Source organism: Malania oleifera, chromosome 2, assembly GCF_029873635.1.
Source record: "Malania oleifera isolate guangnan ecotype guangnan chromosome 2, ASM2987363v1, whole genome shotgun sequence".
NCBI classification, from domain to species: domain Eukaryota; kingdom Viridiplantae; phylum Streptophyta; class Magnoliopsida; order Santalales; family Ximeniaceae; genus Malania; species Malania oleifera.
In genome coordinates this window covers 150,226,638-150,351,324 of record NC_080418.1, presented here as the reverse complement: position 1 = coordinate 150,351,324, position 124,687 = coordinate 150,226,638, and the positions used below count along the sequence as shown (strand labels likewise).

Here is a 124,687-nt window from a genome sequence, read left to right as displayed (position 1 = left end):
TTTAATACAAGATTCAAATGCTTACGTAAGCTAAACTTCATCTAATTTAATACAAGATTCAAATGCTTACGTAAGCTAAACCAAAAATAATCTCCCCATTCCCTTCAACTACTAGGATCGACGTACTGATGGACCTGAAAACAAAGGTTGTATAATGGGGTGAGACACCTCTCAGTAAGGAAGAAAATGCTACAACAGTGTGTGACTACATATATGCATATTCTCCTAAAAACTCATAGATTTGAAGCATTTGTTTATAATACTGTAACATATAACATTTATCTGCACATTTAGTATTTAAATCATGCATATGATTATTGGAACACCTCCAGCTTGATATGACAATTTGCCTGTTTACCCCGTGGCACGGGTTGTGCACTGATTGCCTCTGACAGTGTCCTGTTCGTGCAGACAAAGCCAAGCATTTTTATAGTCAGACCGCCCCCTGGTTTATTTTTACCAGCAGCTTACTAACTCCTCGCAGGTCGACCATCTAACGTACCCATACTGATTTCCCATGTATGGTTGCACTGTACTTCCAGCATCGCTTGTGACAACCCGAATAAAAATGGAATTTGAATAATTAAGAGGGAGAGAAATAGAAACAGAAGGAGGCCGTAGACTTCGTCGATGACATTGCACTTTGGAAGAAATCATCGAAGGGAGATCACAGGGCTTCCTCGATGAATCCCCTATATTCGTTAACGAGGGCTTTAGAAAATTCGTCAACGAAGATTGAATTTCGTCGACGAAAAATTACCGAGAGGGGTTGTGAGCCGACTAAATTTCATTGACAAGGACTGAATTTCGTCGAAGAAATTAATGAAGAATTCATCGACGAATGACATGGCTCATCGACGAATTCCCCTGCTCTATAAATATTGAAATCTGGATTTTGACTTCCTAAAGAAGCTAATACTCTCCTCTCTCTCCCCCCTTCGGCCCTCTCTCTCTCTCTCTCTCATCATTTTTGGGCCAAATATATGTCAGATCGACAATCCGAAGTCACCACGACACTCCTGGCGAAGTTCTCTACGAGTTTGCCGAAGCGGATCGTTGGGAATACGAAGTTGGAAATCATCCCCGAGTTGAGGTAAGGCTTTTTAAGCCATATTTGGTCTTGTGATAGTTATAGGAAATGATGTACGTATGAAAATACGGAAGTTTAATATTGGGAATTTTCAGTTTCAAGGTATTGATCAGGAAATCCTACGGGGGGTTAGGCTAGGATAATTTAGGGGCTTTCTCAATAGTCAGGTAAGGGAATAAACTAAAGCAGTTATTTTCCATACAAAATATTACTGATTATGAGTAAATTTATTTTCTGAAAAACATATGTTATATTTTTTTATTACGAATGGAATGTATGATTGGGAAAAAACTACTATGATGTTAAGATATATATATATATATATATATATATATATATATATATATATATATATATATATGTAGGTATGAGATGTTAGAAAATCACGTTTTTAGAATATAAAGTAGGACTTTAAACAGCTCATGTGTGGCATGAATATTATTTTACGTGAAATGTATTATGATATGGAAGGTTTTACGAACAAAGTATGGTTTCAGGTATTTTGAAAAGATGAGTTATGTTGGGATGATTTTGACGAATATATGATAAACGATTTATTTTCAGAATATATATATACCTAAAACGATTTTGGCGCGAGGCCATGTATTTATGTTATCAGCACGAGGCCGTATTTATGATTTTGGCATGAAGCCGTATTTATGCTATTGGCACGAGGTCGTATTTATGTTATCGGCGCAAGGCCGTATTTATGATTTTGGCACGAGGCCGTATTTATACTATCAGCACGAGGCCGTATTTATATTTTCGACATGAGGCCGTACCTATGAAATTACGAAAGATGTTATATTACCAAGTACTATATGTTATCAGAACCCGGATGCAAGTTTAGTTCAGTTTCAGGAGCTCGGTACCACGGCTATATTGTAGATCAGATATCTACGTCAGATTAGTGCCAACCATCCCACGAGGGGATAGGAGATGGATAGTCGATGTGGCTTTCAGTAGAGTGTGGACGTCCACCTGGTAGTCCGGACCAGGGTGTGGCAGGCTTATCGTACTTACAGACATATTTGACTCGGTAGTGGTCAGCCAGCCATTATCGGATCCCGCCTTCGGGCTGCACAACCCATCATGGGGTGTAATACATGACACCAGCAAGCTATTCATCCTGGGTACATATTATCTATATAACAAATGTTTTATGTATGATATAACTTACTAGAAAATACGAAAGCATGTGATTTTTCAGTATGATATGATGAACGTTTATGAAATATGAAATGTACTGTTTTCGTATAATTGCATTAAATATTCATGTTGCCACACAATTGTATTTAGTTTATTTTCCCTTACTGAGAAGTGTCTCACTCCCAACATTAATTAATTTTTCAAGAGACCCTGAGTGATCGGCGGGTCGTGACCGCCGTTGAGTAGGGATATTACCCCATTAGGAGGGTAAGATTTTGTACTAGGGTCAGAATTATTTTGTGTCTCATTCTAGAGTTAATTTGATATTTTGGAAGAATGTAAATGAATACAGTATTTTGGAAAGGTAGATAACTCTGGTATTATCTTTTATGATTGGATGTTTGAGATTTTATGTTTATTGCTGCTAGGTTTTCCGATGTGAATGACAGGTGTCCCCGCTACCCACGGGTTCAGGTTGACCATTTTATCTATTATGTGACATTTTATATTAAGTTAATTAGGGTCACTACATTGCTACCTAGCTCTAGGAGTTTATTTCAACCCCCAAACTGGAGTATCTTTCAACCCCTTTTACTGAAGTTTCTTTCAACTTCTTTTGGTCACAAGCTGTGGTTCTAGTATCATATATACAATTTATAGAAAAATATAGTAACCTGTGCAATTCCAATATTTTCACAATTTCAGATAATCACATTGGGTTCAAACCGGTACCTTTTCACTCAATTTACCCCTTTTTGTTTACTAATTCAGCTCGGTGTATCGTCAGCCTCCGTTTTCCACATTCTCAGTATAACAAATTGGAACTTCGTTCCCGTATCTATATCAATAGTATAGAAAATTCATACATTTCCATTTCAACATACTCAGTATAACAAATTGGAACTCCATTCCCATGATCTATATCAATAGTATAGAAAATTCATACATTTCCATTTCAACATATATCACACAAGTTTAATCCAAAAATCCGCTAAATGATATAAATCCAGTAAACATCATTGAAAAGGAAAAGTAAAGGATTCAAGCATCTCCTATTATAATATAAATGCAAATAAGTGATTTTCGTAAGAATTGGAGATCATACGCCAAAATCCTCATTTTTACCAAAAATCGTAAAATCATAAAATCGGCATTTCTACTTGGTAGAATTTAACAAATAAGTAGTTAAATCATACATATAAGTATAAACTAGCTTTTTAGCGGTTTAGTTTTCTAAAAATGTTGTTGTAATCAAATTCCCCTTACCTTAAACCCAAACGAAATCACGTACAAAACGGTCCAAACCGACAACCCGAGATCCTCGAAACCTAAAAACCACAGAACAAAACTTCTCTAAAATATAGATTACCACACAACTGCCTAATTAAAAATGGAATCAGATCCTTACCTTGATTTTTGGGAAAACCCAAAAATCTTCGAAACGACGATCTGATCCGTTAAAATTGTAGAGTTTCCTCTTTTGATCCACGCAATACCCTCCGTTTTTGGAACAAACGACGAACGGTGAAGAATCTTAGAGAGAGAGAGAGAGAAAATCGTAGGTTAGAGAGAGAGAGAGAGAGCTTTTGGGAGAGAAACTTAGCTTATAAGCAACTAAAATGGATATTTATAGGGCCTTTGACCAAGTCCAACTCGTCGATGAGGCAGCGTCTTCGTCGACGAATCCGCTACACAGCTCGTCAACAAAGCCATCCCTTCGTCGCCAAGCCCAAATTCCGGATATTTCTCTCACCCGCTCGGTATTTGCTCGTCGACGAGGCTTTGAATTTCGTCGACGAGGCTCTAAAGGACTTCGTTGATGAACGTGACTCCTTCGTCAACGAACCCAGCTTATTATGGTTTGGGTCTCTACATCATAACCCCTTTCATCGGTGCCACCTTCAGGAATACGTGATCTCCTGCGTCAAACTCCAATTCTCGCCGGCAAGTATTTGCATAACTCTTCTGCCGACTCTGTGCTGTTTTGATCCTGTCTCTAATGAGTCTGACTTTATCCTGAGTTTGCTGTATCAGCTCTGACTCCAAAATCTTTCTTTCCCCAATCTCATCCCAGTACAATGAAGATCAGCACCTCCTGCCATATAATACCTCATACGGTGTCATTCCAATGCTGGCCTAGTAGCTGTTGTTATACGCAATTTCGACCAGTGGCAAATATTGTATCCAACGACCTCCAAAGTCCAGCACACATGCTCGCAACATATCCTCCAGAATCCGTATTATCCTCTCTGTCTGCCCTTTTGTTTGAGGATGAAAAGTTGTGCTGAACAATAACTGAGTACCCATGGCCCCTTGCAGACTCTTCCAAAAAGGAGATGTGAACCATAGGTCTCTATCTGAAACTATGGACACTGGGATGCCATGTAGCCTAACTATCTCCTAGATATAACTCAGCCAATCTGTCCATGGAGTAGTTAACTCTGATCGGCAAAAAGTGGACAATCTTTGTCAGTCGATACACCACCACCCAAATAGCGTCTTGTCCACGCAACGCCGATGGTAATACTGTGACAAAATCCATCGCTATATGCTCCCACTTCCACTCAGGAATGTGAAGTGGCTGCAATGATCCCGCCGGTCTCTGATGCTCAACTTTCACTTGCTGGCACGTCAAACACTGATCCACATACTGAGCTATCTCCCTCTTCATGTTGCTCCACCAGAAGGACTCTTGCAGATCCCTGTACATTTTAGTGCTACTTAGATGTACAGTATACAAAGACCGATGTGCTTCCTTCAGAATAACCTTTTTGATCTCAAGGTCGGCAGGAACGCATAACCTGGTACGAAACCTGAAGGCTCCATCATCTAAGATGCTGAACTCTGTTTCCTGACCGTCTTGTACCTTCCCCATAAGCTCTACTAGTTCTGCATCATTCCTATGAGCTACTTTAATTCTCTACTGTAGAGTTGGCTGCAAAACTAGGTTAACAATAAATGTTTGGTGATTGCCTTCTACCAACTCCACACCGAGCCTCTCCAAATCCATCTGGATCAGATGCTGAATCTCCACTGTAGACACAGATGAATCCACTAATTTCTGACTCAAAGCATCAGCAACCACATTAGCTTTTCCCGGGTGGTAGCTGATAGTGTAGTTGTAATCCTTTATTAGCTCTAGTCATCTTCTCTACCTCATATTTAATTCCTTTTGCGTGAAGAAATACTTTAAGCTCTTATGGTCAGTAAATATCTCATATATACCTCCATATAGACAGTGCCTCCAAATTTTCAGCACGTAAACAACCGCTGCCAATTATAGATCATAAGTAGGGTAGTTCTTCTCATATTCTTTCAACTATCGTAAGGCATAGGCTATCACTCTCCCTCGCTGCATCAACACGCATCCAAGCCCTTTATGGTTACAAATCCCTCTTCTCCTCAAGGAATCATCAACATAGGCGCAGTGATGAGTCGCTACTTCAATTCCTGGAAGCTCTGTTCATATTCATCAAACCACTCAAACTTCACTCCCTTCCTGGTCAATCTGGTCAATGTGCCTGATAGTTTAGAGAAGCCCTCAACAAACCTGCAGTAATACCCAGCCAATCCTAGGAAACTCCTAATCTTGCGCACATTCTTTGGTCGTACCTAGTCTATTACCGCCTCAATCTTACTCGGATCAACAAAAATACCACCCTTGGATATAATGTGTCCAAGAAAGGTAACCTGTTCTAGCCAAAACTCACATTTCTTAAGTTTCGCATATAGTTTCTTCGCTCACAACACCTGAAACACTATATTCAGATGCTCCTTATACTCCTTTAGGCTCTTTGAATACACCAGTATATCATCAATAAATACCACCACAAACTGATCCAAATACTGGTGAAAGACCCTGTTCATCAAATCCATAAACACTGCAGGAGCATTCGTCAACCCAAACTGCATAACTAGAAATTCATAGTGTCCATACCATGTTCTAAATGTCATTTTCGAAACATCTTCCGCCCTGACTTTCACCTAATGGTGCCTAGAGCGTAAGTCTATCTTCGAAAAGATCTGCATCCCCTGTAACTGGTAAAACAAATCATCGATACGCGGGAGCGGGTATTTATTCTTGATAGTTACTTTATTTATTTCCTTATAGTCAATGCACAACCTTATTGACCCATCCTTCTTCCTATCAAACAAAACTGGCGCTCCCCACAGCGACACACTGGGCCGAATAAATCCTTTATCTAATAGTTCCTGCAACTATTCTTTTAATTCTTTCAGCTCTGCTGGTGCCATTTTATACAGCGCCTTTAAAATCGGCGCTGTCCCCAAAACCAGATCAATAACAAACTCTACCTCACGATCAAAAGGTAGTTCCGAAAAATCCTTGGGGAATACATCAGGAAAATCCCTCACCATTGGGATATCCTCCACCCTCAGCTCCCCTTCTAATACTGCCTTCACATAGGCTAAATATCCCTGATAGTCTTCTAATAGCAATCTACGTGCTTGAATAGCAGATAGTAACTGAGGTGGGGTGCGCACACATGATCCTACAAATTTGCACTCATGTTCCTCTAGAGGTCTAAATACTACCTCTCTCTGATGGCAGTCAATACTGGCATAGTGAGCCACAAGTTAGTCCATCCCTAAGATTACCTCAAACCCATACATATCTAAAACCACCAAATTAGCTGACAAAGACCTCCCCTGAATACCCACTAGACAGTCTTTGAGTACCTTTCTACATATCCCTATAGCCTCAGTCGGCATAACAATAGACAAACTAATATCTAACTGCTAAAGTTCAAACCCACACAACTTAACATATTCACGAGCGATAAAAGAATGAGTCGCCCCTGAATCAAACAAGACAGTAGCTTTAAATGACAATATTGAAACAGTACCTGTTACCACATCTCCCGCAGCCTCAACATCTCCCGGCGTCAGTGTATAAACTTGGGCCAGAGCAGTATTCCTCTGCTGTCCACCTCGAGGTGCTTGATAGCCTCCTTTATATGGTCAAGGAGTAGCCGCTACCACTGGCGATGCCTGACAGTTTTTCGCGATATGTCTAGGCTGGTGGCACTGATAACAAATAAACTCCCTCCCTCGGTACTCTCCTGGGTGCCTCCTAAAACATTTGGGACAAAGAGAGGGCATTTGTATGCCATGTACTGCTTGATCTCTTCCTCCTTGTCGTCGTCCCCCTCTTCTACCATATCTCCTCCACAGCCCTCAACTGGACCCTGCCTAATAATTAGAAGGCACAGGCCCCTTCCTTTGGCTCTGTGCTGCTGCACCTCTCTGTAGGCCGCTCTCAATCACTGCAGCCTTGTCTACTATCATTGAGAAGGTCTAAAATCGGAAACCTACCACCTCCTTATACAAGTTCTTCCTTAGGCCCTCCTCAAACTTCCTCAGCTTCCTCTCCTTATTTGGCACCAGATACGAGGCGAATCGGGACAGCTCAATGAATCTCACTACATACTGTTGCACCATCAAAGGCTTCGGTGTCAGATACAGAAACTCTGATGCCTTTGCACTCCTAACCGTAGCGGGAAAGTATCACTCGAATAAAATTTCCCTGAAGTGACTCCACGTCATCGCTATAGGGTCAGGCCTCTGCTCCTCCAATAATCTCACTGACCTCCACCAACTATTTGCTTCCCCAGTCAATTTAAATGGGGCAAATAACACCCTCTACTCATCTGTACATGAGAGAACTACCAGTATGTCCTTTATGTCCTAAACCCAATTCTCTGCTACTAGTGGGTCAGCTCCTCCAATAAAATACAGGGGTCGCATACGCGTGAACTGCTCGATCGTGCAACTCCGCTCCCCCGAGCTCCTGGCCATCTCAGCCATCACCTGCTAGGTGACGCTACGCAATATTGCGTCATGGTCTCAACCACCCATACTGGAAGGTCCTACTCCATCACCTCCGCACTCGTGTTATTGTTCCCCTAATCCATCCTACAAAGAGAGCAACTAATCTCAGCATACAATTACTATCACACAACCAATACACTGCTATAATTCATAAATTATTATTCTACGACCATTTATCTCCACATCCTTAATTCCCATTTAAGATTCAGTCCTATCACTCAAAAACAAGACCCAGCGATAGTATCCATGGTTTTCCTGAAATCATCACCCGAGGAAAAACACGGAAACAACCCCGGTACTCCTGTCTCTAGGCCGCAAGATAGAATCCTAAATTCTCACCTCATCCTCTAACAATCACTAATTCACATTCCAATATACCCATCCCCTATTTTCCTTAAAATCTATTCCTATACTCGGGTATTGTATTCCGCTGTCTACTAAAGTCTATAGAACCTAACAACCTAGGCTCTGATACCAAACTGTGACGCCCCAATTTTCGTACAATTTTTTTTAATAAACAATAATAAATATACACTCATCATCAATAATATTCACAAATTAGCCACGTCAACAACCCTATTACAACTCATATGACCCGACCCGCATTAGGTACCAGGTAAATAGCCATTTCATTTATACAACCTAACAGCAGAAGATAGTATATACTCAACAACCAGAGTACAATACCCAGAGTATCAACACACATATATGTACATTACCATCACATACCTAAAAACTACACAACCCTAGGGGAATTACACCCCCCTAGTCCAAGGACTCACCCTGTGTGTCAGGGTCTCAGCTCCCTATGGTCTCGGAGCTCTATCACCTGACCTATCTCTGTTCCCTAAAAAATTGAGATAATTTGGGTGAAACATATCTCAGTAAGAAGGAATAAATTATTTACAGTGTATGGCAATATGAGTTTAGTTATAACACACTTTACTTTTTAAATCATCATTTCATCTAAGAAAATACATTGATATACACATTCTCATAATCATATAGATATACAACACAAGCTTTTATAAGTTTTAAAACCATATCTCGAATTCATTCATTTCCAACACATATTTACCCGCGAAGTTCCTGAGAATAGTGAAGATTACCCGCCCATACAAGTAGCTTCCCTCTGCCCTAACACAATATGTAGCTAGGTAAGGCCACATTTGATACCTATCAGAGCACTCACCTTACTCAGTAAGCCTTCAGATGAAGAGTTTCACTTCGCCTCAATTATTTATATTATTAACTCACATGGATCCATTTCTCAATTTTATCATTCTCCATTTCTCATTTTCCATTATTTCTTTCATTTCTCATTTAGCCCATTTCTATCATTCTTTCATTTTCCATTTCCATTTCACTATCTAGCTCATGAGTATCCTTGGTACCTAGTACCAACATCGTGTCTAAAACTCATGGCTACCATGAGGATCTTTCTTTCCACGTCATGCCTCCCCCTATGGTCAAGGTTGTACGGGCTGGATCTAACCGCGGTTGGCCGACCCAGTTAGATCAAAATATCATATCACATATTTCACGTTTGTAATATGACTAGCTGGCCTATAGCTTTAATCTGAACTCAGGGGGCACAACAACTTTACTAAATAGCTCAGTCGACTGTCATGCCACATGCTCTAAGAGTTCGTATGGTTGCACTACACCACTAGCAATGGTATCGTGCTCAATATCACAACTCATCATTAGGGTTTCCATAACCATCAATCAGGGTAATCATTACCACATACTCGCAATCATTAGGCGATATTGGCATTTCATCACTCACGTTTCAATTTCCATATTACAGTATTCACATTGTAATATTCTCGTTTTCTCATTTTCAACTCAATGTTCACAATGCCATATTTACATTTCAGTATACTCATTTCAATATTCATGTTTCAACTATTCATATTGCAGCATTTACATTACAATATTCATATTTCCCATTTTCACATTTCAGTATTTACCTTGCAAAATTCTTAATACAATTTTCACATTTCCAATATTCATAATTTCATAATTCCCCATCTCAATATACACATTTCATTCTCATAATAATATATATAACCCATTTCGCGCGAATTTCCACACTTTTCAATAATACAAATCATATTCTCATATTTCCCCATTTATTATAGACAATATTTTTATAATCATATTTCATATTCCAAAATATGACAATTTAATATTACTCAAATGCCGCACAATTTATCTAATATTTATATCATAATAAATTTCAAACAAAATACCATATGCTCATTTTCACATATCAATTCAGACAGTAGCTTTAAAAACACTGCTATAATTTATTCCCCTTACTTGACTTACTAAGAGTCTCGTTAAAACCCAAATCCTAAGCCCTTGACACCTGAAAGTCAAATTCTGTAATTCACGTTTTTTCGATATTAATTAACTCATTTTCTAAAATAATACCCATATAACCTTCCCTAGGCTCCATATACCCAAAATTAACATTTAAACTAATATTTAACACCCTCACTTGGTTTTCTGAACTATGCATGTGAGGTCCTGAAATTACACCCGCGGCGCTCACCCAGGCCGTAAATTCCAAAAACCCCACTTCAACCTCAAAATGCACAATATTCTAGCATTTCTAAATCAACACTAATTAAATAGAAATTAGCCCCTTAATAACCCCCTTATCCCAAATTTGGGGTTATGCCTACGACGATCCCACGAGAAATCCGTTCCGCTAGACTTGTAGAGAATTATCCCTATATTCTCGTGTTGGTGTCCGATAGTTAATTGAGCATAAAATTCACAATAAATTGAGGTAAAAGTAGAAATTTAGCTTACCCCAGGAGATACGCCTACGTCGCTCCAATCCATTTCGGCAGAAATGACGACAGCGGAAAATGGAGTCTAACGATATTTCCTAATTTCCGATCAGGCGAGTATCCGTTGAGAAAAATGAGGAGAGAGGGAGATAGAACAAGGAGAGAGACGAGAGACTGGGGAAGGGGGGCTCTCTGCGCAGCTTTCAAGCCTTCTTAAAAGATTCAGATCCTTCAGGAAGGTATATATAATAATAATAATAATAATAATAATAATAATAATAATAATAATAATAATAATAATAATAATAATAATATATTTTATTCATAAAAATAAAAATAAATTTTAATTATTATTTTTTTTTATAAATTTAATTAATTAATTAATTAATTATTATTTTGGAATCACCCTACTAATCTTTTATAACCATTTTTTGGGTTATTACATTAAGTCTAGCTTTCGGGCTGCATAACCCGTCATGGGGGGGGGGGGAAGCATGACAATGTGTTATCCATCTGGAAGTGAGTTCTAAATGCATAATTGTTTAATTTAACCAGTGAATAATATGAGAACAGAATATGTGAATGCAGACGTGAATACAGAGTAGCATGAAATCAGAGTAATGTAAAATGTGAATGTGAAATGTGGATGATGTGAAATGTGGAAGTGAGATTCATGTGATGTGAAATGTGAAATGTGAAAGTGAATTATGTAATGTGAAATACTGAGAACATGAAAAGATGAGTAATACAGAGATAACATATACAGAGTAAAGCAAATATGTATTATATATTGTAGTATTATATTTATTTGGGGCGAAGTATACTCTCTACCCGAGGGCTTGCTGAGAAATGCGAGTGCTTTGATTAGTATCTCATATAGTCATACTAGGTTGCATAACGTATTAGGGCATGGGAAAACTACTTATATGGTCGAGTAATCTTTCTTATTCTCTTCCAGTAAACATTTGTTTGAATTTGTGTGTGAGTACGAGATAAACTATCCACCTAAGGGCTTACAGAGTAAAATAAGTGTCATGATATGCTTCAGTTGTAGTCATGGGTTGCATAAGTATCAGAGTAAAGGGGTGCTACTTGTTTGGGCGGGTAATCACCCTAATCCTTGGGAACTCTCGTTAGTAAAATATTCTGCATGTATGTTAGTAAGGATAGAGAATGGTTTCATAATTGTGATAATTTTAGAAATAGTGATTATATTTTTGTACACAAACCTCATGATAGCCACACACTGATGTTAATATATTCCGACTTACTAAGATGTGTCTTACTCGATATGAAATTTTATGTTTTTCAGGAGGACCACGTGGTCAAGCTTAGTGAGCTTAGGGCTTGGCGTAGCATTCTTGAGAGAGAGAGAGAGAGAGGGTATAAACTTTGGTTACATTCTTTAGTTGTATATTTTGGGATTGTATTATATTTAAGTTTTCTGAGATGTATATATATGTTTGTGAATACTGGATGTTGGAGAATACCTTTTGAGATTATATATATGTAAAAATTCTGGTATATTATTGGGGAGTTGTTATTATTTCTGCTGTGTAATTGATGTGAGAATATCAAATACAGGTAATGGAACACGTGGCACCTAGGCCCCACTTGATGGGTTCGGAGCGTCACAAGGTGGTATCAGAGATATATTTTAAATAACACTCTGAACCCTAGTTTCCTGTTTGGGGCGTTACAGTATATATATTTTATGCAATTAAAACAACATCATAAAATTTGTATATATATATATATATATATATATATATATATATATTTATGCAATAAAATGAACAACCTCATAAAAATTTTACCATATCTTAGTTGTTTTGTAAAACACACAACGTAATTTAACAAGCTCATGCCACACAATTTTCGTGCTAAAAATATATATATATATATATATATATATATTTTAATGGAAAATAATAATGCTACAAATTACCTAATGGGATTAGAACATTTCTTAACCTAAAAATAAATGTAAGTATAATAAAAATAAAATTAATATAATTAAATATACGTAAAAATAAACTCGGATAAAATTTAATAAAAGTCTAACATAATCAAATTTACTTACTTTGATTAAACCCTGAGAAACCTTTATAACAAACTTTTAATTCAAAAACTAATATTAGAAAGAGTGGAGGAGTGAAAATTTAAAGTGTAAAAATTCTTTTTGTACCACTAATTCTTTCACTCACTTTTCCTTCTCTTTCTCTAGAAATATTTTTCACGTATATAGAAGTGGTGAAATTTCAGTAGAGAGAACTTCTCTATTTATAGGCAGTGGGGAGAGACCAATTTTAAAATTAGATTTTCTAGTGAGGGAGTAGCTACAAAAGTACCAGGGGCTGCAAGAATTAAGTGGGAGAAAACAAAACAATTAATGGGGATGGGGAAGTTGATTAGAGGGGAGTGGGAGAGACATCTTGCAGGAAAGTCACGTGAAACCAAAGAAAAGGTGATAAGAAGGGATTTTGTCTCATTCCTTACGTTATTATTATTTTATTTTTTATTTTTATTATTTATTTAAAGAAAAAGGTTGAAAATACATAGAGGAAGGAAAATTTCAGAAGGATCAAACAGGGTTCGTCGACGAATGCCCTGGTTTCGTCGATGAACTCCCTGTAGGTTTCATGGATGAGTTCAGTATTTCATCGACGAAGAGATACCGAGAGGGGTGATTTCAAGGCCCGAAGCTCGTCGATGAAAGATATGAATTCATCGATGAACTCCTTTTTTGGCCTCGTCGACAAGGTGACGTGACTCGTTGACGAAGCCACGTGTCAAATCACCTATAAATACGTAGAAATCGAGATTCAGCATGAAAAATCTTCCTCTCTCTTAATTTCTCTCTCTACCCTTGATTTTATCTAACTTCTCTCTACAAATCCGGCCCCGTTTTTCTCCGATTCGACGATCAGAAGCTACCACAATGATCCTGAGGAGATTCTCTACAACTTAGCCGGAGCAGAATTTCGATTTGAGAAGTTTGGAAACCAACCCAAAATCAAGGTATGTAGGTCATTTAAGGTTTATTTGATTAGTAGGCTTTTCTGAACCCAAATTGTGTATTAGATGTTGTTATATTGGTGTTTGGGATGATTTATGTGGGTGTTGTGAATTCAGGATTTTGGAGCTTTTACGGCAAGCAACCTGGGGAACCAAGAGGGTGATCCCAAGAACCTAAGTAAGATGATGAATAGTTCATAATTTAGTTAATATGAGTGTGCAAATTATTTTGGGAATTCAGTTGATTGACAGGGAAATATATATATGTAATTTCAAGAATATGGATGTGGGCGTGAGTTAGAATCAGTAGACAAGTTCAGTTAGCCAAGGTAAGGGAAATATGCTATGCTAGGAATTTTAGAATGTTTATCAGTAAATTATATGTTTTCCAGATTATTATCCAGTATTCAAATTATTTGTATATTAGATTATATAGTTTTTAGAATATGGAATATTAATTTAATTAATTGTGTGGCATGAGACATTATTAGATTAGTACAGAAATCCTACAGTTTTCAGATTATTATGATTTACAGAATTTATCTAGAAATATGTTTTTTCAGATATTTTACAGACAGATATTATATAGCATTCACGGATTACCATGATTTCCAAAATGTTAAAGCCATAACACTATGATATACAATTTATACAATTCAGATATTATAGATTAGTTGTTACAACTATTATAGTTCAGTTATTACAGTATTTTCAGAACAGTTTTAGGTGTTATAGTTATTTTGGAATCATGATGAAACCAATAAGATATATATATAGATTGTAACGACCTCAAAATTCATACCATTTTATATATATACATCTGTGAATTCACATCCATCCCTAAGCAGCGGAAACAGATATCATACAACCATTCACATGTTTACTATACAATACTAGAATCCAGGATATACAGACTATAGTCATACAAAAATGCCTTTCTATCATCATCTACAAAAAAGTATACATAATTCTATCAAAAACTCACCCTAAACCAGGGCGACCAAACACTCTCTCTATCCGCGAGCCTGATCTGCTCGCCTATCTGGCTCACCTGAAAAATGTTAGACTAATGGGATGAGTCGATGCTCAGTAAGTGGAAATATGCTATTACTAGTATGTGGCAACTAAGTTAAAGTGCAACAATCTGCAAAACATATCTTTCATGCATATCTATCTTTCTCAATTTAACATATACTCATCATATACTGTAATACTATATACATATACATATCTGTGCTTATTCCTTAGGACTCTGTACGTCATGATTTGACTCCTCATGACAGGGTTGTGTGGCCCGTAGGCGGGACTCTATCTGGTCGACCCTCTAAATAAGTCAATATACTCTACACTACCTCAGCCCGACCAAACTGCATCCTCTCTTAGACGCGGGACTAGCTGCTACCTCGTCTAACCGACCCCCTCTACCCAGCGTACTGGGGAGTTGCATCCTCTCCGAGCATGGTTAGACGGTACCCACACACTATCTGAGATGTGTGGTTGCACTCTATCTGAATATAGCAACGGTACCGTGCTCTGTAAACTGTATCTATCTGCAATCTTTCCACAGGGATCTGATACTATATACATATATACATATAACTATTTTCGCTATGTTTCCAAAATTACCATAATGCTATCTTTATGTACTGTAATTACTGTAAACTCTGTGTACTGTATCTGTAGCATCGTGATGCTACCTCTATATATACATATCTGTCTATACCACTGTCTATGTTCTCTGTCTATATACTCTGTAAGTTATGGTAATAGGAACATGGCATACTATAACTCTGTGTATACTGCTCTACAATAAGCTGTAATATAAATACTGATCTAAGTAACACTGTATACATGTATATGTATATATATATATATATATATATATATATATGTCTGTTTCATGAAACTACTCATATAAAACTGTGTATGAATCTCTGTGAATATATATATCTCTATCTCTATATTCAGTATAGTATTATACTTTATAAAACTATACAAGTTTCTCTGTCACATGAAAATCTACTCAGGCCACACAAATATTTAAACTCATATACTGCAAATACTGTGTAATAAACTAGTATAAAAATGTGTCTATGAAATCTCTGATAGTATTATGAAAATTCCTAGCATAGCATATTTCTCTTACCTTAATTTTGAAAAGCGCTTATAAAATCATGACTCTATACCCGCGGGGTTCCTAGCCCAACATCCTAAAAACACAATCCCCCAGAACAAAACATCAGTATTTTTTAGTTTACATCATTTCCTATAACTGTCAGGAAGTCAAAAACTGAATAAAAGATCTTACTCTGAATTTTGGATGAAATTCAATTTCTTTTTCCTGAAGATCCGCTCTAGAAGACTTGTAGAAAATTCTACCAGGAGCGTCGTGGTAGCTTCGGATCATCAATTCGGTGACTGGTGGGGCCGGAATCGAAGAGAGAAGGGAGAGGATTTGTAGAGAGAGAGAGGAGAGAGAGAGGGGCGCCGGTAAATGGATAAAAATCCCGGTTTTCAAATATTTATACTACCAGATTCATCGACGAGACACGTCATCTCGTTGACGATTCTTTCATTAAATTCGTAGATGAGTCCCTATATTCGTCGATAAAATTCAGGCTGCTCCATACCCCCTCTTGGTATTTTCTCGTTGACGAGGCCCTGTATTCGTCAACGAATTTTCTTATGTGCTCATCGATGAAGCCCTGTATTCATCGACGAAAATCCTTATGTACTCGTCGACAAAGCTCTGGAAATTCCTTGAAATTTATTATTATTATCCCCAAAATGCGATGTCATTGACGAACGCGAAGTCTACTGCCTCTTTCTGTTCCTGTTTCCATTTTCCTCTTTCTTCAATATTTAAATATCAGTATTTTCCGAGTCGTTACATAGATAATAGTATTATACATTATCAGACCTTAGTAAATTAGTTCAGATATCAACAGAGCACGATACTGTTGCTGTTATAGAACAGAGTGCAACCACACAACTCAGATAATGTGTGGAGGATTCTGTCAACCGTGCTTAGAGAGATTGTAGGCTCCCCAGAGATTGGGTTGAGGTGGCCGGTTTGACGAGGTAGATACCAGTACCGTGCCCCAGAATGATTGCAGATGGTCGGATTGAGGATTGGTAGAGTTACAGTTGACTTATCTTGGTAGGCCAACCAGAGTTAAGTCTCGCCTATGGGCCGCACAACCCTTTCATGAGGGGTTAAATCATGACGTACAATTTTTCAAGATAAATATCACAGTTATGTGTATATATACAGATTTATAGATTATCAGCAGATATATTATGATACTAGAAGTATGAAAAGTAAAGAACACAAATATTACAGCTATACTTTAAACTATGATAGATGCAAGTTATACTGTATATTGTTTTACCAGCTTTTACAGTTTCAGATATTATCAGTATAGTATTTATGAAACTCAGCCACCACACACTAGTAATAACATATTTCTTCTTACTGAGCGTTATCTCATCCCAGTTAATTAACATTTTTCAGGTGATCCAGCTAGACGAGCAGATCAGGCTCGCCGATAGAGAGGTTGTCCACACTACTTTGTCTATAGGATAAGTGTTATCAAGGGATGGTATCTTTAAGTAGTATGCAGGAGTTTTTAGGGTAAAAGATATAGGAATGGTGTGTAATTATGTTTGTATATTTTGGAAAGTATTGGATTTGGGTATTATAAATTTGGATGTATGACTTTATGTTTTTCGTTGCATAGGAATGTTATTCTGTGAACAGGGAATTCCTCAGTGCCCACCTGAGGCCTGAGATGTTATAGCAGACATTATCAAAGAATCTTATTTCTTAGTATGTTTAATGAAAAAAAATGGTATAGATTTTTGGGTCGTTACAGTTTGGTATTAGAGCCTAGGTTGCTAAGTTTTGTAGACTTTAGAGTGTAGTGGAAAACAATACTAGAATATATGAATTAAATTTTAGAGAATAATATAACAGAATATCAGTGAGTTAAGGTTGGGGAAATATGATTAGGACTTAGGGTTCTGTTATGCAATTTGGGAGTAGGAACTTTAGGGTGGCTTCTATGTTTTTCCTAGGGTGACGATTTCAGGAAAACTATAGTAAACTATCGTCGGTTTCTTTTTCCATATGGTAGGACTAGACCTTAAATTAGTGATAGAAGGTATGAGGTATTACGGTTAGAATAGTGTTACAAGGTACAGATTCTTAGAATAAATTGGTGTTATTACAGGATGGACCCTAGAGGAAGTAGCACACATGCTAGTGGTGATGATGGAGCAGGACCTTCTGAGTAGGAGGCAAGGATTCGGAAGAGGTATTACGTAGTGTAGCTCATAAGGTCATGGCTGAGATTGCACGGAGCTCCAGGTAACAAGGAGGTCCATTTACTATGATGGGGTGCATGATAGAAAAATTCACGAAGATGAACCCTCTAGCATTTTCAAGAACAGTTGATCTTGCAATTGCAGAGAAATGGATGCAGAAGATAGAAAAGATACTGACGGTGCTCAACTGCACTGAAGAGCAGAGGGTTCTTTATGCCACGTATAAGTTAGTAGGAGAGATCGAGAGATGGTGGACGATCACAAAATTGTTAGAGAAGCAGAGATCCATCCCAGTGTCGAAGACTTGGGCCCAATTCAGAGACATATTCTTCGACAGATACTTTCTTGCCACATTCAAAGAGGTTAAAGTATAGGAATTTCTGAGTTTGACCCAGGGACCATTGACAATTCAGCAGTATGCGGCGAAATTTATCGAGCTGTCATGATTCGCTCCATATATAGTGCTAGATGAAGCTAAGAAAGCCAAGATGTTTGAGAGGGGATTGAGATGAGATATATACAAGCAGGTGGCAGTATTGAAGATGCATGATTTCTATGAACTGGTTGATAGAGCTACAGTAGTAGAGGAGAGTAAGCCAGATAGAGGTAGGAGTACCGAGCCAGAGGAAGAGGCCCACGCCATCAGGTTTCCTGGTAGGTCCTAATCGGAGCCCATGGAGAGGATATTGATATGGAGGAGGCCAGAAATAGATGATGGAGCACATCAGTGTTTAGGGTGGGCAGATTATTCCTATCTATCCTAGATATGGCCGGAGGCACCCAGGTGAATGTCGGTTGGGAGAGATTGTATGCTATCGGTGCGGGAGATTTGGCCATATGGCACGATCATGTTGGGGACCACCGATCTACTCACCAGCTCATAAACCACTTTGGGGTGGTTATCAGGCGTCTTGTGGGGGCCAGTAGGGGAATATAGCACCGGCAAGGGTTTATGCCTTGACATTGAGGGATGCTGAGGCTGCTGGAGACGTCGTGACAGGTATAATAACTGCTTTACCATATAAAGGTATTGTTTTATTTGACACAGGTGCCACCCATTCTTTTGTATCAGTGGGGTATGCTAAAGTAACTGGGATAGAGGCACAGTTGTTAGATGTTAAGTTGTCTATAGCCACGCCGACGGGATCTATTGTGAGGTGTAGGAAGGTACTTAGGAACTTTCCAGTGGGCATTCAGGGGAAAGTGCTACCAGTTGATCTGTTAATATTAGATATGTAGGGGTTTGATGTAATATTAGGTATGGATTGGCTTGTAGCCAATTACACCAGTATAGATTGCCACCAGAGAGAAGTGATTTTCATATCCCTAGGTGAGCAAGAATACAAATTTGTGGGTTCACGGGTGCATGCCTCGCCACAGTTAGTGTCAACTATTCAGGCAAGGAGACTGCTTTAAGGTGGTTGCCAGGGGTATATTGCTTATATAAAGGAGCTGCCGAAGGAAGAATTAAAACAGGCTGATATTCTAGGAGTTAGAGAATTTTTAGAAGAATTACCTGGCTTACCACTAGATCGAGAGATTGAGTTTACTGTGGATCTAGGAGTTAGAGAATTTCTAGAAGAATTACCTGGCTTACCACTAGATCGAGAGATTGAGTTTACTGTGGATCTGTTACCAGGGTCGGCACCAATATCAAAAGCACCCTACAGAATGGCTCCAGTCAAATTTAAAGAATTAAAAGGTCAGTTGCAGGAGTTGCTGAATAAAGGGTTTATCAGGCCTAGTGTATCGCCTAGTGGTGCACCGGTTCTGTTCGTGAAAAAGAAATATGGGACTATGAGGATGTGTATAAATTATAGGGAAATAAATAAACTAACAGTCAAAAATAAATATCCTCTTCCCTTAATTGATGATTTATTTGACCAACTCCAGGGGACCTAAGTCTATTCCAAAATTGACCTACGGTTAGGCTATCACCAGGTGAAAGTCAAGATAGAGGACGTATCAAAGACAGCATTCCGAACCAGGTACGGGCACTATGAGTTCCTGGTAATGTCGTTCGGATTGAAAAACGCACCAACGGTATTCATGGATTTAATGAATCAGGTGTTCCATCAGTACTTAGACTAGTTTATTGTAGTGTTTAGTGATGATATACTGGTATACTCGAAGAGTCATGAGGAGCACGAGGGTCATTTGAGACTGGTTTTGCAGATGCTGAAGGAAAAGAAATTGTATGCTAAATTCAAGAAATGTGAATTTTGGTTGAGGTAGGTTACCTTCCTCAGGCATGTAATCTTTGAACACGGCATATCATTTGATTCAAGTAAAATAGAGGCAGTAGTGAGTTGGGTGAGACCAGTGAATGTTAAGGAGGTCAAACGCTTCCTAGGTCTGGCAGGGTACTACTGGCGTTTCGTGGATGGCTTCTTCAGATTATCGGGTCTACTGACACGACTCACAAGAAAGAACATGAAATTTGATTGGACCAATGAACGTGAGCAAAACTTTCCAGGAGTTGAATCGACAACTGGTCACTACACTGGTATTGTCTATCCCATCAAGGGAAGATGGTTTTATGATATATAGTGACGCATCCCAAAAGGGACTCGGGTGCGTGTTGATTGAGCATGGGAGAGTCATCGCCTATGCATCTAGGCAGCTTAAATAGTATGAAAAGATTTACCTTGTGCACGATTTAGAGTTAGCTGTAGTGGTGTATGTTCTGAAAATATGGAGGCATTATCTTTATGGTGGGAAATGCGAGATCTTCATCGATCATAAAAGCATAAAGTATTTCTTCACCCAGAAAGATTTGAATATACGGCAGAGAAGATGGTTGGAGCTCATCAAGTATTATGATTGTACTATCAGCTACCATGCAAGGAAAGTAAACATGGTGGCTGATGCACTGAGTAGGAAAACAACAAGAGCAGCGATGTCAACAATGGAGATTTAGCGCCCTATCCAGATGGATTTGGAAAGGTTAGGTATGGAGCTCATATAGGGTGATCACCAGGCATTTATTGCTAACTTGGTGGTACAACCTACCTTGTAGGAGAAAATTAAAGTTGCACAGAAGAATGACGCAGAGTTGGCAGAGTTGATAGAGTTGATAGAGAAAGTGCAAGATGGACAAGAAGAGGAGTTCAATATTTTAGAGGATGGAGCCCTGAGGTTCCATGCCAAATTTTGTGTTATTGTAGATGTTGAGATTAGGAGGACTATATTAGAGGAGGCTCACAGATCCCTGTACACAGTTCATTCTAATAGCACTAAAATGTATCGGAATCTTTAAGAGACTTTTTGGTGGAGCGGAATGAAGAAGGAGATAGCTGAATTCGTGCAACAGTGTTTGACGTGCTAGTAGATAAAGGCTAAGCACCAAAGGCCGGCAGGACAGTTGTAGCCACTCCGCATCCTTGAGTGGAAGTGGGATCACATATCCATGGATTTCGTCACTAGGTTACTGCAGACACTACATGGTCTGAATGCTATTTGGGTGATTGTTGAACGATTGACAAAAATAGCCCACTTTTTACCTATTAAAGTTAGCTACCCTATGTACAGACTGGCAGAGATCTACATTCAGGAGATAGTTCAACCCCATGGAGTGTTAGTATCCATCATTTCAGGTTGTGACCCACGTTTTACATCACAATTTTGGGGAAGCTTACAGGAGGCTTTGGGGTCTCAGTTATCATTCAACATGGCATGTCATCGTCAGACTGATGGGCATACAGAGAGAACGATCTAGATACTTGAGGATATGTTGCGAGCATGTGTGTTGGATTTTGGGGGTAGTTGGACATAGTATATACTGCTGGTTGAGTTTACCTATAATAGCAACTATCAGGCCAGCATCAGCGTGGCACCTTACGAGGTGTTGTATGGTAGGAGGTGTTGTTCACCTTTGTACTGGAATGAAATGGGTGAGAAGCGAGTTTGGGACCAGAGTTGGTGCAGCAAGCGTATGATAAAGTTTGACTAATTAAAGATAAAATTAGTGCAGCTTAGAGTCAGCAGAAAAGTTACGCTGATACACGTTGCTGGGAATTGGAGTTTGATGTGGAAGATCAGATATTTTTGAAAGTAGCACCATTGAAGGGAGTTGTGAGTTTTGGGAGGAAAGGTAAGCTGAGCCCTAGGTTCATTGGCCCATTCGAGATATTAGAGAGAGTGGGTCGAGTAGCCTACAGGCTAGCTTTACCACAAGCATTGTCTAGAATACATGACGTATTTCATGTTTCCATACTGAGGAAATATGTCTCATATCCTTCCCATGTGATCAATTATGCAGAGATAGAGCTCAGAGATTCACTGATATATGAAAAGATGCCAGTGCAGATCCTAGATAATAAAGAACAGGTATTGTGCACTAAGGTAATTCCATTAGTAAAAGTTTGATGGAGAAATCACGCAATAGAGCAGGCTTAGTGGGAGCTAGAGAAGGAAATACGACAGAGATATCCACACCTGTTTAGTGGGATACAATAATAGTTAATATTGTTCAGATAATGACAATTTTATTCTATAAGGAAGAGAGAATGTAAAGACCTGAAAAATAATAATAGTTAAATAAAAGAGAGGAAGGGAAATTTCAAAAGGATCAAACAGGGTTCGTCGACAAATGCCCTGGTTTCGTCGACGAACTCCCTGTAGGTTTCGTGGATGAGTTTAGTATTTCATCAACGAAGAGATACCGAGAGGGATGGTTTCAGGCCCTGAAGCTCATCGATTAAAGATATGAATTCGTCGATGAACTTCCTTCTTGGCCTCGTCGACGAGGTTGAAACCTAAGGTGTAGTCCCAAGAGGGGGGGGTGAATTGGGTCTTTTAAAAATTCCTTAGATCATTTTTGTTCCTTTTTACAATCTTTTAAGGCTTTCTTGTATTCTTGTTAACTGGGTAATCGACAAAAACTCCTATTTCCTATAATTAATCCACAATCACAACAACCACAATCAATCAATTAACTATTCAAGCAAAACAACCATACACCAAGAAATCAATTTGGAATATTTAGCGACCCTGTATATGAATGTGAAGTTCCTGTAGTTGGCTTTTGAATTTGAATATTAAAATGACATCCAAGAACCTTTTTAATATCAGAATTTAAATAAATCTTCAGCTAATAGGTTTTGGGATGTTAACCAATCAACGTACTTCCTTTCGATTTTCACAAAAGATCAATTAACCAACGTACTCCCTTTCTGTAATGATCTGCTTAATTTCCATATTATTTTTTTTCCTTTTAAATAATAAAATACATTATCAACATATCAAATCTAGTAGGTCATAATCAACGTGAACCCGTGGGTACCAGGGATATAACAGACACACAAAACGGAAGCCTACGCAGCAGGAAACATAAAATCATGATATCATAAACACAAAATCATCCATCTCAACACCAGAGTTACTACATCCATTGTATTTAGGTATATACATCCCAAAAAGAAAGTCCTAGGGACAATTCCCACAAAATCTATCTGTCCCCACCAAAACTTACCCTTCAATAAGGGTAGTTCAACAGTACTATCTCAGCGGAGCTTTATCCGCTCTCCTATCAAGGGCTCCTGAAATGTTCATATAATTCAGGGTGAGACACCTCTCAGTAAGGAAAAATAAACTAATACTAGTGTGTGGCAACATGAGTATTTATGTGTTATACATATAATTATATACATAAACATATCAAATAAAATTGTATGTATCATATCTGGGAAAAACATGTATACTCATTTCAAAGCAGAACATAATGGATTTCTACAAGCATAATTTATCTTGTTTCATAACAATAATACGAAAACAACCCTGGTAGGTTAGCTGGCTGTTGTCATGTATTACCCCCACATGACTGGGTTGTGTGGTATGAAGGCGGGACCTGACAATGGTTGGCCGACCACTGCCAAGTCGAAAGTACAGTCTGTAAGTTCAATGGGTCTGCCAGACCTGGCCCGTACACTAGGGGCACTCACACTTCTTAAAACCACATCGACTATCTGTCCTCACCCTACTCCGTATAGCAGCGTTAACACAATATCGTGATGATCACGAACACATAGCAGCGGTACCGTGCAAGTGCTAGCCTAAACCAAGCCAACCAGGTTCTGATAACATATAGCATATAATGAAACTGTGATACATGGATATTTCATACTATTAATTGTCAAATCAATATCATCACATCATTTTGCATATTTACGTATATCATGAAAATCATCGGCCCGTATGCCGGTATTTCACATTTTACCATAGCTCAGCCATACGTTGGCAAAACATATTCATAGCTCGGCCTGTACGCCGACAAATCATACACATAGCTTGGCCCATACGCCGGAAAAACAGATCCATAACACGGCCTATACGTCGACAAAACATATCCATAGCTCGGCCCGTACGCCGGCAAAACATATATAAAATTCTCGGTTCATTATAAAAATCCATATCTTTATCATATTCCCATAAAATAATATTTCATTATAAATTCAACTCATGCCACATGAAATAGGTTTCATACATATTTAAACATATCATCTTTTACAACAGCATTTCCCAAACATAAAGCATATATAAATATATTTATTTTCCTGAAATTAGATGTTGTAATAATATACATACATTTTCATAAAATAACTAGCTTAATTTATCCCCTTACCTGAGTCCTGAAAAGCCCTTAAAATAAGCAATCTCGCACCCGCAAGGTTCCCCGTTCAACACCCTGAAGACAACATTTCCTAAAACTAAACTTCAGTATTTCTACGCTTACTACACTTTCTACAACTGTCAAGAAGTCAAATATTGAGTAGAAAGTCTTACACTAAATTTGGGATGGATTTCAAACTAGCCCCACCAACGATCTACTCCGAAAAATATGCAGAGAACTTCTCTAGGAGTGTCGTGGTGGCTTTGGATCATCGAACCAGCGAGAATCTGGCCTGATATCTTAAAGAAAAGGAAGGAGGGATGAAAATCTAGAGAGAGAAGGAGTTTCACGCATAATTTCTACTGCAAAATCTGGTTTTAGCATACTTATACACTAGTCTTCGTTGACGAGCCACATCACCTCGTCGACGAGGTTAAGAAGACAGTTCATCGACGAACTCTCACCTCATCGACGAAATTCAGAATCACCCAAATCCTCTCTTGGTATTTCTCGTCGATGAACGACACCTTCATCGACCAACCCAATATGCCACGTCATTGACGAACACGAAGCATTTGTCGACAAAGACCTGCTTGCCCCCTTTTAATTTCTTTTTCTCCCTTCCTTTTATTATTTAAATATTATAAATTCTCTAGGTCACTACACTTTTGGTTTCCGCAAGCCCAAAAACAAATTAGACTTTGGGTTTACTTAACTTCCAATATGCGTTACTTTATGATTAAAAATATTAAAACATCCACTTAGGTTATATCGTTGCTGAAATGTAAAATAGAGTAAGGGAAAAAGAGTGACAACACCACTTTTACGAGGTTCGACTTACCCCAGTCTATGTCCTCGCCTTAGGTCAACCACCTAAGGAATTCACTATACCTTGTTCATTCTGGGTGAACAAAAACCTTAAAACAATTACCCTCTTTTTTAGGAAAAGAAATCTCTCAAAGCAACAACTTGTGTTGGGTCCAACGATCCAACAAACCTTTAAACCATTAAAGATCAAGTTGAAGGAAATAGATTTGTATACAAAAACACTCTCACAATTTAGAGCAGGTTGTACAAATTTAATTCTAAATCGTACTTCAAAAACCAAAGCTAAATAGAAAATGTGAAACTTTAAAGGTTTAGAAGTCACCAATGGTTCTTAAAAAAAATTTGAATGCAATTTAGAACCAATCTCTTATTTGTTAATCCACCAATATTGTATAGTTTTTCTCTAGCAAAATGATGTGAGCACACAAAAACTTTTATGAGAATTTCAGTGCAGGGATCGTATATAACTTCGACGTACTGCTCGTTTGATCTTTTTGCTACTTTTGCTTGTGTATTTTTTCATTACTCAAAGGAGGTATTTATAGACTTTTTCAAATAAAAGTTTCCTTATTTAACATGAAGCATTTAGGTAACTTTTCAAAAAATATTAAATTATAGAATTAATTTTAAAATCTTTCCATTTAGGTAAATTTTTTTAAAAATATTAAATTAGAGAATTAATTTTGAAAATCTTCCATTTAGGTAACTTTTCAAAACAAATAAATAAATTATAAAATAAATTTTAAAAATTTTCCCACAAGTTTGAAATTCAAAGATTTTTAATTTTGATAATCTTCCCGCAAGTCAAAAATTCTCAATTTTGACAATTTCCCCTCAAGTTTGAAATTCAAAGATTCTTAATTTTGACAATCTTTTCGTAAGTCAAAAATTCTCAATTTTGACAATCTTCCCGCAAGTTTGAAATTCAAACATTCTTAATTTTGACAATCTTCCCGCAGGTTTGAAATTCAAAGATTCTTAATTTTGACAATCTTCCCACAAGTCAAAAATTCTCAATTTTGACAATTTTTAAAACTCTAGTTTACTTGAAAAACTTAATTGGAACATTTTAAAAACATTTTAAAGAGTTTTTCAAATAATCATCTCTGGGTCTTTGATTCTTAAGGAGCTTCACATATCTAAATAGCATTGACTTTGAAGTACTTACAACAATCCTTTTAATCATGGTCTCCTTAATCATTAAGTCCTTCAGCCCCTCGAAGTTCACTTTTGACTTTAAGATTTGCTTGGCCTTTAACCTGTTCATTTGTCGTTCATTACTTCAATATTCTGAGGAGCTTCCACTAAATTGACATTGATTTTCGGCTTATCAATCGTGAGTGTTCTTTTACCTAGATCTGAAATCAAATCACTCAACACCACATGTTAAAGCATCTTTCATTTTGTTATCATCAAAACAAGATTGAAAAGCTCAGTTAGGCCAACAATCTCCTCATTTTTTATGATGACAAATGAGGAGCAAAAAATATGAATAAGCGTTAAAAAAAATCTCCCCCTTACAACTAACATTATTCTACTCCCCTTTACAATAAGCATTATTTTAACAATTTGTAGATTCAAGACTAATCATGCTCATTACTCAATTTTTCATTCTTATCGTGCTCAACATGCTCAAAATTCAATATCATGCTCTCAATCATGCCAAAATTTTTGCTCAAATACTACTTCTTCTTTCGACATCAATCAAAAAGGGTAAAATTCAAATGAACATATGATCACACACTTCTCAATCATGCCAAAATTTAATATCATATTTCATATTGGGCATTCTTATTTCATATGTGTTGTGACATCTTTGAATTTTCAATCATGCATATGGTGCCCAACATTCATATTTGTGAAAAAAATACTTAAAAATAATTACATTTGTCATGCATAATGCATCATTCAAATACCAAGATCATGACAATATTACCAGTGCTCATAATTATGTTGTATTGCTAAAAAAATCAAGTGATATATTCATAGATACCAATATACATCTTAGATACTCATGTTGAAGTTTTATCATGCACTTATCATAGATGCCAATTTTTCATTTATTCATGTGATCATAAGCATACATGGTCAAGATATTTCAAAAATCATGTTTCATACTTAATAATTTTATGCTCATATTTTCAAAATACCAATTTCAAGATACCAATTTTTCAAACATCCACATGTAGCATGCTGCATATCACATATTTTTCATGAGCCTAACTTTCAAGCAACAAGGAAAGCAATCCAAGTTAAGTGTTGTATTATACAACACATCAAAGTACACGCCAAAACAAACTTAAATCACACAAAGAGACAAACCCTAGGTCAGTTAATTGACACTTTTAAGTTTCACAAACAAGTATAGGGTTGCTCTATCAGTCAGTAGGCTGACCTCAGTGTCAGTTGGCTGACTGCTCTAGGGTTCAAGGCAATTTACCTCAGTTAGTTGGCTGACCTCAGGGTCAGTTGGCTGACTGGCTTGTGTTCCAAAAGAAAAACACTTTAGTTAGTCGGCTGATCTTAGAGTCAATTGGCTGACTATAAATTTTTCTTTAAGCCTTGTCCTTTTAGTTTGTTTATCTACTATCCAGTAGACCAAACTCTCTTCTAATGGTTATAAATCTATCTTCTGAGAGTGGTTTAGTAAAGATATCAGCCCATTGATCATTTGTATTGATGAATTCTAGAATAATGTCTTCTTTTTTAACATGATCTCTTAGGAAGTGGTGTCTTATGTCAATGTGCTTTGTTCTTAAGTGTGAAATAGGATTTTTAGATATGTTAATCACACTCGTATTATCACACTTAATTGATACAGTTGTGTATTTCAAATTGACATATCTTAATTGTTGTTTCATGTAAAGAGTTTGTGCACAACAACTACTAGTTGCTACATATTCGGCCTCAACAGTTGACAAAGCCACGAAATTTTGTTTCTTAGAAAACCAAGAAACTAAAGATCTTCCTAAGAAGTGGCATGTGCCACTTGTGCTTTTTATATCTATCTTACAATCGACATAGTCTGCATTTGAATAACTAATCATTTCAAAACTGATGTCTTTAAGGTACCATAGTCCTAAATCCATAATGCCTATTGAGTATCTTAGGATTCTTTTAACAGCTATTTGGTGTGATTCCGTAGGTGCTGATTGAAAACGTGCGCACATACACACACTAAACATTATATCGGGTCTACTGGTTTTTAAATATAATAGACTTCCAATCATACCTCTATAGTGTTTTGTGTCTACGGATTTTCCCTTTTCATCTTTGTCTAGGCTGATGGTGGTACTCATAGGTGTGCCTATGGGTTTACTATTTTCCATACCAAATTTTTGTATCATTTCTTTTATGTATTTAGATTGACTTATAAAAGTCTCATTCTTTGCTTGTTTAATTTGCAGTCCAAGAAAATAGTTTAATTCTCCCATCATGCTCATTTCAAATTCTTCTTGCATACATTTTGCAAATTCTTTACATAGATGTTCATTTGTAGCACCAAATATTATATCATCTACATAGATTTGAACTAAAAGTATTTCATCTTCCTTATTTTTAATGAACAAGGTACTATCAATTTTTCCTCTTGAAAATCCCTTCTCGATTAGAAATCCACTAAGTCTTTCATACCAAGCCCTAGGGGCCTGTTTTAGTCCATACAAAACCTTGGTTAGTCTAAATACATGGTTAGAATTTTCAATATCCTCAAAACCAAGGGGTTGTTCAACATATACCTCTTCATTAATATACCCATTCAAGAATGCACTTTTGACATCCATTTGGTATAACTTAAATTCTTTGTAGGAAGCATAGGCTAACAACATTCTAATAGCTTCCATTCTAGCTACGGGTGCAAAGGTTTCATCATAGTTCCTTCTTCTTGATTATACCCCTTTGCTACAAGTCTAGCTTTGTTTCTAATGACTATACCATTTTCATCCTTTTTATTTCTAAATACCCATATAGTTCCTATGATTGAATGATTTTCCGGTTTGGGTACTAATTTCCATACTTGGCTTCTTTCAAATTGGTTTATTTCTTCTTGCATTGCAACTATTCAAGATTCATCCTTAAGGGCTTCTTCAACATCTTTAGGTTCATTTTGGGATAGGAATGTGCAAAGGTTCTTTAGTGAAGATCTAGTAGTCACACTCTAGATGGTTCACTTATAATTTGTTCTTGAGGGTGATCTTTCTTATACTTCCATTCTCTTGGTAATTTCATATTTTCTATGAGTTCATCTTTTGACTTTTCTTCATTTATTTCCTTTTCTTCCTTGATTTTTATCTCATCCTCCTTTTTGAACATATCATTTTATTTTCTTCATTTTTGACTTCTCTTGAAAAAGGGTTAGGTTCATCAAAGTCTACGTGAATTGATTCAACTATGGTGAGTGTTCTTTTGTTCTAGACTCTATAGGCTTTACTATTTGTGGAGTATCTTAGGAAAATGCCTTCATCCGATTTAGCATCAAATTTTCCTAAGTTGTCTTTCTTATTTAGGACAAAACACTTACATCCAAAGACATGAAAGTAATTTATGTTAGGCATTTTTCCTTTCCACAATTCATAGGGTGTCTTGTTTAGGTTTGATCTAATGGAAACCCTATTAATTATATAGCTAGCTATATTTACAACTTCGGCCCAAAAATATTTGGGTAGGCCATTTTCATTAAGCATAATCCTTGCCATTTCTTGGAGGGTTCTATTTTTCCTTTCCACGGCTCCATTTTGTTATGAGGTTCTAGGTGCTGAAAAGTTGTGATATACGCCATGTTCATTACAAATTTTTTCAACATCTTGATTCTTAAATTCTTTTCCTTGGTCACTTCTAATATTTGAGACATTATACCCTTTCTCATTTTGAAGCTTCTTACATAAAGTGATTAATGAGTTGCAAGCTTCTTCTTTGTTAGTTAGGAACAACACTCATGTGTATCTTGAGTAATCATCAACGATTACGAAGGCGTATTGTTTTCCTCCTAAACTTTGGGTTCTAGTAGGACCAAACAAGTCTAAGTGTATGAGGTCTAGGGGTCTACTAGTTGATATATGTTTCTTCTTTTTGAAGCTTTTCTTGATTTGTTTTCCTAATTGACAAGCATCACACACTTTATCTTTGACAAATTTGGTATTAGGAAAGCCTTTAACTAAATTCTTTTTAGAGAGCTTGGATGTAAGATCCATGCTTGCATGTCCTAACCTCCTATGCCAAAGCCAACTATTCTCACTCATGGTTGCTAAGCAAGTTATGTCTTGAGAGATCAAGCTATCAAGGTTTATACATTGTTCATTCTAAGTGCAGTGAATAATGTCTTTTGATCCTTAGAATCTTGAATTATGCATTTGTCTCTCTTAAACATTATTTCAAATCCTTTGTCGCTAAGTTGACTAATGCTTAGTAAATTATACTTTAGACCATCTACTAACAAGACATCATCTATAGTAAGTGAAGAGTCTTTACCTATTTTACCAATTCCGATGATCTTGCCTTTTGCATTGTCACCAAAGGTTACAAATCCTCCATCCTTTTGAGTGAGAGAGGTGAACTTAGATTTATCTCCCGTCATATGCCTTAAACATCCACTATCCAAGTACCATTTATCCTTAGACAGAGTGGTCCTAAAGCAAACCTCTTCATTATGCGCCATGAAGCACATGTTAGCTACTTCTTGATCACTTGACTCACTTTCCAATTCACTCGAAATAGTGTCATCCCAAGTTGCCTTCATTGCAGGCTTCTTTTTCTTCTTTTCCTTCTTAAGTTGTGGGCATTCCGGTTTGATGTGCCCAAGCTTTTTACAATGATAGCAAGTGGGAGGATCATTTTTGTTTTTGTATTCTTTTTTATTACTTTCTCCTTTTTCAGCTTTTGATCCAATAAATTTTCTAGCGAATTTTTTGTTTCTTCTTAAGAATTTTCCAAGTCTTTTAGTTAAGGGAGTTAAGTCCTCATCTTCTAATTCACTAGATTCATTATCTTCCTCACTTGAATATTCTTTCAAAACTTTTAGAGCTATAGACTTGTTATTTTTGTTTTCAGTGCTTCTTTCTTTCAACATCATTTTTATAGGTTAGAAGAGATCTTATAAGTTCATCTAAGGAAGTTGTTTTAAGATTTCTCCCTTCCGCAATGGCTGTGGCTTTTGGTTCCCAAATAGGTGGAAGTGCTCTTAGAATTTTTCGGATCATCTCATGGGTAGAATAATTTTTTCCTAAGACACTTAGTGAGTTTATGATATGTGTGAACCTAGTGTACATGCTTGTTATATTTTCATCGGAGTTCATCTTAAAAGCTTTATATTCATTGGTTAACATATCGATTCTACTTTCCCTAACATCTACCGTGTGACGACCCGAATAATAAAAATGGCATTTAAAAATAATAAAGAGGAAGGGAAATGGAAATGGTAACAGAAGGAGACAGTCAACAAGCGTTCGTCGACGACATTGTACTTTGGAAGGAATAACTGAGGAAATTACCAGGGCCTCATCAACAAACACAGGGGATTCATCGACGAGGGTATAAGAGGACCTCGTCGACAAAGGCAAGAATCGTCGACGAGGAAATACCGAGGGAGGTTTTGAACAGTATGAATTTCATCTACGAGGAGTGGGTTTCATCGACGAAATTATTAAAGAACTCATCGACGAGATGACGTGGTTCATCGATGAATCCAGTCCTATAAATATCAAGAACCCAAATTTAAATTTCAAAATTTACAAAAAAACTCACTCTCTCTCTCTCTCTCTCCCTACGGTTTCTCTCTCTTCTCTCTTCGATTTCAGCTTTGTCGCTCGCCGGATCGACGATCTGAAGCCACCACAACGCTCCTAGAGAAGTTCTCTACATATCTATCGGAGCGGATCATTGGTGGAACTCCGTTGAAATTCATCCCTGAGTTGAGGTAAGGTTTTTTAAGCCAAATTTGGTCTTACGGTAGTTATAGGAAATGATATACACGTGAAAATACTGAAATTTAGTATTGAGAGTTTTCATTTTCAGGGTATTGGTCAGGAAATCCTACGGGTGTTAGACTATGATATTTTGGGGGGTTTCTCAGTAGTTGGGTAAGGGAATAAACTAAAGCAGTTATTTTCACACAAATTATTATTATGTATGAGTAAATTATTTTTAGAAAAACATGTATTATATACTAATATTATGGAATAAATGTATATTTGGTAAAATACTGCTGTATACAAGAATTACGATTTTAGATGGAACGTATGATTTAATTCAGCATTGTGTGGCATGAGTACTATTTTTCATGAAATGTATTACGTTACGGCAATTTTACGAATAAGCATGTTTTTAGGAATTATGTAATAATGCAGTATATGATGATTTTGAAATACATGATAATTGATTTTTCTTCAGAATGTTATGAAATGCTCGGCACGAGGCCGTATTTATTAAATGTTCGGTACGAGGTCGTATTTATGAAATGCTCGGCATGAGGCCATATTTATTAAATGTTCGGCATAAGGCCGTATTTATGAAATGCTCCGCACGAGGCTGTATTTATGAAATGTTCGGCGCGAGGCCGTATTTATGAAATTATGAAAGATGCTATATTATCATGTATTATACATTATCAGAACCCGAATGTTAGTTTAGTTCAGTTCAGGAGCACGGTACCGTAGCTATATAGATCAGATATCTATGTTCAGACTTGTGCTAACCACCCAACGAGGGGGTGGGAGATAGATAGTCGATGTGGCTTTCGATGTAGAGTTGTAGACGTCCACTTGGCAGTCCGGACCAGGGTGTGGCGGGCCCATCATACTTACAAACATTTTTGACTTGGTAGTGGTCGGCCAACCATTGTTGGGTCCCGCCTTCGGGCTGCACAACCTATTATGGGGGGTAATACATGACATCAGCTAGCTATTCATCCTGGGTATGTTTCAGTATTATCATATATAATAGACAATTTATAAATGATATGAGTTCCTAGAAAAATATGAAAGTATATGATGATTCATTATATTATGACGAATGTTTAAAGATATGTGAAATGTATTGTATATGTATAACTGCATTATATACTCATGTTGTCACACAACTGCATTTAGTTTATTTTCCCTTACTGAGATGTGTCTCACCCCCGAACTTAATTAATTTTTTAGGAGACCCTGAGAGATCGACGGGTCGTGGCCGCCGTTGAGCTTATTAAGTTACCCCACTAGGAGGGTAAGATTTTGTACTGGGATCAGGATTATTTTTGTTGTATGATCCTAGGGTTATTTTGATGTTTTGGAGGTTGTATATAAATACGGTATTTTGATGATGTAGTAAACTCTGGTATTATGTTTTATGGTTGGATGATTGAGATTTTATACTTACTGTTGCTTAGGTTTCTGCTGTTTACATCAGGCTATTCCCGCTACCCACAGGTTTGGGTTGACTTTTCTATTTATTATATTTCATTTTATATTAAGATTTTGAGGTCGTTACATACTGTGCCTTCATAGGTTACTTCCAATTTATCCTAAATCTCTTTGGTTGTTTTACACGTCATTACTCTATTGAATTCATTTACATCAAGTGCACAGTATAAGGCGTTCATTGCACTTGAGTTAATTTGCAACATTTTGTAATCTGAGTCGTTTAGTTCTTTATCTTCTTTAGATACTTCTTTTCCATTAACTGGTTTAGTAAGGATTGAATTTCCATTTGTGAGAACATTCCATGCCTTCCAGTCCATTGTTTGAAGGTAGATTCTCATTCGTTGTTTCCAAAAAGTGTAATTTAATCCACAAAAAATGGGTGGCCTAGTTGAGGATTGACCCTCACCAAAGGGAGCTACTCCTATTTGTGCCATTTTGATCTTTATATAGTTACTTGTTAGGTTTTGCTATAATCGGGCTCTGATACCAATTGAAACCTAAGGTGTAGTCCCAAGAGGTGGGGGTGAATTGGGTCTTTTAAAAATTTCTTAGATCGTTTTTGTTCCTTTTTACAATCTTTTAAGGTTTTCTTGTATTCTTGTTAATTGGGCAATCCACACAAACTCATATTTCCTCTAATTAATCCACAATTACAACAACCACAATCAATCAATCAATTATTCAAGCAAAACAACCATACACTAAGAAATCAATTTGGAATATTTAGTGACCCTGTATATGAATGTGAAGTTTCTGTAGTTAGATTTGAATTTGAATATTAAAATGACATCCAAGCACCTTTTTAATATCAGAATTTAAATAAACCTTCAGCTAATAGGTTTCGGGATGTTAACCAATCAACGTATTTTCTTTCGGTTTTTGCAAAAGATCAATTAACCAACGTACTCCTTTTTGGTTTCCGCAAGCCCAAAAACAAATTAGACTTTGGGTTTACTTAATTTCCAATATGCGTTACTTTATGATTAAAAATATTAAAACATCCACGCAGGTTATATCGTTGCTGAAATGTAAAAGAGAGTAAGGGAAAGAGAGTGACACCACCACTTTTACGAGGTTCGTCTTACCCAACCTACGTTCTCGCTTTAGGTCAACCACCTAGGAATTTACTATACCTTATTCCTTCCGAGTGGAACAAAAACCATACAAAAATTACCCTTTTTTTTAGGAAAAGAAACCTCTCCAAGCAACAACTTGAGCTTGGTCCAACGATCCAACAAACCTTTGAACCGTCAAAGATCAAGATGAAAGAAATAGATCTACTTACAAAAACACTCTCACAATTCAAAGCAGGTTGTACAAATTTAATTCTAAATCGTACTTCAAAAATCAAAGATAAATAGAAAATGTGAAACTTTAAAGGTTTAGCAGTCATCAATGGTTCTTAAAAAAAATTTCAATGCAACTCAGAACCAATCTCTTGTTTGTCAATCCACCAATATCGTATAGTTTTTCTCCAGCAAAATGATGTGAGCACACAAAAACTTTTATGAGAATTTCAGTACAGGGATCGTATATAACTTCAGCGTATTGTTCGTTTGATCTTTTTGCTACTTTTGCTTGTGTATTTTTTCATTGCTCAAAGGAGGTATTTATAGATTTTTTCAAATAAAAGTTTCCTCATTTAACATGAAGCATTTAGGTTACTTTTCAAAAAATATTAAATTACAGAATTAATTTTAAAAATCTTCCTTTTAGGTAATTTTTTAAAAAATATTAAATTATAGAATTAATTTTGAAAATCTTCCATTTAGGTAACTTTTTAAAAAAATATTAAATTATAAAATTAATTTTGAAAATTTTCCCACAAATTTGAAATTCAAAGATTTTTAATTTTGACAATCTTCTCGCAAGTCAAAAATTCTCAATTTTGTCAATCTCCCCGCAAGTTTGAAATTCAAAGATTTTTAATTTTGACAATCTTCCCACAAGTCAAAAATTCTCAGTTTTGACAATTTTCCTGCAAGTTTGAAATTCAAACATTCTTAATTTTGACAATCTTCTCGCAGGTTTGAAATTCAAAGATTCTTAATTTTGATAATCTTCCCACAAGTCAAAAATTTTCAATTTTGACAATCTTTAAAACTCTAGTTTACTTGAAAAACTTAATTGGAACATTTTAAAAACATTTTTAAGAGTTTTTCAAATAATGATCTCTAGGTCTTTGATTCTTAAGGAGCTTCACATATCTAAATAGCATTGACTTTGAAATACTTACAACAGTCCTTCTAATCATGGTTTCCTTAATTACTAAGTCCTTCAGCCTCTTGAAGTTCACTTTTGACTTTAAAATTTACTTGGCCTTTAACCTCTTCATTTGTCGTTCATTGTTTCAATATTCTGAGGAACTTCCACTAGATTGACATTGATCTTCAGCTTATTAATAGTGAGTGTTCTTTTACCTAGATCTGAAATCAAATCACTTAACACCACATGTTAAAACATCCTTCATTTTGTTATCATCAAAACAAGATTGAAAAGCCCAGTTAGGCGAACAGAGGTGACGTGGCTCATCGACGAAGCCACGTGTCAGATCACCTATAAATACGTAGAAATTGGGATTCAACGAGAAAAATCTTCCTCTCTCTTAATTTCTCTCTCTACCCTCGGTTTTCTTTGACTTCTCTCTACACATCCAGCCCCGTTTCTCTCCGGTTCGACAATCAGAAGCTACCACGATGATCCTGGGGAGATTCTCTACAACTTAGTCAGAGCAGAATTTCGATTTGAGAAGTTTGGGAACCAACCCAAAATCAGGGTATGTAGGTTATTTAAGGTTTATTTGATTAGTAGGCTTTTTTGAACCCAGATTGTGTATTAGATGTTGTTATACTAGTGTTTGGGATGATTTATGCGGGTGTTGTGAATTTAGGGTTTTGGGGCTTTTACGGCAGGCAAGTTAGGAAACCTAGAGGGTGTTCCTAGGAACCCAGGTAATATTATGAATAGTTTATAATTTAGGGAATATGAGTGAAATTTTTTTTGGGAATTCAATTGATTGACAAATATATATATATATATATATATATATATATATGTAATTTTAGGAATATGGAATTATGAACGTCGTGGGTTTGAGTTAGAATTAGTTGACAAGTTCAGTTAGCTACGGTAAGGGAAATATGTTAAGCTAGGAATTTTAGAATATTTATCAATAAATTATATGTTTTCCATATTATTATCGAGTATGCAAATTATTTGTATATTAGAAGATATAGTTTTCAGAATATGGAATATTAATTTAATTAATTGTGTGACATGAAACATTATTAGATCAGTCCAGAAATCCTACAATTTTTAGATTATTATGATTTACAGAATTTATCCAGAAATATGTTTTATCAGATATTTTACAGATAGATATTATACAGATAGATATTTTACAGACAAATATTATATAGCATTCACAGATTACCATGATTTCCAAAATGTTAAAGCCATAACACTATGATATACAGTTTATACAGTTCAGATAATACAGATCAGTTATTACAACTATTACAGTTTAGTTATTACAATATTTTCATAATAGTCCATTCAAATCTCACATTTTTTCTCGTGAGTCGTGTCAGTGGACCCGATAATCTGGAAAATTCATCCACAAAACGTCTGTAGTATCCTGCCAGACTTAGAAAACTTTTGACCTCCTAAACGTTCCCCGGTCTCACCCAACTCACCACTGCTTCTATCTTGCTCAGGTTTATTGATATGTCGTCCCCTGAAATTACATGCCCAAGAAAAGTAACCTGCCTCAACCAGAATTCACATTTCTTAAATTTAGCGAACAATTTATTTTCACTCAATACCTAAAAAACCAACCTCATATGATTCTCGTGTTCCTCAAAACTCTTCGAGTAAACCAATATATCATCAATAAATACCACAACAAATTGGTCTAAGTACTGATAGAACACTCGATTCATTAAGTCCATAAACACTGCCGATGCATTGGTCAATCCGAATGGCATTACCAAGAACTCGTAGTGCCCATATCTGGTTTAGAAGGCTATCTTGGAGACGTCCTCCGCTTTAACTTTCACCTAGTGATATCCCAACCAAAGGTCAATCTTGGTGTAGACCTGAGTCCCCTGGAGCTGATCAAATAAATCATTAATTTTGAGAAGAGGATATTTATTCTTAACTGTTACTTTATTTATTTCTCTATAATCAATGCACATTCTCATAGTCTCATCTTTCTTCTTTACAAATAGGACTGATGCTTCCTAAGGTGACACGCTAGGTCTAATAAACCTTTTATCCAATAACTCCCACAACTGGTCTTTCAATTCTTTTAGTTCAGTTGGAGTCATTCTATAGGGTGCTTTAGATATTGGTGCCAACCTTGGTAGTAAATCCACAACAAATTCAATCTCCTGGTCTGGTGGTAAACCAGGTAACTCCTCTAGAAAAACATCTAGAAATTCCCTAACTATTGGAATATCAGTATGTTTCAATTCTTCTTTTGGCATCTCCTTTATATACACCACATGCCCCTGACAACCACCCTGAAGCAGCCTCCTAGCCTGAATAGCCGATACTAATTGTGGTGAGGCATGCACACGTGATCCCACGAATCTAAATTCTTGCTTACCTGGAGGTCTGAAGATCACTTCTTTTTTATGGCAGTCAATGGTAGCATAATTAGCTACCAGCCAGTCCATACCCAATATCACATCAAACTCCTGCATGTCTAACACCACGAGATCGGCTGGTAACACTTTTTCCTGAATACCTATTGGATAGTTTTTAAGTACTCTCCTACACTTCACTTTTGATCTAGTCGGTGTGACTACTGACAATTCAACATCTAACAACTGCGCCTCTACCCCATATATTTTAACATATCCCAATGATACTAAGGAATGGGTGCACCTAAGTCAAACAAAACAACAAATTTATATGGTAAAGCAGTAAGTGTACATGTAACAACATCTCCGGCAACCTCGGCATATCCCGGCGTCAGTGCATAAACCCTCGTCGGAGCTGCATTCCTCTATTGGCCTCTATGGGGCGCTTGATAACCACCCCAAAACGGTCTATGAGCTAGTGCGTGGATCGGAAGTCCCCAACATGATCGTGTCATATGACCGAATCTTCCACACCAATAGCAGACATTCTCTCCCACTCTACATTCTCTAGAATGCCTCCGGCCACATCTATGGTAGATAAGATAAGTCTGCCCACCCTAAGAACCACTATGTCCCATCATCTGCCTCTGGCCTCCTCTGTACTGATCTCCTCTCCATGAGCCTCAACTAGAACTCGCCTGAAAACCTGGAGACGTGGGCCTCTTCCTTTGGCTTGGTACTCCCACATCTTTCTGTTTGCTCTCCTCTACTACCGTGGCTCTACCAACTAGCTCATAGAAATCCTGCATCTTCAGGACTGCCACTTGTTTATATATTTCTTGCCTCAAGCCCCTCTCTAACATCCTTGCCTTCTTAATTTCATCTAGAACGACATAGGGGGCGAAACGTGACAACTCAATGAACTTCGCTACATACTGTTGAATTATAAGGTTTCCCTAGGACAAATTCAGAAACTCCACTGCCTTAGCCTCTCTGACAGTGGTAAGAAAATATCTGTCAAAGAATACCTCCCTGAACTGGCTCCAAGTCATAGCCACTGGTATGGGCCTCTACTCCTCCAATATTCTTGTAGTCGTCCACCATCTCTCGGCTTCGCCTGTCAACTTGTACGTAGCATAGAGGACCCTTTGCTCATCGGTGTAGTGGAGTACTATCAATATTTTCTTAATCTCTTGCATGCAGTTCTCTGTAACTGCGAGGTTAGCTCCTCCTCAAAATGCTGGAGGATTCACCTTCACAAACTTTTCTATTGTACACCCTTGAACTACAGATGGGCCTCCCTGCTCCCTGGAGTTTTATGCAATCTCAGTCATAACTTGCTAAGCTACGCTACGCAAAACAGCATTTGAATCCCCGCTGCCCATGCTAGAAAGCCCTACACCATCATCGCCGTTTGCGTGAGCACTACTACCTCTAGGATCCATCCTGCAATATTATCAAATTATTTTGAGAATCCTGAACCTCACAATGCTATTCTTACATTAATCTAACTAAGATACCCTCATACCTCGTATAACTAATTTAAGGTCTGGTCCTACCATATGGAAATAGAAACTGACGATAGTTTATCATGGTTTTTTTGAAATTGTCACCCTAGGAAAATCACAAAAACCACCCAGAAGTTCTTACTTCTAGACTGCAAAACAAAACCCTAAATTCTCATCCTAACTCCCAACATTATCTCACTTAAATTCTATTCTGTCCAAATTTCTATCTTTCTCCAAAATCCATTCCTATATTCTGGTATTGTTTTCCGCCATATTTAGAGTCTACAGAACTTAAAAACCTAAGCTCTGATACCAAATTGTAAAGACCAAAAAATTCATACCATTTTTTTTTATAAATAATTAAAATTACTCTGATACCCCTGTATTATCTAATATAACATCTTAGGCCCCATGTGGGCACTGAGGAAACTCCTATTCACAAGATAGCATTCCTATGCAGCGGAAAACATAAAATTATACACCCACATTTACAATACCAGAATTCAGTAATTTCTCAAACATTAATACATACATATCTACCCAAAAATCCTCCATCAGATCCCCTATAAACTACTAATAAATACATCTCTCAAAAATCACTTACCCTTCTAACAAGGCAGTATAATTATCTCCTCTACCTCCGAGCCTGATATGCTTGTCTAATTGGATCACCTGAAATATGTTAAATTATTGGGATGAGACAACTCTCAGTAAGACGGATTATGCTATTATTAGTGTGTGGCAACTGAATTTACATGAATAATATACTGATAAATAACTGAAACTGAGATAACATGTAAAATAATATACTGTATAATTCACACCTATATGACTTAAAATACAACAGTAAATCTGAGCTTTCTATTTATTCACACTTCTAGTATTATAATATAACTGTTGTTATTCTGTAAATCTGTATACATATAAATAACTGTGAAAGCTTCCTTGAAAAACTATATGTCATGATTTACCCCATATGACTGGTTGTGCGGTCCGTAGGCGGGACTAAACATTAGTTGGCCTACCAGTGGTAGTCTAACTATATGCATAAACATGTATGCAGCACGAAAGGCCCGCTCCACCTAGTCTAAACGCCAGAGAGCACTCTACACTACTTATGGCACAATCAACTATTCCATACTCTATCTGAGACATATGGTTGCACTCTGATATGAAATAGCTACAGTACCGTGCTCTAATACTGATATAATTTATCAGGGTCTGATACTGTATAATACTAATCTCTCTCTCTATATATATATATATATCTTACCGTTTCATCATGATTCTGTATAACCATAACATTGTAAAACTGATTTAAATAAACTATATTATCTGAGCTAAAATATCTATAATTTATGATCTGTAATATCTGAGTGTTATAATTTTGTAATTCTAGGAATCATGATAATCTGTGATTACTGTAAAATATTTGTCTGTGTATATACTGTAAATCATAATTCTATAAATCTGGTAAAACATATTTCTACACATAAATACTGTAGATTAGAATATTCTGAAAATTGTATAAATACTATATTGAACAAATACTGACTAAAGCCATACAATTAAATATAACTCATATACTGAAATTTGTATAATTGTATAATTTATACTCTGTATCTCATAATCAAATACTATAATTTATTGATAAAATTTATGAATTTACTAGTATAGCATAATTTCCTTACCTGACTTTCTGAGAACTGTTTATTATTTCCCTGTTTCACGTTTGTAGCATTTGTAATTTCAACGCCCTGAAATTACACACACACACACACACACATATACATACACACACACACACACACACACATATATATATATATATATATATATATATATATATCCCCCTGTCAAACAACTGAATATCCAGAATAATTATCATACTCACATTTTTAAACTATAAACTATTTATTATTTTACCTGGGTTCTTGAGACAACACCCGCTGGGATCCTTAACCCATGCCTGCGGTGTTTGGAAATCAAAACTCTGAAATCACAACACCCTAGTTTAATCATCCCAAACACCAGTATATCAACACCTAATACAAAACATGGGTTTAGAAAGATCTGATAACTATGAAAATCCTAAAATACCTACTTACCTTGATTTTGGGATGGTGTCCAAATTCCTCAAACCAAAATTCTGCTCTAACTAAGTTGTAAAGAATCTCCCCAGGATCATCGTGGTAGCTTCTAATTGTCGAACCGGGGAGAAATGGGGTTGGAATCTTAAAAAGAAGTCAAAGAATCCATTTATAGAGAGAGAAAATGAGAGAGATATTGAATCCTTCGCTGAAAACCCGATTTCCACGTATTTATAGGTGGCTTGACATGTGGCTTCGTCAACGAGCCACGTGTACTTATCGATGAGCCAAAGAAGAGAGTTCGTCGACGAAGGTAAAGAACTTGTCGATGAACCAATGGGTCTAAATCACCCCCTCTTGGTATATCTTCATCGACAAAACACTAAACTTTGTCTATGAATCCCGCCAAAAGTTCGTCGACGAAACCAAGGCATTCGTCGACGAACCTTGCTTTGTCCTTTCTTAAAATTTTTCCCTTTTCTCTATTATTTAATAATTATAATTTTCCGGTCTCTACAGGTTGTGTTGCTTATGCTTATGTTAAAACTGACAAGCTTGAACCTAGAGCTATTAAATGTATCTTTGTGGGTTACCCTAGAGGAGTCAAAGGCTACAAATTGTGGGTAGAAGCTCCTGGTAAACAAAAGTGTATTATAAGCAGGGATGTGGTCTTCAATGAGGGTGAAATGGCTAGACAAAAGTTCATGGACGCTATTGAACAAGATAGCTCAAATAGTGATGCATCTCAGTTTGAGGTGGAGCTTGAAGCTGGACAACATGAAGTCCAAAGGCACATCATTGGTTAGCAAGAAGAACTGGAGACAGAAGCAGTTTCAAATCACTTACAGGAGGCTCCGAGTACAGAAACTTAGCTGCAACAAGAAGAAGGAACTGATTCATACAAGCTAGCAAGAGACATACAAAGAAGGACTTTGAAAGCTCCCCAGAGATATGGATACACAGACTTGGTTGCCTCTGCTTTCACAGTTGTTGAAAAAATTATAGATGCTGACCCCAAGACTTACTAAGAAGGAATTAAAAGCAAAGATGCAGAGAAGTGGATCCTTGCCATGAGAAAATAGATGGAGTTTTTGTATCACCGTTTTAAAAGTTGCTTTTGCAAGTGTAATTAGATGAATTAAGTTACTTTACTATTTCCCACGTAAACCTTGTGTTTGAAATAGTGTTTGACCTATGACACTAAAATTTTGAGACATTTTCCAATCTAAATAATTTCACCTGCAGTTCATGAAATGCCGGTATTATTTTCTAAAATAAAAAATATAAACCATATGTAATTTAATAAATTAAATACTCAGTAAAAGATTATACCTAAATTTAAAGAAAAAACTTGAAGAAGAAACAAGTATCACTTATGACTCTTATTTTTTTGCATAAATTTATTTCCATTTTTAAATTATTTTGTCTAAACATAGTGCCGTGGGAACTCGAGAGTGCCCAGAAATGACCTTGGGCATGCGAGAAAATTCAAAGTTGAAATTGACCTATGAAGGCGGGAAGAGCGAAGATGGGGAATTGGAAAATTGAAAAGTTTTCTTTGTCACGGAGGTGGGAAGATCGAAGATTGAATATTGTGTCAAAATGCATGGTGATGATGGTACAGCGTGTAGGGGCCGGCCTCTGCCTCTCAGGGAAACTACGGCGGGGACCCCCGACGCTCAAGCGCCGAAGCTCCATCTTCTCTCGTCTCCTTGAACGCATTCTAAACCACGACACTGATTTTTATTTTTGCCGGTGGTGCTGCAGCAGCTGAGAATGGCAATCTCCGTGAATCCGAGACGTCTCTACATACATTCCACGCACGGACTTGCTTTGCAGCAAAACCAGAAACCCAAATTTTTTCTCTTCGAGGAATTGGTGATAAAAATCAAAACAACTCAGATCCACTGAAAGCGAAGCTGGTTCAATACTTTCAAAAGGAAATTTCTGAAGTGGGTGTGTTGGAAACTGAGATTGGAGAAATGGGTCTGGTTTATGTTACCGGGAAATTGCTTCCGCTGAACTAATTCGGGGCGACAGAAATCTGAAATAGCAGAGAAAGACTCCGAGACCCAAAAATGATGCAGAATCTAGAAGCCAATAGCTCCGCCATTGATGAGCACATGAATAGGAGGTACGTTTCCCTTTAATAATTTTGTCGAATTCGGTGCTTCTATGAATAGCATGGAGATTTTTATATTGCAAAGGCATTAGTTCCTTGAAAAAATAAAACAAAATGAAGTGTAAAAGGGGCTGCGGATAGAAGTTAAAAGGAATACGGAGATAAAAGCATCACGCGCTTTATTGCACTAGGTTTCGGCGTGAGATAGAGGCTGACGAGGTGTTTGTCGAAATGCTGCCATGACTAATGGAGGCTTTCTCGCCCATGTTAAAAGCTTGACCATGTATTAAATGCATTACAGCCTGTTCACATGCTTGCCTAAAATATCTTATTAAACAAAGGGCCAGTTCGGTATTGCTGTTGCGTGCTAGAGATTGTATTGGTAGTTGCTGTAGTGGTTGAAGGAAGTTGCAATTTGGTGCTTTTTCCAATAGCTGATTTTTGGGATTTTATTAACTTTTCTGCCACAGTTAAACCATTACCAAACACAAAAAAAAACATTTTAGTGCCTGCTAACTGCTAAGGATTACAAAACGCTTAAACAGTGATAATACTAACTGCAACCTCCAAAAACTTTAATAACCGCTTAGCCAAACATCCATGAAGAATTTAAAAATCTGTTCCTAAATGCTTAATTCCTCGAATGTTAATATGATATGCAGACCCACCTAGCATTGTGACTCAAACCAAGTGGAGATTTAGGATATTAAAGCACACCTGTGCAAACAATTCATCTCATAGAAATAGTAATAAGGATAGGTAGAACTAAATCAATATGCAGTAAACGCTGCCATCTTTTTGTCATAGTGGTGCATTTACACTTATGACTTGTACGCCTCATATGCGTGCTTCCTTGTAATTGCACACTAGTGCTTTGCTGATCCTAGCGGATGGGAGCCTTCTTTAGTGCTTTGAAGCATATTTCTATAGTTCTATCCTTGCATGTTTATGCTTGATTAGCATCGTGGATAAACCATGAGCGCAATATAAAATTGAAATATGTTAGTATTGCTTGATTAAATATGTCGTGACTTGCGAGGTGGAAATGGGAATGATGCTTAAGCAGCCTAAGAAAAGGCTAATTGGTTAGGACTCCCCTTAACAAACCTTGATTTGAGCCAACAAAGCCAAGACTCTTTAGAACATTCCTGGGACCGGGATTGGTAGAGAGCCCTACCACGTGCCTCTACAACCAACCCTTGATGTACAAAATTGCCATTTTGACTTTTTGCAATGGTGCAAAGATAAGATAGTTAACAATTAATCCATAATTTTGTATGGGTAAGTTATGATTGGTTTGTTAAATTAGGACACCTAGCAAGCTAGAGGCGATATGAGAGGCGAAGTGAGAGAAATGAACAAGAAAACATCATTGATTTTGGCAATCACTATTTTTTATTAATCTGGTTAATTGAAACGTTGTGGATTTGGTTTTGGTAGTTTTCTTCAAGAGAAAGTAAGATGCAAGAGGCTAGAGCACTTGGATGGGAATTCCAGTGTTTCTCAAGATAAATCAAATATATTTAGGAATGTTCTGGGTTGTGGTGCCAAGGTTGGGAATGTTTCAAGAGTTTCTTTGATTTTAGGATAAACCTTTGCATTTAACAACTTCATTTTTCCAAGAACAACTTGCATTTTATTTTAATTTTTTGTGCACAAGTAATAGCATGCACAACTTAGGTAAAAATCATAATCTCATCTTCACTAATTTTGTTTAAACAATTTGCATCATTCAGTTAACCTTTTTTAGTAATAAAAAATGGTAGGCACTTGCACTCCGTTTGTGTAGTACATTTTGTCCTAAATCTTTTTACACATAGTTGGTCCTTAGCTCGGATAAAGGAGTAGGGTTACATTATGTAGTTGGCAGCCAGTGTAAATCTTGTCAAATCTTTATAACATGAATCTTTACCAAATATTCACTAGGGTATACCCTCCAAGTGATGCGTTGCACTTATTCTGCATGGATGCGGTGAAAAATAGACAAGAGTGGAATGGATTAGGTCCTTCTAGATAGGAGAGGGCTAAGAAGTTAGCACAGGAAACTAAAATCACCTGGAAATGAGATAGTGCCGAAGGACTTAATAGCTTTGAATCTAGCGGAGGAGACTGCCCTCAGTCAAGTGAATTGCCGAAAAAGGATAAGATTCTTGTAGCATACCCCACCTAGTGGGACTTAAGGCTTGTTGTTAATTAAGTTAATATGGGTCTTCACAATTGTTTTAAAGCTAAAAGAAATTTTTTTAATTTGAATTTGTTGAAATATGGGTTTGTTCACACACTTCTTACCTATTTTAAAGGAGTTTTGATGGTTACTATACATAATGGATAATTTCTAGTTTGGACATTGTCAATTAGACAAGGGTTTAAGGGTAAATTGTTAAGGTGAAAGAGGATTTTTTCAGTGTGAAATTTCTATTCTCCAATAGGGATTGTTTATTGTGTGTGGGAATAGTGAAGGAAAGAGGAATGGATTTTTCTGTTAGAATACTAGGAGGAAGAGAAGCCAAAGGATGGTGGAATTTTTAGGAAGTTCTGAGAGATGTATTGATTGGTAGGGGAGAGGAGGTGAAGAGCAATCATGGGTTGGGTTTCTTCTGGTGAGTGTGAGATTATGGCTTGAGAAATATTGGAAACTTTGAGAAGTCAGGGACAGTCTTTTAGCATCTATCTTATGTTGACATTCATTGTCAACCTTCGGCGAAGGAGGGTTTCAAGCAAGGGCACTATGCCTACCAAATTGGCTGTTGCAATGGAGTGGTGAGATTGTAGAGGAGAAATCAAGGAATTAATTTGGATTTGAAGGGAAGGATTAGGGGTGTATTCAAGTCAATTCGAGTCGAGTTGACATAGTAAGATACTTGAACTCAACTTAAAAATGTTAAACTTGAAACTCTACTTGAACTCGATAGATCACAAAATTTTGAACTTGAGCTTGACTCCACTGTAAGTTCTTAAAATTGAGCTCAACTTGATCAAGATTGATTAGATTATAAACTAATATTAAAATAATATAATATATAATATCAAATATATGTATAAACTACAAGGTATATATTATATGACTTATGTAGTTATGTGATATAAAAATAATGAAATTACAAAATACAAAACTTGAGGAAAATTCCCAATTGCTGGCCGCTAGTAGTCTAGGCTGTGTCTCACCTAATGTGGCTAATCATCCTCTTGGACCAACTATCGATCATTGCTTTGGTAAGAACTGCTTCATTGACCAGCTAATTAGATGTAAGTTCCTCCTTTCACTCCTTAGCCTACACGGGGTATTAGCAGCTGTTTCTAGTTGTTGTTCCCTTCCCAAGGGTCGGTTCTTATGTGTTACTCACTCATCTGCCATTGGAAACACCACATTTCGTTTGACTTGCATGTGTTAAGCATGTTGCCAGAACTTGATTGGTTAAGCTACTTGAGTAACTCGAGCTCGAGTTGAGTTACATTACGAGTTGAGCCTGAGAAGCTCGTAGGTAGGCTTGAATCACACCCCTAGGAAGGATTTTTGCAAGAGAGGATACAAGTGAATCTCAATTAGAGGAGATTTGATCCCTTTTATTCTTGGTCCAATTAGGATGGCTACAAGTCTGGGCTGCACAAAAAATAAGTTGAGGGAGTTGAGTGAGCCCAACATGAATGGTCATAATAACTAGGCTAAGAAGGGCGGGAGATGGGCCTACAAAAATGAAAAGCATATATATATATATATATATATTCAACAAGAAATTTCATTAATGAGAAGAAATAATTATTATGGAAGGAGGGTAAGAAATCTTCCAAAAAAGAAGGCTAAAAAGCAAACAAAATTACATTAGAGTTGCCTTCTAATCCATTTGGATATTGGACAGCTGAAAACGCCCCCAAACACCAAAAGAATGTGCCCAAAAAAAGCTGCATAAAAGGTAAATTTCTCCCAAAGCAAGTTTGGAGAAGTTTGGTGATCTTTGAAAATGCTAGCATTCCTTTCAAGAAGAAGCAACCACAGAATGGTATAGGCATATTTCTAGAAGATCATGAATAGTTTTGGGAGCCATTCGACCCTCGCTAAAACACGAAACAAATTATTCCACATATCCCTTGCTACTTGGCAATAAAGGAAAACATGGTTAGTGGTCTCATTTGCCTTGTGACTTAGCATGCAAACATTTGGACTTAGGGCTTTATAAGGCCTCCAAATTTGTAATGCATCTTTCATATTGATCTTGATTCTTGAGAGTTAGAGTTGAAGTGAAAACTTGGATTTTAAATGGAACTTTTGCTTTCCTTGCAAATTTGTTTAATCAGAAGGGGCTAGGATTTGTGGTTTTGTTAAGGTTAGAAAAGAAAGATTTTGAAGAGAAAGACCCAAAGCTTCCCAATCCAAAATCTTGTAACCCTCCCTTGAATTTGGAAAAAAATGAATTCAACACACCCAATAAACAAGTTACTCATCAACTTCTTCATTCAGGCTTCTAAAAAAAGAGAATCCCTAGAAAAGGAGGCCCCTAAACTATAGGAAGCTAAAATCGGTGCATTAAGAGCAGAAGGAAGTCTAGATGAGCGTGGCATCAATGGTCCCAACAAAGTTTTGCCAACCCAAATATCCCCCAGGACCAAATTTTATCCCTATTTCCACTTTGAAATGTCTAAGAGGAAAGAAAAGGCAAGCTACGTGGTAACAAACTTTCGTGGGTTCACTTGTGTACCATTGCCCCTTCTTTTGAACTCCCACTCATTACTATGCATTCCAAATTTACTCTTAATTGTCTGATCCCATAAGGAATTAAATTCTAATGGGAAACCATTTTCCAATTAAGGATATGTCCTTAAAAACCACATTTCGAAGCCCTAGACGCCCCTCAGATTTAGGCCTCTAAACAATTTCCCCACTAACTAGGTGATCTATTTGTTATCATCCTCAAAACTTGACCACAAGAAAACTCTCATAATCTTCTTCAATTTCCTAGCGACCCTAGAAGGTATATTGCAAAGGGAAAATGGGAATTTTAACAATGGAAGCACTAATAAGAGTTTGCTGAAGAATCGACATTGAGTTTCAATTTGAAAATACTTTCTTTATTTTCAAAACAAGGAAGAATTGTTTTAGAAGGTTGATTTTTTTTTTTTTAAAATTTCTATTTGATGCAATTCTGTTGATCCCAATAACCAAAAAACAATTAAAAAAATATATCGGAGTAAAAAAATCAATTAAAATGTCCTTCGATGGTTATACTACTTAATCGACAAGTTGGAACAAGAGGGGGAAAATGAAGAAAACATGGCCGTGGAGGATCATGAGATCCACTCAAGAAAAGGCAAACGTGTAGTGATTTTTATTGATAACTAGCTAAATACCTATACTTTTACCAAAGATACTAATGATCTTGATCAAATGGACAAAGTGTCTTTGATATGTTACTCGCAACAATCGAATTTTCGTTGGGACATAATCAAGGGTTCCATGCGTGCTCAAAGGCATAAAATAGTCATTTGGGAACTATTTCGAGCAAACGTATTCCCCACTTTTTGGACAAAAACAAAATAGGTAACTTTTTTTTTCTTTTGAAATCTCCAGACTAATGAAACTAATTTTTAGAAATTGGATGTGGAAAGATGTAAAATTCAAAATTCTTGATTATATGGAAGAAGAGACAAAAGAAAGGGGAAAAAAAAATGACAAAAGAGAAGAGAAAGCACAAATAGAAATAGTAGAAGCTTGGGATACCATTCTATTTGCTCAAGTAATAACAGGTTTCATGTTAGTACTCCAATTAGTTCTTAGAAAATATGTTCTATTACCTTCATTGATAATAGCTAAAATATTGGTTGTATGCTATTATTTCAATTTCTTGAATAATTCGAGGATTTAAAAAAATGGAATAGAGAGATACATGCTGAATGTACCTAGAGTGGTGTTCAATTATTTAAAATAGAATTTATGAAAAATTGGTTAAAAGATGGTATTCAAATAAAGATCTTATTTCCTTTTTGTTTGAAACCTTGGTATATTCGGACAAACTGGCTATATACTTATTATAGACTTACATACATATTTTATACTATATAAGTTTAATTATTTTAATACTAATATTATTATAATTTAATATGTTTATTTATTTCTATACATATATATTATATGAATTCAATAAGAATCAATAAGAAAAGTCTATGTTCATATAGTAATAATAATTAAAAAAAAAAAGTAGAATTCTTGCTAAAACTTCTTTGACGAAAAAAATATCTACCTATTTGTATAAAATCTGTATAGAAGAAAAAAATATAGATTACTATGTATTGGGTATTGGTTGAATCACCATATCCCCAAAAACATCCCACAAAGGATTATGTCACGCCCCGAACTCGTAGATGGGTCCCAGGTGTGAATTTAGTAACCTAACCTGTCTCTGTATCAATTTAAACATACATGATACAATACAATAAGAGGGTCCGACCTCCTGGGGTACACGGATGCCCTATACACATACACATATACATCCATATTCATCTGTTACGCAACGGAAAATACTTCATCTCTCTATATAACATACCATACCAGAGTCTGTACAAAGTTAGGACACACAAACCCATACAATATTAAGGTATACAATCCCATAAATACCGTACATACTTCGGGTGTCTACAAAAACCATCACGACAACTCGGTTACAAAATCTCATACCTAGTCAGGTACTAACAGCAGCTAATGACACCCCCGCCTTTGATTGCTAGGATGCTAAACACGGCTACCTGATGGACCTGAAAACATTGTACGTACATTCGAGGTGAGACACCTCTCAGTAAGGAAGAAAACATGTTATATCAGTGTGTGGCATACCAGTGTTATTTTACGCAAAACATAACACTATACAATAAGATACAGTTCGAAACATTTCCATACAGTTCCAGTATTTTCACAAATTCATTCCAGTACATATGATACCCAAAACATACGGTCTGTGTCGTCACACTAATACGCAACTACGCTATGAAATCCGAAGCTTCACAGTGATTACATTGCCAATACGATATAGGTTGCACTAGAACGTAACTACTCCATGAATTTGAAGTTTCACAGCGATTACATTGCCAACACGCAACTACTCCATGAAACCCGAAACTTCACAGTGATTACATTGCCAATACAGTGTAGCTTACACCCCTCGGTGACCAATCGGGATACGTAGTGATATTTCACACCCTTGGATATAGAGCCGAACACTCTCGCCCACGGTTTTCACACCGGTGCATGGCGCAGTGTACGGTAATTAGCCGCCACATAGCTGTTTCGGCGTACGGTAATTAGCCGCCACTAGCCAATTTCACAAAACCTGGAATCATTTTGGAACTCACACTCCTATACATATTAGCGTACAATAATTAGCCGCCACATAGCTGTTTTACAAAAACCTGGAACAATTACATACAACCATACATACCACACTTATTTGGTTTACGGCAAATCATATCGTTTTCTAATTCAGGTATACAATTTATACAAATATGGATAGAAGTCATCTCAATAATAAAGTTTAAATAAAACAAACAGTTTTCCAAACAAAGTAGAGATGATACTCGAAATCCCCAAATTTTCTCGAAAATTGTAACTTGAAAATTCTGTATTATACTCGATAGATTTTCCCAAATAAGTTACCAAAACATACATACGATCATAGCCTATAAGCTTACCGATCCCGATTTCGAAAATAAACTGATATAAACTGAATTCCCTTATCTCAACCCAAATTCCAATTACAAACTCTATGGTCCCCAAAACTACGAACTGAGACCCCAAAACCTACAAACCACAGTACAATACATGCTTACAATTCGTACTACTACACATATTCTGAATCAGAAACGAAAACTGAGTCTTACCTCGATTTTAGCCTGAAACTTGAAATCGCTCGAAACGAAATTTCGATTGGCTAGAAACGTAGAGAATCCTTCCCTGATCCTCGCAGTAACGTCCAATTTACGAATCAGGTGACGAACGGCGAAAAAATTAATAGAGAGAGAGAGAGCTTCAAGTTCTAGAGAGAGAAAATCAAGCTAACTTAGCTTGGAAGCAACCCTTTTGGATATTTATAGCCCTTTGACTCGGGTGAATTCATCGACAAATTGGCGTCCTCGTCAACGAGTCCGCCATTACCTTTGTCGATGAGATGGTGGCCTCGTCGACGAGTCGAGGTTCTAGATTTTTTCCAAAATCTCTTGGGATCTCCTCGTTGACGAGATACTGAATTTCGTCGCCGAGAACAGAAGGGACTTCGTTGACGAACTCTGGCTTCGTCGACGAAGCTTGCCCAAATTACCACTTTACCATTCTTTCAAATATTAAATCCACATACCACGGTTCGGGTTCTTACAACCTCCCCTCACAAAAATTTCGTCCTTGAAATTTGCAATCTCTTATTATGAACACATTCATACTACTACATACATACACTCTCTGAGGTGAACCTCAGAGAACCGGCGGCCACTTATACGCAGCCCCGTTACGATACATACATACTCTAAAGAAAAGGGCGGCCATTTATGCACAGCCCCGTCATGATACATACATACATACTCTAAAGAAAACGGCAGCCATTTATACGCAGTCCTGTTACAATACATACATACATTCCCTCATTTATGGCAGAGGAATACCGTGGTTGCATACATACGTGGCCTCAGGAGCTTCAATACAACAGGACTCTCCCAGAGACTAACCACCCAATACTAATACGATAACAGAGTAATACATACATACATACATACTCATACCACCCTGCTATCCAACTACTACTCAGAACAACTGCAGATACTTTCGGCGTATTTCCGTTCCAGTTCCCAAAGCTTCCTCAACCTCGTGCTTTCGCCACAATACCTTCACTAACGGTATATCTTTGGTACGAAGCTTCTGAACTTTACGGTTTAGAACCTGAACAGGTATTTCCTCATACTCTAAAGTATCCTCAATTTCCAACTCATCATAACTAATAACATGTGATGGATCCAATACGTACCTTCTCAACATGGATACGTGAAGCACATCGTGGACCCTCGAGAGTGCTGGGGGTAGTGCAACTCTGTAGGCTATCAGATCCACTCGCTTAATAACCTTGAATGGTCCGATGTACCTCGGGCTCAACTTGCCCTTCCTCTTGAATCTCATCACTCCCTTTATCGGAGTGATTCTAAGGAATACCTTACCTCCTACCTCGAACTCCAACTTATGGCAGCAAACATCCGCGTAACTCTTCTGCCTACTCTGAGCCGATCTAATCCTTTCCCGGATCAAACCTACCTTCTCAGACGCCTGCTGCATGAGTTCAGGTCCTAAAACCTGACGTTCACCGACCTCATCCCAATACAAAGGAGATCGACACCTCCTACCATACAAAGCCTCGAATAGTGCCATCCCCATACTAGCCTGGAAGCTATTGTTATAGGCAAACTCCACTAATGGCAGAAACTGGATCCAACTACCACCGAAGTCTAATACATAAGCCCGTAACATATCCTCCAAGATCGTATCGTCCTCTCCAATTGTCCATCAGTCTGGGGGTGGAACGCTGTACTGAAAGTAAGCTTCGTCCCCAATGCTTCCTGCAAGCTCTTCCAGAATCGAGAAGTAAACCTTGATTCCTAATCTGAAACAATGGACACTGGTACTCCGTGCATTCTCACTATCTCATGCATATACAGGTCCGCTAGCCTACTCAAAGGGTAGCTAACCTTCGTCGGTACAAAGTGAGCAGATTTCGTAAATCTGTCCACGATTACCCAAATAGCATTCTGCCCGTGAAGCGCTAGCGGTAATCCGGTAACAAAGTCCATGGAAATGTGCTCCCATTTCCACACCCAAATAGGCAAAGGCTGTAACGGCCCTGTTGGCCTCTGATGTTCAGTTTTCACCTGCTGACACGTCAGACACTGCTCCATGAACCGGGCAATATCCCTCTTCATACCACTCCACCAGAAGGACTCGCGCAAATCCTAATATATCTTTGTACTACCCGGATGTATCGTATACAAAGGATGATGCGCTTCCTCCAGAATCGTCATTTTGATCTCATCGTCTTTTGGAACACACAGCCTGGTCCCAAACCTTAACACATCTCTGTCAGAGATGTTAAAATTCACAGCCAAACCTTGCTGCATGTTCTCCAATATCTCAGCTAACTCTGCATCATTAGCCTGCGCGGCTTTAATATGCTCAAATAAGATCGGTTGGATCACCAAGCTAGCAATGAAAGCCTGATGATCACTAGACACCAACTCCACGCCAAGGCTTTCTAGATCAAGTCTGACATGATGTTGAGCTACAACTGCAGATACTGCTGCATGTTCTGACTCGACTCAACGATTCCGCTACCACATTAGCCTTCCCCGAGTGATAACTGATTGTGCAATCGTAGTCCTTGATCAACTCTAGCCACCGCTTCTGTCACATATTTAGCTCCTTCTGCATGAAAAAGTACCTGAGGCTTTTGTAGTCAGTGAAAATCTCACACTAAACACCGTACAAGTAGTGTCGCCAGATCTTTAGGACATAAACTACAGCAGCCAATTCTAGATCATGCGTAGGGTAATACTTCTCATACTCCTTAAGTTGCCGAGAAGCATAAGCTACCACCTTACCCTGTTGCAAAAGCGCACATCTCAAACCCTTCAGGGACGCGTCGCTATAGATCACAAAACCCCCATCCCCCGAAGGAATGGTCAATACTGGAGCAGTAACCAGCTGGTGCTTCAACTCGAGAAAGCACTGCTCGCAATCACCAGTCCAGTCAAATTTCACCCCCTTTTTAGTCAATCGTGTTAGAGGTCCAGACAATTTAGAGAAACCCTCTACTAACCGATGAGAGTAACTCGCCAGTCCCAGAAAACTCCGAACCTCCTGCACACTCCTTGGTCTCGCCCAGTCGAGTACAGCTTCAACCTTGTTAGGATCAACTGAGATACCACCCTTAGACACCACATGGCCTAAGAACGCGACCTGATTCAACCAGAACTCACACTTCTTTAGCTTAGCATACAACTTCCTCTCTCGCAGAATCTGTAGCACCAACCTCAGATGATTCTCATGCTCTTCCGAACTCCTTGAGTATACCAGAATGTCATCGATGAACACCACTACGAACTGATCCATGTACTCATGAAACACCCTGTTCATTAGATTCATGAACACTGCCGGCGCATTGGTCAACCCAAACGGCATAACCAAGAACTCATAGTGGCCGTATCTGGTTTGAAAAGCAGTCTTCGCTACATCCTCACATCTAACCCTCACCTGATGATACCTTGACCGTAGGTCGATCTTCGAAAAGACCTGCGTTCCCTGCAATTGGTCAAAGAGATTATCTATACGAGGCAAAGGATAGCGATTCTTTACAGTCACTTTGTTGATCTCACGGTAATCAATGCACATGCGCATCGACTCGTCCTTCTTCTTTACAAACAAAACTGGAGCTCCCTAGGGTGAAACACTCGGTTGAATAAAACCCTGGTCCAGTAATTCCTGCAACTGCTTCTTCAACTCTTGAAGTTCTGTTGGAGCCATCCGGTACGGAGCTTGAGAGATCGGTGCCTTACCAGGCAGCAATTCTATCGCAAACTCCACCTCACGATGCGGAGGTAAACCGGGTAAGTCATCAGGAAATACATTCGAAAACTCGTTGACTACCCGAATATCCTCGAGTGTCAACTCATCCCGTGGAGGTTCCTTCACACAAGCTAGGTACCCCTGGCACCCGTCCAAGAGCAGCCTCCTTACCTGTAACGCTGATAGAACTTGTGGCGTCGAACGCACATACGATCCTACGAACTCGTACTCCTGCTCCCCAGGAGGTCTGAACACTACTACCCTCCTACGACAATCAATCACCGCAAAACTGGAAAATAGCCAATCCATCCCTAGTATGACATCAAAACCATACATATCGTATACTACAAGGTTCATTGGTAGCAGTCTCCCCTGGATTTCCACTAGGCAGTTCCCTAACATCTTACTACAGATCGTTACACTCCCAGTCGGTGTAGTCACAGACAACATCTCATTCATCACACATGTTTCAACCCCACATAACTTCACAAAACTAGCAGATATGAACGAATGAGTTGCCCTCGAATCAAATAAAATAATAGCTCTATTCGAAAGCAATAACATGGTACCTGTCACCACGTTCCCAGCGTGTTCTGCATCTGCTGGAGTCAGTGAATATACCCTCGCCGGAGCCGTGGTTGCCTGGTAGTTCCCCTGAGACATCTGATTACTCCCACGGTTCTGGCTCTGTGCAGGCGTATCTCTCCTCGGTTCCTGACAGCTCTGTGACATGTGGCCCGGCTTGCTACAGTTGTAGCAGCTTCCCTAGAACGGCTGACATTCGCCATTGTGCCTTTTACGACACTTGGCGCATGGTGTGGGGGATAGATCTCCATGATAACTCTACCGCTCGGTGTTCTGCCGATAATCGGAATTGTAGCTTTTCTTCTTCTTCCACTGTCCCTGTCAAGGACCACTTTGAGGACCAGAAGATACCGGCCTTTTCCCCTGATTCTGCACTACCTCATCTCCCCGAAGGTCGGTCTCAACTATGGTGGCTTTATCCACCAAGACAGAGAACTCACGGATCTACAGCATCCCCACAAGACGACGAATGTCTTTCCTCAGACCCCTCTCAAACCTCCGAGCCTTCTCGTACTCATTCGGAACCAAGTACAGTGCAAACTGAGATAACTCGATAAATCTGGCGGCATACTTCTGCACCGTCAGAGTCTCCTGCGTCAGGCCCGAGAACTCATCGACCTTTGCATCCCGAGTAGATACCGGAAAGTACCTCTCGAAAAATACCTCTTTAAAGTAGCCCCACGTCATACCAGATGGACCAGCTCTCTGTCTCTCTAGAAGACTCACCGCCGTCCACCAATGCCCTGCCTCCCCAGTTAGCTGGAAGGTAGCGTACAAGACCTTCTGCTTCTCAGTGCAGTGGAGGACTTCCAAAATCCTCTTGGTCTTCTCGACCCAGTCCTCCGCCATTATCGGATCAGGTCCTTCCGTAAATGTCGGAGGGTGCATGCGTGTGAACCTCTCGATGGTACACCCCGCATCAGTAGGAGAGCTCTCGCGTCTCCTAACACTCCACCTAATCTCTTGGATTACCTGTCTCGCCAAATCACGAGACACAGAAGGAGACTCATCGCTTGCCGTCTCTTCGAAGCCACTCTCCAAGTTATTATCCTTGGGCTCCATTCTGAAAATAGAATAGGTATCAGTTAGAATTCTTATATCGTACACAGTTAACACAATCATAGACCTAATCATGTCGAATATTACTCTCACAGGTCTAAGCCTGCCCTGCCACATCGACATGAATCCATCAATGGTTTGCCCTGTCTTTACTGGAATCGTCATCCCAGGAAAAACACGGAATACTGCCGACAAATCCCGGTCTAGCAACAGAACAACCCTCGACCAACACTACCCATTTCCTACATCCTATACTCTGGTATGTACACATCAATACTCCTAATCAAGTCTACAAGACCTAGTAACCTGGTTAGCTCTGATACCAAGCTGTCACGTCCCGAACCCGTAGATGGGTCCCAGGTGAATATAGTAACCTAGCCTGTCTCTGTATCAATTTAAACATACATGATACAATACAATAAGAGGGTCCGACCTCGTGGGGTACACGGATGCCCTATACACATACACATATACATCCATACTCATTTGTTACGTAGCGGAAAATGCTTCATCTATCTATATAACATACCATACCAGAGTTTGTACAAAGTTAGGACACACAAACCCATACAATAGTAAGGTATACAATCCCATAAATACTGTACATACTTTGGGTGTCTACAAAAACCATCACGAGTCCTCCATTACCTTCGTCGACGAGACGGTGGCCTCGTCGACGAGCCAAGGTTCCAGATTTTTTCCAAAATCCCTCGGGATCTCCTCGTCGACTATACACTGAATTTCGTCGCTGAGAACAGAAGGGACTTCGTCGACGAACTCTGACTTCGTCGACGAAGCTTGCTCAAATGACCACTTTACTCTTCTTCCAAATATTAAATCCATATACCACGGTTCAGGTTCTTACAGATTACCTCCTAAGGGAAGGTTAAGGTACGACAAAGGCTCACAACCTACTAATGATCTAAAAGCCTTTACTCCCAACTGCACAAATATTCCGCTAAAGTGCTCTTGGACATATTAATCTTCAACCTCAAAATTTTCACATAGGTTGAGAATGCGAAAAACTCGCCTTCTAACATGTTCTTCAACTAGACTAGTTCAGAGGTAGTGTAAGCCATAACTCTATATTCTAATTCAGCACTTGACCTTGCCACCAAAGTTTGTTTCTTACTTTTCAAAGAAACCAATTACCACCTCCAAGATATAGTACTCGGTGGTGGATCTCCGATCGGAAGGCAATCTAGCTCAGTCTACATCTATATATCCATGGATATAAGTGTGACATTGATCATGATATAAAATATCTCTCCCAGGTGCACCTTTGAGATATCTCAAGATGCGAATTATTGCGTCCCAATGACTTATCCTTGGAGAATCTAGAAATTGACTCACAACACTTGTTGCAAAAGATATATTTGACTGAGTAACTTTGAGATAATTCAGCTTTCCAACAAGTCTCGGGTATTGTTTAGGATTAGGTAGCAAATCACCCATAACTGACATTAACTTGCTGTTAGGATCCATGGGTGTATCAATCGATTTAGATCCCAACAAGCCAATTTCATCAAATAGATCAAGAACATACTTCCTTTGTAACACAATAGTTTTGACATGAGATCTTGATAATTCTGTACCCAAGAAATATTTCAACGGTCCCAAATCTTTGGTTTGAAACTTAGTTTGTAGAAAAAGTTTGAATCTAAGTATCTTTATCATTACTACTTGTAATAACAATATCATCCACATAAACAACAAGAAGGATCATACTCGATGAAGCATGACGATAAAACACGGAATGATCCACAACACTCCATCGAAGACCAAACTCAAGTACTACAACACTAAAATGACCAAACTGCTTTGCAAGACTGTTTTAAATCATATAAAGCCTTCTTGAGCCGACACACTAAGCCTGACTTCCCCCTGAGCAACAAACCCAGGTGGTTGCTCCATATAAACCTCCTCCTCTGTTAAGCTGAAATGGAAACGAAAAATTAAATGGCCTTGAAAAGTATGAGTTGTAGATGAAAATGAGCCGCGGAGGAGCCAACTTTCATGTGCTAGAATGATAATGCCCGCGTGCTAAAATAACCCATTAAATACCCTAGTTACTTTGTTCCTTTCCTATCCATTCAATATAGCTATATAATGAAGCAATTGTACGAGAATGTGAATATAGTGAAGTTAGTGAGCGAGGAGTGTGAGAGTGCTGAAGGTGAGAGAGAGAAAAGTGTGAGAAGAGTTGAGTTGAGTGTGTGTCTCCTCCTCTTGTTTTTCTTCCAGGTTATAGTATATTCGGTGTGCTCTGTGGACGTAGGTCAGATTAAACCGAACCATGTAAATCTTGTGTTCTTATTTTGTGTGCTTATTTTGCTTGTTTGTGTGATTATTGTTTTCTGATCCCTGACATCCTTAACGTCACTATGCAAGAAGGCATTTTTTACATCTAATTGATCCAAAGGCTAGTGACAAGTAGTAGCCAAGGAGATGAACAGACGTACTGATGTAAGTTTGGCAACTGGAGAAAAAGTATCAGAATAATCCAAACCATACTCTAGAGCGTATCCCTTAGCAACAACATGTGCCTTTAGACGAGCCACGAAACCATTAGGGTTGACTGTCACAATGTAAACCTAACGACAACCAACCATAGGCTTGTTAGGAGGAAGAGGTACTAAGTCCCAAGTACCATTGTCATGTAAAGCATTCATCTTGTCGACCATGGCATCCCTCCATTCTAAATGGGCTAAGGCTTCCGAAACAAATTTAGGAAGGATAATAGATGATAGAGCAGTAACAAAACAATAATAAGAAGGTGATAAGGAGTCATAAGAAACATTGTTGGAAATGGGGTGTTGAGTACATGTGTGTTTATCTTTCCGAACAGCAATAGGAGGATCAACATAATGAGAAATATGATCATCAGACAAGGAAACCAAAGGCGTGGTAGTAGAAGCTAGAGGGGTCTCTCTTCCTTGGAGCCGCTATCGTGAATACACTTGCAAATTAGGATGATCAAGGCAATGAGAAGGACTTGAACTTCATGGAGACTCAGATGGTTGGTTGGACAAGGACAACAATGTAGAATTTAGAAGATTAGGCAAAGGAAGAGACTCATTGAGCTCTGAAGCACTCAGTGATTAGGTGTAGTAAGGTGTAGACTCAAAGCAAGTAACATCGGCATGAATAAAGAAGAGATGCAACACAAGACTATAACAACGATATCCATTTTGAGTATACGAGTAGCTCAGAAAGACACATTTTATAGCACGAGGATCCAACTTATCCACCCTAGGAATTAGTTGATGAACAAAGGACACACACCCAAATATATGAGGAGGAAGAGAAAATAAGGTGAATTAAGAAAGAAAATAGAGTGGGGAATTTTACCACTAAGAACAGAGGATGGCATTTTGTTGATTAGATAACAAGCAGTAAGTGCAACATCACTCCAAAACACTTTAGGTACATGCATTTGATAAAGTAAAGTGCGAGTGATTTCAAGATGTCTCACAAGATGATTGATGACCAATACCAAACTGAGTCATATAAGTAGTGAATTATGCACTAAAAAACTCTTTAGCATTATCACTTCGAAGCATGCGAACTGGCAAACCAAATTGAGTATTTATTTCAAAACAAAAGGCACAGAATACATAAAATAACTCAAAACGATCTTTTATTAAATATAACCAAGTCATTCTTGAATAATCATCCACAAAGGTTACAAAGTACCGGAGACCTAACTTGGACACAACCCTACTAGGACCCCATACACCTGAATGAACTAACATAAAAGGGTTTGCAGTCCGTTTATTGACTCGGGAAGCGAAAGAAACACAATGGTGCTTGAGCAATTGACAAGACTCACAATCAAGATTCGACACTAGGAACAAGACATTTTAACTTTTCCAATGAAGGACGACCCAAGCGACAATGAATTGAGAAAGGTGTGGCAGCAGTAGTGCAGGCGGTAGAAGGAGATAACGACTCAAAGTGATAGAGTCCACCAACTTCACGCCCTCCGCCAATTGTTTTCCTCATCTTCAAATCTTGAATAACCACAAAATCAAGGAAGAATGTCACTGAACAATTTCATGGATTTAGTAATTTTGCTAACGGACATAAGATTGAAAGGAAATTTGGGAATGTATAAAACCGAAGGAAGAGAAATTGAAGAAGTGAAATTTACAGTCCCAATTCCCTTGACTACAATAGTGGATCCATCAGCAAGAGTAACACAGGATGAGTTTGCAGGATATTGAAGGGTGGAGAAAAAGCTAGGCATACCTGTGATATGATCAGTGGCAGCGGAGTCTATAATTTAAGGACTAGGATGAGGAGTACTGAATGACAGGCATATTGTGTGCTTACCTAATTGGGTAAAAGAGGCAATGGAAAGAGAAGCTTGTTGTGACTCTTGATACTTTTGGAACTTAGAATACTCTTCCTTTGACATAGAGACAGTACGTTGCCCCCCACTTGACCCCAAAGGTGAGGCTTTGGTGGTGGCTGCATTGGCTGCCCCCAAAGGTGTGAAGTCGGTGGTGGTTGCATTGACAATACATGAAAATCTGCTGTGAAGATCCCAACACTGCTCAATACCATGATTATTCTATACACAATGAGGAGTATCTCTGCCTTGTTTGTCTCTACCTCTATGACTACTTGAACCACCGCAATAACTTTTGCGATTGTTTGGTAGAGAACTAGAATCACTCTGTGTAGCAAGGGCTGTCCTCTTAGAGCTAGATGCAAGAACAGGAGAATGTGTGCTAAAGGAAGGAAGCACAAAGGACATGAGAATAAACATCAACAAGTGATGGCAGCTCAGTGCTTTTGAGTATCTAGGACCGAACTGCCTCAAATTCAGGTCTCAAGCCTGTTAGAGCACGAAGAACTGTCATCTGCTCCCTCTGCTTCTACATCTCACGAACGCTGGTAGTTATAGGTTGCACGATGTTAAGCTCCCCATGAAAACGCTTCATCTCACCAAAATAATCTGTAATGCTCCTATCTCCTTGCTGTAACTAAAAGTACTTCTGGGATAAATTATACATACATGTAATGTTATTAGAGTAAAGAAATTTGACATAATCCCAAATCTCCTTGCACGAATCTAGATGCATACACATCCGTGCAATCCGTGGCTGCATCGAATTCCATAAAAGGGAAACAGTCAAAGCATCTTTCTGAACCCACACATCTCTTCTCATTAGAAGATTCAGATTGTTGTAAGTGGTCAGATTTCCCTAATCCTACTAGATAAATCTGAACAAATTTTGATCATTGAACATTGTTATTTCCATCCAACTTTTGGGTCGTTATTTGTGGCGGCAATTGGGATACAAATTTTTGGGATTCATAGATTCCATCCCAAGACTTGCAAATCAGCAATCACACCAAAAATAAGAACAATCAAAACTAATTGGGACAATTACAAACTATGTGAAGCACCAACAAAATGACGGACGAGGTGAACAACTCACCGATGGATATAGTGCTGCTCCAGCACGACAGGTATAGCACTGCCACAGCCTCACAATTGGACATGCGAATGCTGTCACGACTCCAAAAAACTCACAAGGAAGCCTTCACAAACCCTGAACATAAAGTAATAGAATACCACGAGTGCATGGTCGGAAAAAGGTTAAAGTTTTGAGCAAAAAACTGGCCTAACAGCTTGATAATATAGTCTAAAGAAGGAATTGGAGCATGGCAGAGGGAAAAAAGAAAAAAGAAAAAAGTGGCCAAAATTGCTCTCACGCACCAGCGCGTGGGGTTGGCCCTGTCAGCATTTGGCCGGCACGTGGGGGGCCTTCCGGCGATGGGGTTTGTGGGGTGGGCTGTCGGGGGGGGGGGGGGAGGGGCTGATTATGGGTATATGTTGGTTTTATGATTTAGTGTGGGATGGAAGTGGATTAGGGAAAAACAACTGCGGGAATAGTGTTTTCCAGCGACGGCTAAGGGTAATAGGGTTTATATAGGATCATGCTTTGACACCATGTTAAGATTTGATTAAAAATGAATGACCTAACTTGAAGATAGGTCTCTCCCTCTATTTATAATACAAATTTAAATACATTCTAAGGACAATAATACCCTTACTAACTCTTACTAGTTAACATACTAACACACTCAATAATAATAATGCTAAAAGACATATTGTTAAAATCCCAATCCCAAGTATCATTGTAAATAATATACAAATTAGGAAAGTGGGTAAATATGGGGGATTTGATATTATTCAGTAAGGGAATTGTTTCCTTGTTTAGAATAGGTAATCGTATTATATATTGGGATGTACATATGAACAAAGTAATGTATTCAATAGCTTCTGCTTTCATGGTATCAGAGCTGGGGTTTCTCAACCTTAGCTAAACGATGGCCAATAGCACCGTCAACAGCAAAGGCTTTACCTCTTCTGCAAATATCAACGGTGACTCAGAGGCCACATCTGTTGGGGGTTCGAATGGGCTGGATAACACAGCCTTTCCACTCTCATTGGAAAAATTAAACGGAAAAAATTTCCGTGAGTGGGCTCAATCCATGAAATTGGTGATTGAGGGAAAAGGGAAGCTAGGTTATCTTATCGGTGAGCGGAGGAAACCAGACCCTACCGACGTTGTAGCCTTGCAAAGATGGAGGTCTGAAAACTCCATGGTCACAGCTTGGCTCGTCAACTCGATGCAGCCATCAATTGGAAAAGTCTACTTGTTCTTGCCAACGGCGAAGGAAGTCTGGGAAGCCGTACGTGAGACATACTCCGACGTCGAAAGCTACTCGCAAATATTCGAAATCAAGACCCGATTGTGGCAGATGAGGCAAGGTGAGAGAGGCGTTATCGAGTATTTCATGGAGATGACTCATCTCTAGCAGGAGCTCGATCTGAGCATCAACGAGGAGTGGGAGTACTCTGGCGACAGCACACAATACCGAAGGAGGCTTGAAAACAAGAGGGTCTTCGAGTTCCTTGCTAGCCTGAACCGAGAGCTCGATGACGTGAGGGGACGGATCCTTGGCCGGCGACCTCTTCCTTCAACCCGAGAGGTCTTCGTAGAGGTTAGGAGGGAGGAGAACAGGAGGCGTGTGATGCTGAGGCCTCAAAATGAACCTGCTAGGCTGGACCTCCCCGTACCCGTATCCGCCCAAAAATTAGATGGGCACGCTGGACACGCTGGGCCGGATGTTTCGGCTCTTGTATCAAAAGGCCCAGGGGGACCTAGTCAACGACCACAAAAAGGTAAATTATGGTGCGAACATTGCCGAAAACAGGTCATTTAAAAAATACCTGCTGGAAGATTCATGGAAAATTGGCAGATTGGAAGCCAAGACAATACCAAAAAAATCATGAGTACCAGGCCAGCACTGACGGATCAACTGAAAGATTACAAGGAGAAACACCAATACCTCTCCTAGTAGTGCATTCAGTCCTAAACAGTTGGATCAACTATATAAGATGATTTCGTCAATTCAAACATCGAGTCAGTCTTCCTCTGGTTCCCTGGCTCACCGAGGTAATTATCTGTCAGCTTTAAATACTACATCCTGTTACAAATCTCCATGGATAATTGATTCGGGTGCATCCGATCATATGATCGGGTCTTATCAATGTTTTTCATCCTACTCACCATATGCCGGGAATTTGAGGGTAAAAATTGCAGATGGCTCTCTCTCACCAGTTGCTGGAAAAGGAACTATTCGCATAACTGATTCTTTAACTTTACAATCTGTCCTACATGTCCCCAAGTTATCTTGCAACCTGTTATCCATCAGTCAGTTAACAAAAGACTCAAATTGTTCTGCTAAATTTGTTTCCTCTCATTGTGTTTTTCAGGACCTATCATCGGGGAAGACGATTGGCACTGTGAAAGCGTGTGAGGGACTCTACTACTTTGAGGAGGCAAGTTTGAGTGAACTATGTAATACTGCAATTTGTGATTTTGCATCTACTTCTAGAAATAGTGAACTTTTGTTATGGCATTCAAGGATGGGTCATGCCAATTTTCAATATTTAAAACGATTGTTTCCTTCTATTTGTTCAAATAAAATGGCTTCTGAGTTTCAATGTGAAGTGTGTGAGCTTGCCAAACATCGTCGTACTTCTTTTCCATCATCCATATACAAACCATCTCGCCCATTTACTATGTTTCACAGTGATGTAAGGGGTCCCTCACGTTCCCTTAATCACATCAATACAAAATGGTTTGTTACCTTTATTGATGACCATACTCGTCTTTGTTGGGTCTACTTACTGAAAGACAAAACTGAAGTCCGCTCCATTTTCATCAGTTTCCATTCCATGATTCATACACAGTTCCAGACTCATATTCGGATTTTACGTACGGATAATGGTACGAAATATTTTAATACTATCCTGGGAACTTATCTTCAAGATAATAGGACTGTTCATCAAAGTTCTTGTGTGGATACGCCTCAACAAAATGGGGTTGCTAAACGAAAAAATAGACATATTCTTGAAGTAGCCCGGGCATTAATGTTTACTACCAACATGAAATATTATTTTTGGGGCGATGCCATCTTAACAGCCACACATCTCATTAATCGAATGCCGAGTCGAGCACTTTCATTTGTCACCCCTCTTAGAAATTCCAAGAACACTTTCCTACCTCTCGACTCCCCTCCAGTCTCCCGCTGAAAATTTATGGTTGTACTACTTTTGTTCATGTTCATGCACACTATCGCGATAAATTGGATCCTCGTGCCATTAAATGTGTCTTCCTTGGTTATTCGCCTACCCAGAAAGGCTACAAATGCTATGATCCGGTCTCAAAACGACTGTTTGTTAGTCTTGATGTCACTTTCTTTGAAACCACTCCTTATTTCCCAAAGCCCTCTCTTCAGGGGGAGAAATGGAGTGAAGATCGGTTCTTTGACCTCTTTACTGCTGAACACTTACCCATCTATCGAGCCTTCCATTGCATTACTTCCTGACTTGCCAAACACAACAGAACACTTACCCTCAGGGGGAGATACAGGAGAGCAAAACAATGCAGACATACTCGTTTACTCAAGAAAGCCGAAAACAAAGGATAGGGAGAATCTCATACCTGAAGCACCAAGAGCGTTGGAACCGGTGATGGCTCCGAATAACCATGAGCCCATGCCCAATCCCGATCTGGTAATTGAGTCTTCCTCTGATAATCCTGCACCTGATGATATCAATTTACCTATTGCAATCAGAAAACAAACCAGGTCATGTACTCAATATCCTTGGTCTAAATACATGTCTTATAAAAGTTTGTCTACAGGATATCGTACGTTTGTCTCTAACCTTGACAGGATGAAAATGCCAAAGAACATTAAGGAAGCTCTAGAAATACCAAAATGGAGAGAGGCAGTCATGGAAGAAATGCGAGCCCTAGAAAAAAATGGAACTTGGAAGTTGACAAATCTACCGAAAGGGAAGAAGCCAGTGGGTTGTAAATGGGTCTTCACAGTGAAATATAAATCTGATGGAACAGTTGAAAGATATAAAGCTAGACTTGTTGCAAAAGGTTTTACACAGACTTACGACATTGACTATACTGAAACATTTGCACTAGTGGCAAACTTAAATACAGTTCAGGTTCTCTTGTCCTTGGTAGCCAATTTAGATTGGCCACTACAATAACTTGATATTAAAAATGCTTTCTTAAATGGAGAATTAGAAGAAGAAGTATACATGACTTTACCACCAAGATTCAGTGAAATAGGTGAAGAAAACAGAGTATGTAAACTCAAGAAATCCTTATATGGCCTAAAACAATTTCCTAGAGCGTGGTTTGACAGATTCGCAAAAGTACTAAAGAATTAAGGTTATCGACAAGGGCAATTAGACCATACACTGTTCTTCCAACAATCTGAAGGATGTAAGAGAACAATTCCAATAGTGTATGTTGATGATATAATCTTTACTGGTGATGATACTATAGAAATGGAGAGATTGAAGAAGGTTCTGGCTGCTGAATTTGAAGTTAAAGACTTGGAACAGATGCGGTATTTTTTGGGCATGGAAGTGGCGAGAACAAAAAAGGGAATTAGTGTTTCATAGCGAAAGTATGTTACTGACCTCCTAGTTGAAATTGGAATGCTGGGATGCAAACCCAGCGAAACCTCGATGGAGACAGTAAAGAGGGTTGAAGATTGTCGAAAATTTGTAGAAAAGGAGAGGTATCAGAGATTGGTTGGCAAGCTAATCTACCTATCACATACTAGACCAAATATTGCATTTGCAGTTAGTGTAGTAAGTCAACACATGCATTCACCAAAAGAAGTTCACTTAGATGCTGTATACAAGATCCTTAGATATCTCAAGGGATCCCTGGGAAGAAGACTCTTCTTTAAGAAATGTGAAAGTAAGGAAGTAGAGATCTTTACAGATGCAGATTGGGCAGCATCAGTGGAAGATAGAAGGTCCACCATAGGTTATTGTACATTCGTCTGAGGAAACCTAGTAACTTGGAGAAGCAAAAAACAGAATATGGTGGCTCGTAGTAGTGCTGAAGCTGAATTCAGGGCAGTCGCTCAAGGGATATGTGAAGGATTGTGGTTACGAAAACTCTTGGAGGAATTACAGGTCCCGGTGAACTTTCCTATCGAACTCTACAGTGACAATAAGGCAGCTATCAGCTTCTCTCTCAATCCAGTTCAACTCGACAGGACTAAACATGTGGAAGTAGATAGACACTTCATCAAAGAGAAAATTGAAGAAGGAATTATATGTATGACTTGTGTACCAACCAAGGAACAAATTGCAAATATTCTCACTAAAGGGTTGGGACGATAGAGCTTTGATGATCTTATTAGTAAGTTGGAGATGATTAATATTTATGATCCAACTTGAGAGGGAGTGTTAAAATCCCAATCCCAAGTATCATTGTAAATAATATACAAATTAGGAAAGTGGGTAAATATGGGGGATTTGATATTATTCAATAAGAGAATTGTTTCCTTGTTTAGAATAGGTAATCGTATTATATATTGAGATGTACATATGAACAAAGTAATCTAGAAAATATTCAATAGCTTCTGCTTTCACATATATAACCTCTAACAGTTATTATCCTTAGAAGATCAATGTGCATGACATGAACTTCCCAAGCAACAAAAATATACAGCTGTGAAAACCCACCTATAGAACAATATGCAGCTATGAGAAGCCAACTACAACTGAATTTGCAGCTATGAAAACCAGGAGAACATATGTGCTGCCATATCTATTAAATTAATGGTTTTTACTAACGGCTGCCACCGTTATGTAACAGTTTTTTGGATCTCTAATACCGTTGCATACTGCTAAATCAGTGGGAACTCATGATAATGGGTGTAGTGGGAAGCGGGACTAGTTGTTGCTGCATAACGGGTAGCAGGTGTAATGGTTGTGAATTTTTTTCAAGCACACACAATATCATGTTTATTGGTATATTTGCATGTTTTAAACTCTTCACTCATATTAAAAAGAGTTTTTGTGTATTTTGGATCTTTAGTTCAACTTAATTGTTTTACAAGAGTAACACAGTTTACATTTGTTTTAAATCATTTATTGACTGAAAAATAATATATAATACTTTTTCCCTTCATTAATTATATGCTTGATAGGTTAATAAAAAAAATTTGTTATACACTAGTATCTATTAGGCACATATCTAAGACATTCAAATTATACAATAAATTAAATGAGTTTTATTTTTTATTTGTTAAAATATAAAAATTCATATCAATTTAGAGCAAGTTATATATAACTATAACCTACGCATTGAAATTATAATGTGTACTCATAAAATTTATCATTAAAACTATAATATGTACTCACAAAATTTATTATTTAATAAATAAAGTACTAACAACTTGAACAAGAAAAAAACTAGAAAAAAAAAAAGTCAAAGTTGAAAAATATAGAACAGAAAATCAAATTATTAATATTATCAAAATAAATAATTTTTTTAGCAAAATAACTTTCATATCAAATTATTAATTAAAGCATTTCTTTTGAACATTTAAAGAAAATAACTTTTGTATCATTAATTCATTATCATCCTCATTATAGTCTCTCTCTCTCTCTTCATAGATTACTAAACATAATTTATGAAAGGGAAGAAAAAATTAAAAAGTAAATATACGTTTTTTTTTTTTCTTGTAAAAATATACTTTTTTTTTTTTTTTTTCTTGTAACAGTCCAGTAGTGGTTACCTAACGACCATAGTTGCTGTTATGTAACAGTACTGGTCCATAATGGCACCTACAGTTGTGATTTTCCTTACCACTGATTTAACGGTGTGTAATGATATCGAAAACCCAAAAAGTTGTTTTGCAATGGCATTGCGTAATTGTCGCGGCTGGTATTCAAAAGCATAGTGGGAAGGAAAATTATAGTTGTAGCAGCTGTTACGGACTGCTACCATTATGTAAGTCACAAGAAAAAAAAAAGTTTATTTTTTAAACTTTTTCTTCTCATTTTTATTTTTTCTTTTCCCTTTCATAAATTATTCTTAGTAATCTATGAAAGTTGGGGGAGATTACGACGATGATGATAATGAATTAATGATACAAAAATTATTTTCTTTTAATGTTCAAAAGAGATGCATTAATTAACAACTTGATATGAACACTGTTTTGGTAAAAAGATTATTTTATTTTGATAATATTAGTAATTTGATTTTTATATTTTTCAACTTCAACCTTCTAGTTTTTACTTGTTTAAGTTGTTAGTACTTTATTTATTTAATGATATATCCTAAGAGTTGGCGTAAATGCTGAAGTTCAGTATAAGTAATTCCACGCAGGACTGAGAAGCCCCACCAATTCTTTCTAGATTAAAGTTGACCCATTAATCATAAGTCAAAGCCCAATATGAATCTTGTTTAAATCTATTTTTTAAAATTGAGAAGGTAAGAAATCCATAGGTAGAAATGGTTTCTTTATAAGTTGATGGTGTCTAAGCTCCCCATAGAAATTGAGAAATGGTGCTGGCAACAGACAATTTTAGCATCTCTACTCAAGTTGGCCAAGGAGGGTATGGAAAGGTCTACAAAGGTTTCTTGCTGATGGAATGGTCATTGCCATAAAACGTGCACAAAATTACAGGGTGAAAAGGAATTCTTCACAGAAATAGGATTACTGTCTCGGTTGCATCATCGCATCTAGTGTCTTTGATTGGATATTGTGATGAAGATGGTGAACAGACTATCTCTCTCTCTGCCTCTCTATGTTAATGTGTGTATGATATCTATTCATTTATCTACCCTTGTATGAATACTAGAATTCACCTAATTTTCGTTTTAGGAGGTTTTATGAGATCATCAGTACCATCTGTGGCATGGGTAAATACTCAATTGGCACATTTAAATTTTTGAGAAATGGTTTGACAACAAAGAAACTGGTGCAACAAATCTTGAAGGGCTTGGAGAAGTATTTATGGCTCAGATGAATATGTGTGTGTGTTTGTGTTTGTGTGTGTGTTGCCACTTATACATGAAAAACAAAAATAAGGAATATGAATCCAATAGATACCAGACATTGGAGTTGCTTCAAAGTTTCTATCTTGATGGTGTCGAACCACTCGCAAACTAGTTATTAAGTAAAGAGGAACTGCTTAATTTAGGATAACAGCAATTCTTTATTCATGTTTCTTTCCTCTCAAGGTGAATTTCAGTGAATAATTACCCGTGTTAAAAATATAGTTTCTCTTTTCCTCTTTATGATCAATACTTTGCTTCAAGAGGGGCAAATTTACAACTCCATTTCTCTATTTTTTTTATTAGGGATTGACATTATGAACTGGGAAAGTTAATCTCATCATGTACATTGTTGTTGTGTATGCAGATGTTAATCAATGAGTCCATGTCAAATGGCACTTTGAGGGATAACTCTTTCTGGTTCTCAGATTCGCCCTTTGAGTTTATTTATTAATCGATTAATTTATTTTGTTTGTATTAGCTTTCTTTTGTATACCATTCTGCGGTGACTTTGACAGTTTGCCATTGCAGCTTAAATTCTTAATGCAAGTCTAGAGAGCCTCTTAAGTTTTGCAATGAGATTGAGAACTGCACTGGCTTCTGCCAAGGGTATCCTCTACCTGCATTCTGAAGATGACCCTCCGTATCTCAGAGATATAAGGCCAGCAACATATTCTTGGATTCAAAAACTCTTGTAAAATATCAAAGATGGAAATTTATTTTTTCTTTGTTAATTTTGGCAAGGGAAAATCAAATGTTTGTCAAAGTGATTTGAGAATGTTTCAAAATTTCAAGACGGTAATCTTTGGGCTTGTGTTAGAAGTCTGGAGGGTCTGAGTTAGCAATCTAGTCATTTTGGTAACTAAGTCCCATCATTCTAATTCATATGTTACTACTCAAATGGGGTTTAATCAAGATTTCTCTCTTCTTAAGCAAATTTTCATTGTTATAAGATCATGTGGCATAGCGAAGTCTGAGACTATATTACCTCTGTATCTCTATATTTATGCCTTCCATGTATCATAACATAAACAATATGAAACTTTTTGAGTTCTCGGAACAAGGAATATATAAGGAATAACTACTCTCAAATTTCATCATTGGAATGTCTACTCTTTTCTTGTTATGTGTTTAATGAAATAATAAGGAATAACTATTGCTTGCATTTTCAAAATGTTCACTATATTCTATCTTATTTGAAAGAAGAGTAATTTCATGAATTAAATGAGTTAATGTTTTGATGAAACATTCAAATCCACTCCTATAAATTCTTTTGTCGTTCCTTAATTTTTATTATATAATGTTATTTATATTTTTTCAAAATTATTTTTTAAGGTTGTTGTTAATTAGTTATTTTGATCATTTAGCATTATTAGTATGCATTAACGCAATGTAAGTGTTTCTTTAGAGACACTAACTTGGTTGCTATTCAAAAAAAAATTTAACCAATATTTGAAATTATCATAATTAACCTTAAAATGACAATTTAAGATGAGGAGTGATCTTATATTTTTCAAACCAAATATCATCAATAAATCTTCTCAAAGTGGGTTCACCAAACATGACTCATTGTCTTAATTAAAGTGTTTGATTTTTGGAAATATATAGCTTTGCAAGTAGGATAGTCAAGAGTGAACAAATGGTTGATCAATCAAGGAGTAAAAAATAGAAAGGAGAATGTAGCTCGATCAACCAGCGCAAAATCATAAAGACCAATCAATTAATTGAAGAGCATAAATGAATTTTTTCGCAGAGAGGGAAAGACAGATGAATGCTAATGTGAAACAGGTGACTCATGACCCGCTTGTTTAATCAAGTTTGGATTGAGTATCAATGGGTTATCCTTGTAACGAATGGATGTTGTGTTTTTCAAAAAAAATTTAACTATATTTTTTTGAAGTATGAAATAAAAAATGATCAAAATAAGTGTTGTTTTTAAAAATTTTAATTCGTGTTGAAATTTAAAGAGAAAAATGATAAAAATATACTTTAAAAAAATTTAAATATAAATATTGATATTTATTAATGGGTACTTATTTATAAATCGGGTACATTTTAGGGGTATGTTTTACACACCCATTTACAAGTAGGTTAATCCAAACATAAACTGTTTAAATCCCGCTCGTTAACGTCCAACGTAAATCCAAATTTCTTAACAACAAAGTTGATAATTAGAATGTTAAATAAAATTTTTATATGCTCAACAGAAGGGATATTACAATAATTAAAATTTAAAAAATATATTTTTAAAGATAATTTCATTATTATAGAATTTGTTACCGTCATAATCAATATTTTCATTTTAGGAGTAATTTAAGTTAAAAAGTGTCCTCAACTGTCATTCTAATATATGGGTATGGGCAAAATAGGAAATGGAAATAGAATTCCCTTACCTGTTCTTAGTTCTTACATGTATATATATAGACATACGCCTCTAGGGTTTTCTGTTCCTAAATCTGCTGCAACTTGAGACGAGGCGACGACCGGCGGCCATGGGGAGGAGTAAGCTCCATCGCTTCTTTGATTTTGACACTTGATTCTATTTTGATGCAATAATTTTCATGTGCTACTCTCATGCAATAATCTGTGATTTTCATTTGCTATTTTGATGCAATAATCTGTGTAATTTTCATTTGCTAGTTTGATGCAATGATCTGTATGATTTTCATTTGCTATTTTGGTGCAATAATCTGAGTAATTTTATTTGCTATTTTGATGCGATAATCTGTGTACTTTTCGATGATATCAAACGATTTATGCTTCTTCGTCGAGCCCTAGCTGACTCGCGCCCCCGTAGAGCATCTCCCCCAGCATCCCACTGCTTCCGGCTTTTTTCGCCTTGTAGTTTCTTAATAATTTTTTGCTTTCTGTTCATTCCTTGAGTTCGCCAAATAAGGAGTATGATGGTTGTATTACTTCCATGAGTGCTATCGCTGCTCTAAATGAATTCTTTAATTACTCTATTTCTATTAGTTAGAACAGACTCCCAGAGTGCTACGGCTACTGTAAAACAGGTGTATAGTCTTATCATTATACTATCCCAGCAGTGTAAGTACAAAATTAAAGCAACATGGATATGGTGATATTTTGTTCCAGGAGATCCGCCTGGTACTTTCAGTATGTGAAAAAAAAAACCCATGGAGTGCTTCTTGTTCATGGTCGTTAAACATGATTTTTAAAACATTTGCAGGACCCGCAAGGTGTTATCGTCAGATAAAGAACAAACCTTACCCAAAATCTAGGTATTGCCGTGGTGTTCCTGATCCAAAAATCAGGATTTATGATGTTGGGATGAAGAAGAAAGGTGTGGATGAGTTTCCCTATTGTGTTCATTTGGTTAGCTGGGAAAAAGAAAATGTCTCAAGTGAGGCATTGGAAGCATCACGGATTGCATGTAACAAATACATGACCAAGTCTGCTGGGAAAGATGCCTTCCACCTGAGGGTGAGGGTCCACCCTTTCCATGTATTGCGCATCAACAAGATGCTTTCTTGTGCTGGAGCTGATAGGCTTCAAACTGGCATGAGGGGTGCTTTTGGTAAACCACAGGGAACTTGTGCAAGAGTGAGCATCGGTCAGGTCCTTTTGTCTGTCCGCTGCAAGGATGCTAATGGGCCTCATGCACAGGAGGCTCTTCGCCGTGCAAAATTCAAGTTTCCAGGTCGACAAAAGATCATTGTTAGCAGGAAATGGTATGTAAACTTTTTTGTATTGGAAAACTATGTATTTCTGTTTAGCAATTCATCATGTTATCCAATGTTTCCTATTGAAAATTGATACAGAGGATGTTGTAAAGAACATGTAGATAAAAAATGTTTCCATTTTCTGAAACTGAACCAACTGAAACTATCTCTAGGTGATATATAGCTTTAACATCCTTGTGTATTGGATTTGCTAGCCTTCTGTACTTGGACTTGCAACCACTTTGTGAAGCTAGTTTACTAATCACCTTCACTAATTGCTGCCATTATTAAACTTTGACTTCATGTCTACATTTTTTGAAACCAAACCAACCAAACTATTTGCAAGAGTTAGTTCACCTTTCATTACCACAAATTGTTCATTCACTACTCTACGTAGTATACATATTCATCGTCACAAATTGCTTTATTATTCACCCTCCCATTGTACCTTCAAAAAATTATAACCTCACTGTTGTCGATAGGTGGTGCAATTTGTGTATGTATTTGGTTTTTAGTGATAAAAATATTGCTTCTTTTATTATGCGTCTGGCAGCTTATCAGATAGCTGTTGTGATATGGTGTCATTTACGATCATTTACTTTGTAACCTGTTATATTATATGAATGAATTTTAATGAGTTTTCTTATGTGACAAATTTCCACATTTCCACTTGCGATTCTGGTGAATTGAAATCACTGTATTGTTACACTGACTTTATCAGGGGCTTTACCAAGTTCAGTCGTACTGATTATGTCAAATGGAAGAGCGAGAACCGTATCCTTCCTGATGGTGTAAATGCGAAGGTTCGTCTTGCCAACTTTAGTCTCATGAGCTTTTTAACTGCCCCTCCCAGAGGGTAGTTGCATTTCTTTTACCTTCTTTCATCCCCATTTATTTTTTGTTCTCTCTCTTTTGTTTCTTTTCATTTGTCTTTTTGACACAAGAAAGTTTCTAACCTGCCACTCCGCTCTTGTAGCTTCTTGGGTGCCATGGACCATTGGCTAATCGTCAACCTGGGCGTGCATTTTTACATGCAACTGTTTAGGACGAATGGCTACGGGAAACAGTGTATGAAAGACATCTGGTGAACATTTGATTGTGTTTTTTTATTCTGTGAGTAACAGTATTCATACTTCATACTCACTTGTGGTTTTGAAGAACTAGTTTAGATTAATAGTGATTTCCAGTCTTGGGTGGATTCATGGTCGTCTCCAAGTACATTATGCATGTTGATCTATCAGATGGATGTTTCCCTAAATTTTGATGTTTATGCTTTTTTGTTTAATTTTTTGGTTTTCGGCTGTCTTTTAATTCTTTTTTGGCTATCATACTGGGCCAGCTCCTACTTGGGCAGATGTTCATTCCTCAAATATATTGGACCCATAGCAGCTTTGAATTCTTGCCTTGCCTGTGTTTAGGACCATAGATTTAAATTCAGTTTGGAAAATTCAGAATAATTTTGGATTATATCTTATGCACGTTTACATTGCTCCATCCAAGGCAGGAATTTCAGGCCCCTTCTTTTATTAATTTTAAATAATTTAGCCGTTGAAATTTGTTATTTAAAATTTTTAGGCCTTGTGTGTATGTGCTGGTGTTTGACGATTTGGCTGCTTAGAAAATATGACAGATTTTTAATGTTTTTATTGTGTTGAAAATTCTTACTTAGTGCTTGGGAGAATGGATTTGAGGCAATGGATTTAGATTTATGTGCATTTATGCCAAACCATGCTTCTAAATGCAGAGTTATGGATTGTTGGGTCCTTGGGATTTAGATTTGGAGGTCCCATTGTTCATCATTGAAGCCACAAAATGAGTTTGAATTTAAGCCTACCCCATATTTAGAGAACTTTTGGATTTGTATTAGATTTGAATAAAATTTAATACAAAATTGCATTGAAATTTGTCTAAATTTATTTAAATATAAATTCAAGGTCTAAAATTTATATTCTTAAAAAAGCACATTAATATGGTTCCAAATTCATGGAAGTAATATTAAAGTTCAGAATTTGGTTTTACAAATCTGAATCCGTATGGTTTTGATTCTAATCTTTGCCTATGATTATGATGAATTTGAGATACTCCTAGTGAACTTTTTTTTGGTTGTGGTAACCAATTAAAGATATCACCTTTTTTCTGAACTCAAAAAACTGAATGTCTCTTGCCCCCTCTGAGCTATCAATGAAATTGTCAGGCTTAAGCTTGCTAGTATCTGAAGCTCCACCAATATGAAGCTTTGTCATGTCCTCGAGTGGGTTATTACTTTAGTTCTATGCGTTCTATCAGTTGAAGAAGAATATGGATTCTCAGATACGAGAGTGGGGGGGTGGGCTGCATATGAGCAAGTGCTCTATTTAATAATAACTCATTTAAATTCATTCTGATGAATAAAATTGTGTCAATATTTACTTTGGTAAACTAGCGAGTTTGCTCATTTAATATGAACTTAGATCTTTTTAAAAAATATAAATAATATAATTGTTTAATGGACTATTTTTTAAAAATAGACTTAAAAAGAGTCAACTAATAAAGTAAGCTCATTAAGTTTTTAGTGTGTAGAATCAAAAAAAAGTTGTCTATTTACTTAATAGGAGGTTCATTGATTTGTATATTTAATTTAGAGTTTATTTTAAATTGATATTAGTTTACACATATATTGAGAAGTATTTTTTGTTAATCATTATTAGTAACATTGTCTTTGTCATGAAAAGAGTATGGGATTGCACAGCGGAATATATAATGAAGAATCAAAATATAATTCATACGTGTAGTATATCTGAAACCAATAAGAATCAATATAAAAATTTTATGTGGTTCGATAAAGCTTACATTCACAGGAGCAATCGGTAAAGGTTTTCCTATGAAAAACAAAGTTCACAATACAATGGTTTATAATGATCTTTTTATATCACAATATGCTCAAAATGATATATTTAATAACCTCATGAAGGCTTTCTTCCAAATACTCAACCGTCCTAATATTCGCATTCAAAATTTGGAATCATCCTTGTAGGCGCGAGAGCAAACGTTGACGAAAATGGTCAATTCGTCAACGATTATTGGTTCATTCGTCGACGAATGAGGCCTATTCATTGACAACTTTTGAATGTCTGAATTTTATCTGCTTTTGGTATCTCCATTCATCATGAATGAAGCCTATTCATCGATGACTACCTGCTGCATAGCACCAATGACTTCACACATATTTTTCTTCCTTTGTTTATGAACTCCGCCAAGTATAAGTCACAAAAACACAATAGTTTTTAATCTTTTAAAAATTTTTAATGATATAAAATAATAAAATACAAATTTAAACATTAATTTATATTTTAATTTTAGATCTAATTTTAAAGTTTGTTAATATATAATAATAATTTTAACAAGATTAATCTTAGCTTGTTTAGTTTGGTTTTAAGTTCGATTAATAAATGATTCGCACATGAACAAGGTTGAGTTTCGCTCGATTGGTTAACGAGATTAACTCAAACTCAATTTTTAAAGGTTCATTTATTAATGAGTCAAGCTTGAATATGCAAAAGTTTAGCTCAACTCACAAAGTGTTAATGATGTATGCATCCCTGTTGTGTGTGTGTGCGTGCGCGCGTGTGTAAATTAACATTTTTCATGTTGATTTAGCTATATATATATATATATATATATATATATATATATATATGTATTTGTTGGGTTGGTCTTGCCCATGCTGTAGGACTTATACAAATAATAAAATATAAATCAATTAAAGTAAAAATGAAAGGGAGAAGGATGTTTCCAAGTTGATTTACATTAGGCATAAATGCTTGGTTGTCATGCAGTGGCAGATCCAAGGGAGGGGTTGATTATTGATATACATTAGTTATAACATTGTCAATCATGATATTTATTAGTAACAAGTGTTTTAAAAAGTACTAGTTATTTTCATTATGTATAAAGTTGGTAAAACTAGGAAATTAGTAATCTTTGATTCAACTTATGTTTAGTCTCATTCATTGTAAAATTATAATCAAGCATGCCTTTTTTAGGTATAAATATTGTTAAACTATGCTTGCAATAAGATATAAAATGGCTATTTTGTGAATTTACTTAATTATATACATTGAGATAAAGATTATTCAAGGGTTTGAACTAATTTGATAATTGATGATTTTTATGGTATAAAGAAGTGGCGAACATAATTATGGGATAGAAATGAAGGTCTCAGAAAATCAATTTGGTTTTATTTCTGGGAGATCTACCACAGAAGTTATATATCTTTTAAGAAGATTAATGAAAAAGTTAGAAAAGAAAAGGGACGACTGAGAGAAAACATATGATAGGGTGCTTAGGAAAGTTCTATGATGGGTTTTAGAAAAAAAGGTTTATGTAGTAGGTATATTGATATCATTAAGGATATGTACGATGGAGTTATGACTAGTGCAAGAAGTATAGATGGAGAAATTAGAAAATTTTCAATTACCATAGGTATACATCAAGAATCTAGTTTGAGCCTTTATCTTAGTGATGAACAAACTAACTAAGAGCATTCACAATGAGGTTCCATGATATATGTTGTTTGCATATGATATTATTTTAATTGATAAAACTAGGAGCGGAGTGAAGACTAAGTTAGAATTATGGAGAGAAGTTTTGGAATCTAGAGGCTTTAAGATAAGTAGAAATAAGACAGAATATATGAAACGTAATTTCAGTAATGGTAAGAAGAATGTTAGATACAAAGTTAAATTTGATGATGAAAAAATAAATAATACTTGTAAATTTCGATACCTTGAGTCTATTATGCAAGCTATTGAAGATGATGTAAACATAGAGCTAAAGCAGGTTAGGTAAATGGAGAAGTACTTCAAGCATGTTTTATGATCTTAGAATACTGTAAAATTAAAAAGAAAGTTTTATAGAGAGGCTATAAGACGAGTTATACAATATGGATCGTGGATCAAAATGTTGGGCGACGAAGAAATGGTCAATGATCACATAAATTAGCAAAAAAATGATTTATATAGTCGATCCCACCTGGTGAAATTCAAGGCTTTGATTTTGTTGTTGTATACTTCCCCCCCTCCCCCCCAACCTAATTATGATTTTTGAATTGTCACAGCTATCATGCCAAGCTTGTTGCCTTGCTTCAAGGCTAATTAATTATTAACCTTGTACGGTGTAAATATATTTTGCAAGGTATGCATAGTTCATGGTGATTTTTCTTTAAGAACTCCTTAACTTTCAAAGCTTGCAAGAATATCTTTTTCAAAATTATGTCTTGTAATTCTGTTCTCTCTCTGTCAATTCGTTGTGAGCTGTTCTTCTGACCCAATAGTACTTTTTTGGAATTCAACATTGAATTCTTATTTGGCACTTCATGTTTAGATTTCAAGAAATTACTATGAATTATGACTAATTGAGCTAACTTTTTGCTTTCCACTTGTTTGTGAGACAATGACTATTCATTGGTGGACCTTTTTCCATCATGTAAAAAAGCTAAAGTGTTTCTGAGACCGTTGTGGCAGCAGTTTTGAAAGTTTTGAAACCTATGAATATAAATAAGCCATTCAAAATTTTGAAATTGTCAAGTGAGTTGGACAAAGAAAGCAAATGGCACCATTTGCGGAGTGAAATATATTTGGAGCTTCCATCTCAAGATTTGAAGGTGACAAAAAGGAAATTTGTGGCCCTCACGACATGGCGCGGTGGAAAGGCTTTATCCTAATCAGGGGATCCAAAGGACTCGTTGGTGGCTGGAGTTCCCATGTAATAAAAAAAAAAAAGATGGTGGGGGGGGGGGGGGAATTTGTGGTAATCTTTGAGGTAATAATTTAGTAAGCTCGAGTGAAATCTCACAATAAACTCCGGTATCTGGAATTGTGTTTTTTGAGGTTAAATACTTTGTTGGATTAAAATTATGAACTAGTCATTTAGATCAAAAAATTTATGAAAATTATAAAATGGGTTGGGAATTATAAATGTCCACGCCGAGTCTTTTTGAGAATTATGGATTGTAGTTTGAATCTTAGGTGTACAAAAAAATATGGGAATGTGTAAGCTTATTATTTCTTTGACAATTTTGAATTCTTAGAAATGTTTATTATAATTTTAGGAATTATATTCTTAAGGACTTGGTTTTCTAAAGAAAATGCTAGTAAGACTGTAGAATATATTGGGGGTGTAGTGACTTTGGAAAAAATTAAAATGTAACATTTTTTTTCCCAATTAGTAGCTTGGTGTATTATCCTAGTAATGATTATAAGTGATTACGAAGAGATGCAAAGATAAATGAGGGAAATAAGATTTGTTTCGATGTATTTATTTTGTGAGATGAGGTCAAAAAATGTTAATTTCAAATGAGGATTTGTAATACAAATCTTCCTTTTAAACGTTAATTTACATTCTAAAGTCCTTAATTTTACACTTCTTGGAAGACCATAAAAGTTTTCAATATCTTGAATTTTTAGAAGTAAAACTTTAAAATTAATTCCCATTCCGTAATTTCAAATAAGGATATGTAATGCAATTTTATTTTAAATATGAAGAGATCATTTTTTTTTTTTCAAACGATAGTGCTCGAAACCCTTTGAAAACTCGACAAATCCAATGAAATAATGAGTATATCCCTCTACCCTTCTCTACTTGAACACTAAGGTATTATCTCAAATGAAAAGTCGTAACCTATAAAACTCAAACTCCTCTGATCATTTGACTAGCAAAGCCTTGAATGAAATATATATATATATTTGTTCGGTTTTGTAACGTGCCAAACACTTGATTTTTGAATTCCATAGGAAAGTACGTAGTTAAAATATCCCTTTCACTAGAATTCCAATTTCCAAGCTAAGCTTTGGAGGTGAGAATCCTTTTTGAAGTTTGATGATTGAGTTTGCTTGAAAGACTCCGCAATTGAAGGGCACAAATGAATCACTTTCAATTCGTAGACTAAGGTGGACAACATCACACTTGGGTGCATGTGGATGAAAAGCACATCCCCTTAAATCTTACTTTCATATTATTATTTTTTTCCTTTTCATTTCCAAACACTTTTTTCTAGAAAGATAAGATCGAGACGGCTTCAAAAATAATAACAATGAAAGATGGTAAACGAGATGCATTTGTGATGATGGTATCTAGTTTTGATCGTAGACGTAATAGAAAAGAGAGTAGATTGATTATTGATTACTCCCTTTTGTGTAATCGAGCAATGATTTTTAATTTTGGTTCAAAAAGGTTTTTTTTAATAAAATAATTTAGGACGAGTTTGACCCTTTTTTGTCTCAATTTTTTCTTTTAAAAGTAAAAGTATTTGGTAAATAGTTTTTTTAGCTTTTAAAAGCTAAAAACTAGTTTTTCCACTAACAAATTAAGACTAGTTTTCTTCTTAACGGCTTTTTTTCACCAGGGACCAAACATTTTACTTTACGTATAATTGTAACACTAGTGGTTAGCTAACCACATATGAAAAAAAAAAAAAAAAAAAAAAAACCAAATAATCAAATCTTGGCACGTGCAGCTCTTCATTAAAGCCACTGAGGTGCTTGCGGGTCCCAAAAATTTTAGGGCCCCCGATTTTTTTTTTTAATATAATAATGTTAACATTATTTTTGAAATTCACGTGTTTTGTGGGTAGAATGCACATGCATGCAACTAAAATTATTTGATGTATTTTGAAAAATTAATTTTAAATAAAAACAAAAAGTAAACAAAATATTAAGGGCTCCTAATTAAATCATTCGCCTAAGGTCCCATATTGTGAAGAGCTGCACCTAGGCACATGTATTAACTGCTTCTTTATTAACGAGTTTTTGGCTCCCGAACATTCAACTAATCAATTAGTTCTTTACAACGTATTCTTTATTTTGACAAATAAACTATCAGTCATTGATATTTTTTCAGAATTTTCAGTAGATCTATCAACATGATCCTTCCATTAGATTTTCATCCAGTGAAAACACTTAATACGGTGAGTTCCATCAGATTATATTGAGACCTTATTGTATTAAATATATGATTTAAAATATTTTCATTTGATGAAAAAGCTTGTTCAGACCACATGCTAATTCTTAGGAGGATCTAAATTTTTTTTGTTGGGGTTGTACATTGACATGTGTGAAGATGCCTAGCAGCTTTTTGTAAGCTGAGTCAAAGATTGTGCGCACAGCACATATACCTCCAATTGGACCAATTCCCCTCTTGAGCTTTGAACGCTTTTACCAATCTGCCTAAAGAAAAGAGTGACATAGGAGAAAAGAACTACTAATGACAATGTCAGTTTAAGGAGAAAGCAAGCATGAGCTAGAATGGGACAATGGCTGAACTCAACCATTGCGTTTCTCTTTTACTTGTAAATATATATATATATTATTATAAAAACATGTACATTTATGTAAATGATTATCTAGATAATAGGTTATAACTTTTGGTATACCCACATAATAATTCATTATGCGGTTAACTTTTGGTATGTCAATATATTTGCCTATATAAAGACATGTTTTACAATAAAATATAAATAATAAGATGATTAACAACATTTAATTCCTGAAGAACTAGACTGTTAAATTTATATAACTCAAATTTTTTCTTCTTCTATTTACAACACAGTATCAGCACGATTCTGTGTTAGTTTTATAACTGAGAGAACCAATTTTTTTCAAAAATTGAAGAAGTTGGACATTATGACTTTGAGCTAGTTTCAAATTAAGTATCAGGGAGTTTGCGACAGGTCTGAAAAAATTATTTCGTGAGTTAAATCTCCAGCAGGGTGGATAAAACTTAATTGTAATGGGAGCTGTAAGGACAATTCGGATACTTCAGGAGGTGGAGGAATTATTCGGGATTGTCATGGCATGATAAAAGCCGTTTTTTTTCAAGATATTTTGGCAATGGTACGAATAATAGTGCGGAATTTAAAGCTATCAGGGAGGGAATTTGTTTGTTCAAATGATTGCATTATTTTAATGTGATTATTGAAAGTGACTCGCGAATTGTAGTTGATTGGTCTCAGAAAGGTAGATGTATTTTGTGATATCTTTGAGATTTTTGAGAGGAGCTCGTGATGGACTTAAAAGAAGTGAACGTCATGGTGACACATCAATATAGGGAAGGCAATAGTGCAGCTGATTTTCTTGGTAAAGAATGAAAAATGAGAAAAAATATAATTTACGAAAAACAATAGCCTCTACCACGTTATCTGAAAGGTATTATTTTGATTGATAGATGGGATCTCACATCCGTTTGTCGTTAGTTCAATCCTTGAGTTTTGTTTAGTGAATTTTGATTTGTTTACGATTGTTTTTGTGTCTCTATCTTCTTTGCTAGTTTTGTTTATTTTTTTTGTCCTTATTTGGTTGGTTGCTTGTATTGTTTCTGGGAAGGCTTTATTTTATTTTTCTATAATTTCCCTTTTGCTTATCTTGTAACCATAGTATTCCTCTGCTAAAAGTGAAAGTTTATTAATAAATAAATAGAGGTGTTGCCCTCTTTTAACTGAAAAAAAATGATATAATAAGTTTCATTGATATTATTATAAGATAAAAATATTGTTTCCTTTAACATTTGTTATCTAATATAACTTTAATTTTTCGTCAAACTATATTTAAGGAGAAAGCAAGCATGAGCTAAAAAAAAAGAGTTAGGAGTGTAGAATAAGTTATTTGGTTTATTTGAAAAGAGTTAGGTTAGTCTACAGAGAGTGGAGGACTTTTTGACGATTTTAATTAGGTTGGAGTGCTTTTCAAATAAGAAGTTAAATTTTGTGCTCAAGATTTGCTTGTATCGGCGTAACAAAATTAGACTTACAGGGTACAATTTTTTATTTTTATAATCCTAACTAGTGCTCTAAACTTATTGGGGTTTGTTTGGATTAAGAATTTTATTTAGAAAAAGAAAATAAAAGAAAAATAAGGAAAAAACTCATTTTCCATTATATTTTTATTTTATATGAAATATTATTAAAAATGAAAGTTTATTTAATACAACTAAAAATTAGAAAAATTGAAACATTTATGGATTTGATTTATTTTTTATTTTATTTCTCATTTTCCTTAATAACTAAATATGAAAATGTAAATTTTTTAATATTTTTTTTCTTTTCTTAATATTTTTTGAGTTCCAAACTAGGTTTTAAGACATGAGAATTACATGTTCGGTATGAAGTTAGGGAAAAGTTCGTATGAAAATTGGACTACAAGTGGCTTGGGGCTACTGGGCTCTCGAGAAACCACACCTCCCTGCCCCCAACTCCCAAATAAAAAAAATTAAAATTAAATATTGGAGATTGGTGCTTTGATTTTTTTTCTCCTTTAAATTAAAGAAAATTAATTGGTAAAGTTGAAAAAAAAAATAAAACAATTCTCAAGTTAGTTTAACCATTTTAAACAAATTATAGAAGTACTTTTTGAGGGTACATAATTTTGATATGAAAGTGTTTTTATTATAGAGTCCGCCGTAAGGATTGAGTATATGGCTTCCTTGTGTTCTTCACTCTTCCTCAAGCTTTTTAAGGGCTTAAAATTTTTTTCAAGTATTTTATCATAGAAGAGCTTTATATGTAGAAGTGTTTATATAAATTCCTTATGAAGAAGTGAGTATCTATTAAGTTAAGTTCCATTTGGAACTTGGAAAAATATGAGAGAAACGAAAAGAAAGGATAAGGAAATCTAATTTCTCATGTTTTGTTACGAAGAAAAGTAAAAAGGAAAATAAAATATATATCGAATTAATGAACAAAAATGTACTATTTTTTTAATTTTTAATCCTATTAGAACAAACTTTTATTTTTAATAGTATTTAATATAGAAAAAAAATACAATGAAAAATGAGTTTTCTTCTTATTTTCTTTTCCTTTTTCCGTCAAAATCCTTGATCCAAACATACCCTTAATGTTACCAAAAGCAATCTTAAGCTATTGGTTTAGAGATATCTTTAAGATTCAAAGATCAAACTTTGAGAAGCGAAATTTAGGAACAAATCACGAACAAGCATGAACATTCAAACACAAGATACACTTCCGTTTTGAAAAATCAACACGACTTAAAATTTTATCATATATTTTATACAACGTATTTTTGTTATTAAAAAAAATTAAAACATAATCATATTATAATTATAATTTCAGTCATTGCTAATCTAATTGACAACAAAAGAAAAAGGAAAAGAAAAAAAAAAGAGAATTCACTTTCACATGAAGAGAATGGAAGAGTGATGGAGTCCACACAGAGCATCCATGGCTAAGGTGAAAAGACTACACATTCATAGGTCTCACCTAAAACAACCCTTTTCTCATTTTGAACTAAAACAGCAAACCAAGTAAACCCCACACCCACAAAATATCTTTGGTCAAATAAATTAAATTAAATTAAAAAAAAAAATGTAGATATAAGAATAACAATATTATTTTGTTTTTTTAAAAAAAAAAAAGTGGTCTGTGGTGGGGCCCACACACAGCTTTCACATTTGTGACAGCTGTGTGGCAACCAACGGCAGACACCCTGTCCCATACCCAACAAACCCACGGGCAGCCCCCCCTCTTCTTTGAGCCATTACTCAAAAGCAGAGTAAAGCAGAGCATCTCTGCCTTCCCTTTCTTTCCACTGCATACTTTTTTTTTTATAGTTATTTCAATGGAAACTCATATTTTGAAAAAAAAAAAAAGTAAAATTTATTTAAAAAACAAAAAAACCTCAAGATTGTTTATGAAAAAAATTTAATGAAGGTTTAAAAAATTTTAGAAACTTTCTCTAAAATTTTAAAAATCTCCCCTAAGATTTTAAGAATTCCAAAAACTTCTCCAGAGTTTTATTAATAAAACACAAACTTTTCTTTTTATTTTGTAAAAGATAAATCTTTTGAAGGAAAATGTGTGTCTTTTTACTAAATCACGGGAAAAGTCAATGATATTTTTGAAACCTTAAGGAAAGGGTAATAGGAATTTTGAAATCTCATGAGAGGTACTTGTTTTTTTTACCAAACTTCAAGGGAGGCCAATGTTTTTCAACCCAACAAAAATAAAAGACAAAGAAAAGAGTAAAAGCTTGTTGATACCGGAAAAGGGGGGGCAAGAAACAATCATTTATGAGATTTGATGAGAAGATGCAAGATGAGGAAAATGTTTTTTGTCATCTTAAAAAACATTAAGGGTTCATTTGGATGAAAGATTTTATTTTTTAAATATTTATTATTTGTAAAATTAAAATTTTGTTCATGATATATTTTTTATTTTTATTTTCAATATTCTTGATAATCAAACATGAAAATATGAATTTGGTGATAATTTTCTTTTTTTCTAATATTTTTTATATTAGGCCTAAGTACCTTATAATAAATTTATGAATACTTAAATTAATAAATTTAGAAAGTAATTAATCTTATGAACAAATTAAATAACAAATAGCCCTTATGTGTATGATGACTAACAAAAAAAAAAAATTTAATTTGTCAAAATTATCAATTGGAGCTTGACTTGAATTCTTGAGAATTGAATTGAGTCGAGTTTCTTATTATAGAGAACTTATTTCGATGCCATAATTGAATTAAGAACTCATAAAAGATATTTTAATAAATAAGGCAAATACTTTAGACCAAGTAATATGATAAAAATTCACTCAAAATAAAAAAAAAATGATTTATTGTCTAAAATAAGATGTGTTTAAATAGTTTAACTTAATAATTTCATAAACAGTAAGATACATTTATCCTACACTTGGAAGCATAACATTCAGATCTCCAATTTGAATATAAGTGAATTTGGATAAAAGTAATATTAAATTATATTAATTTTTTACTAAATTTATATTACTTTGATTTAAACTTTAAAATTTATGTTTCCAAATGCTAACTAGTTTATTCTATCATGTATTTATACAATACGAACTTATAATATTAATCTTCTTTGAAATTTGACTAAAAAATATTGGTCTTTCTAAAAATTTAAAAATTTTAAAATCTCTATCGAGATTTCAAGAATTTTACAAACCTTTTCTGAGGTTTGTCAGAATATATAAATAAAAAAATTGAAGTGTATGTGTCTTGGAAGTCAAATGTCAAAGAAAATTTATGAGACTATTAGAATTTTTTTTAAAACAATTTTGTATGATTTTTAAATTTTTAAAAAAAGTTAATATCTTTTAATCAGATTTAAGAAGAGATTAATGCTTTTTATTTTTTTATTTATTTGATGCACAAAACGAAACCGCCACAAATTTCGAGCTGTTACACCCTCACTTCCAACATTAGCGTCGGGCAGCTGCCCGTCAAAAACCCTACGCTCTCTCTCTGTCTCTCTCTCTCTCTTCCTCTGGGCTTACTATATAAACCCCACCACCCACTAGCCATTGCCATACGCACTCTGCTTTGGCTCTCCTGCAAATTCCTCTTCGGAAAATCTCAAACTTTTCCCAGAGGAATTAGTTGCAGGCTTCAATTCTCTCTTTCCTTCTTAATTCCTTTCTGCCAAATTAATCGGTTGCCGCCATCGTCAATGGAGGCTTTGAAGATGATGAAGCTGTTCGTGGCCGTGGCCGTGGCCGTCGTCCTGGCGGCACTCTCGAACGCCGCCGCCGCCGCCGCCGGAGCCGAAACTCCGACTCCCGGCCCTACCTCCGACGCCGCGGCCTTCGTCCCTGTCGCCTTCGCCTCTCTCATTGCCCTCGCCTTTGGCCTCTCATCTCTTCTGAACTGATGGACTTTTTCCATCTACCTGGCTTCTGGGATTTTGAGATTTTCTCTCTCTTCAATTCCTGGTGTTCATAAATTCATATACAGTTCAGAGAATGGCTTGAGAAATTTCTTTATTTTTTAAAACTATTAGACCTTAATTTATGCTTTATATGATGTGATTTTCTGTGATTCGTAGGATCTGTTTGGGAGTGTGATTCATGTGTTTGCTCTTTGTATGATATATATAATTTTAACCCTCTCTCTCTCTTTTTAGGGTAATAAAAAAATATCAGAGGGGATTTGTCTTCATCTTCTTCTTCTTTCGTTTTCTTCATGATCATTTTCTGTCATCTGTTGTATCAATGAGATTTATTTGTACTAATAAATTTTACATTTGTTTATTATTTATTCTGCAACTATTATAGTGATGAATGATGATCAAAGTGTCTAATAATTATATTACAATATTGGGTGATTGGATTTCTCTATGAGCTGGTTCGAATTGTATAGATTTTGATAAGTAAAATATAAAATTGTATTGAAATTTATGTTCTTAAATAATTTTCGTCTTGGTAGAAAATTTGAATTCATACAATTATTCAACTTGTGTATTTAATTTATAGCCATAAAATGATTAACAAAATTTGAGAGCTTAATTTGTTTAGAATGATGATTGAACTTTGTGCCCAAATGAAGGGACTTAAAATCATGGAAATTTGTTAAAAATTAATTAAATTCACAAGAACGAAAAAATGGAAGATCTTTAATTATTTATGTCAATTTTAATGGTAATAATTTGATTCATGTCTTATGAATCATTTGATTTGAAACCTTTTAACGTCTTTGGACCATGAGATGATTGAGATATATGTTATGTCCTTTTTAGGATGAACATATTTTTTTTTTATATGATTTAAGACTTGAATTTCAAGTTATCGAAATATTTTGATGTTGGAGGGTATACTTTATTTTATTTTTTTCAAATATTTTTGAAGTATGTCAAACTATTTCTCCCGAGTTTCGGTACAAAACTTAGGAAGGAAATTATTAGACCAAAATAAAATAACAAATTCTTTGTGCAATAAGAGCACTCCTTTTTTTAGCTAAATTACATTTTGAGAGAAATTGTTCTATTAATGTTTTACACAATTACCAATAGAAACTCATAAAAGCTAAATTATTAAAACAATTTTGGGTAATTTTGTTCTTATTATTCTTTGCATCATTAACTATAGAAACTAATCAAATGGAACAAATGAGTAATATAAAGTTACATTATTAACTACAATAAAATTTTTATTTCAAATGTCTAAGTTATATTTTTATAAATATCAAAACTGTGAAGTATATGAAGAATACTTTCGATAAATTAAATTTCAATTTAAAAAAATTTAGGATAAAAGATATTGATCTCTTCTGAAATTTGATAAAAAGATACAAATCTCTCTTTAAAAGACTTCTCTTTTTATAAAATACAAAAAAAGACTTGTGTCTTTTTGATAAACTCAGGAAGGTTCCTAAAATTTTTAAAATATGAGAAAAGATCTCTTAAGTTTTAAAAAACTTAAGAAAAATCAGTTTTTTTACTAAATATGGAGGGAGATTTCTGGGTTTTGCCCAAAACCTTAAAACGACAAAAGTAAACCATCCCATGCCCTATACAACAATAAGAATTAGATTCCCTTTTAGTCTTCCACCTGCTGGCCTTCTACTTAAATCATTTTTAAAACTTAGGTAATTAATTAATTAACATTTTTTTTTGGGGGGGTTCAAAATTAATCAACAAATTTTATATATGAATAATTTAATAAAGGGATCATCAATATTGATCATGTGCTGTGCACATGTGGCGGGATGTGAAAGGCCACAGGTGGGATATATAATAATTGTAGTAGGGATAATCATAATCCATTATATGGAAGAGAGAGTGGGGTGGGTGGCAGAGGCTTGGCCAGGGCAAGCTTAGCTAAGCTAAAGCTAGCTTTGTCTGTAAGCAAGAGGAAAGAGGATGAGGATTTTAATGGTCCCAGCAAGTCATGCTTGCATGTTACTCGGTCTGCTCTCCCATTGTTTTTTTTTTTTATCATGATCCTTCCTTAGAAGCACTGAGTCCCATAATTGTGTCAACTGAATTCATTTTTACAATAATTTCAGCTGCTAAACTTCTTTTGGTAAAGATGAATCTGCAGGGTAAAGCAAAAGCATTTACACCGAAAAAAGAATTTACAAATCTTTCTGAATTTTTTTTATGATTCGGATTTTTTTTATGACCCGAAAAGCCTTTCAAATCCACCTAAGTTGCATCAAAATGGGGAATAAAAACGTTGTTACCCGCCCATCAACGTTTCATTTGTAATTCACTAGATAAACTATAAATGAGAAATCAAACCTAAAACCTTAAATCGCCAAAGCCTAATTACACTCTTACCACTTGACCACTTGGGCAAACCTTTGTAAAAATTTAAGGGCTCCTTTAGATCCGGACCTTCTTCAAAATATATATAAATTAAGAAAATTTTATTTTATATTTATTTTCTTCCTATATCAAATACTATCTAAAATAAAATTTTACTATAATATGATTAAAATTCCTAGTTAGAGTAATCTACAAAATGTCCCTTTTGTTGTCTTGCACATGGTTGGATGACCTAGGCTTGCAGTTTGACCATGACAGTTTGTTTTGTGGCGCCCATTTTTTGTCACCAAATGAAGCTTTATAGAATCTAGCTACGCGAGAATTCGAAGAAGGCTAAGCCCTATGCTTTGGCAGAAACAAAATATTTATTCCTAACTCTATTTCTTTCATATTTCAATAACCAAACATCATCATCACATTACACGCAGCTACATACAAGCCACCAAAGGAAAGCAAGTTTTTTTTTTTTTTTGCAAATTATTTTTTAAAAATTATTTCTAATAAAGACTGAATAAAAGTTTCAACAATAAGCAAATTTTTAGATTCTTAAGATTGGTTTAGACAATTATTTTGTCCATTTTAGAGAGAGAGAGACTTAAAAAGAGTAAGATGATAGTCTATGGATGAGGATCGTCAATGGAACTATGTCTGATGCAATAAACACACAAGCTTGATCATTAGACAATAGCCTCACATCATAAACCATGTAAAAATAAAAGGACTGTTAATTCTACAAAACCCTAATTTTTGTTCAGAAGTATGCTAAGTAATATACAGAAGAGATTAAAATGTATTCAATTTACACAGCAGATTAGCTCTCTTGCTCCACTTCCAACCTCCCCAAAGGACACCAGCACCAGTTCTTAGGCTACCTTAAATGAAAAAGAAAAAAGAAAGAAAAAAGGAAAAAGACAGAAGAAAAAGAGGAGCAGGAGGAAGAACTGATCCATTTCGTGAAAAATTAAAGCTAAAAGTAGAAAAGAGGTGGAGCAAAGACTTCCCAAGCATCACAGGATCCTGTTCCATGCCAAAAACATCCATCTAGTTCGAATCTTATGAAATCCCCAGGGGAGATGCTCTTGTCTTGCCCAATGAGACCGAGGCCAGGGATGAAGCCCAAACCCGGGCACTTCTAGCTCGGTCATGGAAATTCCTCGTTTTACATAGCTTCAGCTTGCTCAACACCCTCTTCACATCAATCAGGTGGAGAATGCGCCCCACAAACTGACTTGCTTCTCCGAAAATTCCCAAGTTTGGATGAGGAAGATATGAGACCCATAAGGCTGTGAGACGAGACAATATCCCCGGGATGAAATGTAGGATTGCCCTTAAAACAAGGAACAGGAGTGAGAATACTATGTAGGGTTCCTTGATGGCAAACTCCTTCATTGATGACATGTTCATTGGCCACACAACTTCCTTTCGAGAATCATAGAGATTAGGTATACCTTCAGCCCAATATCCCACCGGCCCAAGTCCTAAAACAAGAACCACCATGAATTCAGAGTTCCCATGGATGCACCAATAATTAAGAAATATCAATATGACAAAAATACCTCTTATAACTTGAAAACAAAGTGCAAAAACAATGACTGATAAAGAAGAAAAAAACAAAAAAAGGAATTGTAAAAAATAATGAATAATAAAAATAAAAGGAACAGGGCACCATTGAAACAAGTGACCTAGCTGCTCTGGCACAGCAATAGAAAAGACCACACAGAAAGACAGAAGAAACTTTTGGGCACGCCAGCAGCATTAGTGTCATTCTAATACATAAGATCCATGGATGAGAGTGGTCCAAGACACCAATCATGCTGCTGAATTTGTGATGCTCCAGGACCATCCAAGATTTTCTCCCCCACCCTCCCTCTTCCTCTCTCTCTCACACACACTGAATTTTTGTTTCTGGAGTGGTCATTTATTTTTCCTAATCTACCCTTGTCCTAGCTATTCAAGGAAACTATATTTTACTTCCTAGTTTGTCCAGTACAAATCTGATTTTTTCCTTATATTGTTACCATATAATTTCTTGCATGTCAACTTTAAACAATTTGATTACTTATATTAGTTTAAAAGGTGAAATGTACTTTTGTCTCTTACTATTTTAATATTATATTACATTATATAATATTGTTTCTTTTAAAAACACATTTTTTACTAAGGAAAGAAAAAGAATTCATTAAGATGAGAACATACAAACCAACAAAAGAAAAGGAACAGTCACAATAATGACAATATCAAAGCTTACCAATCCCAATCCTCCTGGAAATCCAAAAAACACGTTCCTCTAAAACAAGCTAACAGGGGACTCTTTAAGCAAGACAATGTCAGCATTTTTGATGATTTTTTTTCCAGAACGGCCAGATTTGTTAACAGAGCATTAATTCCATCATTGTTATCCTAGTCCCCAAAAAACTGGGGCTTGCATCAGGACTTCCACCCTATCAGTTTGGCTGATCGTAATATCCATAAGATCTGTATCCAAAGTCCTTGCTGCAATGCTGATTGCTGAAGAACACAATCGGGGGTTATTGGACAGCAGCAATGCATGTATTTGTACCAGGCAGGCAGATCACGGTGCAGACCCTAGGAAAGTGAGGAGAGCGGTCTGTAAGCTCAATACGGATAAGATTTGAAAGGAAGCCAGCCAGATGGAAGACAAATTATTTTTGTAAAGGTGAGGAACTTACCCTTATTAAGAGCATCTTAACAAATCTCCCAATTTATTATGTGTTTCCCTATACCTTGTTTAGTTGCTAGAAGGTTAGAGCAAATTCAAAAGAATTCCTTTGGGGCAGTTTGGGGGTGGAATTCAAATATCATCTAGTCAACTGTGTGGCTGTCAAACAACCTATAGGATATAGAGGCTTAGGAATCAAATCTCTCTCTACAGTCAACAAAGTCCTCCTTGGGAAATGGCTTTGGAGATTCACGACAAGAAGGATCAGCTTTGGAGGGGAATCTTCGCTTCAAACTATGGTTGTTCAGCATAATGGTTGGATCACCAAAGCTGGGATAGGAGCACATGATGTCGGAGTTTAGAAATCCATCACGAAAGGGTCAGCAGACTTCATCTCCCTCATCGGCTTTTCAAATAGGGAATGGAGCCAATGACCTTTTTCCACATAATATTTGGTGCAGCCATTCTCCCCCTAGCACTAAATTCCTTCCATTTTCAGCTTTGGCCTATAACAAGGATGACCTTAACAATAGTCATCTTCAAATTTCTCATAAAGGAATCTTCTGAAATGTTCCCTTGACTAGAAAAGCTTTCAATAGGGATGTCAGCCATCTTTCTGATTTTTCTCCCCTTGGATTTAAATTTCCTTCCATTTTCAGTTTAGCCTATAACAAGGATGCCCTTATCAGTGATTGTCTTCAAATTTCTGCCCAAGGGATTTTCTAGGAAGTTCCATTGATTAGAAATGCTTTCAAATGAAAATTGGCCATCTTACTGATTTTTATGGTCGTCCATACAAAATTCAAGTGCGGAACTTTTACTAAAATTGATCCTAGACAAGAATGGAACACTTACAGTCAGATCTTACTATAGGAAACTCACTCCACAGGCAGAAATTTGCAGCAACTTTCCATGGAAGCCCATTTCAAAAACTGCAGACCCCACAAAAGTTGCTTTCTTTGCATGGGAAGTAACTCGTGGAAAATTCTTTCCATGGATAACCTGCAAAAAAGGGGACTGCCTCTTGTTAATGGGTGCTTTCTGTGTTTGGAAAGTGCTGAATTTATTGATCACATCCTGTTACACTGCTCCCGGACCAGAATCCTTTGGGACTTGGCTATTTCTCAAGACCGATCAGCAGTGTTACTGCCAAAATAGTAAAAAAAGAGCTGTGAGCCAGGAAAGGTATTCGATCCAGCAAGGCCAGGAAGAAAGCTTTGTCATCATTCCCATTGACATCTTTTGGTTTGTTTGAAAGGAAAGAAATCAGAGAGCTTTCGAAGGATCGGTCATGCCCATGTATATTACTAAAGACCTCTGGACAGCTTGTAATTCTTGAATTTTTTTAAAACCAGCAATGCGGGTAATTTCCTTCGTTTGTTTGTACTTTAGTGGCATCCCCTCATGCCCTATAATGAATTTTTATTTGCCAATAAATAAAAATAACTAAGCAAATAACCAGTTTCATAAGCTCACCATAATCTCATCCTATCCAATGACAAAAACAGCTTCTTTCCAGTGAATATAACATGGATCTTTCTATTCAATACCGCCATAAAACAGGTAAAATTGCACATCTCTGCCATCTACTCACATCTTTATCCATTCCAAAGCCTCCAAAGGAAATAGACAAGAAGTCTTCCACCAATCCCAAGAAAACCTAATTGTCTTGAAACAAGCCTAACAATCTATTCCATCCATACACACAAATCAAATGTAGGAATCAATAAAAAAGGGAAATCCTTTATAATACACCAGATCCAACTCGGTTACTGATTTCCAGCACAAAAAAAGATGGAAGCTCGACTCAAAGCTATCAAGGCATTAAAATATATATATCTAGCGATAATGCCTTGAAAGACATCCTACTCCAGAACAGATTTTTGGCTTCAACCCCATTATGCACAACTAACCAAAGGAACGCCTTAACCTTAAAAGGGAACTCTAGCCTTCCAGATACAGCTATGAAGCAGGAAGATATATAAGAACAAATCAAGTTATTGAAGAAAGACTTAAAAAGAAAAGATCCCAAGGAATCCAATACCCACACCTCCTCAAACAAAAAAGTGACAGCTCTGAACTCTCAAACAAAGAAATCAATGAGTTCTCCGCCTCCCAATCATTCAAATTTCTATCATAATCTCTCATTTTAACCTTTTGTCAGGGTCCTATCCATTGTTTATGGCATGCTACTTCTGACAACACAATAATGTCCCTTTTAGCAAATAGATTTGTGGCCAAAGCTTTTTTCATGTAAATGTTACTAGAAACTACCATGGTTTTTAACTTCCATCATGCATCCACCATTACTAATTAATTCATGTTTAGTAGTTTAATAAATAACATAAATTTATATCCCACAAATTTCTTATCGCTCCATCCATATTCTTAATTTTCATTCGATCTGCAAGTGAAGCTGGCATGTGTTCAACTTGGCCCCAATGAACAAAAACCTCATTACTTCACTAAAACACAATATTTATTGCTAAAAAATAAGCAACAACCACATTATCTGTGTAAAATAAAAGCAGAACCTGTTGTTTTCACATAGAAGCACATGAGAGAGTCTAGATTCCTTTGACCATTGAACCGGACACTTGCACCATCATTCACTATCAATAATGAGGGTACACTATGAATTCCATGTCTTGAAAATACACTGTAAATACAAAAAAATAAAGCCCATTAGCAGATTGTCAAAAATCCAGAAAATAAGCATTGACAAGAGGGTGCATTGAAGCTTCTCATTTTTCCATCTTGTATTAACTAAACAAATCTTAAGGTCCACCACAGAATATCCAGGTTAAAAAAAAATCCTACAATATTATGTTTCAGCAAAACTTAAAATTGCACCAAATTACAGTACTGAGGGCACAACTTTCTTTACCAGAAAGCCAAGGGCACAACTATTTCAAAAAAATCTTCATTTTGGTATTTGAAGAGAGAGAGAGAGAAGAAAACACCCTCCCAATCCTGATGAGAAAAAAATTGGGATGCAGATTCTTAGATGGCTCATACAGGAAGGATGTCAGAATATCCCATTAGAGATCCTCTGTCTGAATAATTATAGAATTTGACCCAGACTAGCATACTCAGTGGAGTCCATCAAGCAACATCACAATGAAAATCCACAGCAGACGAGAAAATAAACATTTCTTCAATCCTCAAGCAACAGGATACCTTGGCATGGCTGAAGACTGTTCAACTGCCAGATGTGTGATTTGAGGAAATATGGAACCAAGCATGTCAAATTTGGACCGCATATCACGTGAAAATGGACACCAGGAAGCATAGAAGAGTACGGCAGTGTATACATTTCTTGAACTGAAAGCCAAAGCTCTGTCAAGAGATTCTCCATCCATCTTCAAAAGGCAAAAATAAAAAATAAAATAAAAAACTAAGCCATCGTCATCAAAACTTTATATTCAAGCAAACTTAAGTGCAGAATTCAAGTTTCAAAACAAATTCATAAATAGCATATTACAATAATAGTTTGTACTTGGTAGGCTAAAAGAATTCCTGTATACCAAGAATTTGCACAATTAATTGGTAGAAAGACATGCAGCTGATTCTTGGGTGACTCTCTTATTTTAAATATGCAATATTTCATATTTCCACTACCAAATGGTGGGATTGGACTGCAGAGAAAGCAAGAAACTATGCCAGACGATGTTCATTGAAGGAGTTTACATGAGTGGAATTCAAGCAGCTGGAATGAAGAGATTTCATATTAATTCAATTTTTGTTTTTTATTATTTATGATATTTTTATTGGATCATATCTTCAAGATCCTCCGCCTGTGGTGCATTTAATGTCCTAATCTTTTCACACACAGCCGGTCCCAAGCCCGGGTAAAGGAGAAGGGTTGCGTTAGGTAGCTGAGAGCCAGCGTAAAATTAGATAGATCACTATGATATCGTTGTTGAATATCTTCAAGATTCTAGGGCAATACACGCGAATTGCACATGACTATAGTTCAGTGTAGTGGACACATGGATAGATTAGGATTTAGAGAAACTATGGCATCCAACAAATTCAGACTTTCGTTATGCGTGCAAGCAATGGCATTTCAAAGGAGAAATACAACTTCCATTCTTCCAGTATTTAATTTACTTGGAAATATATGGCAAGGCACAACAACGGCATGATGCAAATTTTATTATATGGGAAACACAAAGAACATGGATTTCTAGCCTGCTTTTGTAATTTGAATGTTCCATTCTTCAATTTTCAACTGCCTTATAGATTTTGTGTAGAAGTCTCCCCCCCTCCAAACACATACACACCAAAAAAAAAAACAAAACAAAACAAAACAAAAATATGACATGCTAACTAGAATTTTCTGTTCAGTAGATGGATTCCCCATATTGCAATGCTCTGATAGCAGTCTAGGCTTTGAATTGCAACAATAGAAAGTTAGGCTTCTAATTGCAACTTCCATAAAAGTAAAGATTTATTTTGTAGTTATGCCTTATGTTATTTCGACATCAGAATCATATGCATGTGGTGTTCAGAAAGCAGCATGTGCTGAATGTCCTTAAACAAATAAGAGAGTTTCAGTAAACAATGCTGCAATTGTAATTATTACATATCACAACATCTCCCCTGGTCACCCAATGAGCACCCATCCCTCTTAAATCTAAAATAACAAGGGACTCATTTTGTTTCTGTTTGTTATTTGGTTGACTACACATGCTTCTTATGATGTCCTATTGCCTTTTTTGTTTTGAGATTTTCTGAATACTCCTTCTACTCCCCTTTCCTTTTTACTAAATTTATTGTACTTTTTTAGATAGAAAATAAATTGATTAAGAAGAAGAAGAACTCGCGAGGGCTCCTGCTGGTTGGAAACGAAGTCGCGAAGGGTCGTGCTTCTTTAAAATGTTGAAGACGAACTCACGATCCTGGTTCGAAGCTCGAAGACGAAGTAGCGAAGGCTTCCGGCTGGTTCGAAGGCTCACAGATGAGCTCACGTTGCTGGTTCGAAGGATCGCGAAGGCTCTTGCTGGTTCGAATCTGCAAAACAAATTCACGAAGGGCTTCGAAGGGCCGAGAGGGGCTAGGGGCTATGTTCGTTCGAGTCGAATGAGGGCTACGGGTCTGGCTGTGGGTATTTCTCTACTTTAAATGACTAAAAATTCACAAGGCGCGACTCACTGCGCCTGTCGCCCTAGTGCACCTTGTCTCGCCTAGCGTCGCCTCTTGCAGGTCACCTTGCCTCACCTGGTTTGAGGCGCAAGCCTCTTCGCTTCACTGCGCCTTGCGCCTAGGCGCGCTTAACTACTATGCTACAATTTCAAAAAATTTCCAATTTCTTACCTTGGCCTCCCTTTGGGAGCCAAGTTCATAGACAAGGGTGTTTGGGATCCTATAATTGGCATATTTGAAAGGAAACTAGCTGGTTGGAAAAGGAATTATCTCTCCAAGGGTGGGAGACTCACTCTCATTAAAAGCACCTTAGCAATCTCCCTCTTTACTTCATGTCTTTGTTTCCCATCCCATCTCCCTGATTACTTTGTCTATATTTCCCATCCCAGGTGCAATTTCCAAAAGATTGGAAGGGATTCAAAGAAGATTCCTTTGGGGGAACACAGGAGAGGAATTCAAATATCATCCTGTAAAATAGAGAGTTGTGAAAACCCATGCAAAAGGGAGGGCTCGACCTTAAATCCCTTCTTACTTCCAACAAGGAACTCTTGGGAAGTGGCTTTGGACGTTCATGTCGAAGACAAATCATTTCTAGAGGGAAGTTATTACCACTAAATATTGCCTCCATCACAATGGTTGAGCCTCCAAAGTGGTGTTTGAAGGCTATGGTATAACTATTTGCAATTCATCAAGAAAGGATAGGAGAATTTCTTCTCCCACATTCATTTCATCATGGGAAATGAGGATGATGTGTTTTTTTGGCATGAGATTTGGTGTGGCAGTCATAGCTTAGCTTTTCATTCCCATCCATTTATAGGCTTGCATGCAATAAAGTTGCCCTCATTTGCCATCACCAAGAATGCACTAATCATCAAACCTTCTAGAATATCCCTCTGATAAGGAATGTTCAATGATTGGGAGATTGATTTTTACAGTAGCCTTTACAACGTTCAAAGCCAAGCCTCCTTCAATAAGCCCATTTGGGCCTTGAGCAAGGAGGGAATTTCCATGGTCAGTCTTATTATAATCACCTTAGCTACCCAGAGAAATGCATCAACAAGTTTCCTCAAAAGCTTGTTTGGAAAACAGCTGCCCCTTCAAAGGCTGCTCAGCTGCACTAAGCAAGATCCTCACCTTTGATAATCTTCAAAGAAAGGATTTGACTATCATGAATAGGTGTATTTTGTGCCTTGAAGAAGCAGAATTGGTGAATCACGTCCTTCTTCGCCACCCTAGGACCAAGAATCTCTAGAGCTGCCCATTTCAATGATCAAGTAGAAATGGGCATGAAAGCTTTGGTTAAGGGTCAGATTTGGGATTGAAAAGCGATATGCTCCATCGAGATCAAAAGGAGGGTCCTTTCCCTTATACCCCTTGCTATATTTTGGGCAGCTTGGAAAGAATGGAATAGAAGATCCTTCAAGGGGACGGTTTCTTCTTTACAAGCTGTCTTGGATGATTGGATATCTGTGATTTCTAGTTTGCATAGTGGAATGCCTAGGAGGGACTTTACTTATTTTCTTGATTTCCTCGATGTACTTCTATGACTAGTGTACTTGTTTTTGTCATTTTTTATTCTCATTGTGATTGATTGGCATCACCTTGATGCCCTGTCTTTTCAAAAAATATTTCTACGCTGTGAAAGGAAAAAAAAAACTTTAAAAAAACCAATTGATACAAAGCTCAACCCTAAGGAATTGTACTTCCACAATTAAGAAAAGAATGCATAATTTGATGGCAGATGTAAATTTTAATGTCCAAATCAATTAAATATTTACTGGTGAAAAGAATAATCATCCAAGGGCACATATCAAATACTACCTCCTTACCTTAATAGTTAAATATTAGCACCCACCATTCTGTCATAATTCCCAAAGACCAAATAATACTTTCTTGTCTTCAATATGTCCCTTTTTTTTATAGAAAGAGAAATTCACCAATAGAAAAGGAAAAATTACAGAGTGGAGGATGCAAAAAACAAAAAGGCACAGAAACAAAACTCACAAAGAATGACCCCAAGTAGACGCTTAAAAAATAACTCTTTCCCAAAGAACCTTTCATCGTGTTCTTTTGAGAGCAAAAGAATCACAACACTTTAACAAGTTCAAAACATGGCTGCTACAATTTCACTAAACAGGCTAAAGCATCGCTAAGTTCAATGTACAGACATTACACTAATTCGCAAAGACAAAATAGTAGGTTCTTGAAACAGCATGAAATTTTCAAAACCCTATAATTGACCATGATAGTGCAACTTTAACGTGTTCTTTTGAAGGCCAATGAATAAATGCACTTCAACAAGCTCAAAACATGTCTGCAACAATTTCACTAAACAGCCTAAAGCAACACTCAACTCAAGGTAAAACAAGCCAGAAACAAACAACTAGCGAAAATGCGCAAGAATTAAAATAATTGAAACCACGATATAAACAGGAAAAAAAAAAAAAGAATTGCACAATTGACAAGAAATGAAAGGAAAGACGACCCAAAATAACAGAATCATCCAAAGGCTATAAAATGATACTCGGAAATGGGCAAATTCTTGAAAACTTAAAGAGCAAGATAAACGAACAGGAATAAAATAAAGAAAAAGAAATCCGAACCTCAATAGGCGAAGATGGCGAGATCGAGAGAGGGCATTGAAGCTGGAGGTTGTACAGGACGGGATTGGACAGAGGATCACACGTGGCCAGAGATGACGCCGATGAAACAAATCGAATCGAAGATGCCGTTGCGAACATGCAAAACCATGCGAGATATTTAATAGACGCCGCCATTGAGAACCAAAACGGAAAAAGAACGATTCTGTCGATCGTCTTCTGATTTCTCTCTCTGAAACCGCTCTCTCCTCGGTTGGTGAATTCGATCTCTCTCTCTCTCTCTGCGACACCAGCAATCGCAGCACTCTGCCTCTTCCGTCTTCGGACGATGAGATTATCGTTCGATTTGATATTTGTTGTGTTTCAGGACGGTGCACTGATCGGATCACCTGCGAGTGAAGATAAAGCAGCTCACCGGCGGAATCTGATTGGACAGGAGTGCGACGGAACGGCTGAATACACGCTTGTGCTTTGTGGTTTCTCCGGATGGGGGTAAACGTTCGCACGTCGGAGCGCGTCGTCATTTAAGACCATCGTTTGTTCCCGTACGGCGTCGTTTTATAGGAATTCAACTCCTTTCCCAATTGTTCAACATGCTCATCAATATTTTTATAAATTGGAATGGTGGGTATGTTCCTAGTTTGATCTATTTAATGTGGTTTTGCTTTTTTGAATGAACGAAATTTTATAGATATTAAATTATAATGTTTATAAGCTTTTTTGAGCCAAGTTCTAGTATTAATTTTGTTTAATTGTATTTATATTATTGTTGTTTTTGTACTCATGGTATAAAAAAGAAAAGTACATTGCCGGCTTTCTAACTAAGTGACTAAGTTTTTTAGAATTGTTGATATGGCAACTTTTGTTTCATAAATGTTAAATTCAAAGTCCATTCGTCTATGCACATATTAGGTTGCCTCGTAATTTCAAAGTAGGACTGGCTATCTATGAATTTTTCTGAACTTATGAGCAAGATTATAATGACATTCGTTTTGTTTAGTAATATATTATCACTCTTGTAGAAACCCTAATTTTTACCAAGTAATTTTAGATCCTGAATCCAATGACCTGTTCCTAAGCTAATCAAGTTGCAATCCATATTCATAAGTGTTCCTAACTAGGTTTTTCAAAATTACATCATTTAAGTGAGGTTAGGAGTTTGTTAAAATCACTGCCTTGGCATAATTGTTTGATTAACCGAAGGTCCTTAAACTCTTAATTCTTATTTGTCCTCATACACGAGCAAGGGTCCCAAGTTGAAAAACAGTTATTTCAAACCATGTCTTTGGAATTCAATTGATGTTAGGAGGCCTTTGTGAAGTCCTTTTAATCAAATTTTGAGCTTTTGTTATTAGGTGAACACTCAGTTTTCAAGTTTATTATGTTATTACCATTTTACTCCAAGTTTTAAGTAGAGTCTCATGCATGTCAAAATAAATATTTTTAGTAGGGGACACGTGCCTAATAGGATACAATATAGGATTGGGAAATACAGGAACATACACAGAAATACATTTTTGGAAATATAAAGGAAAATACAGGAAATACAAAAATACAGGAAAATAAAAAATCAATTCAAAATCTTCTGAGGGCTCGCATTCAGCATATTCTCGGGGGGATCCTGTTCATCAAAAAAAGGAAATCGGTTAGAACTATTAAAGGAATTTCAAAAAATGATAAAAATAAAAGAAAAAACATGTGCGCAATAGGGAAAGGGCAAATAATTGAAATATTCCCTCCGTCCACTGCCCAGGAATAAAGGAACAAATTTTTATTGGAGGGGATTCCCACTGGGAACTGATTGAGCGCCAAAATGCACTGCCTAAACCCAGAACTCGGAACTGCCCCTGTGACCCCCCCCCCCCCCCCCCGGGGAACCTCTGAATTGAAACCAAACTAAACTCCCAAGAACTCCCAAATTGAACAGAGCCAGACCAACCTCCCTCTGACCCAGCCAAGCCACCCATTAAGCTTTAACCCAAACCCACCTTCATTTTAAAAATAACCCAAGCCCATTTCAGTTTTAACCCCCGAGCCCATCACTCATTTTCAAAACCCTGACCCACTCGCCTTTTAAAATATTAGAGCCTGTGCCCTTAAAAAAAAAACAAAGCCCAAGCCCTTTTTAAGAATAAGCCCCAGCCCAACCTGTTTTAAACAAAGTCCATTTTCTTTTTAAAACCAAGCCCAACAAACCCGAGGCCCAACCTTTTTTAAAACCAATCCCATTTTTAAAAAAAAAAAACCCCAAGCCCATTTTCAAGACAAACCAAAGCCCATCAAACTCCAGCCCAATACACTGAGCCCACTAAGCTTACTCGAGCCTAATCGGGTCCACACGAGTCATTAAGTTGACTTGTGTGAGTCAAACACGTACTTACTCGGTGAGTTAGGGTTCGAATGAGTCAAACTCGTCCCTGAACCCTAACTTTTGAACTAGAGAACCCAAACCGTTGAAATACTAACAAGCACACTGATCTTCATTTTCAAGCCAAATCACCAAATTTAAACACAACAACACACGATACAATACACATACAACACCAAAGGCAAAGCATGCACACACATTCATATTATGCAACAATCAGACTTTAGAGAAAACAACGAAATAAAAAAAGAAAAATAACACTTAGCTGAATTTACCCTCCCTTTGGAGTTGTGAGGTCAACTTCAAGAAGCACAGGATTAGTCACATGGACCGTAAAACGGACGCATGGATACCTGGTGCGTAATCCCAAAAAAAAAAATAACACTTAGCTTCGAAATTGAAAGCAAGCCCCTCTGGGTTATCATAGCACGCCACCATCCTTTAAACACCTCTGGGCGTTCGGTGGTTCATCACAGTTAGGACAAACAAAGCTGGGGGGGGGGGGGGGAGGGCGGTTTCAAAGATCTGAAGGCTAGCTTTCTGAACAATAGGGATTTAGGGTTTTCTGATTTTTTAGATGACAAGAGGGTTCTGAAAAACAGGTTTGAACCTTAGGGTTCGAGATCTCTCAAAGTATCAGAGAATGGGAAAGGAGATTTTAGGGTTTCGGGGGTTTGCAAGATGAGCGAAAAGAGTGAATCTCAAAGAGAGAGGAGTGAGTCTCAGAAAGAGAGGAGAGTTTCAAGTTTGAGTTGGGTTCTCGGATCATTCAATGGGGAATTAGGGTTTCTGAGAGAGAAAGGAGAGAAAGCGATCATGAGTTTGAAAATAGAAGGGTGGGTTTCAGAGGGGAGTGTTCGATCAAAGAAGGTTAGAGAAAGAGGGGGAACGGAGAGGGAGGTGCATGGATTAAGGTTTCTAAGAGAGGATCGAAGGGGCAGGAAGAGAGAAAGTAGAGAGAGAGAGAGAGAGAGAGAGAGAGAGAGAGGGCTTCGAACGAAATGAAAGGGCAAAAATGAATGAAAACAAAAAAAAAAATAGTTTTTATATCTCTGGTTTTGGGACCACTAGAAGATGAAGCGTGGCACGCTATCCTTCACTCATTTAGGGGGCTACATGGCCAAATCCTAGCCATTTGTGTTGTGTTTCTTTGGGACAGATGTGATCATGCCATGTCACTGATCCGCACACACCAATCCTCAGCCGCACGATCTATGCTTTCTTGCGATGATTATAATCAAGCCACATTGACAATCTGAGTCATCCCCCATCGCCCCACTTGCTGGTCGACACGTGGCTCTCCCTCTTTCACTCGCGTAGGGTGTTACGCTGCTCCCCTTGAGCCGTTCGATCTATTTCCCTCGGCAACGGACGCAATGGTTCCACGTCTTCGATCCAAGTTGTTTTGGACCGCCCAAGCTATGGCTGACATATGGCCGATTTGCGGACCAGACCGATTCTCCATTGAACCGATTGACCCCATTGAATCGGTTCTGAACCTATTTCTTTTATTTTCCTTTATTCATTTTTGTATTATGTTGTTTATTTATTTTAAAATTAGGGGAGAATATGGAAAAATAAAAAAAAATAGAGAAAAATTAGAAAAATATTTTTGAGGCAAAAAAAAAAAAAATCTGTGCACTTTTTATCTCGAATGATTCCAAAAACCTCATAGAAAAATTTGAAAAAATATTATTTAATATCTAGCAAAATTTCATAAATTTTTGAAATAAATATGGGAGTTTATTTTCACAAAATATTTTTCGATTTTCTTCCCTATGATTTCAAAAGGGGGCATGAGCTTTTTAAGCTTCACGTGCCCTAGTTCTAAGGGATATATTATTGTAAGTATACTATATGAATACTTGTGTGATTTATTGGTGTTTTGTAAATTGTTCAAAAGAGTAAAGTAAAAGGCTATTAAATTTAATTTAGGGTTAATCTTCAATTAATTACCGTTCATAGAACAGGTGTAATGACCCAAGGAATAATGGTATTTAAATAATAATTAAGAGAGAGGAAAATGGGAATAGTAAAGAGGCGGTAGCAAACTTCGTTCGTCGATGACGTTGCACTTTGGGCTTGTCGAAGATGGAGTACTTCGTCGACGAGCAGATACCGAGAGGGGGTTTTGGGCAACTATGAATTTCGTCGACAAAGGGGAGAGTTCATCGATGAATTGCCTCTTGACCTTGTCGACGAGGTGACGTGGCTCGTCAACGAATCCACTAGTATAAATAGTCTAAAACTTGGTTTTTACGCAAGAAAAATTAGAAAAAATTCCCTTTCTCTCTCTCTCTCCTCTACGATTTCTCTCTCTTCTCTCTTCGATTTCGGCCCTGTTTCTCGCCGAATCGACGATCTGAGGTCACCACGACGCTCCTGGGGAAGTTCTCTCCAAGTCTACCAGAGCGGATCATTGGTGGGACTGAGTTGAAATTCATCCCTAGTTTAAGGTAAGACTTTTTATGCAAAATTTGGTCTTGCTATAGTTATAGGAAATGTTATTCATGGAAAAATACTAAAATTTAGTTCTGAGAGTAGTCATTTCAGGGTGTTGAATGGGGAACCCTGTGGGTGCAAGAGGAGTGCATTTTAAGGGGTTTCTTTTCAGTTTCTGGTAAAAGAATAAACTAAAACATTATTTTTCATACAAATTATTATTATTTATCAGCAAATTAATTTTCAGGAAAGCATGTATTATATTTGAATATTATTGAGAAAATGCATATTTGGGAAAATACTGTTGTTATACAGGAAATATGATTTTAGAATGAAATGTATGATTTTACTTAGCATTATGTGGCATGAATATTATTTTACATAATAAGTATTATGTTATGGCAATTTTATGTATGAAGTATGATTTTCAGAAGTTATGAAATATTGTAGTATATTATAGTTTCAAAATACATGATAAATGACTTATTTATTCAGAATGGTATGTATGAACTATTCGGTGCAAGGCCTTGACTGATAGCCGGCGCAAAGCCATATATGATTTCGGCACAAGGCCGTATGTATATGTATGATTTTGGCACAAAGCCACAGATGTGAAAGTAATCGGCGCAATGCCGTATGTATTTTGTTATCACATAAAATGTTATCAATCTATTTACGTTAAACTGTATATTATCATGTATTATATATTATCAGAACCCAGATGTTAGTTTAATTCAGTTACAGGAGCACGATACCGTTGCTATACAGATCAGGTATTATGTTCAGACTTGTGCTAACCGCCCCATAAGGGGGTGGGAGATGGATAGTCAATGTGGCTTTCAGTGTAGAGTTGTAAACGTCCACCTGAAAGTCCGGAACAGGGTGTGGCGGGCCCATCGTACTTACATACATTTTTTACTCGGCAGTGGTCGATCAGCCATTGTCGAGTCCCGCCTTCGGGTTGCACAACCTGTTATGGGGGGTAATATATGACATCAACTAGTTATACATCCTGGGTGAATTTTCAGGATTATCAATTATATCAGACATTTTATGAACTATATGATTTATTAGAAAATATGAAAGTATATGATTATTTAGTATGATATGATGAATGTTTCCAGGTATATGAAATATATTATATATGTATAATTGCATCAAATATTCATGTTACCACATAGCTGTATTTAGTTTACTTTCCCTTGTTGAGAAGTGTCTCACCCCCGAACTTAAATAATTTTAAACCTAGAAGGACCAGCGAATCGAAGCTACCGTTGAGTCTATTGTGCTACCTCGTTAGGAGGGTATGTTTGAGTTAGGATCAGGAGATTTTGATGTGGGATCCTAGAGTTATTTTTGTATTTTTGGGAGATTGTGTATAAACACAGTGTTTTGGATTATAGTTAACTCTGAAATAATGTATTTGGGGTTATAAGAATGTGATTTACATTTACTGTTGCTTAGGTTTCCGCTGTGAATGTCAGATGAGTCCCCGTTACCCTCGGGTTCGAGTTAACCTTATTATTAAATATGTTTTATTATATGATTAAAGAAGCAGGTCGTTACAATAGGTGTGTAAGGGGTGCTAGTACCTTCCCCTCACATAACCAAACTCCCAATCCTGATCATGGTAATGCAGACCGATTCTACCCTTAATTGGGTGATAATCACGTGTTCTAACCACACTCCAAAATATTAGTGGGAACTCCTACATCCATTTTTCCCGAAAATACACTTACCATTTTTCATTCGCCCACCCTGAGGCACCCTCGCTCCCAGGACGTCGCGACAACTCTTTTGAAGGATATCAATGAGATATTCACAAAGTTTGGTGTTGTAATATTGTGCTTTGTAGTGCGGGTTATAATTAAAGCCTTGAGGGGCATAAGAAGTATCGAAGAGGCATTTGGGCACATATGGACATGTCATAGATAAGTTATGAACGAACCATGGATTCGGCAATGAAAGTGTCTCAAATGAACATTGGATCTGAATATGGCAAGTGGCAAATGTGAAGTCAATTAATGTTTTTTCGGGCCAATTGGGAGGGCCATCAAGCTTGAGTCACAAAAAATAAAAAATAAAAAGAATAGTAGTCCATCTCCCAATTCAAATCCAACCTCCAACATAAATATCTCGCCTTTTATTGTTAGGGTGTCCTACTAGGGACTCATACTTTTAGTCATTGTATCCATTAAAAACTACACATTACATTTTTTATCTCTTTTTAAAAAAAAAAAATCATGACATTATTTGTAGCATGTTATTGTGGACCAATTGCACCTCAAAAGCATTGACTATGTGAACACGTGTCATACAACATGTAGTGCGGAACTACGCAACTGTTCCTAGTTGGGAGAATATGGATTAATTAGTGAATAAGCATAGGTGAAGATTGTTATTGCTTATTTAAAACTCAAGGGCAAGACAAGTTAACATGTTTGAGAGAATTTTATTTTTAAAACCTCAAACCATTAAATGCTCGACAAAAACACCAATATAGTTTCAAGTTACAAAGGTTTCAGTTGAGTATGATACTTAATCAATGCAAGTTACATATTATGTGTTTTTTGAACAATGACAAAATAAGCCTCCAATAATTCAACATTTTTTTACAATATTGTATAATTTAATTTACTAATTCTATAAATGATATTGTGCTGCTAAAGTTTTTCAATTTTTGAATCAAACATTGGGTACAAATGCATAGCATTGTTCATTTTGGAACCCTTTAAGTGCACGTGTATATTATTTTACGACAATATTGTTTATTTTTAATAGTCAATATGATGTGTTGATTGATTTTCATTATTATTCACAATAAGGGGAATTGATATCTCATAATGATAATAATTTATGAAAGTGTTTTTGTCCATAATAAATAAACTGAAACATGAAGAACAATGGTATTTTTATTCCAATAACTGAACCGTGAACACTACATGCTGACGAAGGATACAAGTAGGGGTATTTAAACATGATTAGATGATATAAGAGACAATAAATGATATATTATAAATCCCATGAAATCTGAGATAAGATCTGTTTTGTTGTCATATATCCTCCTTTTGAATCAATAGACTCTGATTTGTTAGCATATATGATCATCAAACAATTAACTTTGAATCTTTGATGCTCCTTAGTTTTTATTAAGATGATTTGCCTCGGATCTTTGTCATTTAAATATGATGTGGACAAATGTAACTGTCGATGGTTTTGTTTCGGAATTGCTTCATTTTTTAAATTGTCGATGAAACCATTGACAGTATTACTCTCATTGAGTGTGCCGAGTTGTGATGCATTGTTAACACCCTCCCGAAAACTTTATCGAGGCTGGAAGCAAAGTTTGTTGCGAAAAATAATGAAGAGCAGCCTTTGAAGGTGCGGATATGTTCGACTATTGTTGCGTGACCTACTTATCGAAGGTAGTTGATTTGTTTGTGATTTTTGAATTTGTAATTGAGGAATGGTGCCGACGGGTCAGATCCATCCTCGAAGGAGATGGTTAGATTACCGTTGTGTTGTGATGTAGCATTAAGATGTAGTGTACATAATGGTGAAAAAAAAAAAAACAGAAGATATGGATAATACAAGGTTGGGATTTTTTTTTGTTGGCATAGTGTTCAAATGGCTCTGATACCATAAAGAAAAACTTAAACATGAAAAACTAATGATATTTTATTGCAATAATTGAACCGCAAACACTACGTGCTTACGGAGGATACAAGCAGGGGTATTTAAACACGATTAGATGATATAAGCTATAGACAATAAATGATATATTATAAATCCCATGAAATCTGAGATAAGATTTGCTTTGTTACCATATATCCTCCTTTTGAATTAATAGACTCTTTTTTGTTAGCATATATGATCATCGGACAATTAACTTTAGATCTTTGATGTTCCTTAGGTTTTATTGAGATGATTTGTCTTGGATCTTCATTATATAAATCTGCAGTGGGCAAATGTAACCGTTGACGGTTTTGCTTCAAAAAATCGTTGACGGTTTTGCTTCAAAATTGCTTTCTGTTTGAAACCATCAATGTAACCATCGATGGTATTACTCTCATTGAGTGCGTTGAGCTATGATGCATTGTTAACACATAAGCCTATAAAAAAATGTATAGAGAGTGAGTAAATGGCCTTCGATTTTTGTTGGGTTCAAATGAAAGGTGCATGTTTTCATATAATCAGCAATTATGCTTTAATTTTGGGGGGTTAAGTGGCTGAGATAAGATAGCATGGTGACAGAGCTCATTGACAAAGTTGCTTCGAGTGGTACGCATTCCTTGTTATTTATTTGTCTTAATTATGCAAAATTTACAAGTTCAAAAATTGCATATTTAATTTTAAAAAAATAAAAAACAAAGAGAAATGATACTACCAAAATCATTAAAAAATGATGGGATACTATTGAAAGAATGGAAATGGACTTGATGAGAGAGTGATGGGGGAACCGACGAGATAAAAATATAGGAGACTCTATAGGAATCCGCCATTATTGTCAAAGAATATGATTTTTTTATGTAAATAATGATGAGTTGGTTTATGCGAAATTGATTTAAGCGAAAGAAAATGCTAAAGAATATAGTATAGCTAGCAACTATAGGCTTGTGAATAAAAGTGAATTACATACTAATAGCAGCGAAGGACTAACTATTATAGGTAAACAACCAGCTAGTAAAAAGGTATATTGCTTTTATTTTAATGGTTTATTTGACGCCAAAAACCCACTAACTAGTAAGTGCATGATGAAGCCAATAAGAAACATTTATTTACTCAAAGTTTAATCCCAACACCAAGAACCGTGTGGAGTTTGAAGTTGGATTAATGTTTGCAATCAACGCACATTTTAACTATACAATTATTGACTATTAGCAAGCAAAAGGATGGAGCAAAAAGCACTGGGGTGACAAAATGAATGTATAGGCCATGTGAATGTGCAATGGTTGCCTCCTAAGGTAACATACTTTTTGGTACAAAAGAAAACAACATGCAAATTAAGTCATACATAAGTAGGATGCAACAAAATATTTAAAAGAAAATGATGTCTTCAAAATGTTTATCCAAACACCACACATGGATTTAGTATGACCTCGATGTTGAAGTTGACAAATTTTTTTCTTTTTACTATTATGAAGGGGATTGTATTTCAATCTCGATCTTTTTTTTTTTTTTTTCACTATAGAATTTGTGAGGAATGGTGTATTCTCAAGAAGAGGGGTGAATTGGGTATTTAAAAATTCTAGGTCAACTTAGCCCTAATTTTAAAATCTATCAGTATTATGCAAGCCTAAGATTATTCAAGGCAATCTCAAATCCCTCAAATATTGATGTATGCAAGTATTAAAAACAAATACAACAATCACAATTAAATGTAAGCATACAACTTGCGGAAGAGTAAAGAGTAGGGATAGAAAGCGCAAACACAATATTTTTAATGAGGTTCAACCAAACATGCCTACGTTATCGCCTTCGGCAAACCGCCCAAGGATTCCACTATCCGCTCCTTAAAGTCGGGCGGAGCTTCCCATTACAATTCACTTATTCATAGGGCGAAGCTTCCCTTTACATCTGCTTCTTCACAGGACAAAACTTCCCTCTCTAAGCGATACCTCACGCTCGGTCCGCTACTTCTAGGCGCAGCTGCCTCTCCAGGCAATACCCCACGCCTGGCCCGGTTCTATACCTGAACCGTAGTTACAAAAATTTGTAAAATAATTTTACGTACAAGATAATGCTTTTTGAATAAGCAGATATGTACAAATTAAATCCTATATGCACTCTCAAATGATATGAGCTAAAGCTTAGTAGTGTTTGGAAAATTTTCTCAATAAAAATTTTTAATCATTGAATATGATAAATATATCCTTCAAAGATTTAAACCCAATAAAAATTTATCCAAAGATATATTTCAAAGTGAATTTAGGAGAAGCTTAGGGGTTGGCAAAAATCAATGCAAGAAGCTTTTCAAGCAAGGTATATATCAATAAATATACACTCAAATCCTTCTTAAATAACTCATAAATTTCTTTAAAAAAAATAATTTTTAAAATGAAGAAGAGAGGAGAAATTTTGATCTTTAAAATAAATCACAATAATATAAAGTCTTTCAAGCAATATATATGAGTTGATATATGCTCAAGACTTTTCAATAATCTCATCGAAAGAATTTCTCCAAAAATATTTTCAAAAGAAAAGGTGTAGGAGAAATATGAAATTACACTAAAAAATATTTGTAATAAATAAAGAGTAGGAGAGCTCTAAGATGAATAAATGACTTCTCCAAGAATGATTTTCAAAAGAAAATGTAGGAGAAACAAGAATATATGCTCTTCAAGATATTTTTGCAATGAAGGAGTAAAGAGAGCTTTGATTTTTGAAATAAAATGTCCAACAAATAAGAGAGTGTAAATCAATATACTCGAACACCCATTTTAAAAGCCTTAGGCAAGGTATTTATAGTCATTTTCAATTTTTGACTGTTATTTGACCATTGGAGGAATTAAATAATATTTTATTTTGAAATTTCTGACCGTTGGGAGCTCAAAATTGCATGAACCCAAGAGGTCCGGTCAACTGACACTTGCTTCAGTCGACTAGCCTTAGGTGATTTTCAAATCACCGAGATTCGGTCGACTAGGGCTCAAGATCCGGTTTACCAGATCATCAAGTCGGTCAACTGGGCTTCAACGCGTATTTTTGAGTCGGTCAATTGGGCTTTTAAATTCTAGCCTAAAAAAACTGGCCGGTCGACTAGGGCTAATTAGGCCTTCAAGGCCCGATCAACTAGGGCTTTTAGAAATTTGGCCTATAGGTCCGACCAGTCGACAAGGGCTTTTAAAACATGAAAGGGGTGGTCAACAGGGGCCTTAACATAATTGAAATTTCGACCATGTGTTATTGCCGGTTGATTGGGCTGTAGAGACCGGTCGACTGGGCACTTTGAAAAACTGAGTTTAAGCCTTCTTTTTTACCTTAAATTAATTTTAAAACCTTTGTATGACTTAAACATTTTATGAAAAATGTTTTTCATGAAAATTTTAGTTTCCTAGGGTCAGTCCATGTTCTATTGAGCTTTAAACATATTATGTAAGACATGCATTATTACAAATAAATCTAAATGCAATACAATAAAAAATAAATGTCTTCTCTTCTTTGCTTTTCAATTCTTCATGGAATACGCCAGACTGTATAATCTTTAAGTACCTTCTGGCTACCATTTTACATTTCCTTTATGTGTGTGCTAAGTTATAGACCTACTCAAGTACTAAATGCACACATAAGATAGAAGTGGTTTGTCATTATCAAAACGGGATCATACTCAAAAAGTCAATAATCTCCCATTTTTTGATGATGACAAACACACAATAGCAAAATGGGTTCAGCTTGAAAAGGCTCCCCCATACAATATGCATACTTTAAAAAAAATGAACAATATAACTCAAGCATATCTAAGAAAGAAGACATTTGAATTCATTAATACATTTAGTTCTAACAATAAAGCACAAACATGTAGCAATATAGCTTAGACACTCATGTATTAAAAAATTTAGTATTTCGCTCAGAAATTTCTCCCCATTTTGGCATGTACAAAAGGGCTAAGCGAAGTATAACAAAATTTAAACATTTTAAAAAATTTCTTAGCTTAAAAGAAAATTTCCCCTTTTTAAAAAAAAACTGGGCATAGAAAATAGATTTACATCTGGAACAAAAAAATGGCATTTGCACGCAAAAACATTATAACTGACCATTTGAGATTGAAATTACATGTTAAATATGGTCAGACCAAAAATGTCCACAAACCATTGCAGTTCAAATATTACATAAGACCCGTACAAGATTGGAATTTAAGGTATATGGGTGTAGGTTTGAGCATGAAATCGGTCTAACTAGTTAGCATGCATCTCTATATTCAATCATGCAATACCCTTATTTTTTATTTTTTTGAGAAAATTATATAAATAATAAAGCCTTTAATAAATTTGAAAACATCATGACATAAATTTGAATCTTATAACATTCTTAATATCATATGTTGTCTATGCTTGAAAAAAAATTATCACTAAGTTCAAGCAATCTTCATTTTTCTGGTAAGCATATATCAAATCATTTTTTATACATATATAAGAAATACCAACCATATAGATCCTAAGGATATGAGAAGATTTTAATACTAGATCATATGGCTAAGAGCAACCAATTTCCTTATAAACTTTACTATGATCAAAGAAACAAGACATTATGCTTTGAAAAACATATGCCACAGTAAACTATAAATCTAAGTCAAGGTTGGGTGAGCATAAGAAATGGAATTTTATAAAATCTCCCCCTCTAGATTCAAATGCTAGCTTAGGTGAAGTGAACTCCTTATACTAACCAAAGATTAATCTCATGTAGTATGCCAAGCAATATAAGCAATCATTTTAAAGATTTATAACAACTATACTATATATTGATTAATTCCTTTCAAACATGCAACCAGTATAGTCTCCCTATGGAACACAAATGCATCAAAAAATATATATTAAGATATGATATAATGCTCGTAAACCTGAGAACAGTCCATATCTATTCATAGAACTATAGAAGTTGGATATGATGTTCAGGGTTTTCAGAAGAGCATCAATATTCAAAAAGTGAAACATGATGCATATGAGTCCTCAAGATATTTAAAATTAATGCTTCTTCCTAAAGATGGAGCTCAGCTCCCTTGAATGCACATAATGAAAAAAAAACGTTTTCAGCAAATGATGAAGTTTATTTGTCAAAAAAAACTTTTATCATTCAGCCATCCTTCAAAAGACATTTAGCACATAGAGACTGCATATTGCATTCCATTCAGCACTCGATAGCCAACAGGGCTATACTCAAATAATCATGCAATAATCATGCAGTTCACATGAGCATGCACAAAAGGTCTGGTTGTTTCTACAACATGCAATTCACAAAGTCTGCATCATCCATGTCATCCATGCAGATGGAGTTTCAATCAAAACATGCAACCTAAATTTACTACCAGTATGCAATACTCAAGATTTTGCATCAACCATGTAGATGGCGTTCCAGTGAAAGCATGCAATCCAGTATATTCAATAACAGTTCATAATAGCCAAAGGCAGTTCATGCTAAAAAAAATTATCATCCATTAAAGAAATTTAACCATTTATTACATTATGGATAGTAAGCTTCAATGTTGTTCTCATAAAGGCATATATATACAAAATAAGATCACGTGAGCATTACAAATAAAAATGCTCCCCCTCAGTTATGCACTCAACACATCACAATCTTATGCCTCTTTCATCTTTTCATTCTTCAAATTCCTAGCCAAGACTACTTAATTTTCAATGATTTAAACATGACTTTGAATGCTTAGGCTTAGAGGACTAAAAAGTCATAATGAATATCCCTTTAGGTGTACTAAGCTTATTTGCCTCTTTTCTTGTGAATCTTAACAAGTGAGAGGCACAAGGTCGAATGACTTTCAATTGGTTGTGCATAGGTTTCTTAGAAATTTTTACCTCTAAATAGATTGAAACCTATAGAAATCTTATTAGCCATTCAACACCATTCTAAGGAAATGAAGCTTTAAATGATTTGAATTTTTATTTGAGAGCTTATGAAAGGGTTGCACATAGATACTCTTAAAATTAATTCACTATTGAATTCAGAAGAGTATTTAGGAGAGGCAAGAAATTGTTCAGGATAAGCAAGCTAGAGAATGTGTCTAGCCTTTTAGGCAAAGAGCATTTAGGAGAATATGAATCTTTCTTAAACAAGGCTCTTTGGTTATTTCAGATTTTCTACTATTGGAGGGTACCCTTTAGATATTATCACAATTTAGAGTAAGGCAATGAATAGATGAATCTTTACCTAATATGATCGATGTTTGGTAAATATTTCCTATGGAGGAGATATCTTATGCACGTATCAAAATTATAGGATTTTTATATTTTAAGCACAAAGGGAATATTTTGATTTAACTAGAAAAAAAAAAAAAAAAACTTAAATCCCTTAGAAGATGCCCCTAATTTGATTATGAGAAGGATGTCTTTAAATAAGCACTTTAATAGATTAGGAATTTTTTATAATCAGTGCTAATCACCAAAGTGATGACTAAATATTGATCAAGGATTTTATGTTAAAAAATGAGTTTAGGGTTAAAAGAAATATAGAATAAGATTGATTCCCTAAAACTCAAGTTTGTGCGATGGACAGAGTATGCTTAACTTTAGATTTATATCTAAGCATGAGTTAAGCATTAAGAAATATTTATCAGGTAAAATTACCTTTGTCCATTTGGAAGTGGATTTTACTCAAGCATGCTTTTGAGATATTATTTAGGATATGATGATTAACATTATTCATCTCATAAATACAAGGTTCCAAATATTTTACTCAGTTAAGTCCTAAACCTTTACTTTGAACATTTCAGAGGAATGAGGTGGATTGTGTGGAGACCAATGTCCCATTCAAGCAGAGATTGACTAATTCTTTTTCAGTTTAAAGTTAGCATGTTATAGCCAATATTTTCATGTTTTAACCAATTAAGAAATATGCGCGTTAAGTGATTAGGTTGAATATTTCACTTGAGATTTCATATTGGCTTAATTAGTATAACCATAGTGTATAGTGAATGCATGTACTAATATTTAACATTTTAAGCACAAACCACTTCCCAAGCCTGTAGTCATCACTACCCCCTTTTATGATACATATAAAATCTAAGGAAGAATTGTTTTGGATCAAGTAATTCCTATTGGAATCCATTCTTCCTTCGGTTCAAAGGGGTTTGTTTTCTTGATTACCCATATCATTTTTCCATCCTTACCTCTGACACCTCTAAATGGACAAGTGTATCTAATGTGCCTTTTCTTTTCACAATATAAGCAAGTTTTGTATGCATGTGAAAGATTATGCTTATTTATTCTATTTTTACTTGATGAAACATAAAACTTTTTTATGACTAAGGGATTTATAATATGAATCCAAATCATTTTTGAAAACTCTATTCCTTTTAATTCATAAGGATTTATTTGGGTTATCATTTTTCACTTGTGGGATTGGAAATCATTCGAGAGTAATCTTTAATTTTTGTTTCCAAGCAAGTGATATTCAGAATCTTCTTAATCTTTTTCTTCTCTAAGGTAGCATGGTAATCTTTTAATTCTTCTAATTGTTTTGCCAACTTTTTTTTCTCATTTTTCTACGTACTTTTCTTCTTAGACAACCTAACTAAAAGCTTATGCATTTTAAATAAAGTCTTTTCTAGTTTTTTTATTTGAAGGCATGCTTTCAACATTACACTCATCACATGATTCAACACAAGATTTATTATCAGAATTATCGCATGAATCAGTGCATGAGTTATTAACAGAATTACCACAAGATATATCAGATGATTCATTACATGATGTATTGCAGGATTTAACACAAGAATCATCACATGTATTATTCAATAAAGGACATTGAGATATGAGTACATCCTCATCGACTAAATTAATTTGTTCACAATTTGCCACCTCTTTATCATTTGAGCTTGAAGCTTTCAGAGCGATGGTCTTCTTCTTTTTGGTTCCTCCATATCTCTTTTCTAACTCTTCCCACATTTCTCTCGCACATTTACATGCCATGATTTCATGAAAATGGTTAGAATCTAAAGCACAACATAACATGTTTATAGCATTAGAATTAATTAACCTAAAATCATTTTCATTCATTTGCACACAAATTCCTTTAACAATCATTTGCCAGACCCTCAAATCCATTGATTTTATAAATATGCTTATTCATTGTTTCCACCAGGTGTAATCTACACCACAAAACAATGGAGGCCTGGTAAATGATTGTCCCTCATAGAATGGGGACACACGAACGTGAGCCATTGTGATCTTTAACAAATGTGTTTAAGCTTTTTACAATAAGGCTCTGATACCAATTGTGAGGAATAGTGTATTCCCAAGAGGGGGTGAATTGGGTATTTAAAAATTATAGGTCAACTTAGCCCTAATTTTAAAATCAATCGATATTACACAAACCTAGGATTATTTAAGGCAATCTCAAATCTCTCAAACATTGAAGTATGCAAATATTAAAAACAAATACAACGATCACAACAAATTAAATATAAGCATACAACTTGCGGAAAAGTAAAGAGTAGGGAGAGAAAGCACAAACACAACATTTTTAACGAGGTTCGGCCAAACCTGCCTATGTCCTCGCCTTGGGCAAACCACCCAAGGATTCCACTATCTACTCTTTCAAACCGGGCTGAGCTTCCTGTTACAATCCGCTTCTTCACACGGCAAAGCTTCCCTCTCCAAGCGATACCTCACGCTCGGTTTGCTTCTTCTAGGTACAACTGCCTCTCCAGGCGGTAGCCCATGCCTGGCCCGATTCTATACCCGAACCATAATTACAAAGATTTGTAAAATAAATATTTCGTACAAGATAATGTTTCTTAAATAAGCAGAGATGTACAAATTAGATCGTATATGCACTCTCAAATAATATGAGTTAAAGCTCAGTAGAGTTTGAGAAATTTTCTCAATAAAATTTTGTAATCTTTGAATATAATAAATATGATAAATCCTTCAAAGATTTAAACCCAATAAAAATTTCTCCAAAGATATGTTTCAAAGTGAATGTAGGAGAAGCTTAGGGTTTGGCAAAAATCAATGCAAGAAGCTTTTCAAGCAAGGTATATATCAATAAATATACGCTCAAAGCCTTTTTAAATAACTCACAAAATTTCTTTAAAAAATGATTTTTAAAATGAAGGGGAGAAGAGAATTTTTTATTTTTAAAATAAATCACAATAATATAAAATCTTTCAAGCAATATATATGAGTTGATATATGCTCAAAAATTTTCAATAATCTCTTCGAAAGAATTTTTCCAAAAATATATTCAAAAAAAAAGTGTAGGAGAAATATGAAATTACACTCAAAAATATTTGCAATGAAAAAAGAGTAGGAGAGCAAATGATCTTTGCAAAGCTCTAAGATGAATAAATGATCTCTCCAATAATGATTTTCAAAAGAAAAAGTAGGAGAAACAAGAATATATGCTATTCAAAATATTTTTGCAATGAAGGAGTAGAAGAGAGCTTTGATTTTTGATATAAAATGCCCAACAGATGAGAGAGTGTAAATCAATATACTCAACACCCATTTTAAAAGCATTAGACAAGGTATTTATAACCATTTTCAATTTTTGACCATTATCTGACCGTTGGAGGAATAAAATAATATTTTATTTTTAAGTTTTCGACTATTGGGATGTAATGACATGAGGAATAATGATATTTAAATAATAAGAGAGAGGAAAATGGAATAGTAAAGGGGGCAACAAACTTTGTCGACGAACGACCAAAGTGTAACGACCTGCTAAAATTTTTTTATAATAAAAAATACAATGAAATTCCACTGCAATGTTACCTTCTAATTAATATAAAACCATCAACCTAAGCAGCGAGAAGCTAAAATCATATAACCATAACCATATATATACAATACCAAAGTGCTAGAATGTAGTGACACGAAGAATAATAGTATTTAAATAATAAAGAGGGAGAGAAATGGAAACAGAAACAGAAGGAGAAAAATTTCAAGGATTATCAGGCTTCATCGATGAATATAGGGATTCTTCGACGAATGTCTTCAGGATCTCGTCGACGAGGTCCCGTTTCGTCGACGAGAAAATACCGAGTGAAGATTTTGGGCTGCTATGAATTTCGTCGATGAAGGGTAAGGTTTCTCGATGAATTTACTGAAGGACTCGTCGACGAGGTGACGTGTCTCGTCGACGAATCTAGCCCTATAAGTAGTGAAAATTCAGATTTTTATCATATTTTAGAGCTTCTCTCTCTTTCCTCTCTTTCTCTCTCTCTCTTTCCTACGGTCTCTCTCCCTTCTCTCTTCGATTTTGGCCTTGCCAGTCGTCAGATTGATGATCTGAAGCCACCATGACATTTCTGGCGAAGTTCTCTGCATGTTTGCTGGGGCGGATCGTATGTAGGATCGAGTTTAATTTAATCACAAATTCAGGGTAAGGCCTTTTAGTCAATTTTTGGCCTTCTAAAAGTTATAGGAAATGATGTAGGTAAAGAAATATTGATATTCTATTCTGGAAAATGTTGTTTCCAGGGTGTTGTGTAGGAGGCCCTGCGAGTGTTAGGCTAGTAAACCATGGGGGCTTTCCAGTAGTCAGGTAAGGAAAATATGCTATACTATGTGATTTTAAAATATTATACAGTTTATTAAATTATGAATATTGTGTATTAAAGTATGGTGTGGCTTGAGAATATGAAAATAGTACGGAGATATGTTTTACGAATTTCAGTACCATGATTATACGAATTCTAGTACCATGATTATAGAAATCTCAGTACCATGATTATACGAATTTCAGCAATATGATTATGCAGTTTTCAGTGTTATAATTATACAGTTCTCAATACTATAACATATGGATTACAGTTACAGTTTATTCAGTATCATGATTATTACAGTTATTTCATAATCATGGTAAATCAGATAGTTGTATATAGAGATATAGTATATAGTATCAGACCCTGTTGGACCATACAGTTACAGAGCACGGTACCGTTACTACAAATATTTATGTTATGAGTGCAACCACCTATTTAGATAATACGTGGTAGTAGGTCGATCACCTAGGCCCTTGACGTGGACAGGCTTCCCCATCAAATATGGGTTGAGGTGGGCAGATTAGACCGATGGAGTATAGTGATTTACCCTGGTCGGCCAGCTAGTGTAGATCCCGCCTATGAGCCGCACAACCCTGTCATGAGGGGTTAAATCATGACACACAGCTATCCACAGGGAAAGTTTTCAGTTACTATTACGTATATACAGATTTATAGAAACATGGAACATACTTATGTATACTAGAAGTATTTTGAATAGTAATCTACGATACTGTTATGTTAAGCAACATGGAAAGGGTGGTGGATTTTATTACTTGTATTGTATTTACATATCCAGTTATACATGATTATATAGAAATAGATTTTCATAATATTGTAGCTCATTTGTCACACACTAGTAATAGCATATTTCTTCTTACCGAGCGTTGGCTCATCCCAGTGTTGAATCATTTTTCAGGTGATCCAGGTAGGCGAGCCAACCGGGCTCACAGATAGAGGGGTTTTAGTATTGCCCTAACAGTGAAGTGAATATTATGGGAGTATTTTTGTATAACCCTAGCTAGTTGATGGTGTTTTGGGAAAACAGATATATATGTATATTTTGAGGATACATTCTAGCACTCTGGTATTGTATATAATTATATATGGATATGCTTATTGATTTCTACTTCTCGCTGCTTAGGCTAATGATTGGGTTTACCCCCAGTATGGTATCAGAGCATGTAGAATATCATAGTATAAAAATAAAAAATAAAAAACATGGAAATTAAGCAGGTCGTTACAGTTTGGTATCAGAGCTTAGGTTGCTAGGTTCTGTAGACTTTAGAGTGCAGCAGAAGCAATACCAGAGTATAGGAAAAGGAGTTGGGGTTTGTTTTGTGTCTGGGTACAAGATTACTGTGGAAGTTTCTGTGTTTTTCCTAGGGTGACAATTTCTAGAAAACCATAGTAAACTATAGTAGGGTCGTGTGTACAGGATAGGTTCGTATGGGAGACAAAGTGCTTAAGTGTGTTTCTTATTTTCAGGATGAACCCTGGAAGCAGTGGCATGAATGCTGGGAAGGATAGACCAGGACCTTCCAGCATAGATGGAGAAGATATATATGTTGTACTGCGTAGCGTCACTCAATAGGTGATGGCTGAGATGGCCAGGAGCTTTGGGGAGCGTGGTTGTTCGATTGAGCAGTTTACGCGGATGAAGCCCCCTTCCTTTGCTGGAGGAGATGACTCGATTGTAGCTAAAAATTGGGTCTAGGATATCGAAGAGACATTGGCGGTGCTTCTATGTATGGATGAGCAGAAGGTAGCATTTGCAGCATTCAAATTGACAGGGGAGGCGAAGCGCTGGTGGAGAGCAGCGCGTTTGATAGAGGAGCAGAGGCCAATTCCATTTCTAGTGACATGGGATCAATTTAAGGATCTGTTCTTCAAGCAGTATTTCGAAGGCAGCAGAGTTTTTGCATTTGGTACAAGGACAGATGACTATATCCCAGTACGCGACTCGATTTGTCGAATTGTCGCGTTTTGCTCCACATCTAGCACCTGATGAAGAGAAAAAGGTAAGAAAGTTTGAAGAGGGATTGAGGCAAAACTTGTTTGAGCAAGTGATTGGTTTCAGGGCTCATACATTCACAAAGGTTGTAGATAAAGTTGCGATCATTGAGAGTGGCATTCAGAGAGGTGTAGCAACTCAGAATTAGAGGAAAAGGCCTGCACCTCAAGGTTTTCAGGCTGGCACCAGTAGGGGTCCATGGAGAGGAAGTCGCAATAAGGGAGACCAGAGGCAGATGGCAGGACCTCATGGGAATCAGGGTGCACCGACTTACCCAGTGTGTCAGACGTGCGGAAGACATCATTTGGGGGAGTGCCGGGTAGGCAGAGGTGTATGTTATCGTTATAGGAGACCCGGTCACGTGGTACGTGAATGCCCAGGTCAGTAGGACCAGGTCCCAGCTCCCAGGCCCTATTAGGAAGGACATCAGGCAGCTCAAGGAGGATATTAGGCGCCTCATGGTGGCCAACAGAGAAATGTGACCCCAGCGCGAGTGTACGCTCTGACGTTAGGAGATGCAGAGGTTGTTACGGATGTGGTGATTAGTACATTTATTGTTTTATCATACCCAGTTATTATACTTTTTGACTCGGGTGCTACTCATTCTTTCATTTATGCATCTTATGTTAAATTATCTGAGAGTGAGACCCAGTCATTAGATATAGCGCTGACGGTAGCTACACCATTAGGATCCGCGATCAGATGTCAGAGGGTACTTAAAAGCTATCCGATAGAAATTCAGGGGAAAGTATTACCAATAGATCTTATTGTGTTTGATATGTATGGGTTCGATATAATACTGGGTATGGACTGGTTGGCTGCCAATCACACCAACATTGATTGTTCCAGAAGGAAGTAGTTTTCAGACGTCCTGGAGAGTAGGAATTCGGATTCGTTGGTTCACGGGTACGTGCTCCAACACAACTGGTGGCAGCCGCGCAGGCGAGTAAATTTCTCCTGGATGGAGGTCAGGGGTTTATAGCATTTGTGAAAGAAGTATCTGAAAATGAATTGAAGATTGACAGTACTCTAATAGTACAAGAATTTTTAGATGTTTTTCCAGAGGAGCTACCAGGGTTGCCTCCTATGCGCGAGGTAGTTTTTCTTATAGATTTACCTCCAGGGACCGCGCCGATCTCTAAGGTTCCTTATCGTATGGCTCCAACTAAATTGGGAGAATTAAAGGAATAGTTGCAAGACTTGCTGAACAAGGGGTTTATATGACCCAGTGTATCACCATGGGGAGCTCCAGTGTTGTTCGTAAAGAAGAAAGACGGGTCCATGAGAATGTGTATTGATTATAGGGAGATAAATAAAGTTACTATTAAGAATAAATATCCTCTACCCTATATAGACGATTTGTTTGATCAGCTCCAGGGTACACAGGTATATTTCAAGATTGACCTTAGATCTGGGTATCATCAAGTGAGAGTAAAAGCGGAGGACGTCATAAAGACAGCCTTCAGAACCAAGTATGGGAACTATGAATTTCTCGTTATGCCATTTGGTCTAACAAATGCCCCGACCATGTTCATAGACCTAATGAACAGAGTTTTTCACTAGCATCTAGATCAGTTTGTAGTAGTTTTTATCGATGATATACTAGTGTACTCGAAGAGTTTTGAGGAGCATGAGGTGCATTTGAGGCAGGTGTTGCAGACTCTTAGGGAGAAGAAACTTTATGCCAAGTTTAGCAAGTGTGAGTTATGGCTTGAGAAGGTAGCATTTTTAGGCCACATGCTCTCAGGGGATGGTATTTCAGTGGATCCCAACAAGATCAATGTGGTGGTATGTTGGGCCAGGCCAAGGAATGTGCAAGAAGTTAGGAGTTTCTTAGGACTGGCAGGTTATTACCGTCGTTTTGTTGAGGGGTTTTTAGTTTTTTCAGGTCCTCTCACACGGTTGACTAGGAAAAATGCCAGATTTGTGTGGGATGAAGAATGCGAGCAGAGCTTCCAGGAATTAAAGCAGCAGCTCGTCACTGCCCCAATACTGATGATTCCATCGGGAGGTAATGGTTATGTAATTTACAGTGACGCATCTTTGAAAGGGCCTAGTTGTGTGCTGATGCAGCATGGTAGGGTGATAACATATGCGTCCAGACAGTTAAAAGAATATGAAAAGAACTACACTACTCACGATCTAGAATTAGCTATGGATGTACATGCGCTAAAGATCTGGAGACATTATTTATATGGTGAGAGGTGTGAGATATTTTCGGATCATAAGAGTCTAAAGTACTTCTTTATACAGAAAGAGTTGAACATGCGGCAGAGGAGGTGGTTGGAACTTATTAAGGGTTACGACTGCACCATCAGTTATCACCTAGGTAAAGCAAATGTGGTAGCCGATGCACTGAGTCGTAAATTAGGAGACACAGCACAGCTAGCAGGGGTAGTTCAGCATCCGATTCAGATGGACTTAGAAAGAATTGGTGTGGAATTAGTGGAGGATGATTCTCAGGCG

General features: G+C 36.4%; 3 protein-coding genes and 1 long non-coding RNA gene across 4 annotated transcripts; 3 read left to right on the top strand and 1 right to left on the bottom strand.

Moving 5' to 3' along the window:
• Positions 1-43,646: 43,646 nt before the first annotated feature.
• Positions 43,647-71,939, top strand: LOC131149765 (uncharacterized). Its single transcript, XR_009135292.1, has 2 exons — positions 43,647-44,389; positions 71,385-71,939. It is a non-coding gene; the product is annotated as an uncharacterized LOC131149765 (long non-coding RNA).
• Positions 71,940-73,391: 1,452 nt separating this feature from the next.
• On the top strand, positions 73,392-75,958 carry LOC131149764 (large ribosomal subunit protein uL16-like). Its single transcript, XM_058100499.1, has 4 exons — positions 73,392-73,519; positions 74,208-74,709; positions 75,422-75,503; positions 75,677-75,958. The coding sequence occupies exons 1-4, from the start codon at positions 73,510-73,512 to the stop codon at positions 75,743-75,745; spliced, it is 663 nt and encodes a 220-aa protein (XP_057956482.1). The 5' UTR covers positions 73,392-73,509; the 3' UTR covers positions 75,746-75,958.
• Positions 75,959-87,882: 11,924 nt separating this feature from the next.
• LOC131149763 (arabinogalactan protein 21-like) lies at positions 87,883-88,742 on the top strand. The gene has a single exon (XM_058100498.1). The coding sequence runs from the start codon at positions 88,160-88,162 to the stop codon at positions 88,358-88,360; it is 201 nt and encodes a 66-aa protein (XP_057956481.1). The 5' UTR covers positions 87,883-88,159; the 3' UTR covers positions 88,361-88,742.
• A 2,661-nt stretch (positions 88,743-91,403) lies between these two features.
• LOC131149762 (5'-adenylylsulfate reductase-like 5) lies at positions 91,404-101,906 on the bottom strand. Its single transcript, XM_058100497.1, has 4 exons — positions 101,186-101,906; positions 96,615-96,796; positions 95,969-96,093; positions 91,404-92,232 (listed from the first exon to the last, which is right to left on the bottom strand). The coding sequence occupies exons 1-4, from the start codon at positions 101,357-101,359 to the stop codon at positions 91,808-91,810; spliced, it is 906 nt and encodes a 301-aa protein (XP_057956480.1). The 5' UTR covers positions 101,360-101,906; the 3' UTR covers positions 91,404-91,807.
• Positions 101,907-124,687: the final 22,781 nt, after the last annotated feature.

Excerpts from the sequence above, each read along its gene's own strand:
- LOC131149764 (XM_058100499.1), top strand. Across the intron at positions 74,710-75,421 it reads ATCATTGTTAGCAGGAAATG|GGGCTTTACCAAGTTCAGTC; the intron begins GTATGTAAACTT and ends TGACTTTATCAG. Across the intron at positions 75,504-75,676 it reads CTGATGGTGTAAATGCGAAG|CTTCTTGGGTGCCATGGACC; the intron begins GTTCGTCTTGCC and ends CCGCTCTTGTAG.
- LOC131149763 (XM_058100498.1), top strand. The coding sequence starts at position 88,160 with ATGGAGGCTTTGAAGATGATGAAGCTGTTCGTGGCCGTGGCCGTGGCC.
- LOC131149762 (XM_058100497.1), bottom strand. The coding sequence starts at position 101,359 with ATGGCGGCGTCTATTAAATATCTCGCATGGTTTTGCATGTTCGCAACG. Across the intron at positions 96,797-101,185 it reads CGCCATCTTCGCCTATTGAG|ATGGATGGAGAATCTCTTGA; the intron begins GTTCGGATTTCT and ends TGCCTTTTGAAG. Across the intron at positions 96,094-96,614 it reads CAGTCTTCAGCCATGCCAAG|TGTATTTTCAAGACATGGAA; the intron begins GTATCCTGTTGC and ends TTGTATTTACAG.